This window comes from Pleurodeles waltl, chromosome 4_2 (genome assembly GCF_031143425.1).
Source record: "Pleurodeles waltl isolate 20211129_DDA chromosome 4_2, aPleWal1.hap1.20221129, whole genome shotgun sequence".
Taxonomy (NCBI): domain Eukaryota; kingdom Metazoa; phylum Chordata; class Amphibia; order Caudata; family Salamandridae; genus Pleurodeles; species Pleurodeles waltl.
The window spans coordinates 517,650,083-517,794,261 of record NC_090443.1 but is presented as its reverse complement, the minus strand read 5'-3'; positions in this window follow the sequence as shown (position 1 = coordinate 517,794,261).

Here is a 144,179-nt window from a genome sequence, read left to right as displayed (position 1 = left end):
GTGCTGTCCAGAGTGTTGTCTGCCCTGCTGAAACACATGCGGAGCTACATCGTTTTCCCTTGGGTGGAGGATTTGCCCTCAGTGAAAGGTGACTTCTATGCCCTCGGACATATCCCCAACATCATAGGTGCCATTGATGGGACCCATGTGGCTTTGGTACCCCCCCACAGGAGTGAACAGGTGTACAGAAACCGGAAGAGTTATCATTCAATGAATGTACAGATGGTATGTTTGGCAGACCAGTACATCTCCCATGTGATTGCCATGTTTCCTGCCTCAGTGCATGACGCCTACATCCTGCGGAATAGCAGCATCCCTTATGTGATGGGTCAACTCCAGAGGCACTGTGTGTGGCTATTAGGTGAGCACCTGGAAGCTAGTCAGTGGGAATGGTTGTCTGGGTCTGGGGATATCCCTCCAGGTTAGTGTGTGTCTAACAGTTGTCCCTTGCCATTTGCAGGTGACTCTGGTTACCCCAACCTGTCATGGCTACTGACCCCAGTGAGGAATCCCAGGACAAGGGCAGAGGAACGCTGCAATGAGGCCCATGGGCGAACTAGGAGGGTGATCGAGCGGACCTTCGGCCTCCTGAAGGCCAGGTTCAGGTGCCTCCATATGACAGGTGGATCCCTATTCTACTCACCAAAGAAGGTGTGCCAGATCATCGTGGCCTGCTGTATGCTTCACAACTTGGCTTTGCGACGACAGGTGCCCTTTCTGCAGGACGATGGTCCAGATGGTGGTGTTGTTGCAGCTGTGGAGCCTGTGGACAGTGAAGATAAGGAAGCAGAGGAAGAAGACATCGACAACAGGGACTCAGTGATCCAGCAATATTTCCAGTGACACACAGGTAAGAATACAAACCTGCCTACTACATGTATTTAAACACTACTACCTCTCTACTGTCTGTCGTTTTCACCCAGTGTATGGTCACTGAGTTGTAACTTTGTGCCCAGGGTGGAATTGATGGTTCTGAGTTCCTCCCTGAAGCCCATATACTATTCCTCCTGCAGGCGCTGGGTCTCCTGAAACTTGACCAGTACCGTTGCCATCGTCTCCTGGGAGTGGTGGTAGGCTCCCATGATGGATGAGAAGGCCTCGTGGAGAGTGGGTTCCCTGGGCCTTTCCGCCCCCTGTCGCACAGCAGCCCTCCCAGTTCCCCTGTGTTCCTGGGCCTCCGTCCCCTGGACCGTGTGCCCACTACCACTGCCCCCAGGTCCCTGTTGTTGTTGGGGGGGTGGGTTAGCCTGGGTTCCCTGTAGTGGTGGACACACTGCTGATTGACGTGTCCTGGGGACGGAGGTATGGGCCCGCTGGGTGGGTGCTGTGCTGGTGTTTCCAGAGGGGGGAAGCTCTGTAGTGGCCTGTGACTGGGTGTGGGGAACCGACTGTCCTGAGGTCCCCGATGGGCCGGGCTCGTCATTTAGATCCAGTTGGACAGAGGTGCTGTCATCACTGTGGGCCTCTTCTGTTGGTGGTGTGGACATGTGTGGACCCTCCTGTCCGGTGACGTTGGGTAGGGGTCCTGCAGGGGTATAAAAGCATGATTATTGCATCTGTGTGTGTCAAGGTGTGCAATGGGTGGGTGACCGTGTACCCCAGTGCTAGTATTCCTGTGTGAGACCTTGTGTGATGATGGTTTAGGGGGGTGTATGGGTATGTGCAGTGGGCATGCTTTAGTGATGGGTGTCCATGCTTTGGTGTTGCATGCAGGGCTTGGTGTTGGGATGGGTGGTTTGTGATAGTGGGACATTTGTGAGGAGTAGGAGTGATGGGGGTGAGTGTGAGGGTGGGGGTATATGCTGGCATGCAGGTAGGGTGGGGGATGTAATAGTAAAGCTTTGACTTACCAGAGTCCATTCCTCCACCTACTCCTGCGATGCCCTCAGGATGCAGAATCGCCAAGACCTGCTGCTCCCATGTTGTTAGTTGTGGGGGAGGAGGTGGGGGTCCGTCGCCAGTCCACTGAACCGCCAGGTGGTGTCTGGAGATCACGGAATGCACCTTCCTCCGTAGGTCGTTCCACCTCTTCCTGATGTCCTCCTGATTTCTTGGGTGTTGTCACACTGCGTTGACCCTGTCCACTATTCTTCGCCATAGCTCCATGAGGTGTGCTGCACCTGTGATCCGAATAGCTGTGGCTCTACCCGGACGATTTCCTCCACCATGACCCTGAGCTCCTCCTCCGAGAACCTGGGGTGTCTTTGCCGTGCCATGGGGTGGTGTAGGTGATGTGTGGGGTGATAAGTGTGCTGATATGTAGTGGGGTGTTGTGTGAGGTGCGTGGAAGTTATGTGGGTGATGGTGTTGTGTGCCTGTGGATGCTAGTGTTGTTGATGGGGGTGTCTCTCTCTGGCTTTCGTTCGTGATTTGTGGTCATAAGGGTTTGTGGGTGATGTGGGTGTGTGTTTTATATTGTATTGAGTGTGTGGGAGTGGTGTGTGTATGTGTATCAGGTGTGTGTATTTTGAATTGTCCAATGTGGCTGTGTTTTGGAGATGTGTGTGTATTTTGAGCGCGGCGGTGTGTACCGCCAATGGAATACCGCGGTTGAAAGACCGCCACATGGACTCGTGGGTCATGATAGTGTGGGCGTATTTCTGTTGGCGTGACGGTGGAGGCTTTGTTATCGCCAGTTTATCACTGACCTTTGGTGTGGCGGACTTGTGTGGGTGTCTGAATTTTGGCGGATTCCGAGCTGTGGGTCATAATAGCTGTGGCGGAATTCCGTGGCGGTGTGGTGGCGGTCTTCTGCACGGCGGTAATCGGCTTTTACCGCCAATGTCATAATGAGGTCCTTTGTGTTTTCTGAACTTTGATGCTGAATCCTGATGCCTTGCTGATCGACTGATGTCCTGATGACGAAGACTATCTTGTGTTGACGATCCAATTGAGAAGAGGTATAAATCGTATCTATGTGTCTGTTATGCATATTTGCTTTCTCTTTCTAGGTACCAACTGCACTGTTTTGATAGATCCATAGATAGATCTTTTCCAAATTCGTGTCATTAAATTATTTTGCATGAAGCCCAACATGCTGATACTAATCTGATGTTAGTTAAGGATCCTCACTAATGAAAATCTGCTAATAGGGAATAATGTTTGATGAATTTCTTTGCTGAAACTAAATGTATGTGATCAGGTTGACAAAGTTGTCCTTGCTATTAATTTGTACTGTAACCTTAAAAAGTGTCGTAGTTCAAGCATTAATTAGATTACATTTCTTGCGCCGCTTTGGACAGCCAGTATTGCTTCTGTATGTGTTTGTCAGGAAAAAGATCCCACCCGAAACTCCGCTGCGCGGCTCTGCAGCGCTTTCTGCGCACCACTTGTCATCCCCTCTTGCTCCAAAGGTGGCCATCAGCGTTGTCTGCCCTGTGGCAAAGCTCATAGAGCTGCAGGTTCAGGACGTTGGTGGACAAGATGCACTTATCAGTGCTATTCCATGAAGGGACTACAATTCCCATGTGTTTAGAGGCAGCAGCCATCTTGGGGTGTGGCAGGCCTATAAAGCCCAGCCACACCCAAACACGTTGCTCACTATTTTGAAGACTTCGATGCAGTCAGACCTCGTGGGGGATTCTCTGAAGAAGAGCAGAGTTCCTGCATGGCAGAGTGGCATCCGATCGAAGTATCCTTGTTTCCATGGTGAATTCAAAAACGAGTAGGTCGTACTCGTAGTGGTAAGGCCTTGATGACTTCAATTTTGGAGGAAGTCATTACTTCCAGAAGTAAAGCGCCCCTTAGCACAACAAGCAAAGCGTTTTCAGTTTCCAGGTTACAGCGTCCTAGGGGGCGATGATCAAAGGTGTTTCAGTCCACAGATGTAAAGCGCTCTTGGCACGACAATTCAAGCGCTTCAGTCCACAGGTGTAAAGCGTTCTTGGCACGACAATTCAGGCGCTTCAGTCCACAGATGTAAAGCGCTCTTGGCACGGCAGTTCAGGCGCTTCAGTCCACAGATGTAAATCGCTCTTGGCACAGCAGTTCAGGCGCTTCAGTCCACAGGTGTAAAGCGCTCTTGGCACGACAATTAAGGCACTTCAGTCCACAGATGTAAAGCGCTCTTGGCACGGCAGTTCAGGCGCTTCAGTCCACAGGTGTAAAGCGCTCTTGGCACGACAATTCAGGCGCTTCAGTCCACAGATGTAAAGCGCTCTTGGCACAGCAGTTCAGATGCTTCAGTCCACAGGTGTGAAGCGCTCTTGACCCGGCAATTCAAGCGCTTCAGTCCACAGATGTAAAGCGCTCCTGGCACGAAAATTCAGGCGCTAAAGTCCACAGATGTAAAGTGCTCTTGGCACGGCAGTTCAGGTGCTTCAGTCAACAGGTGTAAAGCGCTCTTGGCACAGCAATTCAAGCGCTTCAGTTCACAGATGAAAAGCGCTCTTGGCACGGCAATCAAAGCACTTCAATCCACAGGAGTAAAAGGTTCTTGGTACAACAATCAAAGTGATTCAGGCCCCATAAGTAAAGTACTTCAAGTTCAATGAGTAAACACTTTTCGGCCTTTATAGTTGTGAATGTGAAAGTATTTCTGGAGATAAGCAAATCATAGGTTTCATTGTTTTTTGGAAAGCATAATATGTGAAAAGCATATTTAATTCTTTGAGATTTTCTAGGTCATGATCAAAGATTTATGTTATGAATGCATGGATGTTACAGGATTGATATTCTGAGTATAATCATAGTCCAAAGCTCTTGCCATCTCTTGGTTCTGAGGTTGTAGTTTATTCTTGTTCCATGATTCAAAGAAGGTGCCTTGCCCTTATTTCAAAAGGGGTCTCCATCTGATATTGGAGACGCATTTGATTCAAGAGTCTATTGATGATTTTGTATTTCTATGAATAAGTAAATGCATATTTGTTCTAACCTTTTCTTTTCAGATCTCTCTCCCTGCTGTTCCCTACCCTAATTCCCTTCCCCCGACTGGCTTCATCATAACTCTATGCTATAATAGCTTTCTGAGTTGGTGATGCCGGAACGTGGGCCTTTTGTTCAGCAACGTGCAGATCCCGAGGAAAGGACACTGGGACAGTGTTTCATTCGAATTTGTGGTTACTTTACATGACTTTAGCATTGTTAATATGGAGAAATACATATTCTAACTTTTACTAAAAGGTGTGGTTATTCATGACTGAAAGGTCATGGTGCATGACAGTTACTTACTCTATTGAATATTAATGGTATTGATTATTGTTGATTATTGAGATTGTGTATTGGTCATTGATTATTGATCTGCATGTACCGGAATTATGATGGGATCATCTTAATTGCGAGTCAAAAGGTTCATCGACTTATTTGCGTCCCCTTGTAAGTTTACTTATTAAGGTCAGACGCAGGCCTCAACATAAAAATGTACATACACACTTTTGCTACCATGGTAACTTGTGCACGTTTTCATTGGCATAAGTAAAGATGCCAATGAATAATATACTGATGCATCAATACTGCAACTTTCAATAAATGTGTATGTTACAATGGAAGACTTGTGAAAACAATGTAGTATACACATATACTCAGAGTCACTGGTTACGTCAAGTTCCTTCCAACGTATCTTTGATAAACTGTGTTTTAGTGGCACTATATTTCAGTCCCAGTAAAATAATGACCACAGTCTTATGCTATGGACTGTGTTAAAAAAAGCAAAATGCAAACCAATAGATTAAGATATTAGGTGTATTCGGTTAAAGGTATATATATGTTTATTCATTTAAAAAAACAAGAGGGGGAAATAGAATTTAAAAAAAACTAGAAATTTACTTACAAAACTTAAGGCTACATGGAATGTTAGAAATGGGGTCTCTAGTTGGCAGTAGTTTGCACCCTGTCCAAGAAGGGACCCTCAGTACAGGGGGTCCCTAAAAGGCAGTGGGCTGCTATATTGTGGCTATCTTTCAATGGAAAGGGTAGGGATAGGCTCCTTACTGTTAGAGAAAGTGATGCTAACAATTTAGCAGTTTTGAATGATGCACTCTTGGATGGACTTGGCGTAACCACTGAACAATACAGGATTAAGTTCAGAGACACCAGAAAAGAGTCCTCACAAGACTGGATAGACTTTGTTGACTGTTCAGTGAAGGCCTTGGAAGGATGGTTACATGGAAGTAATGTTTCTGACTATGAAAGCCTGTATGATCCTATTCTGAGGGAGCATATTCTGAATAACTGTGTGTCTGACTTGTTACATCAATTTCTAGTGGACTCAGATCTGACCTATCCCCAGGAATTGGGAAAGAAGGCAGACAAATGGGTCAGAACAAGAGTGAACAGAAAAGTGCATACAAGGGGTGACAAGGATGGCAAGAAGAAGGATGGTAAGTCGTCTGACAAGGGTGGGGACACAAGTAAAACTGAGTCTTCATCAGACCCACAAAAATCCTCTGGTGGGGGTGGTGGGTCCAAATCCTCTTCAACTCAAGTTAAAAAGCCTTGGTGTTATTTGTGTAAAGTCAAAGGCCATTGGACAACTGATGCCAGTTGTCCAAAGAAAAACACTAAATCTCCCACTACCACAACCCCTACTGCAAATTCTAGAGCCCATAGTAATAGCAGTGGTGGTGGGAGAAAACCTACTAATAGCCAATCGAAGGGAGTAGCTGGGCTCACTATTGGTAATGTAGTTGGGGTTGGTCTTGTTAGGGAGACCACAGAGGCTGTGTTAGTCTCTGAAGGGGCCATTGATTTGGCCACCTTGGTTGCTTGTCCCCTTAATGTGGATAAGTACAAGCAACTTCCCCTAATAAATGGTGTTGAGGTTCAGGCCTACAGGGACACAGGTGCCAGTGTTACCATGGTGATAGAGAAACTGGTGCACCCTGAACAACACCTACTTGGTCAGCAGTACCGAGTGACAGACGCTTATAACAACACTCTTAGCCACCCCATGGCTGTTGTGAATCTCAACTGGGGGGGGTTACTGGTCCAAAGAAAGTTGTGGTTGCTTCAGATTTACCTGTTGGGCATTCCTGGGCATATTTTTGCTTTGACAAGGGCTCAGGCCAAAAAGCAAAAAGGACAGGGTAACTTGGATCCTGGAACAATGGACCAAGTGTTCCCTAAAGCTAGGGGTAGCAAGGGTAAATCCCTACCCACTATCCCTCCCTCTACAGATGATTCTACTTCTGAGGAAGAAGAATTTTCTCCCTATGCAAAACCTTCACCAGATGGGCTGGCAGCAGACACTGCTGAGCTTTTGGGTGGAAGGTGGCCTGCCAGGGAAGATCTGAGTGTGCCACAGCAATCCTCTCCCACATTAGAGGGTCTCAGACAGCAAGCTGTCAAGCAGCAAAATGGGGATATCAGTGACTCACATAGAGTTTACTGGGAGGACAACCTTTTGTACACAGAGTCAAGGGACCCAAAACCTGGAGCAGCCAGGAGATTGGTCATTCCCCTGCAGTACAAAGAGTTCCTCCTAACTCTGGCACATGACATTCCTTTGGCTGGGCATTTGGGCCAGATCAAAACATGGGAAAGGCTTGTCCCCCTGTTTCACTGGCCTAGGATGTCAGAGGACACAAAAGATTTTTGTAAGTCTTGTGTGATCTGCCAAGCCAGTGGCAAGAATGGTGGCACACCAAAGGCTCCCCTTATTCCACTACCTGGGGTTGCGGTCCCCTTTGAAAGGGTAGGGGTTGACATAGTTGGCCCCCTTGACCCTCCTACTGCTTCAGGCAATAGGTTTATCTTGGTGGTTGTGGACCATGCCACAAGATATCCTGAAGCAATTCCTCTAAGGACCACTACAGCACCTGCAATGGCAAAAGCCCTCCTGGGAATCTTTTCCAGGGTGGGTTTCCCAAAAGAGGTTGTATCAGACAGGGGTAGCAACTTTATGTCTGCATACTTGAAGGCTAGGTGAAAGGAATGTGGTGTGACATACAAATTCACCACTCCTTATCATCCACAGACTAATGGACTGGTAGAGAGGTTTAATAAAACTCTCAAAGGAATGATAATGGGACTCCCTGAAAAACTCAGGAGGAGATAGAATGTCCTGTTACCTTGCCTCCTTTTTGCTTACAGGGAGGTACCCCAGAAAGGAGTAGGCTTCAGCCCCTTTGAACTCCTATTTGGACACCCTGTAAGAGGTCCACTAACACTTGTGAAGGAGGGTTGGGAACAACCTTTAAAAGCTCCCAAACAGGACATAGTGGACTATGTCCTTGGCCTAAGATCCAGAATGGCCGAGTACATGAAAAAGGCCAGTAAAAACCTTCAGGCCAGCCAAGAGCTCCAGAAGCAATGGCATGACCAGATGGCTGTTCTGATTCAGTACCAACCAGGACAGAAGGTGTGGGTATTGGAGCCTGTGGCCCCAAGAGCACTCCAGGATCAATGGAGTGGACCCCATCTAATTGTTGAGAAAAAGGGTGGAGTTACCTATCTGGTAGACCTGGGCACTGCCAGGAGTCCCCTTAGGGTGATTCATGTCAACCGCCTAAAACCCTACTATGACAGGGCTGATCTCACCCTGCTCATGGCAACAGATGAAGGACAGGAAGAAGAGAGTGACCCTCTCCCTGATCTCTTCTCCTCCACTCAAGAGGATGCTTTAGTGGAGGGAGTAGTTTTGGCAGACTGTCTTACTGCAGAACAGAAAGACAACTGCATAAATCTCCTTGGACAATTCTCTGAACTCTTTTCAACTGTGCCAGGCACCACATCTTGGTGTGAACAAACAATTGATACTGGAGACAGCTTGCCTGTCAAAAGTAAAATCTATAGGCAGCCTGACCATGTCAGGGACTGCATAAAACAAGAGGTTCAGAAAATGCTTGATCTAGGAGTGGCTGAACCTTCTGAAAGCCCATGGGGGAGCCCTGTGGTGCTTGTACCAAAGCCTCACTCAAAAGATGGAAAAAGGGAGATGAGGTTTTGTGTAGACTACAGAGGTCTCAATCAGGTAACAAAAACTGATGCTCACCCTGTACCCAGGACAGATGAGCTCATAGATACACTGGCATCTGCCAAGTATCTAAGCACCTTTGATTTGACTGCAGGGTATTGGCAGATCAAATTGGCAGAGGATGCTAAACCTAAAACTGCATTTTCAACTATAGGAGGGCACTACCAATTTACAGTGATGCCCTTTGGGTTGAAAAATGCACCTGCCACTTTTCAGAGGTTGGTGAACACAGTCCTGCAAGGGTTGGAGGCTTTTAGTGCAGCATATCTAGATGATATAGCTGTCTTTAGCTCCACCTGGGATGAGCGCCTGGTCCACCTTTGGAAAGTTTTAGAGGCCCTGCAAAAGGCAGGCCACACTATCAAGGGCTCAAAGTGCCAGATAGGGCAGGGAAAGGTGGTTTATCTGGGACACCTGGTAGGTGGAGAACAGATTGCACCACTGCAGGGGAAAATCCAGACAATCATGGATTGGGTTCCCCCTACAACACAGACCCAGGTGAGGGCCTTCCTAGGCCTCACTGGGTATTACAGGAGATTCATTAAAAACTATGGCTCCATAGCAGCCCCACTTAATGATTTCACCAGTAAAAAGATGCCTAAAAAGGTATTGTGGACAGCTAGCTGTCAGAAAGCTTTTGAGGAGCTCAAACAGGCCATGTGCACTGCACCTGTCCTAAAAAGCCCATGTTACTCCAAGAAATTCATTGTTCAAACTGATGCATCTGAATTAGGGGTAATGGCAGTCTTATCACAACTGACTTCTGAGGGCCAGGATCAAGCAGTTGCTTTTATCAGCAGAAGGTTGACCCCTAGAGAAAAGCGTTGGTCTGCCATAGAGAGGGAGGCCTTTGCTGTGGTCTGGGCACTGAAGAAGTTGAGGCCATACCTGTTTGGCACTCACTTTATTGTTCAGACAGACCACAAACCTCTACTTTGGCTAAAACAAATGAAAAGTTAAAATCCTAAATTGTTGAGGTGATCCATATCTCTACAGGGAATGAACTATATAGTGAAACAAAGACCTGGGAGTACCCACTCCAATGCAGATGGACTTTCCAGATATTTCCACTTAGACAATGAAGACTCATCAGGTCATGGCTAGTCTTATTGTCCTTCGTTTGGGGGGGGGGGGTTGTGTAGGAAAGTACCATCTTGCCTGGCATGTTACCCTCAATTTTCACTGTCTATATGGTGTTTAGTCTATATGGGCCCCAGTGCTCATAAGTATGTGCCCTGTATGTGTTCCCTGTGTGATGCCTAACTGTCTCACTGAGGCTCTGCTAACCAGAACCTAAGTGGTTATGCTCTCTCTGCTTTCCAAATTTGTCACTAACAGGCTAGTGACTAAATTTACCAATTCACATTGACGTACTGGTACACCCATATAATTCCCTAGTATATGGTACTGAGGTACCCAGGGTATTGGGGTTCCAGGACATCCCTATGCGCTGCAGCATTTCTTTTACCAACCATAGGGAGCTCTGACAATTCTTACACAGGCCTGCCAGTGCAGCCTGAGTGAAATAACATCCACGTTATTTCACAGCCATTTACCACTGCACTTAAGTAACTTATAAGTCACCTATATGTCTAACCTTCACCTGGTGAAGGTTGGGTGCAAAGTTACTTAGTGTGTGGGCACCCTGGCACTAGCCAAGGTGCCCCCACATTGTTCAGGGCAAATTCCCCGGACTTTGTGAGTGCGGGAACACCATTACACGCATGCACTGTACATAGGTCACTACCTATGTACAGCGTCACAATGGTAACTCCGAACATGGCCATGTAACATGTCTAAGATCATGGAATTGTCAGCCCAATGCCATTCTGGCATTTGGGGGGACAATTCCATGATCCCCCGGGTCTCTAGCACAGAACCCGGGTACTGCCAAACTGCCTTTCCTGGGTCTCCACTGCAGCTGCTGCTGCTGCTGCCAACCACTCAGACAGGTTTCTGCCCTCCTGGGGTCCAGGCAGCCCTGGCCCAGGAAGGCAGAACAAAGGATTTCCTCTGAGAGAGGGTGTAACACCCTCTCCCTTTGGAAATAGGTGTGAAGGCTGGGGAGGAGTAGCCTCCCCCAGCCTCTGGAAATTCTTTGATGGGCACAGATGGTGCCCATCTCTGCATAAGCCAGTCTACACCGGTTTAGGGATCCCCAGCCCTGCTCTGGCGCGAAACTTGACAAAGGAAAGAGCTCAGAGCTCCTCCAGTGTGTCCCAGACCTCTGCCATCTTGGAAACAGAGGTGTCTGTGGCACACTGGACTGCTCTGAGTGGCCAGTGCCAGCAGGTGACGTCAGAGGCTCCTTCTGATAGGCTCTTACCTCTCTTGGTAGCCAATCCTCCTTCCTAGGTAGCCAAACCTCCTTTTCTGGCTATTTCGGGTCTCTGCTTTGGGGAATTCTTCAGATAATGAATGCAAGAGCTCACCAGAGTTCCTCTGCATCTCCCTCTTCACCTTCTACCAAAGGATTGACCGCTGACTGCTCAGGACGCCTGCAAAACCGCAACAAAGTAGCAAGACGACTACTAGCAAACTTGTATCGCTTCATCCTGCCGGCTTCCTTGACTGTTTCCAGGTGGTGCATGCTCTGGGGGTAGCCTGCCTCCTCTCTGCACCAGGAGCTCTGAAGAAATCTCCCGTGGGTCGACGGAATCTTCCCCCTGCAACCACAGGCAACAAAAGACTGCATTTCACCGGTCCTCTGGGTCCCCTCTCAGCATGACGAACGTGGTCCCTGGAACTCAGTACTCTGTCCAAGTGACTCCCACAGTCCAGTGACTCTTCAGTCCAAGTTTGGTGGAGGTAAGTCCTTGCCTCCCCACACTAGACTGCATTGCTGGGTACTGCGTGATTTGCAGCTGCTCCGGCTCCTGTGCACTTTTCCAGGATCTCCTTCGTGCACAGCCAAGCCTGGGTCCCTGACATTCTAACCTGCAGTCCACAACCTTCTGAGTTGTCCTCCGGCGTCGTGGGACTCCCTTTTGGGACTTCGGGTGGACTCTGGTTCACTTTTCTTCTAAGTGCCTGTTCAGGTACTTCTGCGGGTGCTGCCTGCTTCTGTGAGGGCTCTCTATATTGCTGGGCACCCCCTCTGTCTCCTCATCCAAGTGGCGACATCCTGGTCCCTTCTGGGCCACAGCAGCATCCAAAAACCTCTACCATGACCCTTGCAGCTAGCAAGGCTTGTTTGTAGTCTTTCTGAGTGGGAATACCTCTGCAACCTTCATCGCGACGTGGGACATCCATCCTCCAAAAAGAAAGTTCCTAGTCCTCTTCTTTCTTGCAGAAATCCAAGCTTCTTCCAACCGGTGGCAGCTTCCTTGCACCCTCAGCTGGCATTTCCTGGGCTCCTGCCCACTCTCGACACTGTCGCGACTATTGGACTTGGTCCCCTTGTCTTACAGGTACTCAGGTCTGGAAATCCACTGTTGTTGCATTGCTGGTGTTTGTTCTTCCTGCCGAATCCCCCTATCACGACTTCTGTGATCTCTGGGGGTTGTAGGTGCACTTTACACCTACCTTTCAGGGTCTTGGGGTGGGCTATTTTTCTAACCCTCACTGTTTTCTTACAGTCCCAGCGACCCTCTACAAGCTCACATAGGTTTGGGGTCCATTCGTGGTTCGCATTCCACTTTTGGAGTATATGGTTTGTGTTGCCCCTATACTTATGTGCTCCTATTGCAATGTATTGTAACTTTACACTGCTTGCATTACTTTTCTTGCTATAACCTGCATAATTTTGGTTTGTGTACATATATCTTGTGTATATATCTTATCCTCATACTGAGGGTACTCACTGAGATACTTTTGACATATTGTCATAAAAATAAAGTACCTTTATTTTTAGTATATCTGTGTATTGTGTTTTCTTATGATATTGTGCATACTACACCAGTGGTATAGTAGGAGCTTTACATGTCTCCTAGTTCAGCCTAAGCTGCTTTGCCATAGTGCTTACTGCTTTGTGTAAGGACAGGCAGAGCCCTATTAAGGTGCAAGTGTCAGCTCGTCCCACCATTCTAGCCCAAGAAGATCCATCAGGATATGCAGGGCACACCTCATCTCGGTTTGTGTGACTGTCCAGAGTGAATTCACAAACAGCCCAACTGTCATCCTAAACCAGAGTTGTATGCCCCAGCCAGGCAGAGGCACAGAATGGTTAAGCAAGAAACTGGCCACTTTCTAAAAGTTACACTTTCAAACTTACAATTTAAAAATCGACTTCACCAAAAGATGTATTTTCAAATTGTGAGTTCAACGACCCCAGGCTCTATGTCTTTATCTGCTCCCAATGGGAAATTATACTTGAAAGACATTTCAAGGCAATCCCCATGTTAACCTATGGTAGGGATAGGCCTTGCAAAAGTTAAAGCCGAATTAAGCAGTGTTTCACTATCAGGACATGTAAAACACACCAGTACATGCCATACCTGTTACATACACTGCCCCCTACGTACGGGGTTGCCTCGGGCCTACCTTAGGAGTGATCTACATGTAGTAAAAGGGAAGGTTTGTGTCTGGCAAGTGGGTGCACTGGCCAGGTCGAATTGGCAGTTAAAACTGCACACTCACACACTACAGTGGCAGGCCTGAGGCATGTTTGCAGGGCTACTCATGTGGGTGGCACAACAGTACTGCAGGCCCACTAGTAGCATTTGAATTACAGGCCCTGGTCACACGTAGTGCACGTTACTAGGTACTTACTAGTAAATCAAAAATACCAATCATGGAAAAACCAATCACCAATACCATTTAGACAAGTAGCACTTCCACTTTAGCACTGGTGGGCAGTGGTAAAGTGCCCAGAGTCCAATAGCGAGCAAAAACTAAATTCAGCACAGGATCAAAAATCAGGCGGGCAGAAGCCAAAAAGACAGGGGAAGCCCCACTGAAAGGGTAATTTTCAACAGGAACGTTATAGATAGGTTCACATTTTAATCGCACAAAACCATAGATATTAACTATAATTCGCGCTCCAGCCATGCCAATTTTCTCCTCAAAACTTTACTGCAAATATTACATTGATAATATCAATGATGTTATCAAAGATGTCATTGGTGAAGTAATATGTGGAGTAATTAGCATTGCATGGCGAGGACGCAAGTTATAGTTACCTTAGGGCACAAGTTATAGTTACTTGAGATAACCATAAGTACAACTGCTGAATTTCTATGTTTTTGTGCAAGCAAAATGTGAACCTAACTATAACGTCCATGTAACCTTTGTTTTCTTAAGTGAGTTTGTATGTTTTTTTAAATTACTTTACTTTAATCCAACAACCACCACACACAGCCTTTGGCAGTGCACAGGGGGGGTTGGCTGCAGATCCTCACCTGTGACCAACGACCTAAAGACACCAAACCCCACGCATGCAGCGTGCAGGGAAACAGATGAAAACTCTGTGTTCTGTGAGCAGGAGCAGTTTGACAGTTCCCACTTGCTAGAAGCAGAGTTAGTGTTTGATCTCCCTTGGTGGGAGGATGGGCACCTTGGGAGAGAGCTGGCCCTGGGGATTTGGCATTCCCCAGGGCCATTAGTGGCTCCCCTCATTTCTTGTGCACAGGCTGGCCCCGGGGAGGTGGTGTTCCCCGGGGTGGTATATGGCCCAGAAAGGAGGGTGTGCGGCCCCCTCCCACTTTAAATAATGTAACTGGCTCGGGGAGGTCGTAGTCCCTGGGGCCTCGGGGGTCCACACAGCCACCTGCATGAATGTTTAATTAGCCTTGGGAAGGTGGTGGTCCCAGAGACATATTTAAGCCCCAGGAGGAGGGGTCCATGCAGCCCCCTGCTTTTATTAATTAAAGCCCAGGGGAGATGGTGGTCTCTGGAGCCAAAACAGCCACAGGAAGGGGGGGTCCGCGTAGCCCCCCTAATTAATTAAAATCAAGGCCGGGGAGGTGGTGGTCCCAGGGCTTATAAGAGGGTCAGGAGGGAGACCCTGTGCATTCCTCCCTTATTTTTTCATACACACACATGCCCCGGGACCTGGCCCACCCAGGCGCTTTGTTGAAAACAAGCACGGAAGCCATAGCTAGTTTTTTTTAATGTTTGCCATGGATTTGCAAATCTGTGTCATTTTGTGGCAAAAATTAAAAACCTTCTTTTTTGCCCTGGTGGGGTCCCAAAGGGACAGAGTATTCCTACCCTTCCCCCTTTTCCTTTTTTTATCTTTTTGTTTAGGACTCAGTTGAGTCCGAGTCTCAAAATGGCTGCCGCCTCTTCCTGGTTGAAGTGTCAGCAGGCAATCAGATCTCTGTACAAGATCGGGCGGATTACGAAGTGTTCTCAACTCTAGATATACAAATGTGTTTCTCTTTAATATCTAAAAAACTACGGATTTACACCAAATAACAAAAAGGGTGCTTTCTGGACCAAGAGCTACCATTCTGCCAGATTTAGTATACTTTCGACCAGCGGTTCGGGTTGTAATTGTGTCTAAAATCCCTATGGAACATTGCATAGGGAAAAAGCGTTGTGGGACCCTTATGTTTTCTTGGGTCCCACTTCACAAATTACCCCAAAATGTTCAACACAGCAGCTGAAGTGAGTGGCAAACTAGTTTTGAAAATTTCATGAAGATTTGTCAAATGCCACCAAAGTTATTGGCAAAACAAAAAATGTTTTTCCTATGGAAACTAGGGCCTAGTTATAACTACCTATTGGCGACTGCCAGTAGGTAATATATAACATGTACACATATATATGTATGTACACACATATGTATTACATATATATGTATGTTTGTATGTGTACAGAAGATTTTTTGCGAGCCGCAGGAGGAGACTCAATGCCCCCATTGTCCCTGCGCGGCTCCCTGCCTCCAGCAGGATTCAGGATTGCTCCAGTAAGCAGCCAAAAATGCTGCTCACTGCATGTGGGATTTGTTTTGTTTTTTGCTATGAAGGGGGCAGGGAAACAGATGAAAGGTCCGCTCCTAGCCTTTTCCTGTTCCTGCCGCTGGGAGCGGACTTACTGTTTGCTCTCACTTAGCGGGAGCTTTAAATTGCTCCCATCAAGTGAGAGCAAACAGAGATTTAGTGAGGGTAGGGAAATCGCTATGTCCTGGGGCATGGGGTCCCAAAGACAATTTATAGCTCCAATAGGGGGCCTCACAGCACCCCTTTCTTTTCATGGCACAGCCAGGCCCCGGGGAATGCGGACCCCGGGGATGAAAAGGTGGAAGGTGGAACCTGGGGAAGGTGGGGCCAAACAGTCCCCTCCTCTAATTGTGTATGGCCATGCCCTAGGGGGTGACTGTTTCTGGGGCTCCAAAGGGCCAGGGAGGGGGGCCACATGTTCCCCTTCCTTATTTGTATATGGCCAGGCCCCAGAGGGTGGCAGTCCCTAGGGCCGAAATTGACCCAGGTAGGGGGGCTACATGCCCCCACCATTTGTGTTTTTGCCAGGCTCCGGGGGATGGGCACCCTGAGACATAGCAGGAGTCCGGCCCTGCGGTATGGGGTCCCTAGGGTCATTAATGGCCCCCGGAGGTAGGCCGCGCCACCCTTCTCCCCCTTTTAATGGCTGATTCATGGGGGTTGTCCCCAGGCCAAAATCCTTCCTTCTTCTATTCAGCCGGGCCCTGGGAGATGGTGTTCCCAGGGCCAAAGTTGGCCTGGGGAGTGAGGCCATGTCTTCCTCCCTCCTCTCATTATACTTAGTATGACATTCCCAGGACCTGGCCCAACTGAGGGACAACTGCGGGACAAACACCAAAGCACCGCGGAAGGCCACAGTAGTTTTTCTTATTTTTATGTTACAGTGGATTTGCAGAACCTCCACAAATTTGCAGTCATTTTTTTTTTACAAAAAGCTTTTTGGCCCCCAGCGGGGACTCTGTGGGTCTCCCACTACCAGGTCTCGGATGTCAGGGTACTTTTACCCTGCCCCCGTGTAATTTTTTTTTAAACGTTTTTTCTTAGGACTCGGCTGAGTCCAAAGATGGCTGCCATCACTTCCTGGTTGAAGTGTTGATAGCCAATCAGAACTCATTTTGAGATTTCTGGGATACACAGAGCCTTTACATCCCTAGATATCTATATTTCTTTTCCCTTGAATAAATCCAATACTATTGAACGGATTACACCAAATGACACAAAGAGCTCTTTCTGGACCAAGATATAGGGGGTGATTCTGACCCCGGCGGTTCACTACCGCCGGGGCCAGGGTCGGCGGGAGCACCGCCAACAGGCTGGCGGTGCCCCGCAGGGCATTCTGACCGCGGCGGTTTGGCCGCGGTCAGAAAGGGAAAACCGGCGGTCTCCCGCCGGTTTTCCGCTGCCCTGGGAATCCCCCATGGTGGCGCAGCTTCTCCCGCCAGGAACAGGATGGCGGTATGGGTTGTCGTGGGGCCCCCGTAAGAGGGCCCCACATTGTATTTCAGTGTCTGCTTTGCAGACACTGAAATACGCGACGGGTGCCACTGCACCCGTCGCACCTTCCCACTCCGCCGGCTCAATTCTGAGCCGGCGTCCTTGTGGGAAGGCTCTTTTGCACTGGGCTGGCGGGCGGCCTTTTGGCGGCCGCCCGCCAGCCCAGTGCAAAAGCCAGAATCACTGCAGCGGTCTTATGACCGCGGAGCGGTGTTCTGGAGGGGGGAACTCTGGCGGGCGGCCTCCGCCGCCCGTCAGGGTCAGAATGACCCCCATAGTTTTCTGCCAATTTGGTGTAAATCCGTTGTGGTTCGGGCTGTTGTCGTGTCTAATATCCCTATGGGAAATTGCATGGGGAAAACATATTTTGGGGACCCCTTTTTTCTCAGCCCCTACTTGAAGGATCACCTCAAAACTTTACACACAGCAGCTGAAGTGAGTCAAGTACTAGTTTTGAATGTTTTGTGTCAAACAGTGCCAAAGTTATTGGCAAAATAAAAAAAATGCTTTGTCTGTGGAAACTAGGCCCTAACACTATGCCTACGGCAACCGCCAGTAGGTAGTGTGTTTGTGTATGTGTATATATATATATATATAAAGAGGTCTGGGAATGAATTCCATCACAAATGCTTTGTTCCAAACTTCTTTCTTTTAATCTTCAATATCTATTGTCACTTGAAAGCAGCAGAAACAGTGTTGAGAAGTTTGGAACAATGTATTTGTGATGGAATTCATTCACAGACTACTTTTTATTTAAATGCTAAATTGCTTACCTACGCTAGTTGCGTACCAGTGTGTGTGTGTGTGTGTGTGTATATATATCGTCAACACTCTCTCTCCTCATGAAAGGAAGACGCTATGACCACAACTGGAATCCTCGGTGATAGTATATATATATATATATATATATATATATATATATATATATATATACATATACACACAGATATACAGATACCCATACACAGACACACATACATACACAAAGACCCATATATACATACACATACACACAGATACCCACACACATAGGCACCCACAAACACACAGAAATTCACACACCTGCACACATACCTTCACCCACACACACATGCACACACACACACACACACACAGACATCCATATACACACACAGACACCCATATACACACACAAACACACACCCACACACATATATTACATGAAGACAACTTTTAGACCATGCAATTATTGAATAGACATATCAAGAATTTTCAGAAGTTCTTCTCATTCCTTCAAAAGACATAACTGACAGTTCTACATAGAGACTCTGATTATCTTTATACTTACTTTATCAAATGTTCAAAAATAGTCCAAAGTTCTTTCCCTCTAACACAACTTGGTTGCAAAAATAATTCTCAGAATTTCAAGTGTGCTCTACTAGCCAATCATAAACACAGAGGGTCATATTTATGAGAGGTTTGTGCCCCCGTTGCATTACTTTTAGTGACACAATGGTGACACAAACCTTTCAACCATATCTATGAGGCCACGCAAAGACACTTTGCGTGACTTTGAATGGCCTCATAGATATGGAGTAAGGCAAAGCAGCACAAGTCGCTGCATTGCCTTACTGCGTGTTAGGGGGGTGTTCCATGGGTGTTCCAACACAACACCTGTGTATTTTGATGCATACTCAGATTTACAAGGCCATGTAAACCTGGGGATGTGCCAAAAATGTTTGCCTCCCCATGGGAGGCGCAACAATGAGAAATGCCTTTATTTCTCCTTGCTTTTTCTTCTTTCTATGTGTGCTGCATTCAGAAGCACACATAGAAAGAGAAAAAAGCCACCCAAGATTGCTTTTGTGCAAGAAGGCAGCAATTTCTGCACAAAAAACATCCTTCCTAAACGTACACACCCTTGCACTATGGTGCAATGGGGCCTGCGTTGGCACTGGGCAGCTCATTGTGCGCCAGCTCAGGGGGGAAAGGACAGGAATGTGCTGTATGCTATAGATAACAGCAAATTCCTGCCGCTTCACTTTGATGTATAGCAGTGCAGCAAGGTGATTTTCTGCGCTGCCCTTCACCAAATTCCCGTAAATATGCCCCAGAGTCCTTTAAGGGAAAACATGAATCCAGATTAAAGATTTGGCTGCAGGAACATTATAGCATGATTGCCTAGTAAGGACTCCAGGAAACGTGCAACGTTTTACTGTATGTTTGAAGTTGTTGCCATCATATCCAAATAACATTCAAGTTAAAGATTCCCGAGAAATGCAGTTCCCTTGTCAAGCTTGTTGCATAGTGTGCTATCTCTATACAGCAACGCTTTTATTACCACTGATGTTGGATGTAAGGCCATCTGATCCATTTGATGGTGTCTCCCAGAAGTGAATAGTTGTTCAAGCATTGTCATAGCCAATAGGTCTCGCTTTTGGGACCTTATAAGTGTTTAGCCAGAGCTACTAGCTTTCTCAATGTGTTTAAGTTATGTTTGTACAGCAGTGTGGCTGTTGTGTAGCATGTTGAAAAGTTATAATAAAAAAGTGTTATAAGCATTTTTGTTACCTTATGTATAACCAAGAAGACATTATGTACAACTGAACAACCCTATAAAGAACTAACATAAAAAATGTCTTCTAGTTTTTTTGTCTTTGCAATAAAGCACATTTAAGTCCTCTGACAGGGCAATAAGGCAGGGCAAAGTCAGCCAAAAACAATTAAAAAAATATATAAATTAAAGGAAGCACATTTATGCCAATGTAAAAACAATGCTTTTAACAAACACAGTGAACACAGCAGGGTTGGTAGGGCTCGGGACAAAGCATGCACTGGTGCCTGTGACAAAGTGTGTCCAGAGATAACCCCAACAGTAATCACAATCCCTAAAGAAAGCCATGAAACACATCAAGAGAGGGAAACAAAGAAGGGGGAGGAAGGCTGACTTGAGTCAATATGGAAGCTGGATAGGCAGGAAGGGGGCATAGAAATATTCCCTGAAGGGAATTAATTGTTGAATACCCTGGGCTGAGAGAAGCCACATGAAATGCAAATTCTCCAGATGACGAACAACAGGACAAATGAATGCAGCAGATGCTGCGGTTTTGGTTCTTTGAACTATAACAAACCAGGCAATGTCAGTAAACTGCCACAAAAAAACACATATTTGTGCAACAAAATTTGCATTCATGTGCCACAAATTCTAAAGATTTGGTGTCTCATTATCCTGGGGGGGACTGACTATAGCACATTCCTGGGTTCTGGAATAATCACAATGCAAGAAAAGTATTTACACTCCTCACCAATGATCATACGTAAGTGCTTGCACTCATGGCAGAGGTTTCCTAGAGCATTATTACTGTTCTCAGGAAACTCCAAATTCTTGTATTTCTTACAGTTAGATTATAACAAGATGGACCGAACATGATGATTGGTCCGAAGCAATGATTTAGCAGCACATCTGTGAAACCTAATGTTTGTTGTTTCAATCACAGCACAATCAGCTTATCTTTTCATCCTTCCTTAATGTGAATGAAATGAAATCCAGTTGTAATAAGACACAAGGAGATTGAGCAAAGTGAGGCATCATTTGTTCAGGGTATGTGCCATTGAGCTGTGCTTTGATCGCAGCCATTGCTATGCTAGGAAATACAGGTCACACTAGGATATGGTGGCACACTTTCGTCTCCATCTGCCCCAGTCAAAGAGGGTCAGCAGCCACAACCAATGAACCAATTAAAAAGATGGGTGGTGCTTGAAGCCCATATTGTAGATACAGCATGTCTCGAAAAGACAGCATGCATGCCCTACCTAAGTGAGATCTAAAAAGCAATCTGTAATACTGCCAAATAATTAGTAACAAACAGTAGAAAAACAGGAGTTGTCTTGTAAGCCAAACAGTTGCATCAAATAAAGTTGAGGAGGCAGCCTAACAAAGGCACATTTTGGAGGGGGCTCATGATAAAACAGTCTTCACATCCATTTTAGAGAGGAGTTTTAACTAAAGAGGTAGGGAGAATTTAAGGAGGAGGTCACATTCCTGCCAATTATATGGGGCCTTCCACACTGAAACTTAAGTGTTTTCTCCACTTTTCTTTCCATCCTTATAGCCACCTCTTCTCTTTCACTGCTTTTCCGGTTTATGCCCACTTGCACTTTTATTTCTATTCCACTCTTTTCTGTGATGCACTTTTTAAACATTTTTACATTTGAGCCTTTTATTTAATATTTATTGTGAATATCAACATACTACACATTTTTTCCAAAGATGTTGGATTCAATTTTTAAAGACATAACAATCTACAATAATTAAAGCAACATCATATCGTAGAAACTTCCCCAAATGTATACATAGTATGCATGAGAATTAAAACAGCATATAAAGTGTGTACACCTGAAAACATTACTTTGTTCTCCTTTGGCTGCTGTTATAACAAGGAGGTGATACCATTGCCTTCCCTATTAGGAAACAAAAAATGAGTATAGATCCTCACATATCTTACAAGGCAGTGAAATATGACTACAGAAAAATATGACACCAACAATCAAAACATAAAATAAACAAGGGAGAGAAACAGTAGATAGGATCAACCACACAAGTACGTTGTATTTCAAGTATTCCAACATTGAGCTTATAATGATTTTTACTCTTTCACCCGCTCTTTTCATATAATTACATTGAGGTTGTATAAATTGCAATTGCCTAATAAATTGAAATGCATTGCATTGATTTGGGAAGTGAAGTCTCTGCAGCTGGTTATTGGCTTATGAAATAGCCATTGGCAGTGCACCAGTGTCTGATCAGATGGGCAAGTTTGAAAAGTTTCAGATCAGAACTAGTTGAAGTTGCAATCCTACATGGGTGGGCATTCACCAGATCAACAATGAAGTCAGTGCCAGTGACCCCAAAAGGAGTTTGAACCTTACCAAAGGTCTTTTGAGGAGCACTATTCATTTACCAACGTGTAAGCTCTCAAGGATTTTGCTGTTCTGACTATCACAATCAGAACAACATCAAATAATACTGAGCACAGCTGGAAAATGTAAAAGATTGATGTACAAACATCCTGTTCCTCCTCTGCTTTTGATCGTCGCACTTAGAATTGTGGCTTCTCCTCTTTGAGGAGCTACATCCTCAGGTTCAATGATCCTGAGAATTCCACCTATACCTTCTCCTATGAGGCATACAAATAATTACACCCACATAGAGTCCTTCTTGTCCCAGTTGTAACGTAATGAACCTCACCTTGAAGAACAGCTTATCACCACGCTATTTCCTTATTTTTAACCACCTAGCTGCTGGACCTTCCCCCCTACCCTGTGCTGCGCCCTTTTTTGGCTATTTTTGGTAGTTTGCGCTTAGGCCTTCATAACTTTTTGTCCACATAAGCTATCCATGCCAAATTTGTGTCCTTTTTTTCCAACATCCTAGGGATTCTAAAGGTATCCAGAGTTTGTGGGTTCCCCTGGAGGAGACCAATAAATTAGCCAAATTTCATTTTTTTCCAAAAAATTGGGATAAATGGGCTGCAGAACAAAGCATGTGGTGTTTTCCCTGAAAACAGCATCAACAAAGGTTATGTGGTGTTAAAATCCCCAACTTCCCAGCTGTCAGGAACAGGCAGACTTGAATCAGAAAACCACATTTTTCAATGCAGTTTTGGCATTTTACTGGGACATACCCCATTTTTACTATTTTTGTGCTTTTAGCCTCCTTCCAGTTAGTGACAGATTTGGGTGTGACACCAATGCTGGATCCAGGATAGCTAAACATTTCTGAAAAGTAGACAAAATTCTAAATTCAGCAAGTGGTCATTTGTGTAGATCCTGCAAGGTGTTCCTACAGAAAATAACCGCTGAATTAAAAACATATTGATATTAGGGTGAAAAAAACAGCCATTTCTCTACACGTTTTACTCTGTAACTTTTTTCTGTGTTGTCAGATTTTCAAAAGCTATACCCCGTTATGTGTGCTGGAATCTTCTGGTTGCGGGGATACATAGGGCTTATAGGTTCATCAAGAACCCTAGGTTCCAAGAGCCAATAAATGAGCTGCACCTTGCAATGGGTTTTTATTGCATACCGGGTATACAGCAATTCATTTGGTGAAATATAAAGAGTGAAAAATATGTTTCAATGAAACTTCTGAATTTCCAAAATAGGCACAAAATAAGGTGCTCAAAAGCAGTGGGTATTTGCACATTTCTGAATTCGGGAGTCCCCATACTAGTATATGAATTACAGAGCATTTCTCAAATAAACTTCTTTATTACACACTGTCTTACAATTGGAAGGAGAAAATGTACAGAACAATAATGGGCAGTAATACTTGTTCTTCTATTCTGTGTTCCCACATGTCTCCCGATAAAAATGGTACCTTAACTGTGTGAGAAGGATTAGTGCCCGCAACAGGAAATGCCCCAAAAATCAACATGGACACATTAAATTTTTACATTGAAAATTGACCTGTTTTTTTCAAAGTGCCTAGCTGTGGATTTTGGCCTCTAGTTCGACCGGCACCTAGGGAAACCTACCAAACCTGTGCATTTTTTAAAACTAAACACCTAGGGGAATCCAGGATTGGGTGACCGCGAACAAGAAATGCCCCAAAATACAACATGGACATATCACATCCTCCCAAAGAAAACTGACCTGTTTTTTGCAAAGTGACTCACTGTGGATTTTGGCCTCTAGCTCAGCCGGCACCTGGGGAAACCTAGCAAACCTATACATGTTTTTAAACTAGACACCTAGGGGAATTCAAAATGGGATGACTCGCTGGGTTCTGTTACCCACAATCCTTTTAAAAATTCAAACTTTCGCAAAAAAAAAACTTTTTCCACACTTTTCGGTGATGGGAACCTGAGGGAGGCCACAAACTTCCTTCTACCCAGCGTTGCACCAGGTCTCCCAATACAAAATGGAACCTCACTTGTGTGGGTAGGCCTAGTGTCCGCGACAGGAAATACCCCAAAACACAACATGGACACATAACATTTTCCTGAATTAAAATGACCTGTTTTTTGTAAATTGCCTAGCTGTGGATTTTGGCCTCCAGCTCAGCCGGCACCTAGCGGAACCTATCAAACCTATACATTTTTTTAAACTAGACACCTAGGGGAATTCAGATTAGGGTGACTTGTGGGACTCTCACCAGGATCTGTTACCCAGAATCTTTTGCAAACCTCAATTTGCACAAAAAACACTTTTTCCTCAAATTTCTGTGCTGAAAAGTTCTGGAATCTGAGGGAAGCCACAATCTTCCTTCCACCCAGAATGCCCCCAAGTCTCCCGATAAAAATGGTACCTCACTTGTGTGGGTAGGCTGGTGTTCGCAACAGGAATGGATCACACAAGGGTCAATGGTAGTCCTTGCATGAGGGCTACTGTTAACCCTGGAGTGATCCATTCCTGACCAGGCACTAGGCACAGGCACTAGGCACAGGCACACAAGTGGGGTTGTGTTTTTATCAGGACTAGTGGAGAAACACTGGGTGGTAGGAATTTTGTAGATCCCTGCACATTCCTTTAGTTTATGTGATGAAAAAGCAAGGAAAAATAGTGTTTTTAATCAACGTTTCACTTTCACTTTTGCAAGGTATTCTGGGTAAGAAAACTTTGTGAAATCCAAACACGGCACACTTCTGGGTTTTTGTAGGTTTCCCTATATGGCCGCAGAGCCCAGGACCAAATACTCAGGTGACTGTCTCACAAAACAAGGCTTTTTTTGTGGTAGGTAATTTTGATGTCTCCACAATCCGTTTTGGGTACTTCCCTGTTGTGGTCACTTGCCCACTCACTAAAGTGAGGCAGTTTTTCTCTGGAGACCTAGTGGAACGCTGGGTGGTAGAAGATTTGTGGCTGCCTGCAGATTCCAGGACTTCCACTCACTGAAATGCAAGGCAACATTTTTTTTCAAGCCCATTTTATGAATTCAAGGGATTCTGGGTAAAGGAAAACTAGTGAGAGCCACACAAGTCCTGCACCCTTGGACTCCCCTGGTACTAGTATGTTAAAGTTAATCCACCATTCACACTGGTTGGTTTTAGCACCTCCAGAAATTATGGTTTCAAAGCATGAATACTTATCAAAGTATCTGAATATTGAAACCAAGCCTTCTGAAGGTGGGCCATAAAGCCACGTCCAGGCACCTACCTCTTTATGGTCCATTCACACTCCATTCACACACAACAAACAACCCTTTCATACTGCCAGCCATGGGCCCAATCCAACCAATCACTGCACTCACAATAACTTACCGTTGCCAGACAAGGGCTCATCACATTCATATGCCAAAGGACGGAATAAGTTTGACTGCATTTTACCACCTGTCAAGTAACTGCCTCCTTCTTCCTGAACATTACCGAAGGCATGCGTAACAAACCTTTATTAATGACTCCCATGACAGCCGCCCGAGGCTCAGGAAGACATGATTTTCATGCGCCTTTACCTCACACTCTGTGCTAAATCGAACTCCTTCCAGTTTGTGGATGCAAATTAGGGGTGTCCGAGTATGCCGTACAAAGCGTTTCCTCGAACTGAGTGAGTATATCTACCTTTGAAACTGAGGCAGACATGCTGATGAAGAAATCCTAAGGTCTCTAAAGTTAAAAGTCAAACAAATATCCTGTGGGGCTTATTCACCAACACTTCTACTTTTGCTTTGAAAGAGAAGCTACAAATTGAGTTTGCACACTTTCAAACATGTAGAAATGTTGGTGGATATGTCTGACAGGACATTTGTTTGACTTATTACACTTACTCTGGTTCTCATTGGCAATCATGGTGGTCCTTGTGTAGCATACATAAATTCCCTAACAAGCACTTCAAAATTCAGTCATGCTTTTAACATTCTGCCACACAGGGTACTCTGTGACAATGTGGCATATGTTCTGTCCACTAGTGTGTGCAGCATGGGGACTATAATGCACGTTAATTGAACAGAACACCTACTACGTTCTGATGGTGGATACAGGTCTCAAGCAGGCCATAAGGAAGTCAATGATTTGATGAAGTAAAATTCTGTGGTTGCTTGCCTAATGAAGCAGTGGCTCATGGACGTTCGGTATCCATGCACTAAAAGAATTACCCAACATCAGCTCCACCTCAGTCAATTTCCCAGAACTTTGCTTTAGTATGTTACAACGTAAAGGAAGTAGGGACACAGAGGCCTGGTTGAGATGGGCACTGGGGACAGTGATACCAACTCTCCTGCCGCTTTCCATGCTTCGAGCACACTTTACAAAGACGACATGGACGATCCTTTTTTGGGTGTTTTAGGAATGCTATCAGCTCCTGCAGCCTTGCCACATCCTCCAGAACATATAAGGTGGAGGCTACAGTTTCTTGTACCAAGTGCGAGTTTTATGACACACATTGGATGGTTGAAGAACTTGGTCGTTCTTGTCCACTCCGCCCATGTACTTATTGTAATCAATTATACAGATGGGCTTGTGGACTTCAGCCATCTGACCCCAAACCGCAATAGGGTAAGTGCTCTCTTCATGAATTGTAGTGAGCACGTATACATCACGCCTATCCAAGAACTTGACTGAGAGCAGTTCGTTGGAACGCAATGCAGTACTCTGGGATTTCTGGAGATTCTTGCAAACAAACTCCTGCTGGAATCCTTTGTAGTTACAACGAACTGTACTGCAGGCCACAGTGCCAGCTTTGTAGAGCTCACTGAACAGCTCTACTCCTGCATTGAAATTGTCCACATTAAGGTTAGGACCTTTGTGAAGGAGTGGCTGGATAAGTTCCCATACAATCCTACCTGTGACCCCTAATGCGGGAGGGAAACCTACAGAGTTTAGGGTAGAGTCCTTCCCTGTATACACTCTCAAGCTGTACAGATAGCCAGAAGAGCTCTCACACAGCATGGACAGCTTTATGCCTTAGCGAGCTCATTTGCTCTCAATGTACTGTCTGAACAGCAGCCGTCCTTTGTACAGGATCAAGGACTCATCAACTACTATATTCTTTCCAGGAGTATAGATCTCTGGAAGCCTGGCAGACAAATGTTCCACGACAGGCCAAATTTTGAACAACCTGTCATGGTCTGGATGGTCTTGGAGCAATGCAGCAGAATTGTCATTGAAATGCAGCATGCGCTGCAGTAGAAAAAAAAGATCTCTGCTCATGTATGGTGCAAACATGGGGGTTACCCAAACTGTGCGAGTCGTCCAATAGGACTGCAAGGTGGGTTTCTGCACTAATCCCATTTTGAGCATAAGGCCCAAAAATATCTTCAACTCCGCCAGCGAAGTGGGAGTCCACTGGCATGCCCTAGAACGTGGCCCTAGAGTGCCTCCTCACTCCCTCAGAAATTGGTCTGCATGCAAATTGGTTTGCTGCACAATTTCCTGAAGAAAGTTAACATCCAAAAATAGATGGATGTAGTCGACTGGCAAAAAGTTGGCTGCATTGACTTTACATCCAGCGTCACCAGTAAAAGGTGGAATTTGGGGCCGAACTAAACAGGGGTGCTGCCACAAGAGCACTCTCTCTGTGCTTGTGGCTGCATGCACCAGCTCTCTGGGTTCGGCTAACCTGATGTTGTCCCGCTGCACAGACTGTACTTGTGAAGGGACATCACAGCTGTTGTCATTGTCTCCTTCAGAATGACTGGAAGAGGTGTCGTCGGATGGGGCTCCGCCGACTGAAAAATAACTCCCAGATTCTGCCCCATTGTCCTCTCCCTCAGATGCTGTCTCAGTCTCTGATCCTGCCTCACTGCTATCATCTATAACCTGAGTTAGGGCTTGAGCAGCAGTCATCCAACGAGATGCCATCTCTGCTACTGGCTAAACCTTCCCTCTAAACTACTAGCCTACATCAAAGGCAGATAGAGACACAAAATTGCTTGTGGGTGTGTGATGTGTCCAATAGTAAATGACATTACCTTACCTTCGCTTCTTCTCCGATTCGGCAGATTCTCAGAAGACACTGAAAAAAACAAAAAAAAAACACAGTATTACTTCACCTTACCACATACCCATCATCACAGCCTTTAGCGCTGGTGGCACCCAGTGCAACAGTCGTTTTTGGTGCTCTGCCTCCCATGACCTCCTCTTCTAATTCCCTTGGTAGCACCCAGCAAAAGTGCCCCTCATATCTCCATAGTACCCTTTGCATACACATTTAACTTCTTTTAAAGCGCAGGTCACTTTTATATATGTGTGGTTTCCCTGGGGGGCCGGTTGTGGCTCCCGGAAAACAACACATGTAAAAAGAAAATATATATCTATATATATATATATATATATATATATATATATATATATATCTCAAACCAAGGCCCTTTCAGGGTTAGAGTGACGCATAAATTATGCAAAAAACAAAGGAGAACTCTGGGAAGTTCCCAATTTAGGTGGAGAGCTGCTCTAGTAAGGAGCACTCTGCAACACCAGCGACACTCTAGATTTGCTCACCTCAAATGTCTGTTTATCTAGCAAATTTTTTAAGCATAGGATCAGCACAGTGCTATCCTCGCCGAGCTAGAGTTCTCCTTTGTTTTTTGCATAATTTATGCGTCACTCTAACCCTGAAGGAGCCTTGGTTTGACTTATACTGGGTGCTCCCTTGTGTCTGGACAAAGCTATACCCCTCTGACGAGCTCTAATGAGAGCGAAACACGTGTCAGGGGTTGCTTTACTCATTCCAGGTAGGCTTGGACGGTATTTGACCAGTCCAAAGCTGTAATACTGTGCCTGGAGTGGTAAAGGGCTTTTGTCATTTTACAGCTCGGCGAGGATGACACTATGTCAATCCTATGCTTAAAGATTTTGCTGTACAAATGGCAAAAGACTTTGTCACTATCTAGCTCGGCGAGGATAGCACTGTGCTGATCCTATGCTTAAAAACTTTGCTAGATAAACAGACATTTGAGGTGAGCAAATCTAGAGTGTTGCTGGTGTTGCAGAGTGCTCCTTACTAGAGCAGCTCTCCACCTAAATTGGGAACTTCCCAGAGTTCTCCTTTGTTTTTTGCATAATTTATGCGTCACTCTAACCCTGAAAGGGCCTTGGTTTGACTTATACTGGGTGCTCCCTTGTGTCTGGACAAAGCTATACCCCTCTGAAGAGCTCTAATGAGAGCGAAACACGTGTCAGGGGTTGCTTTACTCATTCCAGGTTGGCTTGGACGGTATTTGACCAGTCCAAAGCTGTAATACTGTGCCTGGAGTGGTAAATGGATTTTGTCATTTTACAGCTCGGCGAGGATGACACTATGTCAATCCTATGCTTAAAGATTTTGCTGTACAAATGGCAAAAGACTTTGTCACTATCTAGCTCAGCGAGGATAGCACTGTGCTGATCCTATGCTTAAAAACTTTGCTAGATAAACAGACATTTGAGGTGAGCAAATCTAGAGTGTCGCTGGTGTTGCAGAGTGCTCCTTACTAGAGCAGCTCTCCACCTAAATTGGGAACTTCCCAGAGTTCTCCTTTGTTTTTTGTATATATATATATATATATATATACATACACATACATATCTATAAAGATTTGGCTCTCGTTTTATATATATATATATATATATATATATATATATATATATATATATATATATATATTTGATACATATATATATATTTGATATATATATAAATAGAGACTAAGGGCCATATTTATACTTTTCGACGCACAACTGCGCCAACGCAGTTGTGCGTCAAAAAATCTAACGCCGGCTAACGCCATTCTGAAGCGTCATGCGGGCGCCGTATTTATTCAATGACGTTAGCCGGCGTTAGCCGGCGGAGCTGCCTGGTGTGCGTAAAAAAAAATGACGTACACCAGGCAGCGCCTGCGTAGGGGAATATGGAGCTTGGGCGCCAAAAAATGGGGCAAGTCAGGCTGAGGCAAAATTTTCGCCTCAACCCGATTTGCGCCATTTTTTTTACTCCCAACCCCCATTGAAATGACTCCTGTCTTAGCAAAGACAGGAGTCATGCCCCCTTGCCCAATGGCCATGCCCAGGGGACTTCTGTCCCCTGAGCATGGTCATTGGGCATAGTGGCATGTAGGGGGGCACAAATCAGGCCCCCCTATGCCACCCAAAAAAAATAAAAAATTACTTACCTGAACTTACCTTATGTTCCCTGGGATGGGTCCCTCCATCCTTAGGCGTCCTCCTAGGGTGGGCAAGGGTGACAGGGGGGGTCCCTGTGGGCATTGGAGGGCACCTCTGGGCTCCTTCTGAGCCCACAGGTCCCTTAACGCCTGCCCTGACTAGGCGCTAAAAAATGACGCAAAAGCGGCTGGACGTCATTTTTTTTGACCCGCCCACTCCCGGGCGTCATTTTTGCCCGGGAGTGTAAATACGGCGCACATGCCTCGGAGTCAATTTTTTAGACGCGAACGCCTACCTTGCATATCATTAACGCAAAGTAGGTGTCCACGCAAAAAAATGACGCAAACTCCATGTACTTTGGCGCTAGACGCATCTAACGCCAGAGTATAAATATGGAGTTTGTTTTGCGTCGAATTTGCGTTAAAAAAAAAGACGCAAATCCGGCGCAAAAGGAGTATAAATATGGCCCTAATTCTCCACATCACTTTTTTTTCTGTTATACATGTGCGCTTTCCCTAGGGCCGATCGTGGCCAAGCACACGTATAAAATAAAATGCCCAGTCCCCAACATTTTCTTTTTAAAAAAAATATTCCCTGGGTGTCGCAATCCCCCCAGGGAAAAATATTTTAATAAAATTCCCCCCAGGGGTTGGCCTGCCATTTTTTAAAATACATTTATTTCGTAATTGATCGCCCCCCAGAAGAACCCCAACATATTATTTTTTTTATTTATGCCCCCACGGGCGGCCCACTTACACTGGGGCCGACCCCCCAAACAAGATTCCTGGTGTCTAGGGGCGTTTCCTGCCCATGGATCGCATTCATGCTGCAATCCGTGGCCAGGAAACGGTGCCAGGAAGGCATCGATGGAAAGGGGAGACTCTCCCTTTTCCATCGATGCCTCCCTGGCATCTGGAGTGGCCGTTTTGGCCTTTTTTCCCCACCAGAGTAGGGAGAGGATGCTTACCTGCTCCACTGCTGCTCCGGTGGGGAAAAATGTGACGTCACGGAGGGGGGCGTGGGTGGAGATGCGGAAGTTTTTCCGTGTCCCCAGGGTGTCCCCAGGGTAATAAAAAAATGGTTTAAAAACCCTCCCTGGTGTCCGCCACTGGTTGTGACCCGCACCAGGGAGCTAGTGGGCGCACCAATGAGGTTAAAAAACAAAATCTAAACAAAAACAGTAAGGTTTGTGCATATGTTTTCTATATTTGGTACACACTTCCCTCCCCCAACCCTCCTTTGGTTGCCTTTCTTTTTCTCTGACACATTCAAGTGCTTTGAGGTCAGACAGGTCGCACTTTTTACATACAATGTTATTTATTTATAACAATGGAGGCAAAATGGTAGTTTTAAAAGTAGCAAAGTCGCTAATCAATACCCCGTTAAGCAATTAAAAAAAAATATTATACTAGTTGTGAGGCCTGTCCCTGCCCGTGTGTTGAGATGGGTCAGGGAGAATAACATGTTACTCACAACCGGAGCTGTACAGGAGCTACAAGAATGGTGGTTCTGGGCCTTCAGTGGTGTGCTCAAGCGCATCAGGTGAGGGGATGCTACAGAGATTGTTCAGCAGATGAGTCTTGCAAGATAAGATTTTGTTGCCTAGTGACTACATAAAATGGAAATCAATTTAGAGATTGCTCAAGAATTTTCAATTCTCTTAAGGACATGGAGGAGAAGATCATGCTTCTCTTTCTTTAATACTTAAAACACAGCAACCAATTAAAATGTTTAAATAAAAACATAATTACCACATTTCCCATGAGTCCCTTGTTTGGCCTCAATACTGCTCTGCCAATCAGGCCCCACTAGCCCTAATAAAACCCCAGGAGTCCTCAGTCCTTCCTCTTTCATTGCAAAAACAAGAAAGGTTCCAACCATGCTTGAACAGTCTGTCTCCAATGTGGAAATCAGGAGCAACTACAACTGTTGATCAACTCGAGCACAAGCTCAACATCCAGAAATCTGAACTCGATTCCATTTCTTGACCTTTGCAGCTCAGCAAATGCTCCCCAGAAATCACCTAAGTTGTTTTGGTATCCATGCCTGTCAACAAGAAAACCAGTCATAAATTGAGTCACCAATGAAGAACAAGGGAAACAATGGGTGTGTAGAAATCAGTAGAAGAAAACTGATAATAAATTATAGACAGTATCATCACATTCTGAGTGGGATAAGTCCATGTCCTTAATATAACTGAAAATTATTGACACAATAGCTAGAAAATGTTTTATTCTATGACAGGACTAGAGGCTTTGTATTATGCTTGTTAAAAGCTTTTACACCACTACAGAAGCCACATCAACTATTAGTTTAGGATAAAACATTTTAAAAGTTGGATCAGAAGACCAATCTGCAGCTGCCATAATATCTTCCAATTTAGACCCTGTGGAATCAACTTTAGATGCCATTAAGCCCGAAAGAGGCCATATAGATCCAGCGGCCGTCAGAAGTCATATGACCGACCTGGCCAAAGTCGCTGATGAAACTGCTCGAAAGGCCTCCGGAGTGAAATAACTAGCTGACCAGACTGGTCTCTCTGAAACTCACGTACTCAGTCTTCATAAGCTTTAAGACATTTAACTGCACACAATTTCTGATTGACTGGAAATGCACGGTAATGTACACAACATGAATTAGTCTCAGTACAGCGGTTAGATATCCGAAAGGAGCCCCTGGTGTGGTAAATACTCTACCTGTTATGTCCATGGTCTTCACACCTGACACCTGTCTACATAAAATGAGACACAAAAGCAAGGTCAATTTTGCTGATAATTGCTTCTTCAAAAGATCCTCATTTGGAGGTTTAGCCCGTAAAAACCAAAGAACAACATCAACATCCCATATAACCGAATACCTATGTTTGGGAGGATGAACCAAACTGATTCCTCTAAGGAGTTTGCAATGCAACAGATGTTCCCTCACAGGCTTATTCCCTAAGTAAGGGTGCCCAGCCGAAATGACTGAACAGAAATTGTTGATCATTCTGTAAGCTATGCCATGAGCAGCGAGTTTGAATAAAAAATAACAACTAACGGGATCCACACTCTGCTCACTACACCAAGAAACCCATCGTCTCCATGCAGCAGTGAATCTCTTATGGGTACTTAGGGCTCAGTATTGGGATAAGAAGAATACAGCCTGTTCACAAACGTCAGGCACTTGCCACTGTCTCACAAAACTCTCCACGCCATAGGGAACAACCGCCCTTCGACACTCAATGGATGAGGAAGGCCCACTGGATCCAAAAGAAGTTCCCGGAAGGACTGGATTTGCACCCGTGGAGTGCACAGTAGCACCATCTCCACTGGGGACCATAGTTGCGCTTTTCAACAAGAGGTCCCCAGAAGTAACTCCACTCTCTGATGGCACAAATGGGTGAGAACTCTCTGAATCATCTGTAAAAAATCGGGAGATGCGCATTCAGAAGAAACACAAAGAGGCCCACCACACAAGGGCTCCACAACTGATTCAGAGCTCTGAATATGCAAGGGTGAAGTCTCCAGCTGATGGAATTGTAGAGCAACCAGTTGTTTCAGTATGCCACAATGTTCACTCCATCTGGAATATACTCTGCAGTCACAGCTGTTTACTGGTCCACTAGAAGACAACAACGTGTATTTTCCAAATGACTGATGTACATCACAGCCGAAATATTGTCCATGCGAAGAAGGATGCAACATTTCACCCTGTGAGGAGACAGTGTCCTTACAGCAAAGACGCCAACCAAAAGTTTGATGCAGTTGATATGGAGGTGAAGTTCTTCTGGAGCCCATCTGCCTTCCCTGGCCCTGTGTCCACACCTTGCATCCCAGCCCCATCTGCTGGCATCTGACTCTGTGATCACCTCAGGAACAGAGGCAAAGATGGCCTTGCTATCCAATGTGTTTATATGATCTAGCCACTAGGAGTTCTCTGTGCTGGATTCCCCAGACAAGGTTATTTGTTCTGAATAAAACAATCCCTTCCGAAGGGGAAGGGTTTTTAACCGCTGTAGAACCTGATAATGGAGGGGAACAGGGAAATGCGTGTGGATGGAGGATGCTAGAATACCCACCAACCTGGCTAAAATCCACAATGATATTACCTAAGAAGCAAGGGCTCGCCTCAACTCCCTCTTAATAGAGATCATCTTTGTTAGAGGGAGTTTGTGTTGTGCTAAAACCGAATACACTTGAAACCTCAAGAATTCCATACTTTGAAACGGAATAAAAAGAGACCTCTCGACATTGATGATGAAGCCTAGATCCTGAAAAAGAAGAAATGCCCAAGAGAGGTGGAGAAGCACCAAGCCTCGATCTTGGGCCATGAAGAGGAGATCATCCAGGTAAACAATCAATTGAACCCCTGTCTCCCTAGACAATGGACTACTGGTCTTAACACTTTGGGAAAGCATCAATGGGCAGTGGAGAGACCAAATGGGAGGGAGGTAAAGGAACCTCCTGCGAGGAGAACAAATCTGAATGGTCAAATAAATGGCATTCAGATCAAGTTGCACAATCCAATCCTCCTCCTGTAACAAGTGTTGATGGTGGATGCTTTCCTTCTTGAAGCAGCAATGTACCACCCAAGAATTTAGCTGCTTGAGGTTGAGAACTAGATGGAATCCTTCGCCTTTCTTCTGTATGAACAATACTGTGCTGATGTAACCCCTGCGATGTGGAAGAGAGGGGACTATAGCCTTCTTCTGAAGTAATACTTTAATCTCAGTATCTATAAAATGACTTTCTGTTTGGGGACATAGGGAGGGGGGCTCCTGAAAGGGAATCACATAAGATTTCAGTGAGAATCGCTGTACTGTCTCCAGCACAGAGGCGTCCCAAGTAATCATCTCCCAATTGTAAAGGAACAATCTGATTCAGCTGCCAAGTGCAATCTCTAAACATGGAATATTATTTACCTGTGAAGGAGTAGTCAGAGGTAGTGTTTCCTCCACAATAGTTGATTCTCTGGCAGCATTCACAAACCCCTTGATCTCTGGAAGCGTAGAAGGTGTTGGAGCCCGAGTATGATGTTGCTCCTCTTCCTCTGTGATAGTAACCTCTGGGGGAGGTCTGTGAAAAACCACGGCCTGGTGCTCTAACTCTGAAGAGCCCAGCCTTGGCAAAAACCCGCTTTTGAAAACCTTTTTAATCAAGGATAGGGCTTTATCTAGAGCCGAGGAAGTGGCAACATATTTTACAAAATCCTTTACAAACGTCCCCCTTACAAAAGGCCGATGGTCAATGCACCCACTTCGAAAGTTGCCAATTCGGCCATTTTTGGATCAATCTACATTAACAACGATATGCCCCTTTCTGACAAAACGGACCAATTAGCATTGCTGAGAAGGCACATTGCACATTTAGACCAACCCGACAGTACATTGGGTCAACAGAGGCTTTAGTTTTCTTGGCCAGAATGGCCATCTCCAAAATTTTTGTGAGGGGCCTCAAGAGGTCTAGCAACTTGTCTTGGCACCCGTGCCAGGGGCAGTCTATCTCTTTCTTGGGATCTTTGGCATATTTCTTTAAGAATGCCACCATGCTGGGGTCCAAATCCACAGTATCAACCACCTTACCCAGAAGAGAAGATCTAGGATACTCCAAGCGCAATGTAGCTTACACCTTTCTTTAAGATTCCTTGCATATTCATACCTCAACATAATCTGCCACTTCAGGACAAGGAACCCAGTCAGTCGAAAGCAGATAAATGATGTCATCTGGATCGAAGTCCAGAGTTTTATTCTGAGGCCTTGCTGGAATGTCAGACACATTATGGGTCTTGCGTTTGTGTTTCGAAAAAGAGGTTTATAATTTCTCCTGCGATTGTTCTGCCAAGGAGGTTTGAGAGGAAGAGTCCTCTGCAGCATGGTCTAGGCTGTGAGAAGGGCCCAAAGGGCCTGGCGCTGGTGATGTGTCATATTTGTGGTCCAGTAGAAACAAATTGGACATCTGTTCCAGTGCTTCAGCATGCGGCCATCCCGCTGCCCCTTTCTAAGGTCTATCAGCTTTATCACAAATGAGGGAGGGCCCCTGCTAAACTAGCAGCCAGCTCTCTCCTGCCGTAGCATACCAGGGGATGTGTAGGGCTCGCATTAGCAACCTGTTAACAGATTCCTGCACTGAATTATCCAGTGTTTTCACCAATCGTTCCTCCACGTGGTATTCATTATATTCTCCATATGAGTTGTCCTCAGGGAGGAACTGCACCATATTGATGTGAAGCACCCAATATGTATTTTATCACATAGGGGGTCATTCTGACCCTGGCGGTAAATACCGCCAGGGCGGAGGTTGGCGGTAGCACCGCCAACAGGCTGGCGGTGCACCACCGGGCATTCTGACCGCGGCGGTACAGCCGCGGCCAGAAGCGGAAAGCCGGCGGTGTACCGCCGACTTTCCGCTGCCCATGGGAATCCGCCATGGCGGCGCAGCTTGCTGCGCCGCCATGGGGATTCTGACACCGCATACCGCCATCCTGTTCCTGGCGTTTCGCCTGCCAGGAACAGGATGGCGGTATGGGGTGCCGTGGGGCCCCTGAGGGCCCCTGCTGTGCCCATGCCAATGGCATGGGCACTGCAGGGGACCCCATAATAGGGCCCCACAAAGAATTTCAGTGTCTGCTGTGCAGACACTGAAATTCGCGACGGGTGCAACTGCACCCGTCGCACCTTCCCACTCCGCCGGCTTCATTCTGAGCCGGCGTCCTCGTGTGAAGGGTGTTTCCCGCTGGGCTGGCGGGCGGACTTTCGGCGGTCGCCCGCCAGCCCAGTGGGAAACCCAGAATGACCGCCGCGGTCTTTTGACCGCAGTACGGTCTTCTGGCGGTTCCCGCTTAGAATCACCCCCATAGTGTATAGGCAATGAAAAAAGGGGGGAGCTTCTGTGAGAAAGTACCCTCTTTCTAGCATGGTTACCCCCATTTTTGGCCTATTGTGAGTGTTTGTCAGTGTGTTTTTACTGTCTCACCGGGATCCTGCTAGCCAAGACCCCAGTGCTCATAGTTAAATCCCTGTTTGTCAATGTGTTTTGCCTGTCTCACTGGGATCCTGCTAGCCAGGACCCCAGTGCTCATAGTTTGTGGCCTATGTGTATGTTGTCAGTATGCTTAACTGTGTCACTGAAGTTCTGCTAACCAGAACTCCAGTGCTTATGCTCTCTCTACTTACCAAATGTGTCACTGTAGTTTACTGACTCCATATTCCAATTCCAATTGGCACAATGGACTCCCCTTATAAGTACCTAGTATATGGTACCTCGGTACCCAAGACATTGGGGTTCCAGGAGATCCTTATGGGCTGCAGATTTCTTTTGATGTCCATAAGGAGCTCAGACAAACCTTTATTCAGGACTGCCACTGCAGCCTGAGTGAAATAGTGCACACACTATTTCACAACCATTTTCACTGCACTTGAGTGACTTATAAGTCACCTATATGTCAAACCTTCATTTACCGAAGGCTAGGTGCAAAGTTGCTATGTGTGAGGGCCCTCTTGCACTAGCAAAGGTGCCCCCACATTGTCCAGGGCCAATTCCCCTGATTTCATGATTGCGGGGATATCATTACACGTGTGTACTACATATAGGTCAATGCACATATGTAGCTTCACAATGGTAACTCCGAACATGGCCATGTGAGGTGCCAAAGATCATGGAATTGTCCCCCTTTCCAAATTTGGTATGGGGGTGGGCAATCACATGCACCCTGTGGGCTCCACCATGGACCCCCAGTACTGCCAAAGCAGATCTCTGAGGTTTCCACTGAAGTCCCAGCTGCTGCCAGCTCACAGACAGGTTTTTGCCCTCCTGCGGACTGAGCAGCTCAATCCCAGGAAGGCAGAACAATGCATTTCCTTTGGGAGGAGGGTCTTACACCCTCTCCCTTTGGAAATAGGTGTTACAGACTTGGGAGGGGTAGCCTCCCAGAGCCTCTGGAAATGCTTTGAAGGGCATAGATGGTGCCCTCCTTGCATAAGCCAGTCTACAACGGTTCAGGGACCCCCAGCCCCTGCTGTGGCACGAAACTGGACAAAGGAAAGGGAAGTGACCACTCCCCTGTCCATCACCACCCCAGGGGTGGTGCCCAGAGCTCCTCCAGTGTGTCCCTGGCATTAGCCACCTTGGATTCCAAGGTGTGGGGACACTCTGGAGACCTCTGAGTGGCCAGTGCCAGCAGGTGACGTCAGAGACCCCTGTTGATAGGTGCCTACTTGGGTAGGTAGCCAATCCCCCTCTCAGGGCTATTTAGGGTCTCTCCTCTGGGTGTTTCCTCAGATTCAGCTTGCAAGACTCCTCCAGGAATTCTCTGCATCCTTTGCTTCAGCTTCTGACCATCGGATCAACCACAGACTGCTCCAGGAACCGCTGTAACTGCAACAAAGTATCCAGGACGACTCCTGTGACCTGCAACTTCAGCTCCAGCCAGCATTTGCAACAGTTTCCAATGTGTGCACGCTCTGGGGACTGCCTGTCTTCATCCTGCACCAGAAGAGCCAAAGGAATCCCCCATGGAGTGATGTAGTCACTTCCCTGCTTCTGCAGGCATCATTCTGCGACGATGACCAGTACTCTGGGACTCCACTCCTGATGACGAGCATACTCTCTGGAACACAGCTGGTGGAACGACGTGACCCAGACTGTCCTAAGGTCCAGCTGTCCAAATTTGGTAGAGGTAAGAGCTTGCCTCCCCATGCTGTGACCGTACCCCTGTGCACCGCATCTTCTCCAGCTCCTTGGGCTTCTGTGCACTTTTTCCAAGAATCCTTCATGCACAGTGTAGCCCAGGTCCTCAGCACTTCATCCTGTGATGCACAACTCGCTGAGTTGTCCTACGGCGGCATGGGACCTTCCTTTATAGTGATGCGATGACAGCACTTTGCATCTTCTTTGTCCCTGTGTCCTGGGACTCCCATGGGTGCTGCCTGGTCCTCCGTGAAGTCCCTGAAGTGCTGAGACCCCTCTCTGTCTCCTCAGTCTGAGTTGAGACCCACAGGTCCCTCCTGGGTCCAGGCAGCTCCATTTTTACGCAAACTGCGTACTTGCGTGAACCAAGGCTTGTTGACGGAATCCAGCAATGCAAACAACCTGCATCCAACAACTCGACGTGGGACATCACCTGCACTAAGCAGAAACCCACAGCCATCTTGGCTCTTCTGTACTCTTCTTCTTAAGGAGAATCCACTTTTGCACCAACTTCTAGGTTGGCAGGGGCTGATGTCCTCCCTGGACTCTTATTTAACTTCTGGACTTGGTCTCCTCTCTCCACTGGTCTTCAGGTCCAGGAATCCATCATTTGTTGCTTGCAGTCTTGCTTGGTTCTTGCAAAATCTCTTATCACCACTTGTAGTGTGTCCTGAAGAAACTTGCTGTACTTTACTCCTGCTTTCCTGGGCTCTGGGGTGGGGTACTTTACTTACCTTTGGTGTTTTCCTACACTCCCAGCGCCCCTCTACACACTACACTTGCCTAGGGGGAATTTGTGATTCGCATTCCACTATTTTAGCATACAGTTTGTGTTGTCCCTAGGCCCATTACATTCTATTGTATTTTCTACTATTTGCACTATTCTATGATTGTTTACTTACCTGATTTTGGTTACTAGTGTATATATTGTGCATAATACTTACCATCAGAAGGAGTTTTGCCTCTAAGATATTTTTGGCCTTGTGTCACTAAAATAAAGTACCTATATTTTTGTAACACTGAGTGATGTGTTTTATTGTTTATAAGTACTATGTAACTATAGTGGTATTGCAGGAGCTTTGAATGTCTCCTAGTTTAGCCTAAGCTGCTCTGCTACAGCTACCTCTAGACGGCCTAAGCTGCTAGAACACTGACTACGTTTCACTAATAAGGGATAACTAGACCTGGTATAATGTTTAAGTACCTTAGGTACCCACTACAAACCAGGCCAGCCTCCTACACTGGTGGTGCAGCGGTGGGATAAGTACTTGCAATTGCTTCACCACTTTGGTACTAGTGTTTTTCACAAGAAACGTGTACTCCAAAACTTAGAGCTATATACAATTGTACCTAGCAGTCATTTTTCACTTTCTAAAAAGTTATTTTAAACTTTCTAAAAGTTTTCAAAAGTTCTGAAAAGTGTTTTTCTTTTCTCTAAAAAGTTAGGCCAAATAGTTTTCTAACTTTTTACTGTTCTCCCTAACCTCTTTCTTTCACTATGTCTGTTGTAGAGGCTACCCCCAGGGTTGTAAAGACCACTTATGAAAGTTTACATTTCAGAGGTCTGAGGGGTCTCTGCTTAGAAAGAAGTTTAGGGATTGGGAAGAACCCTAACAAGAAATGTCTCTTGAATCTCCTCCTGCAAGATGACCAGGAACATCCTACTGGTCAGTTATAGTCAGAAGGGGAGGTGGAGGGAGATTCCACCCAGGTAGATTCAGAAGAGCATTCTGAAGATCCAGGGGAGGGTCCTTCCACAGATCTTTCCTTAAACAAACCTCCTAGTGTAGCTGGTAGTGAGAAGGGGTCACACACGGATAGGGCACCCTTTACACCTAGAGGTCAGGTCACTAGGGTAACTCAAGTTAGGGAAAGGTCTTCCGCTGCTCATTCCCATGTCACTTCTGTATCAATCTGTTATATTGGTCCCAAGCTCTGCATTTTACGAGCAGTGGACTCCAGTCACCACCTCCCCCCCCCCCACCAATAGTTCCAGACCTGTCATGGTGATTGGTGGAAAACACTTCGCTAAAAGGGACTCCCTTTTACTATTCAATGCCAATTCTGATTACAACTGATGCCAGTCTTTGGGGCTGGTGGGCAGTCTTAGAGGATCAGGAGAGGAAAGTTCCGTGGTCTCTCTTAGAAAGCATTAAATCCTCAAACTGGAAAGAGTTATCGTCAGTGATGAAATCCCTCTTAGACTTCCAACCCTATTTGGATGAGAGAAATGTGGTAGTGAGAACAGACAATCAAGTGGCAAGGTTCTAGTTGAATGGACAGAAAGAGATAAGGAGTGATTCACTGAAACAAGTGGCATCTCAGATATTTACATAGGCAAAGGAACCTCTCTTTCTAAGGGTGGTCTATATCAAGGGCACATTGAATTTTCAGGAGGACAGTCTCAGTCACAACTTACCATCTTCAGTGATGTATCGCCTGTCTGCCCAACATTTCAAACATATATGTGTCTAGTTTGTGACTCCCTGTTTGGAACTGTTCTCCACCCTGTACAATGTGATGCGTCCAAACCTCTGCACAGAAATGTGGTGCCCACAAGCATGGGCAATGGTTGCCATGGTGGTTGCTCAGCCCCAAGGGATGCTTCAAGCCTTCCCTCCAATCCCCCTTCTTATGAGAGTTCTTTAGAAAATTCAGAGGAAGGATGTGGGGGGTAATACTGATACAATCATATTACCCAAGGTGTCCTTGATTCGCTCCTCTTCTAGCTCTGCCCAGGGAGCAATTCTTTCACCATCCCTACATCCCACCTCCATTTCACCTTCCGAATCTGAGGTTTTCTCATTATTAGCACCTTATGTTAATGGTCTTTGAGAGATTAGGTTTAGAAGGTTTTGGTTGCTCAAAGCAGGTTGCTTTGGAGATTTAGTCCTCAAGAAAGAGGTCTACCCTAATTTCTTATGAGAATCATTGGTCTAACTTCTCTAAATAAAGGTTATCAAAATCAGAAGTTCCTTCTTTAATTAACCTCTTTCTTAGATTTTGTGACAGAGGGATTTGTTAAAGGATTTGCTCCATCCACATTGTCTACCCAATGGGGTGTGATTAAAAAGCATTTTGTCAATTTTCAGATGGTCTTTCTAAGATACCCCCCTTAATAACAAGACTTATTAAGAGTTTTAAATTGAAGGAGCCCAAAGTCCATATGCTGTTACCATCTTGGAATTTGTCAATAGTGCTCAGGGATTTACGAAGATCACCTTTTGAACCTCTAGAAGAGGCAAGCTTAGCATGGCTATCAGCAAAAATGCTTTTTCTGATAGCCATAATGTCAACCCATAAGGTTGGAGGAGTTGGCAACACTGGCTATCACCCGTATATAAAATTATTTCCAAATCGAATTGTTTTGAGATTAGATCCTAGGTTTGTCCCGAAGATGTCATCCTCCTTTCATTTCTCTCAAGAAGTTATTTTATCAGTACAGCAGGATGACACTACCATTTCCATTCCTTGTGCTATGGGTGTAAAAAGAGCTCTACTCTTCAACTTAGAATGCACTAACCCTTTCAGAACTTTAAATTTACTCTTTATTTTTTTAATGGCATGTGGCATGAGATACATCATATTCTACACCCACTTTGAATAGGATGGTTTGCAAAACAATTTCTCAGGCATACGTCGTGGAAGGAAAATCTCTTCCTTGTAGCATCCGAGGTTGATCAACAAGGGTGGTATTGACCTCCTGGACGGAAGCAAGGGGATTAACTGTATTAGAGATATACAGGGCGGCCATCTGGTCATCTCATCGCACTTTCATCAAACACTATCGCTTTCAGGTTTGAAATTCTGTACATGAAAATGTTGGCACTAGTATATTTTATTTAGCAATGAAGTAATTGTTAAATGGAAAATAAACTTACTCTGCATCTAGAATTGTTGTTGCAAGTTTATTGACTTCGGACATCCTCATTACATAAGGACTGGATTGGTAAATACAACAGCAGGAAGGATGGGGGAAGGGACCATTTTTAGGTCATGCGCACAAGCGTTCTGGTCTATTGTAATCTATCGGTGGGCTTTTAGCCACGCCCACTGCACATCCATCACTTGCACTCGTTTGTGCGCTTGCCTTTGAAAACTCCTTTGTTATCATTGGTAAATGCTTTATGTTTGTCCCTCCTTGAGGCAGTTTTGTCACAGTCTTGGCCATCGACCCTGCTACATGGATAATTGCACGTTTGCCGATATGTCTGACTGCGAGCGAACTTCTTTTTCCTTTTGCGTCTCTCCTTCGCACTCATGCTCATGGCTTCCTTGGCGCTTTTAATCAGCAACCTTATGTCAACTGTTCTACTTTTCATTTTCAATTTATATGGCAAGAAAAGTTAGGAGTTTACAACACTAATCCTCTAACTCAAGCAAACGTGAGACCCACTGCATTGCAAATGCTTGCTACTGCGTGTGGTGAATGCAGAAAACATACACACAAACCATACTGTTTTTTTCTTTAACATAATGAAATAGCGTGGTGAAAAGCTGTCAAGGAGGCAAGGCTGGGAGGCGAGGCTCCTCATTATGTCAGTACCGATGTGAGGAGGACTCCTAGTAGGCGTAATGAAGATTACCGGTAAGTAATTGGTTCATTACATGGGTCTGTCACAGGGCTTCTAGCTAGGCATGCAAAATCAAGCAGCAAGACAAGCGATTTCTCCAGTGAAAGGCAGTTTTCCAGTGGGCCAGTCAGGGAGCAGTCACCCTCAACCCAATATATAGTACTCTGCACAACAGATAACAGCTCTTCTTCTAGGTAGGGAGACCAGTTAGCACCAATGTATAGCATAGTGACACATTGCATGACACTATACAGATGCACCGGCCTGAAGGCTTAGAGTAAATTACAAGCCTACTTTTTGACCCATTGCCCCTCCACTTTTATCAGTAGAGCTGGCAACTGAAGATCTCACTCGATTTGTTTGATGGTCACTCAGGTCTCGTGTGTGACTTCTTCCTTAGTCAAGATGGCTACTGAGAGGTTGTGTGAAATCGACCATTCTCCCATTGCCTAACCACCTTTTGGCTTGACTCATGAGACCCAGTCCAATAATGCCAGGACATAACCAGGGATACTTACTCTTCCATTCTTAAGTAGTACCATTGAGCTGGGTATCAATAAGCATCTATTATTCACTACCAAGATCTCCCACGAGGTGAAAGTGTGTGCTACATAATATTTTCCTTCCTCATTTAATTATTACACAGTTCAGCAAACAAACGGGTGACTGGGTTTTAGCTTTTACCAGAGAACAGACTATCCCTTTGGCAAATTTTCTAACCAAATACCAATAAATATCTCAGAACAGGGTAGAGAGCAACGTTTCTGTAATATGACAGAACTTGCTGTTTAAAAAGTGTTTTATTATACATGGAGTATCCACTGCTTTCTGTGTGAATCCATATAACAATTTAGTAAAGTCACAACAAGACCCTCATTGGAACTGAATTTCCATGCATTAAACACAATTGTAATATTTAGGAAACAATGCCTCAGCAAAATGTGCTAATATCACTTCAATGCACTGGAAATTCATACCTGTAAACACCAGCAAAACGTGTGTGTCATCCCTACAACATAAAATGCAGATACACCTAAGGGAACAACTTAATTCCCCATTTAATGCTAAATGCTACCATGTATACCAGTAACTCAATTTCCAAACCCTGGTATTATCACGAAGGAGCTGTAGTTCTGTAAATACGAGCCTCAGGCTGCCTCACATACAGTGAGCGCTGGAAGCTCTAAGTTAAGGCACTGTTACAGTCAGTGCTTTAAATTGGCCGGTACTGTCCGATACTGAGTACCGGCACTTTTTTATTTTGAGAGGGGGAGTACCTGCACTTCTGAAAAACGGAATACTTTCAATTAGAGAGTACCACACTTCTCAGAAACAAGCGGGTACTCTGGTACAGAGTACCTGCACTTCTATTTTTCCATTTCAAGCACTGTTTACATTACCACCTCCCGAGTCCTGTTTTCATATTACGATGGTAAGAGTTGGTTTGAGCAAGCTCTACCTTAATTTACCACCAAGGTAACAAAGTAGCTCAAGTGAAAAATATTTTGTAACCTGTGGCTAAGTGTCAACAAAGTTGCTCTAGCAATCTGTGTGCTGAGGTTTTGAGCATGAAGAACCTTGACACGTTGCCGGTTTAAAACCAAATACACAAGAAGGAATTCTGTTATCAGGAAGAATGACAAAGTAGCGTTGCCTTGCTGGTTACAGAATCTGTTCACGTTTAAAAAATAGTCTACTCAACTTAAAGGCGTGTTTCAGTTTTCATTACACAATGCTTTGGGTATTTGGATGATTTACAAAATGCATTGATCATTAAAAATATGATCTCCGACAAATAAAACATGCCGTGTTTGTATAATGTGAGGAAGAAAAAATAAGAGGAAGAGAAGATATTTATGTCGCTGCCTAGAAAATGCTGATAACTGCCACCACGTGGTTTCTCAACCTGTCAGGGACAGATTAAAAGAGCGCCGGTAAAACTGTTTTGTTGGCCATTTTAAAACCAAAACAAGATTACAATTATACAACAGAAAATGTGACTGGAGATATGACTAGAAAACAAGAGAATTTAGGTTAAACACATGCGGAAAACAGTGTGGTAAGACTGTTTTACGCATGTTTAGGGTGACCAGATGGCAATATCTCAACAGGACCCCACTTTTCCAATAGTGTCGTCTTTATTCAGTTTAACTGAGCCCACTTGACCCACACACCTAATAACAATGACGTGTACCAATGTAAAAGCAAAGTCCATGAATGGAAAAGTGGTGCTCTCATTGGCTAGGAGTCATCTGGCGCCCTACAGATGATATTCTTCATTTCAGATGTGAAAACTCATGATGGCCATTTGAAAGCACAGTAATATTGGTAATACCATGTACGGTGTTGTGCCTTATCTCAGGGTGTCTTGTATGTATCCAGTAGAGAGCCTATTTTTCAAGGGTTGAGTTAGTACCAGTATGGAGAGGCAGGGAGAGCTTGGGGATACGACTGAAGTGCATAGGTTTGGTTACAGGTACATAGATACAGCACATAGATCCGCACAAACATGGTGAAACAAAAACACAGGCCTCAGTTTTACTTTACAGGATGCCAATGATTTGTATTCTCAAGGCACCCTTTATGTTAGAAGGCCGCAGTCCCATTAGATATTAAACACCACAGAACATAGAGTTTGTGCAATTTACTGAAGCTCACATTTTCAGTAGGGGGTGAACCTGAAATGCTTTCTGTGCTTTTTTCGCATATATGAGTTTGGATGCACATAAAAAGGTGCGTTCTTGATAACCCGTCCACAGTACATGCAGCTATACTTTGTAACTAGCTACCTGCAAGGGTAACCCCCCCCAATCCCGAAAACCAAGGGGCCCATTACGAGTCGAGCAGCATGGTAAACCGGTGGGTTACGGCCCCGCACGATTGCAAGATGTTCTAGGTGCAGGAACGTGTCTGGTAAAACAAACGGGTTTCTGCGCACATTTTCTTTCTACTGAAGCTACAGGAAAATGTGCACGGATGTGGGATTCACATGTGGTGCCTCACCCAGTAAATCAAGATCATGCGTGTTTCTTAATGTCCAGAATTTCGACATTTGAATTCAGGGAGAGGGAAAAGACAACTAAAATAAGTATCCTGTGAGGATTCATAGTATTATACAGTCTCAAAAACTATCTGGGTTCCACTCAGACTCGTTTCTATCACAGTTAGCTCAATCCTGGGTAGCTGTGGCTTCAAGCAGCAAGGCTTAATAAAGTAACTTGGGGGGCATAATAGTCGTGGCCCCTTGATATATCTCAGCAAAATAATTGTTGTCAAGAGATTTCCATTTTGGATTTGTGTTTTTGTATCATTAGAGTTGGGTAGACATTACTAATCCAGGCCGATTTTTTCTGGACAACATTTTTAAAAATGGCACATGTGTTGCAGTGATGATGTAATATTTCAGGAACCATAAGACCCATATACTTTATTTGGGTGTCAAAACATCATTTTTGGGGGTCAAGTAGTATAATAGAGACAGAAAATTACTCCTCAGAGCAACCCTTCTGCCATTTTCCAAAACGGCGGCTCTATAATGATGTGTTTTAGCCACTTTATTGGTAATTTAATTTACTTTTGTTTTTGTTTCTGTTTTTTCAGTGATTCAAATCCAGAAACATAAACAAAGCAGGTGGAGGCAGAAGATCTTCACCTCCTGACAGAGTGTTGCTAACTACATAATCTGAGGAATCCTTCAACAAAGAAAAATGTGTCATATGCCAAACTAATCCAAAAGAGAAGCTAACATCAACTGCAGGTGGATCAAAGTGTTTTGAAAATGCTGTAGAAATATGGCAAGACGAAGATTACAAAAGATTGAAACTGATGGGTGAAGAGGATAAAATATTTTATCATTGTAACAAGTGCTACAAGTCGTATATACTAGAAAAAAACGGGAAAAAATGTAAAAAAAAATAGCAGAAACTAGTGAATCACAACAAGAATCCAAGTCTTCTGAGAAAGCAACATCAACCAAACCAAGTGAATGCCCATCCACTTAGAAGATTTATGGCTACCCCTCATCCACCTCTAACAACTGATCAGAAAGCAGATAATCGACAATGTGTTATCTGTGGTTTAGCCAGAACAAGGGTTAAAGGGAATGATGAAAGAACAAAGTACAGAGTATGTGAATATGAAAGAACAAACATGTTTTCATCTGCAGCTTGTTTCTTCCAAGGTGAAGTTTTCAGCTGAGTAGCTGATCTGAACAGTGAGGTGAATGTATCTGCAGCAGATTTGTATGCCCACCCGAACTGCATGCATGCATACAATCGAAAATATGAATGTACAAATGAGCTCCCAGCAGCAACGTAACCTCCAATCTTCAATTAAGTTTGCACTCTTTGAAAAAGCAAATTAAGTTTTAAAGTCACTCTTAAGTGCTGGCTACAGGTTCACACTCACTGAGATCAGAGAAATGATGTTCAACATTAAGAAACTGTATTGATCTATAATAATGAAATAAGGATTTTCCTGGTGAGAATGTACAATGACAGAATTAGTTTTTGTCAGTCTAACAAGAAAAATGAGCAACTTATGGTGTACTCAGCTGATGTGACTCCAGATATTCTCGCTGCCAAAATAAGATCACAGGATGCAGTAAAATCAGCAAACACCATTTTAAGAAACATCCTGAAAGATTTAGATTTTGGACTTAATGACATATGTTGTGATGCCCTAGAGCCCTGCAAGTCATAGGCATCAACAAGAATGTCTGATGTTGTCTTAACATCTTTTACATCATTGTTTAATATCAGCAAAGCAAAATTGTTACAAACTAAAGTTCGGAAGTTCGGAACAGAAGCTGACAACATTGATGATGGCTTTGAAGATATAAGCGAAGAAGTGGAAGACAATCCCATGAACCGATAGGCTTATGCTGTGCAAATGCACTGTCTTTTCCAAATCATGTTTTATGAATTACATCAAGCCAAAAAGACAATTCTGCTGCACATGATGATTGCCCTCGCAATCTAAAACAAGTGCAAAAATAGAAAGCTAATCATTTCAATGACTAGGATTGGCGTATCAACAAGTTATAATGATAGTACCAAGCAGGAACCTGTTAGGAGCTCATGCTGTACAATCTTGTGAGTCCGACAGCACACCACGTCCAAGTCACTTTACCAAGAAAGGATTTACAATTGCTGCTCTTGATAACTATGATTTTGAAGACAGCTTTTCTTTGGAACATCCAGGACACATGATACTGCCATGGTGCTTTTTCAAGTCTGTATCAATGAAGTAACTGCTGGAAAACATGTTGTTTTAGCTCTAGGCATAAACAAGCAAAGCTGCAAATTTAAAACCCAACTGCCTTGCAAGCCATTAACACGCCCCAGTCTACCAGAAAGTTTAAAAGTGGCTGAGGACATGGATCTTCTTCTACCTGCTGCTGCTGTCTGCAAAGATGATTTAACTGAATTTATCACATTGCTTATTTGATGTGGACTTAAGGATGAAGAAAATCCAGTTCCTCTGTGGGCTGGAATTCATGGTCTGATCTCCCAGAGTACTGTCCCACTGAAGAAGGTTAGGTTTTTACCAGTACTACTATCACCAGTCACAAACTACGCAACAGTACACACAACTCTAAACAATATCCAAAATGTGTGTGCTCAGCTTAAACACCAGTCTATCCTGCCAAATTTCTGCAATGAAGGTTTTTTCTGTACTGTAGCTGACATTTTTATGAGAAATCCATTAGAATTTGATGATCTTTATCTAATGATGGCCGTTTTCCACATAACAAACGTTTAGTTGCGGTGTGCAGGAAGGTATCTCAGTGGATGTGGCCTAGACAATGCACTTATTAAGGCTGAAATATTTGGAAGCACAACTGTCTAGCCAGTATTGAGCAGAACTCATTATGTTCATTTGTTACAAGGTATGCTCATCATATCTGAGGCTACAGAAACATTACATTGGAATGCTTTCTGAAAGAAGAATGACAAATTAGGTTTTGCATATCTTATCTCAGAAGTGAACAAGGCACATGGTGCACTTCATTCAAAAGACATAATGCAAAGCCAGGCAGTGTTCAATACACTCAGAAATCCTGAAAACCAAGTTTGTAGAGTTTGTCAAAGAATCTGAAGAAAATGCAGAACTTTGCAAGTACTGGGGAAATGTTTTAAACATGATAGATCTAGAGAAAAACTTTGTAAATGCTGATTGGGAAGGTGATTGGAAGCTGCACGTACAGACTGTGGAGTCACTGATTACTGTGATTCGCAAATTCAACTGCATAAACTACCTGAGATATGGGTCCTGATATTTGGAAAGAGTGAAGAAGCTAGAGGTGAAAAAAACATACCTCTAAAGAAAATTAATCCAATGACATTTTGTGGTGAAAGACAAAGATGGAAGGTTCAATGCTGTGGCTCCAGAGATCACAGAAAAGCTTCAAGGGAATTGTTGGTCAGACATGTAAAAGTGAATATGTTGTTCAATGGCAGCTAGTTTACCATGAAGTCCTTTCTATTTGCAATGCTTTCAGAGAGATGACAAATTCAAAATAAATGGACCATCGTGAGACTGTTCCCCACCACAAAAATGTGGGAAAGAGAGGGCAACATTTTAATCAACATCTTGACAGCCTTTTTCATTTCATGCAGCAACAAGGAAACCCCTTTAAAATGACTGAGTCTGTGCGACTGCATCTGTGCGACTGCACAACGTCATGGCCAGACAATATGTGGATAACGATATAAAGACACTTCTACTAGATGTGCTGGAACATGGATTGAAACTATATGCAGCACTGAAACAGGAGTGATTTATGTTAAAAGGGAAATACTGTTTGACATAATGACTAAAGCTAAACTTCCACGCTTTAATTGCCATGGTAAGAGTTTCACCCAACCAGCCACTACAAAACAGGTTACAAAAAAACAACTTTCACAAACACTCAGAGTGATAGACGTAGCAAAAGCAGGGGGTGAATTTATCAAGGGCATTCTGTTGCATGATCTTCTTCCAACAAACGCATTAATTGATGGAGATGCTATCACCAAATCAGTGAAGCACAAACTCGTACAAGAGCACGAAAAAAAACTCTCACCTGAAAATTTTCAATTAAAAAGCTGTTCTTATTGAAAACTGCTGGTGTTGTGAATTATCTGTGTTAGAAATGGGGACTTTGGTAGGCAGTCAGGTTACCCACTTTCCACGCAAGGACCCTCACTCTAGTCAGGGTAAGTCACACACAATCCAAATTATCCTGTGCCCACCATCTGGTAGCTTGGCACTGAGCAGTCAGACTTAACTTAGAAGGCAATGTGTAAAGTATTGGTGCAATAACACAGTATAACACCACAAAAATACACCACACAGTGTTTAGAAAAATATATAATATTTATCTGGTTAAATGCAGGTCAAACGAAAGGTACACGTTAAATATCACTTTAGAGAATGAAAAAAAGGAGTCTTTAGTCTTTTAAAAAAACAACAAATGTCTCTAGCAAGCACAAAGTACCTGGTTTGCATCGAAATTATCCGCAAGGGGCGGCAGAGGGGGAGATGCATGGAAAAGGAGGGGGGTGCGTCGGTTTCTCCAGGCGTACACAGACGATGTGTCAATAATTTTTCACAGAGGGAAGGCTTCCTGTCGATTTCCGGCACGCTGACATGGATCCTCTTCGGGTTGTGTTTTTTTTTTCGGAAGCCCCGGGGACAATGCAGAGAAATCCTGGGCATGCAGGATGAAGTCACAGGAGCTGCGTTGATCTGGTGGGCGATGCAGGGAAATTTCAGTTGCATGGCAGGCGCTGCGTCGATTCTTCTCGCAGGAAGTCGGGCTGCGTTTTGGCTCAGCTATGCGTTGATCCAGTGGGCCATTCGTCGAAGTTCTGGTCACAATGCTGGCGCTGCTTTAATCTCCTCTCGGGGAGTCAGGCTGCATCGTTCCAGTTCGGCGTGCAGTGATTTTCTCACCGCAATGCAGGCTGTGCGGCTTGTCTGGCAGGCTGTGCATCGAATTTTCGCCACACAAGGAGTTTCTTGCAGGAGGAAGTCTTTTTGGTCCTGAGACTTCAAGGAACAGGAGGCAAGCTATATCCAAGCCCTGGGAGAGCACTTCTCAGCAGAGCCAGAGGGCAGCAAGGCAGCAGGGCAACAGCAGGGCAGCAGTCCTTTGCAGAAAAGCAGTCAGGTGAGTCCTTTGGGCAGCCTCTTGGCAGGTTGCAGGGTCTGGTTCAGAGTTTCTTCACCAGTGGTATCTTGTCCAGAAGTGTCTGAGTTGGTAGGGTCAGAGGCCCTGTTTAAATACCCAAATATGCCTTTGAAGTTGGGGAGACTTCAAAGAGTGGCTTAGAAGTGCACCAGGTCCCCTCTCAGTTCTATCCTGTCTGCCAGGGTCCCAGTAGGGGGTTAGCAGTCCAATGTGTGAGGGCGGGCCACTATCCTTTCAAATGTAAGTGTCAGGCCCTCCATCCTCCTAGCCCAGGAAGACCCATTCAGTATGAAGATATGTGCAGGTGTGACTGAGCATCCTGTGTTTGGGGTTGTCTGAGGGAAATGCACAAGGGAGCTGTCAAGTGACCCAGCCAGACGTTGATTGGAGACAGGCTGTAAGGCACAGAAGGATATGAGTGTAGAGAAATGCTCAGTTTCTAAAAGTGGCATATCTAGAATAGCAATATTAAATCCAACTTCACCAGTCAGCAGGATTTTGTATTACCATTCTGGCCATACTAAATATGACCTGGTTATTCCTTTCAGATCAGAATCAACCACTCAAACAGTATATGAGGGTAGCCCTAATGTTATCCTATGAAAGGAGCAGGCCTCACAGCAGTGTAAAAACTAATTTAAGAGTTTTACACTACCAGGACATATAGAACACACATGTCCATGTCCTGCCTTTTACCTACATAGCACCCTGTCCTAGGGGTGACTTATATGTAGAAAAAGGGGAGTTTAAGGCTAGGCAATTACCTTTAAATTCCAAGTCAAAGTGGCAGTGAAACTGCACACACAAACCCTGCAGTGGCAGGCCTGAGACATGGTTAGGGGGCTACATATGTGGGTGGCTACCCAGTGCTGCAGCCCACTAGCAGCATTTAATTTATAGGCCCTGGGCACAAGTAGTGCACTTGATTAGAGACTTACAAGTTAATTAAATAAGCCAATTTGGTATGAGCCAATGTCACCATGTTTTAAGAAGAGACCATATGCACTTTAGCACTGATTAGCAGTGGTAAAGTGTGCAGAGTCCTAAAGCCAGCAAAAATGAGGTCCGAAAAAGAGAAGGAGGAAGGCAAAAAGTTTGGGGGTGACCCTGCAGAAAGACTATTTCCAACAATATGTCACAATTGCAAATGGTCAAGATTTCATCCATGCAATACTTCGGAGAGGTGGTTCAGACTGTTGTACAGTGTGAGAAAGCGGCCTCTTTCTAGCATGGTTACCCCCACTTTTAGCATGTTTGTGAGTGTGTGTCAGTGAGTTCTTACTGTGTCACTGGGGTCCTGCTAGCCTGGACCCCAGTGCTCATAGATAATAACCTATATGTCAGTGTGTTTTGCCCGTCTCACTGGGATCCTGCTAGCCAGGACCGTAGTGCTCATAGTTTGTGGCCTAATGGGTATGTTGTCAGTAGTGCTTAACTGTGTCACTGAGGCTCTGCTAACCAGAACCTCAGTGCTTATGCTGTCTCTGCTTTTACATTTGTCACTGTAGGCTATTGACTTCATTTACCAATTTCAATTGGCACATTATATGCCCTTATAAGTCCCTAGTATATGGTACCTAGGTACCCAGGGTATTGGGATTCCAGGAGATCCTTATGGGTTGCAGCGGTTCTTTTGCCACCCATAAGGAGCTCGGACAAACCTTTTCACAGGCTGCGTGAAATAACACACACATTATTTCACAGCCATTTTCACTGCACTTAAGTAACTTATAAGTCACCTATATGTCTAACCTTCACTTGTTGAAAGTTAGGTGCAAAGTTACTAAGTGTGAGGGTACCCTTGCACTAGCAAAGGTGCCCTCGCATAGTTCAGGGCCATTTCCTGGGACTTTGTGAGTGCGGGGACGCCATTACACGTGTGCACTACATATAGGTCAATACCTATATGTAGCTTCACAATGGGTACTCCGAATATGGCCATGTAAGGTGTCTAAGATCATGGAATTGTCCCCCATTCCAAATCTTGTATTGGGGAGCCAATTCCATGCATCCTGGGGGCTCCACCAAGGACCCCCAGTACTGCCAAACTAGCTCTCTGAGGCTTGCACTACAGCTACAGCTGCTGCCACCTCACAGACAGGGTTCTGCTCTCCTGGGGTCTGAGCAGCTCAGTCCCAGGAAGGCAGAACAAAGCATTTCCTTTGGGAGCAGGGTGTCACACCCTCTCCCTTTGGAAATAGGTGTTACAGGCTGGGGAGGAGTAGCCTCCCACAGCCTCTGGAAATGTTTTGAAGGGCACAGATGGTGCCCTCCTTGCATAAGTCAGTCTACACAGGTTCAGGGACATCTTGTCCCCTGCTCTGGCGCAAAACTGGACAAAGGAAAGAGGAGTGACAACTTCCCTGTCCATCACCACCCCAGGGGTGGTGCCCAGAGCTCCTCCAGTGTGTCCCAGACTTCAACCGTCTTGCTTTGCAAGGTGTGGGGGCACTCTAGAGGGCTCTGAGTGGCCAGTGCCAGCCGGTGACATCAGAGATCCCTCCTGATAGGTCCTTACCTGATAAGGTAGCCAATCTCCCTCTCAGGGCTATTTAGGGTCTCTCCTCTGGGTTCTCTTCAGATTCTGCTTGCAAGTTTCCTTCAGGAATCCTCTGCAACTACTACTTCATCCTCTGACCTCAGATCAACCGCAGCCTGCTCCAGGAACAGCTGTAACAGCAACAAAGTATCCACAAGGAATACTTTTCTTATGCAACTTCAGGTCCGGCCAGCAACTGCAACAATTTCCACCGTGTGCAAGCTCTGGGGACTCCTTGTCTTCATCGTGCACCAGAAGGACCGAAGAAATCTTCTATGGGGTGACGGAGTCACTCCCCTGCTCACGTAGGCACCTTCCAAGTCGACGACCGGTACTCCTGGACTCCTCTCACAGCAATAAGTGTGCTCCTAGAAACACAGAGGGTGGACTCCATCGACATAGACTGTCCTGAGGTCCTGCTGACGCAATTTGGTGGAGGTAAGACCTTGCCTTCCCTGAGAGCGACAGTACCCCTGTGCACCAAGTCTTCTTCACCTCCTGAGGCCTCTGGGCACTATTTGTAAAATTCTTTCATGCACAGCCTGACCCAGGTCCCCAGCACCCCATCCTGTGACACTCAACTTGCTGAGTTGTTCTCCAGCGGCGTGGGACCTCCCTTTGTTGTGCTGCACCAAACGTGTTTTGCACCTCCTTTGTCCCCGTGTCCTGGGACTCCCGTGGGTGCTGTCTGGCTTCCTGAGGGCTCTCTAAAGTGCTGAGAGCCCCCTCTTCCTCCTCACACAGAGTTGAGGCTCCCAGGTACCTCCTGGGTCCAACCAGCGCCATTTTGATGCAAAACGCATATTTGTCGTTACCAAGGCTTGTTTGCGACTTCCAACACGAAATCACATCTTCATCCATCTTCACGTTGTGGGACATCTTTTGCATCATGCAGGAACCCACTGGCATCTTCCTAGGGTGCATTCCTGCAGTCTTCGTCCAACCAGGGACACTTCTTTTGCACCCTCTTCTGGGTTGGCAGGGGCTCCTGCCCTTCCTGGAACTGGCTCAGGGGCAGCCGAGTGCAAACCCTTCCTGGAACTTCTTTCGCAGGTCTTCAGGTCCAGGAATTCAGCAGTTGTTGTTTGCAGACTTAGGCCCTCATTCCAACCCTGGCGGTCTATGACCGCCAGGGTGGAGGGCAACGGAAGCACCGCCAACAGGCTGGCGGTGCTTCCAGGGCCATTTGCCGCGGTCAGAAAAGGGGAACCGGTGGTTTCCCGCCGGTTTTCCCCTGGTCCAGGGAATCCATGGGGATTCCGACCCCCTTCCCGCCAGCCTGTTTCTGGCGGTTTACACCGCCAGAAACAGGATGGCGGGAACGGGTGTCGTGGGGCCCCTGGGGGCCCCTGCACTGCCCATGCCACTGGCATGGGCAGTGCAGGGGCCCCCTAACAGGGCCCCATGAAGATTTTCACTGTCTGCTTTGCAGACAGTGGAAATCGCGAAGGGTGCTACTGCACCCGTCGCACCCCTGCAACACCGCCGGCTCCATTCGGAGCCGGCTTCTATGTTGCAGGGGCTTTCCCGCTGTGCCGGCGGGCGGCCTTTTGGCGATCGCCCGCCGGCCCAGCGGGAAAGCCAGAATGGCATCTGCGGTCTCCTGACCGCGGAGCGGCCATTTGGCGGTGACCGCATGACGGGCGGCGACCGCCGCCCGCCACGGTCAGAATGACCGCCTTAGTTGGTTACTGCAATAATCCATATCACGAAGTGTGGTGTGTCCTAAGGAAACGTGCAGTACCTTACTCCTGCTTTTCTGGGCTCTAGGGTGGGGTAATTTACTTACCTTTACTGTATTCTCACTTTCCCAGCGATTCTGCACACACTACACTTGTCTAGGAGGGAATTCGTGATTTGCATTCCACTTTCTTAGTATATGGTTTGTGTTGCCCCTAGACCTATTTTTTCCCATTGCATTCTATAGCATTTCCTATTGTTTGCACTATCCTATGTCCAATTACTTACCTTATTTTGGTGTCTAGTGTATATATTGTGTATAATACTTACCACCAGAGTATTGCCCTTAAGATATTTTTGGTACTGTGTCACCCAAATAAACTACCTTTATTTTTGGTAACACTGAGTATTGGCTTTACTTGTGTAGAAGTACTGTGTAACTATAAGTGGCATTGCATGAGCTTTGCATGTTTCCTAGTTCAGCCTAAGCTGCTCTGCTATAGCTACCTCTATCAGCCTAAGCTGCTAGAACACTACTACTTCACTAATAAGGGATAACTGGACCTGGTATAAGGTGTAAGTACCCAAGGTACCCACTACAAGCCAGGCCAGCCTCCTACATACCAATATCAAGGTAAGTGTGCACCTTGCAAGAACTGCCCATTGTTTTTGACAATATCTTGAACTGTCTGTCAAAGAATGTGAGAGAATCAGACAAATGTCTACAAGTGGAACAACTGATCTTGCCTGCATCAAAAATTCACCACCTTTGCCTGTACAACTTGATAAATTCTGGTAATCAACATCGAACAAGATGAACTTGAAGATGTTAACTTGCCAAAACATCGCTGATGCTTCAGTGAACACTGAATTTCCAATTACTGCAAGTAGAATGATTATCAGTGTGGAGTTGGTGCCCGCAGAGATATATTCAAAGGTACAGGCCATATTGTTCAAGAACTTAAAAGCAAATTGGAGGAAACTGACCTTCGTGTTGTGCGACATGTTGAGTGGGCTGTTCGAAATGGTTCCAATCAAGTCATTGTGCTGTCAAATGACACAGATCTTATTATTGTGCTACTTAGATTTGTTGCAATGTTCATGAGTCAAGATTTGTCAGAGTTATGAATACGTTATTAAACAGAAGAGAATAGACACTTAGGACCTGAGTACGATTTTGGCAGTTCATGGACCACCATGATGACCGCTGTCCGACCGCCATCGGACCACTGTATTATGAAGCATATGGTTCCTTAGATGAAAGACTGCCTCGGTCCCTCCAGCACTGCCAGGCAGAACAGACTGCCACAACCACAAGATAGGCCAATGAGGTAGTTGGAGCCAGTGTTTCCGCTGGAGCCATTATGATGTTGACTTCCACTGACATGACTGTGGTGGTCCAACCACCACTTCCCAGCTGGCGGAAACTGAGAATTTAAAGGAAGGAACCCACCAGCAGACAGAGTCACATGTCCTGTGCTGCCATGGAGCCGATCATACACGTCCTGCTGCTGCTGCTGCTCATAGATGGAGTACAAAATCCACACCGCCGTAGACGTAACTGACGGTAAGAAAAAACACCTCCCGTTTTCCGAAACTCAACAACAGATAGATGCATCGCTATCCACCAAGTATGTGGGTTATGCTCCGTGGTCCAATCACACATTTTTGTGTCTCGGGTCATAGCCGTTTACAACAAATGACCCATACACAGCCACATGACTCCCCCTTTGGGCAGGTCACTGACACTGCGCTGCCGCACTGCACAAAAACATACATGCCTGCTCATCTTAGTTTCAGGGACAGTGAAGTGTACAGAACATTGTGTCACATAACAGTAACACCACTTCAACATCATACATAATTAAACAGGTACCCTCACAATGCTAACATGCCATGGCCTGTCGTGATTTTGAAGACATATATGTATGGATGTCATTTGACCCAAACATACCTTTTATGAAACATCCTTGTGATGGACCCACACATATCACCCACATTGCAACACAATGGGAGGTTAATGGAATGCACAATATTTTGTGAGACAAATATCCAAAGCTTAAAATGTAAACAATATCTGCACAATAATGATGGCGGCATCGGAGGCACTCCAGGAAGGATGCTGCCCTGGGACACATTTCACTTTGCATCTGCCCCTAAAACACTATTTGCACAGAAACTGGCCCTTCATGTATCTCAGGGACAAACAATAGCAGGACCAAGTGGCATGCCAAATTCGCCAACTGTGTAAGTGCAAGTCAAGAAAGGAAATACAACAGCAACAGCATGGGTCACACATGTAGATGAAGTAGCTGGAAAATAACATCATGAAAATGGACCCATGGTCAATCAAATATATAGGAAGGTAGCACAATTGAACTCTCTCCATGTGTGGACAAACAAAACTCTAGCTTGCACATGAGATAAATGACCAATCTACATCAGGGGGACTAATTTAACACAATACATGTTGACATTGGCCAAGCCAGAGATGAAATACCATATCAAACGAAACACAATGTAATGACACCCCAATTGCATTACCACCCACATATCCATCCAGTGAACATCTACCCTGTCCAGGGTGACACCAGCACTGTCCCAAAAGTCAGATCTAGCCAACCACAGCAAATGGATCAACAACCAGGGTGAATCATACACAACTATAGGCATACAACATAAATCACTCAGGAACAACAAAAAGGTAGAAAAGTAATGGGAGGACAGATGTGTACCCCCCCCCCAAAAAAACCTTCAGTTTAATAATGAAATAATGATGATGATGATCAAAGACCATTGGCCAGTCCATAGCACAATCCATGCAGAGTTCTTTGCACCAGCTTGACTGATCACTGCCAAAGAACCTCCACAGGAAGGGGCATCAAGTGGGCATGCAGGCATCTGAGGGATCATTCTTGGGTGGGGTGTGGTCAGATTTAGGATGGGCAAATTTAGGTTTTGTAGGGGTGGTCTTCATCTTTGGAGGGGTGGACTTCTTTTTAGGAGGGGTGGTCTCTTTTGGAGGGGTGGCCTCTTTCTTCGGGGTGGAAAGGGTATGGCTGCTTTAGGGGGGGCAGATGTGAGAGGGGAGTACTTTGATGTGGAAGGGATGGGTTGGGATTTGGTTGTGGCTCTTTTGGTTTTGGGAGGAGGGTGGGGATTGTGGAAGCTGGCTCTGTATATACTATACCAAAATGAAGTATAGTGTGCACAGAGCCCAGGGGTTGCCCAGAGGCTAAAGTAGATAATACTAATGCTCTCTGTTTTGCTGTAGTGTGGTCGAACAGTTAGGCTTATCAGAGGGTAGTGCAAAACATTTGTTGTACACACACATTCAAGAAATGAGGCACACACTCAATGACTAACTCCAGGCCAATTGTTTTATTTAGCATAAATATATGTTGCTACTTTATTTCTAGAACCAAAAGGTCTTTGTTGCAGGTAAGTACAGTTGTCAATAGGTATCAAGGATATTTATCAAATGTACTTTGTTTGGTTTTTGCTGATAAAGCAGTTTACAAGTAAGTAACACTTTTCTATTTCAAAAGTTGACACTGCAATTTTTCATGGGAGTCAATAGAGTCCTGGGGAGGAAAAGAGTTAGCATGGTTAACAGGTAAGTACATGACTTACATTCCAGTCTAAGGGCGTTAGGATGTTCACAGGTCAAAGTTTAGGCTGACCCCAAAAGTGCACCAACAGCAACACTACGAGGACTGGGGGTGTTCAGTAGAAAACAGATTGCAGGTAAGTTCCTGTGGTTCCAGGAGACAGGCCTGGGGGGGTTTAGGTCAGTACCGAGGGGCCACAGATTCACACCAAACACACTCCCTCAGCGGCTCAGGGGCAGCCGAGTGCAAACACAGAGCTGGCACCCAATGATTTTCAATAGGGGGACCACAGGGGTCACAAAAGATGCTGCAGGCTGGGTCCAGGGGGTCAGTTCCCCTGCAACCAAAGGTTGCATAGGTAGGGGAGGTGCCCACTAGATTTTGCTGGATCATCAGGCAGATTCCTCAAGGCCAGGGGGCTGCGGGTGCAGGTGTCTCCTTGGACAATGGGTATCTTTGTCAGATCTGGTCGCAGTCAGGGGGCCCTCCGGATTCAGGCTGCAGGTGTCCTTGTGTTGGTCAGAAGGGGTCATCCCAGGGTGGACTCTAGGTTGGAATCGCCTGGGGACCTTCTCTGGATCAGTGGGCAACCTGGACTCAGGCTGTGGGCGTCGGGTGGAGAGTAGGCAGTGCTCGCGGATCTGGGGTGGTTCTGGAGTCCTTTCCGGACATTTCTTATGAACATGGCTGGTGGGCAGGCAGTCGTCTGGGGGATTGTAAAGGTCACTGGTTCTGCAGGATGCATTGCCTTCTTGGAGCAGGGGAAATGGGGCCAAATCATTTGACATCTGGAGTCTTCAATGTTGGGGTCGGCTTGGCCGTCCTTCTTCTTTCTTCTTGAGGTCACCAAGAATCTGGTGAGTAAGGTTCAGGGGAGCCCCTAAATACTAGATTGAGGGGCATTACTGGGATCAGAGGGCAGTAGCCAATGGTTGCTGTCCCTGAGGGTGGCTACACTCTTCCTGTGTCCACTCCAATTGGGGAGGGGGGGGACACTCCTAACCCTATTGTTCCTTGTCTTCTAAACAAGATGGAGGATTCTGCTAGGAGTGGGTCACTTCAGCTCTGGACACCTTAGGGGTCGTTCCATTTGAAGTGGTCATTCCTCCTTGTTATTCCTAATTTTCCAACGAGACCTGCTGCCAAAAGTGGGGCTTGGTCCAAGGGGCGGGCAGCTCCACTAGCTGGCGTATCCTGGGGCACGGTAACGGGAGGCCTGAGCCTATGAGGCTCACTGCCAAGTGTTACAGTTCCTGCAGGGGAGGGGTGTGAAGCAACTACACCCAGAGCAGGCTTTGTTTCAGACCATAGCGAGCATAAAGGCTTTCACACCATGGAGTAAGAATCTTGCCTGTTAAAGGAAGGCTGGACCAGACTGGTCAGCCTTCCACCAAAGGCTTTGGTAAAATACAGGGGGCATATCTAAGATGCCCTCTGGGTACATTGGGCAATAACTCCAACAGTGGCATCAGTGTGGGTGTATTGTGCTAAGAAGTTTGATACCAAACTTCCCAGTCTTCAGTGAAGCCATCATGGAGCTGCGGAGTTCGTAATGACAAACTCCCAGCCCATGTAACTAATATGGCCATACTGCACTTACAATATCCAGGATTTAACTTAGACACTATAGGGGCATATTCCTCATGCAGCTATGCCCTCACCTGTGGTATAGTGCACCCTGCCTTAGGACTGTAAGGCCTGCTAGAGGGGTGACTTACCTATGCCACAGGCAGTGGTTTGTGGGCATGGTACCCTGGAAGGGGTGCCATGTCGACTTTGCCTTTTTCTCCCCCACCATTACACACAACCTGCAAAGGCAGTGTGCATGTGTTTGGTGAGGGGCCCCTTAGGGTAGCACAATACATGCTGCAGGCTTAGGGACCCTCCCTGGACACAGAGTCCTTGGCACCACTGGTACCTTTTACAAGGGACTTAGCTGTGTGCCAGGGATGTTCCAATAGTTGACCCAATGGTGCAGTTTAGGGAAAGAACACTGTTGCTGGGGCCTGGATAGCAGGATCCCAGCACACACTCAGTCAAATCAACATCAGATATCAGGCAAAAAGTGGGGGGTACTGCGAACGAGGAGCCAGTTTCCTACAGGGATCACATGGGTCAGGACAAGGTCAAAAAGGAAACTTTCTAAGGGAAAACGGATAAGGTCTTCAGAAGGGATTGGGGATTGGGGATTGGGAGGTTGAGGAAGTGCTTGTCTTGCCAGTGGGTGTTGTTGCTGCTGGTGTGTGCGTGTCTGAGGTATACCTGGGTTTGGGTGGTGTCTGTTGTATGTTTGAGTGTGGGTGTTAGCATTTCTTAGGGGTCTGTGAGGTGGAGGTGCTGGGTAATGGGGCAGTGGTGGCTGCGTTTGTGTGTTTTGGGGTTGTGTCCAGGGTATGTTGGATGTGGTAGCTATGTCTATGGGTGTTGGGTGGTGTCTGGGGTATGGTGTGAGTGGTGGCTGAGTTTGTGGGTGTTAAGGTGGTGACTGGGGTTATGATGTGAATGGTGGTTGTGCCTTTGGGTATTGGGGTGGTGTCTTGGGGTATGGTGTGAGTGTTGTCTGTGTCTGCTGGTACTGGGGTGGTGTCTGGGGACATGGTGTGTGGGTCTGTGGGTATTGTGGTGGTGTCTGGGTGTATGGTGGGTGTGGTGGCTGTGTCACTGGGTTTGGCTTGTGTCTGTGGGTATGTTGGGTGTGGTGTGTGGGTTGGTGGGGGTGCTGTCTGTGGGAATGGTGGATGTTGTGGTGTGTGTGAGTGCCTATTGAGTGCTTGCATGCCGGTGTGTCTTGTGGTGTTTGTTTATGTGTGTTGCTTATGTGTGCTGAGGTGGGTGCATGCGGATGTGTCTGTGTGCTTGGGACAGGTAGGTGAATAGGGAAATTGGATGGGATGGGGAAGAGATAGGTGATGTGGGAGAATTCTGGTGGTGGATGGCTGCTGCCTGTGAGGAGGCTAGAGCCTGAAAAGATTTCTGTAGGCCAGACATGGCACTACAAATTACGTCCAGGTATGCAGTGATCTGCTGGAGCTGGCAGCCCTGCACCTGGATGGCATTCAGAATGGCAGTCTGACCCACAGAGATACTCCTCAGTAAGTCAAGAGTCTCCTCACTCAGGGCAGCAGGGGTAACGGGGCAGGGGATGAGGGCCCTGGGGCAAAGGAAATGCCCACTCTCTGGGGTGAGCAGTCACGGCCAACTGGGTGGGGAGCAACGGGAGTAGCGATTGAACTGGGAGTGACAGAAAAAGCTGGAATAGGTGCAATTCCTAATGGGTCCACCACCACTATGGAGTGGCCACTAGAAGAAGAAGCACAAGATGGTGATGTGGATCCTTTGTCCTCCGTGGTACTCCAGTCACCCTCCAGGCCACTGGGTCCTTCCGTATCAGTTGTCTCATGACTGAAGGTACTGTGGCCAGCTGCTTCCCAACTTCGTTCATCCCTGTCTCCTCTGCTTGCCTGGGAAGATGCTGAAATTACACAGAGAAATTGGGTCACTACATGTTCCTGATCACATTTGACAACAGCTGTGATTAGCAAACATTACCATGACATACAGTAGCCCTGAGCCACAAGCTCTAGCAAAGTAGCTCCAACATTTGCAACACTATGTGCATGCATGTTACATGAACTGTCAATAGTTGCTCTCAGGACATTCAGAATCACAGACAACCCAAATTGCATGGGTGAAATTGTGCAATCTTAGTACCCATCGAGCAAGTAGAAGACCTTATCACCTTGAATGGTTTGCCTCATCTAGCGTCTCTCAGTAACCTGTTGTCATCAGGGGTGGCTCCTGCATGAGGGCAGAGGAACGTCGCCCCTCCGCCAGCAGCGACAGCTGCAAAACCTTCACAAGTAAACAATAACAAACAGTGTTTGTTACCATTTCCTTGTAAAGGGATGGCGCAACAGGGTTACGTGCTCTGAGGGGGAGTGCATGTGTGTTTGGCCGGCTGTCTTGGGCACACACATGCGCACAGGGCCTGCTCAAGCTCCCAGTCTGCCTGGGAGCACCCTAGCTGGGTGCTCTCAGCCAATCCTGACTGCAGGGCAGGGTGGGAGCCTGTGCCTGCCTCCAGCCAGCAGAGGTGCAACTCACGTCGCGGGAGCCAAGGTAAGTTTATTTCAAAAATGTGTTTTTTACATTTTATTACTATCCCGCCACCCTCTGCCCCCCCAACCCGCGCACGCCCCGCCACCCCCTTCAACACCCATGAGCCGCGACTGGCTGTCACAAAATAGTACGGCAATGCCAAGTTCAATTCCACAGATCCTATACAAGGTCATGCAGCCAGCGTCATATACCCAATGCCACATCAAGAAGAAATGATGGCCAAATAATCCAGCCATGTTGCAGAAAGAAGTACAGTAGCCAAAAGAAGGTGATATGGAAACACCCATGTCACATTGGAATGGTGATTTCACTATATGCACATTGGCTAAATAGATTCATGGAGGTTGTACTAATGTTGCTCAGATAGATAACACATTTTGCACAGAAACGTACACTGGAGACAAATTGAGCATAATGTCTGGGAGATTGTTCTCCACGCCACAATAATTCAGGTCCCTAGTATATGGCACTTAGGTGCCCAGGGCATTGGGGTTCCAGGGGATCCCTATGGGCTGCAGCATATATTTTGCCACCCATAGGGAGCCCATGCAAAGGATTCAACAGGACTGCTAATGCAGCCTGTGTGAAAAGGTCCATGCACCCTTTCACTGCCATTTACACTACACCAGGTCACTTATAAGTCACCCCTATAGCAGGACCTCCAGCCCTGAGGGCAGGGTGCAGATTACCTGTGTGTGAGGGCATCCCTGCACTAGCAGAGGTTCCCCACGACCTAAAGGACCATTTTCCCGGACTTCGTTAGTGGGGGCACGCCATTTACGCCTGTACTGAACATAGGTCACTACCTATGTCCAGCTACATCATGGTAACTCCGAACATAGGCATGTTTGGTATCAAACATGTTGAACCATATCCAAAGGCCTTTGCAAGCATTGGTTGAATGATTCCATGCACTCTGGGTGCTCCTTATAGGATCCCCAGTATTGCCACTCTAGCCTTCTGAGGTTTTCCAGGCAGCCCCAGCTGCTGCCACCTCTCAGACAGGTTTCTGCCCTCCTGTTGCTTGAGCAACTCAAGCCCAGGAAGGCAGAACAAAGGATTTCCTTTGGGAGAGAGGTGTTACACCCTCTCCCTTTGGAAATAGGTGTTACAGGCTTGGGAGAGGTAGCCTCCCCAAGCCACTGGAAATGCTTTGAAGGGCACATTTGATGCCCTCCTTGCATAATCCAGTCTACACTGGTTCAGGGATGCACAGTCCCTGCTCTGGTGCGAAACTGGACAAAGGAAAGGAGAGTGACCACTTCCCTGTCCATCACCACCTCAGGGGTGGTGCTCAGAGCTCCTCCAGAGGGTCTCTGGGTTTTGCCATTTTGGATTCCAAGTTGGCAGGGAACTCTGGGAGCATCTGAGTGGCCAGTGCCAGCAGGTGATGTCAGAGCCCTCCCCTGATAGATGCTTACCTGGTTAGGTGACCAATCCCCCGTTCAGGGCTATTTAGGGTCTCTCTCTTAGGTGGTTCTTCAGATTCAGATTGCAAGACTCCAGCATGAATCCTCTACATCCTTTAATTCACCTTCTCATCGAAGAAACTGTATCTGGACTCTCCAAAAACTCTACAAACGGCAACAAAGAAGCAAAGACAACTTCTGCAGCATTGTATCTTCAGCTCCTGCCAGCAACTGCAACTGTTTCCAGGTCATGCATCCTTAGAGGACAGCCTATCTTCAGCCTGCACCAAAGGAATCTCCCTTGGAGCGAAGGAGTCACTCCCCTGCTTCAGCAGGCACCTCTCTGCATCGACGACTGGTGATGTGGATCCCCTCTCATGACAAGTTGCGTGGGTCCAGCATCACCAGTGGTGGACTGAAGTGGTTCCGATGGTCCTGACATCCTACTGTCCAACTTTGGTGGAGGTAAGAGCTTGCCTCACCAAGCAAGACAGTACCCCTGTGCACTGCATGTTTTGCAGCTGTCAAGGCTTGTTGGCATCCTTCCATGAAGTTCTTTGTGCACCGTGCAGCTCCGGCCCCCAGCACTCTATCCTGCAATGCACAGCTTCCTGAGTGGTTCTCCGGTGAAGTGGGATCCCTTGTTGTAGTGCTGCGTGGGCTTTCTTTTGCACCTCCTTTGTCCTCGTGCTGTGGGACTCCCGTGCACGCTGCCTGGACTTCTGAGGGCTCTCTGAGTTGCTGAGAGCCCCCTCTGACTCCTCCTCCTCCTTGGTAGAGTCCCTCCTGGTCCCGGGCAGCACCATTTTCTGCTAACCGCGAGCTTTGCGTGTGCCAAGGCTTGTTTGCAGAATCCGGCGACGCAAATCAGACTGCAATCATCCATCCGGCGTGGGGCATCATCTGCACCAACCAGGAATTCGTATCCATCTTCTTCGGTAGAGTACTAACTGTTGTTCTTCACCGGTGGTTCCTCTTTTGCAACTTCACCCGGGTTAGCAGGGGCTTGTGTTCTCCTGGACTCTTCTGTGCTCTTGGAGTTGGTCCCCTTCTTCCACAGGTCTTCAGGCCCAGGAATCCACTGTTGGTGTCTTGCAGACTCTTCTAGTTCTTGCATAATCTTCTTTCTCATGTCCTTGGGTGTTCTAGGACAGTTACTGTGTTTTACTCCTGCTTTCCTGGGCTTTGGGGTGGGTTCTATTACTTACCTTTGGTGTTTTCTAATACTCCCAGCGCCCTTCTACACACTACACTTGCCTAGGTCGGAAACTGACATTCGCATTCCACATTCTTAGACCATGGTTTGTGTTCCCCCAGGCCCATGTCTAACTATTGTGATTTTCACTATTTGCACAATTTTATGTTTTTACAGCTATTTCTGCATACTAGTGTATATAATTTGTGTATTACTTACCTCCTAAGGGAGTATAGTCTCTATGGTATTTTTGGCATTTGTGTCACCAAAATAAAGTACCTTTATTTTTGTAACACTGAGTATTTTTTCATGTGTGTGAGTACTGTGTGACGACAATGGTATAGTATAAGCTTTGCATGTCTCCTAGATAAGCCTTGGCTCCTCAGCTACTGCTACCCCTAGACAGCCTGGCTTCTAGGCACTGCCTACATTTCAGTAGTAAGGGATAACTGGATCTGGTATAAGTGTCTTAAGTACCCACTACCAAACAGGCCAGCCTCCTACACCTATCCTTTGCCACAGTTCCATTTTCCTAATGAGAGGACTTGGGCTTCAAACAATTGTAGGTCTACTCTCATGATTACATCCACCGTGACTCTCAACTCATTCTCTGAAAAACGTGGAATTTCGGTGTGTAACATGAAGTGGATGACAGTGACAAAATAAACAAGGCAAGTGATATTTAGGACAAAAAATGAAAAAAAAAAAAAAGTGTGTGTAAGGTGGTAAATGGGATGGGCAAAAAGGGCTGCCTTATGTGACAAGAAATTACAAACAGTTGTGCGGTCTCTGTCTTGCTGTGCTGCAGTGGGAAGGCAAAGGATCATGGTCTGTGAAAGGGTGTGTTTATACTGCGATTTGCAGTTGTGTCCACTGTGCCCATAATTGTCAGCTGTGCTGTTTCTGAATTCATCCAATATGCACTTGTCTATTACTTTGCTGAACGCAAACTGCTGTGGTCATCCACCATTGGCTAACCGCCGCAAAGAGACCGCCACGTTGACTGTGTGTTTGTAATAAGCTCGGTGGTTGGCCGTGGCACTGATGTTACCAGAGTACGAACTGCCACGATAGCAGACCGCCATGCTGCTGGTGGTCTCCACTTTGGCTTGGCGGGCAGAGGTTCTGCCTGTGTGCATCGTAATAGTCTTGTCTAGAGACTGCAGGCGCAGCGGTCTTTTTGTGACCAGCATCTTGGCAGTCCGACTGCCAAACTCGTTTTCAGGCCCTTAATCTTGCTTCGTATTCTGTACAACTATGAAAATGTGTCTAAAACAGGAGTGATAAAGGTAAACTGTTTCATATTCAGATCATAAACATTGTTTGGTTTATACATAAAAGGATTAAAAAACATTTTATTTGTTTCATTTCTACTTAATGTCCCTTCTTCCTCTGTCATAGCTGGCATTTTAGGAAATGGTGGAAGGGTTGATCTGAGGAGTTATTTTCTGTCTTTATAAGACTACTTGACCCCCAAAACCTATGTTTTGACACCAAAATGAAGTACATAGGTCTCATGGTTCATGAAAAATTACACCATCACTGCAACAGACCTGCCATTTTTTAAAATGTTGTCCAGAAAAATTCTGCCCGGATCAGCAGTGTCTATCCAAGCTAAATTACTTTTCTAATGATCCACAAACACAAATCAAAAATGAAAATTTCTGGACAACAATGTTTTATGGATGTATATCAGGGGGCCGGGATTTTATTTATGAGAGATTTGTGCCGCCAGTGTGTCACATTTTTTGATGCTCCGGCGGCGCAGGACTCTCATCCATATCTATGAGGCCACGCAAAGCCTCTGCACCAGAGAGGCCTTCCATGGGCATTGCGGTGAGTTTTTCCATGCAACACCCATGGATTTTGAAGCTGAGCCAGATTTACTTAATCAGGTAAACCTGGGACAGCGCCAAAACCTTACTCCTCCCCAAAGCAGGTGTAACGAAGTAAAATATTTTTACTTCTCGTTTTTTCCTCTTTCCATGTGTCCTGCATTCTGTAGCAAACATAGAAAGAGGAACCACCTCTTGTGATTGTTTTTGTGCAGGAAGGCGTCCCTTCCTGCACAAAAACAATCCTGCATGCAACGCAGGCACCCTTGCACCATGGTGCAAGGATGTCTGTGTTGAAGCTAGGCAGCCAATTGTGCAACACTGCAGGAGGAAAAGATAGGAATGTACCTTATTTCATAAATAGGTGCGTTCCTGTTCTTTCACATTGGCGTATGGAGCGCAGCAAGAAGACCAGCGGTGCTGCCCTACGCCAATTCTCCATAAATATGGGCCCTAGTGTGAAGCATTTTACAGTACCAAGCAACAAAATACAAAAGTGACACAACACAAAGAACCTGGAAACCAATTAATAAAAATAGAGTATATTTTTATGAATTTTAGAGAGCTTGATGAGCAAAATCCACTGGAGGGTTCGGAGACAGATTTTGGAAGCCATTATCACATTCACATGCAACCGCAAACAAGCAAGTTTGAAAGAGTTTGTTTGGTTACTCTGGCTCGGCTTGGGCAACCAAATCTGACAGGATAGAGGTCTAATGGGCCAGGAAGGATACTTTGGACATTTATCTTTCCACCTGAGCTTTTCTAAGTCGAGTTCCCAACTTTACAGGACAACTGCATTAGACTGCAATGGAGTGGTCCTGATGCTGAGGATACAGGGGGATGCTCTCATTGTGGCGCGGTCAACAAGGGGTGTCTTTCTGGTGAGTTCTCGGTCCACGAGTGATGTGGGGCGACTTTGGCCCCAGAGGTCGTGGTTCCACAAAGTCCTTTTCAGTGCAGTAGTTGGCCAGCAGGTACAGGACTACTGGTCTTCTTGCACCGTGGTTGGGGCAGAATCATTTGGTAGGGGTTGGTGTCTATCTTACGTGATGAATCCGCAGTCTGATGGCACTCCCGGATCCAGCAGTCTTGGGTGCAACTTTTGGCCATCAAGGATTGGTCACTTTGGGTTCCAGTCAACAGGTTGAGGCATAATGTCTGCAGTGGCTACCAACTCGCCGGTTTAGGCTTCTTCAGTTCATTTGTCCGGGGAGCTGGTTCTAGGGGATCAGCCAACTGATCCTTAGAGTCACTTCTTTGATCTGGGGCCTGAAATTAACTTTTCTCCAAGCCAGGCAGCACAGGCACAATCCAAACTTTACAAGCCCAAAGTGTAGCAGGTACAGTCCTTCCAAATGTGCAGCCTCACTTTGTGAAGTTTCAAGGGAAATGCAATGTGTGGCATCTGGATAACACAGAGTGCACTATTCTAGCTGCTCTCAAGCTGTCAGGACCCTTCTTCGGGCATCAGATCATGTGTAATGTCATGATTAATGTAATACCTTACAGTCAATGTTCCCTCAAATTTTTTTCCACTGTGTGCGGCAGTGTGCGGTCTCTGTGCGCTGCAGTCAAGGATACGTGCGCCAAGAAATTGACCATTCACGCGTGCGCAGCGCATAACTAGCCAAGATCTTTGGCATTAGCCTCTCCATACCACTAAAGCAAAAAAGGGATATCATTGCTCCATGCAATAGGGCATCAAGGCAGTTTTGTGACCTGGTTGCACACCCCAAGGACATGACCTGTTAAGTGCCACCTACACCCCAGTTAGAGAAAACAGAAATCAGGAGGTTGAACCATTATGAAACTTTAATGAATACTCTCAGAGTGCTGCAGAGGACCCCGCACATCAAATACAGCCAGTTGTACAATAGGTTAACATTTACAGTTTGATGAACACACTGCTGATGAATGCCATGATGCCCCTGCCAAGATACAGGTTGAGAAATGTTCCTACCCCACCCACACACGGACTGTAGGAGAAGCCGCATCAGAGTTTAGACAAGTCAGGTGCCAACGTTAGATGTGTGACATGTTTGTTTTTCTCGCCGGTCCTTGCCATTTTTCCAGTGCTGATAAACTCGGTCTAAATCAACTTTCCCATTTGAGAGGTAAGCCTTTGTCCTCATCAGCATATCTAGGTGACTCTCCTCTAGTCTGTTTCTTAATTTGGACTTGATTGAGTTCATGAGGCTGAATCCTCGTTCGCAGTCTGCACTTGAAGCCTGGAAAGTTGCACAGATATCAACAAGCTGAGATACAACACTATACTGTGCAGCATTCCGCAGGGTGAAATTCATCATGTCTTGAAAGGTCCTAAACAATCCGTTTTTTAAATGCGCTGCCACCACATATTTATAATCTCTGTACTGCCGAACAACATCACCAGGGGTGTCACAATCACCCAGGACCAAGACCTTCTTATACTTCTCAACAAGTCTTTGTACATTCTCAGTCCCAAAATCAAACTGTGATTGTGTTGTTACTGTATGGAAATCAAAGCTTGTCCATTCCTTCAATTCATCTTCTGGGAACCTTCTTTCCATGTGCTCACAAAGAAGTTTAATGAAAGATAACATCGGCTCACTATCATACTCTTGGTCCTCTCTGCACAAAGCCATCATATCTCTTACTGTGTCGCTCCAAAAGACAATGTCGCCCAAGTACTGTTCCTTTATTTGGGTAATTTTTGCTCTTGCATACTGTACAGCTTCAACGGTGGTCAAAGAGCTTTTCTGAAACAACTTGCACAAAGATGCAAGTTCACCCAGAATGTAATTTAGTGCTGCAAAGGAAATATGGTAGTTTGAATCCGATAGTTTTTTGTAGCAATATTTAGCAATTAGGTCATTCTACTCAACTCTTTCATGATCAAAGTATTTGAGAGCAACCTCATAATTACGCAAGAGTGCACCAACAGCAAAATGCCTTGAAAGCCACCGCACCTCATTGAGTGGCCGAAAGGAGACCGCTTCATATTCAGTGACCAAAGCAATTTCGTCCAGCTTGGACTTTCTTAAAGGTGAGCGGGAGAAAACAGTGTAGACAGTCCTCAGTAATGTTTCCATTTCCCTGATCATCAGCACTTTTTTCCAGGCATCATCAACTCCCAAATCTTCTCTGTGCGCAACACAGTGCTGCTCAACTAGATGAGGAATGATTGTTTGAGGCGGGTAGCAACAACATTGTTCTTTCCCAGCATCACTGATGCACCATCTGATGTAAACATGACAATTTTCATAAGGTCCAGCTTATTGGCAGTGTAGAACTCTTTTACAGCTGTAGTGATAGCCTCTGCATTGCATGCACTCAGAGTTACAATTCCCCCAAACACTGGTTGTGCTCTGTTGATGTTACAGATCGGAACTTGAAGTAGAGGCCTCAAGTTAACTGCTCAGCCACTCGCTATGACTAATCGGATTTATAAGGGTGAGCCATTTTTAGGCCTACTGGCTCGTTCTTGCAAGCGGACAAAAAAAAGTGTTCTGTCCATTCAGACGGTAAATGAGCAATGAAGGTGCCTTTACGTCTTGTTGTTGTCTTGTCACATTTGCTGTGCATTATGCAGGGAGCGACGCTGCAAGAACGTTGCAACGTGCGCGCTTGCCAAAGGGGCCTGCGCGACGGGGGAAGGAAAGGTGCGCGTGCGCCTGACAGGGAACATTGCCCGCGGCCTTTAAACGCTGTTTTCATTGACTTCAATCCAGATTCAAATATGAGCATTTTCTGCAATAGGAGAGCACGACTACCCTCTAAAAGGCTTATTTGAGCTGAGAAAGTGATAATGCATATAAACAACTATGAAGTGCGACAATGATGGAAAAGTTGATAACAGCACATTTTCTACTGTTCTGAAGCATTTCCTAGCTCATTAACCATTCATTTTCAACATAAATATCACTTGCTCGCTTGTATGCTAAAGTACGTCAAATGATGTTTAAAACACTCCCTGCGGCCTTTAAACGCTGTTATTATTGACTTCAATCCAGATTCAAATATGAGCATTTTCTGCAATAGGAGAGCACGACTATCACTCTAAAAGGCTTATTTGAGCTGAGAAAGTGATAATGCATATAAACAACTATGAAGTACGACAATGATGGAAAAGTTGATAACAGCACATTTTCTACTATTCTGAAGCATTTCCTAGCTCATTAACCATTCATTTTCAACATAAATATCACTTGCTCGCTTGTATGCTAAAGTACGCCAAATGATGTTTAAAACACTCCCCGCGGCCTTTAAACGCTGTTTTCATTGACTTCAATCCAGATTCATATATGAGCATTATCTGCCTTAGGGGAGCACGTATATCGCTCTAAAAGGCTTATTTAGGCTTAGAAAGTGATAACGCATATAAACTACCACAAAGTACAGGAATGGTGGAACAACGTGCGCGCTTGCCAAAGTTGCTGTTAAGACGTGAAAAAATATAGCTCCCTGCCATAGGGCTCTAGAAGCCTCCTTAAGGAAGACTTACATATAAGGTTAAGGGAATGGCAAATTCAAACTAGCAGTGTGAACACTGCTCTTCCAGCCTGCACTGGCAGGCTGGGAACCATTTTGTCCTTTGTCACACTCAGGGTGCCTCCTATAGTGCTGCAGCCTGGGGTGGGCTTAGATGCCCTGGGTACCCTCTACTAGGCACCTATAAGTAAGTCAGCACTTGCCAATTGGGTTTAGCCAATTCAACATATATTTTGTAAACGGTTAGAAAAGTGTCACTGAGGGAGTCGAAAAACCAGCAGCATCACTCCAAAAATGTGAAGGTGAACATGCAAAAAGAGGCATTTCCTTACACATCCTTCTTCACAACTGGCCTACCTACCTAATCATTAGCCCCATGAATGCCCTCCTCATCATAGCCATAACCCATGAGACTGTTTCGCCTTTTGGCAGGGAAACGCTACCTAAGCTTTCCTTTATTTCTTTAAAAAATTAACCCACCAATAGGTAAAAGGTGCCTCTCCCTAACCACTTCCTGTCCCTTCTTCTTTCCGGACGGAAAACACTATGATATTCGATATGCTGGTAAGCTGTCTTTTTCCTTATTTTATACTGTATGCCACATATTCAAGGTTTTTAACACGACACGCGATCCTCGCTCAGGTACTTCAGCTGCGGCAGGGAACTTTCAAATAGAGTGACCTGTCACAGATGGAGGGTGAGTGCAGATATATAATCCACCCTGACTCGCTGTCTCAGTCCTCCCAATATGAGCACACGTAGATAATATGCTCACTAGCACCAGTGCAATTATTTGGGAATTCAGTCTTGTGAGCTGTGATTTGGTTGCTTGGCAACCCACTTAAACAGAAAGACACTGTTGTTCCGAGTACCTCTGAGGCAGGGTAGTGTATGGATGAGGAAGTATTGTCCGTCTCACACACAGAGTTACAGACATTAATTGATGAAACAGTTGATGTACTCGAGCGGCTGGGCTCCAGGCATTAGGTACACCCTCCGGTAATCCCTATGGAGTGAGTGTGACTACAAGGGATACCCTGCCTCCGGCATGTCCCAGACCAGAGGCAAATCGCCTTATCCCTCGGGACCTACCTAAATATGAACAATCAGTTCAGGAAGGCATACTGTTCTTCCTTTTACCACCCACTGAGCATGCTACAAAGCATCCACCCCTAGGGGATCCATGACCCTGATGAATGCCCCTGACCTTCCAGCACATAGAGAGGGCAAAAACATGTAGGTCCCTGATTTTTAGACTCTGTGAGTCATTAAAACTCAATAAATCAAAAAAGATTACACACGGTTCCAAACAATAAAGAAGGTTTCTTTCAAAGGGGTGGTTCAATCAGTAAATGGAAAACAATTTTTTTTCGAAGCAAGAGCCCTCACTCACCTTCCGGTGACATGCTTCATCATAGGGCCCAGCTCCTTGTCAGGCCGGCGCTGCAATGCCTGACGTGCCCCACAAGGGGGCTCTTTGCCGGAGATCTTTTAAGAGTCGTGTATAGCCGGTCAAGAAAAATATAGTGAAGGATTGGTATATGGGAAAATATTAAAAATGACTAGAGGTAACTAATAATGATTTTTATTCTAATGCTGATACCTCTGACATGATTAAAACCAGTATGCGGGGAATTAGTGGAATGATGTCTACATCCCCCATAAAAAACAGGTAGGTATAATTGCTATGTCTCATAATAGAGAATAGTAAGGAAGAGACAGTGAACACAGGATCCCCTGTATCACTCTATATAGTTGGTCAACATGTTTCTAGCTTTTTTCTCGTCAAAAAATGATCTTATGCGATTCATCAGGACCTAAGTACATACCTAATCCTTTAAACAATGGGTAATCCCAAAAATAAAGAAATCAAAACCTAAAGGAATTTGGAAAGAAAGAAACCAAGGTTAGAACATAGCATGATTTGCAAGGACTATGTGTTCACAGTATCCTATGTTGTGAAACCCCATACGTAGGTGAGGGATCCCAAAAGTGCCATGTGACGAAGGAAAGTTATATAATGATAACATTATTAAAAATGTGCGAAAGCCAATTTGGCAATGAAAAAAGATCCACATTGCTTACCCTCCAAAAACTAATGGTAGGGCCTCATCGGGGTGGTACCAGGCTCTAAAAATCCACTATGATCTATGTATACACACAGAAAACACAAACATCACTATTATATATGGTAGTCAACAAATTCGTTTGCGCAACACATTGATTATGACTACAAAAGATAGAGTGAGTTATTCAATATAAAACTCCTTTAGGAACACGCGCCATTTTCAGCACGTTCGTAGTCACGAAGAAGGTTGTACTGAAAAGGAGTGAGCGCGTGAGTGTTCCCACGTGTCTCACTAATTTGCCAGGGAGAGACGGGAGAGCGCGCGAAATCAAAAGCGCGTCTCTCCTGATAATCCGGCGCCCAGGCGCCCAGAGGCATTCTACTCGGTGTCCGCATTATCACTACGAACGCGCTGAAAATGGCGCGTGTTCCTAAATTTATACCGACTGCGGATATTGTAATTTGTGTAGATTGAAGTCCTTTTGACATTCAGACTAGCATTCCACCTACATCGATTTTTCGAGATATCTATAATTATGACGCACTGTCGAGCTCTTTCTTCATTATACCAATGACAGTTTTGTCTTGTGCCACTTCTGTAGTTTTTCCTTTCTTTCTTTGATGTGTGTCTCAATAGGGAACTTTCTTTTTTCATAAAATGCCTGGGCAATACCACATGGATTTTTGTTTAAACGAATACTTATGTCACCAATAAGATGGTTATTACCTCTACAATGTGATCTTTCCTTATATGATTTATTCAATTTGATGTATTTTACCTGACATAATAAGAGGTCTGGTACTATTATTTAAAAAAAAAAGGAGTTTTATATTGAATAACTCACTCTATCTTTTGTAGTCATAATCAATGTGTTGCGCAAACAAATTTGTTGACTACCATACATAATAGTGATGTTTGTGTTTTCTGTGTGTATACATAGATCATAGTGGATTTTTAGAGCCTGGTACCACCCCGATGAGGCCCTACCATTAGTTTTTGGAGGGTAAGCAATGTGGATCTTTTTTCATTGCCAAATTGGCTTTCGCACATTTTTAATAATGTTATCATTATATAACTTTCCTTCGTCACATGGCACTTTTGGGATCCTTCACCTACGTATGGGGTTTCACAACATAGGATACTGTGAACACATTGTCCTTGCAAATCATGCTATGTTCTAACCTTGGTTTCTTTCTTTCCAAATTCCTTTAGGTTTTGATTTCTTTATTTATGGGATTACCCATTGTTTAAAGGATTAGGTATGTACTTAGGTCCTGATGAATCGCATAAGATCATTTTTTGATGAGAAAAAAGAGAGAAACATGTTGACCAACTATATAGAGTGATACAGGGGATCCTGTGTTCACTGTCTCTTCCTTACTATTCTCTATTATGAGACGTGGCAATTATATCTACCTGTTTTTTATGGGGGATGATTCCACTAATTCCCCGCATACTGGTTTTAATCATGTCAGCGGTATCAGCATTAGAATAAAAATCATTATTAGTTACCTCTAGTCATTTTTAATATTTTCCCATATACCAATCCTTCACTATATTTTTCTTGACCGGCTATATGCGACTCTTAAAAGATCTCCGGCAAAGAGCCCCCTTGTGGGGCCCGTCAGGCATTGCAGCGCCGGCCTGACGAGGAGCTGGGCCCTATGATGAAGCATGTCACCGGAAGGTGAGTGAGGGCTCTTGCTTCGAAAAAATTTGGGTTTCCATTTACTGATTGAACCACCCCTTTGAAAGAAACCTTCTTTATTGTTTGGAACCGTGTGTAATCTTTTTTGATTTATTGATTATTGGGAACTTTACGCACGGGACCAGGAGTTTGCACTCCAAATATCCCATTTTTTGCCCCTCTTTTTGTTGTTTCCTTCAGTCATTAAAACTCAACTGAGTCCCGATCATAATTTTAACCTTACCTACATGCACCTCTATTAAAATACCCAACTAATCGTGATAGGTGACGTGTATGGTAATTTTATTCCCACCTCATCTGGATCCCTGAGAAATATCCAGTTAGATTTATTTCAGCACTCCCTCTGTCGTTCCTTTAACAACAAGGTTGAGTTCGCCCAGGTAGTACTATCTTACCTGGGTGGGGCTAGGTGGTCAAATGATGAAGCATGACACTATTATGTGTGTGAGACCACCTAGTCCGTAAAAGGAACTCCCTCTTGTAGACACAGCCACTACCATAGACACTCTTTACACACAGCCCCTTATATGTATTACGTGCTGAGTCAGCACCACTAATCGAGGGTCCACTAATCCAGTTTCACCCTCATTTGATCACCCCACTCTTCCAATGGTATATGAATGTGTTTATTTCTCTCGGGAGTACGTGTGGGGTTGCATTACTACCGCCACTCTCTTTTGTGTTTTAATATGTACAGAACCTTCCATTCAAAATGGTGACACTGTAGCAAATCAACCCAGCTATCTTGCAGGGAGATTAGATGGCCACTATAGATTTACAGGACGCATAGGTTTACATCCCAGTATATCCAAACTCTCAGAAATTCTTTTGTTTTATGGTAGCAGACAATTATTTCCAGTTCAGAGTGTTCCCTTTTGGCCTGTTCTCCTCACCAAGAGTTTTTACAAAAGTATTTATTCCAATAGTAGCTCACTTACATTTTCTTGGGGTACAATTTAACCATATTTGGGTGACTTGTTAACTGTGGTGTCTTCTTTTTCCAAGGCTCAGGAAGATGTACAACAGAACATTCAATTGCTGTCATTTCTGGGACTGATTCTGAACCACGGGAAATCACATTTACTCCCAGTTAATCAAAGACAACTCATTAGGACATTATTTGACTCAGAGAAAGCAATAGTTTTCCTGCTGGCAGACCGGATGGAGATTCTTCAGTCCAAACTTCATCACTTACTACAGCAGACAATAGCCACAGTCAGACAGAGGTTACAACTTCAGGGTCCGCATTCACATCAGTTGTTCCTTGGTCATGTCTTCAACTCAAACCACTGGTGCAACATGTTCTAGTTCACTGGTCTCTGGCTTCCCTAGATTACAATGTACAAATCCTTATTACGACAACCACTGTCAAGAACTCACGGGATGGCTATCACCACAGAATCTTCTGCAAAGGACTCACATGTCAGATTCCCTTCCCCTAATCATTACAATAGATGGGATGGGTCTGGGGGCAACTCTTGGTTCTCAGGGGGTACAAGGGAAATGGTTGGAGTCAGAAAGCCTCAACTCCTCGAATTGGAAGGAGTTGGCAGAAATAGGGACAGCGTTGTTCGCCTTTGTGGCTGTCCTGACGAGGCAACCTGTCTTAGGCAGGAGAGGCAACCGGTTGTCAAAAGCATATTTAAACAGACAAGGAGGAACAAGGTGTCTGACTCTTGCATCTCTGGCCAGGGAAATTCTAACCTGGGCAGAGAAGAATCTGTACTCAATCAGAGCAGTATGCATTCCAGGGTTGTACAATGCCTACGTAGACAGTCTCATCCGGAATATTCCATCCTTCATAGATTTATACTCATCTCATCAAGCATTCTAGCTGGTGACAAAATGGTTCGGTCTTCCCCAGCAAAAGTTATTTTCAGGTTATTCTGCGCACAGACTCTGTTTGGGGCACAGATCCTCTGACTCTCCTGTGGCCACAGGAACTCCAGTACGCCTTTCCTCCGTTTTCCTTCCTCCAGAAACTGTATCAGAGGATTCAAAGGGAGACTGTGACAGTTCTCCTTGTGGCTTTATTTTGGCCTCGACACCCATGGTTTTCGATTCTGAGTTAGCTGGCTCTAGAACCCTGTCTTCACCTTCCTTTCTCTCTGAAACCTATTCAATGCAAAATGAAATACTGCTCACAAAAAGTCAGTGCTTAGTTTCCGAACAATTTGTACCTCTATTTGGATGTGAATGATTTAACGGTTTGGAACTTATATAGGTTACATAAATTAAATCACCTAAGTTATACGATAGATATACATAACTGACTCGAGAAAGTAAAGAAACAATAATTACTTACATGTAAAACGCATCAGTCTTTATTGTTCTTTTTGTGTTGCAAATAGGGAGGTCATACTGATGCTAGCTCTCTCATATCCTCTCTTTCTCGCTTATAGTAAGGCCTCCATTACTGAGCCATCTCCAGTCTACCCACCCGCCTGCTGTTTCAGGTCACAGGAGACATTGCTCCATCACTAATTCACTCTAAGTAATGTGTCTTCTATTTGCCATTGTTACACGACGCTGGTCAAATGTGCAGTCAAAATCAACGTGAATTTATGGTTGACTAGGCATAAACCATGGATAACCATAACATAGCAGAGACATTTCCCCACATGGTCTCTTGGTGCTATGAACATATAATGAATGTTGTCCTGTCCAACAGTACTTGTTTTATCGGCCTCGGAAGAATGTCAGACTGAGCTGACCTGCCAGGATTATGAGGTCAAAATCGGTCACTGTATGAGTGCATTGAGCATCAAGACCTTGTTTTAACTATGGCTATGGCTTTGGCTTTCCTCCTTTCCGTCTCTTTGACCCTTTGCCTATTTACGCTGATCTTGCTGATTCTGTTTTGGCTCTGTCATTTGAGTGTGGATTTACCTGTACAAGTCACTGACTCTTTTTCAGAGTTATGCTGACCTTGGTCTTTTGACCCTGTTTTGGTTGTGTTGTCTGGCTGTGCTTCTGGCACTTCCTTTACCTACTAAGCTGTATTCTGAATACTTGCCTGAGTTTGGGGCTTACCAACTTTGCCTCCTCCTGGCTTAGGTTCACTGCATCCTGCCTTTTCGAAGCTGGTGAGTAAATATGTTAATTGTATGTTTGTGTGGAACATCATATATTTGTATAAGTACAACACCAGGTGTACCTTTTGACTAGTGAGTTGCACTGTCTCCTGAGAGTCTTTTTGGATACCTGCACTGTGACCAGAAATGTAATATCAGAAAAAGAAGTTCCAAAGAACAGTTGGGCGTGCCTCTCGTACGTTACGTGTGGATTCGATAAAATATCATCCAGTCCTTTGACTCATAGTTTATTTCTGTGTTAGATTATGGACTTTTATTGTATTTATTTACATTATGGCCCTCATTCTGACCCTGACGGTACTAAACCGCCAGGGCCGCGGGCAACGGAAGCACCGCCAACAGGCTGGCGGTGCTTCATTGCCCATTCTGACCGCGGCGGTAAAGCCGCGGTCAGAAAAGGGGATCCAGCGGTTTCCCACCGGAATACCCCTGGAAGGGCTGAACCTCCATGGCGGCGCTGCTGGATTCCGACCCCCTTCCCGCCAGCCTGTTTCTGGCGGCTTTGACCGCCAGGAACAGGATGGCGGGAACGGGTGTCATGGGGCCCCTGGGGGCCCCTGCACTGCCCATGCCACTGGCATGGGCAGTGCAGGGGCCCCCTAACAGGGCCCCAGCATGATTTTCACTGTCTGCATAGCAGACAGTGAAAATCGCGACGGGTGCAACTGCACCCGTCGCACCCCTGCAACACCGCCGGCTCCAATCGGAGCCGGCCTCTGTGTTGCAGGGCCTTTCCCGCTGGGCCGGCGGGGGCTCCTTTGGCGGGCGCCCGCCGACCCAGCGGGAAAGCCAGAATGGCCTCCACGGTCTTTTGACCGCGGAGCGGCCAAATGGCGGTGACCGCATGGCGGGCGGCTACCGCCGCCCGCTGCGGTCAGAATGACCGCCTATGTCTTTTATGTTGATTGGTTGTCTACTGTAGGGGTTTAGTATTGTATGTTATTTATCATTGTCACCAATTTTTGAAATAAATATTTTCATGATATAAAATTAAGAGAACCTACATTGCTTGAGGTTAATAATATATGAATGTTTATGGATTGTGGACAGTCTATCACAATTTACTAATTATATAGTCATATTTGACTTTTTGACTTTTTGATTATCAATACTTTAGAAAAAAGAAAGAAAGAAAGATAAAAATTGTTGTGCTCCGCTAGTACATTTTGTTTTGTGCCTCTCGTATGCAACTTTTTTACGGATAAAGCATTGAGTAATTTATTTCGGCTCTCCCCTTCATGCTCCATAGCTTTCACACAAACCTGTGCAATTGATAACTGCTTTACATAAAAAAACACAGAAATCCTCAAAGCGGCTCTCCCAACACAGGAGGAGAGCTGATACTATAATATTCACTGCACTTGGGGAAATTCGCTGCATAATGCTTTGCAGGCCATTACTTTTAGAAAACATGTTTGCTCATAGCTCAGCCTGTGGTAGTCCTAGGACAATGGGACCCCCACCAACAAAATGTTCACAACAACATATTCTTCTTGTCCACATCATCTATGGGTCCCTACACTAGGTTAGTGGGGATCTCAAAAATAATAACCCCTTCTGCCATTTAGTGTCTGTTTAAGCTCTCTCATGGCTGGAAATGTTGTTTTACAGCTGCGAGCAGTTTGTGTTTTAAGGGCCTTGTTTGTTATATCATTGCAGTAGCCCTGCTAGCCCTGAAAGTGTGCAATGCACTATGCTCTCTGAGGCTAAATATATGGTTACGCTGCATTACTTTCTGCCATTTTCTTTTCTTGTGTTTATGCCCTCTAGGGGCTAACTATATGGTTACATGACCATGTTTCATACAAATGCTATTTACATTGTGGTGTCCTCTAGGGGCTGGTTTAAGCATTACAGTCAACATATCAACATAGTACAATATAACTCACCCCATAATGCGTTGCAGGGCACTACTTTCACAAAACATTTTTGCTCATAACTCAGTCTGTGGTGGTCCTAGGACAATGGGACGGCCTCCAAAACATTCACCACAATGTGCTCTTTCTGTCTACATCCTCTCTGGGTCCCCCCACTAGGTTATTGGGGACCCCAAATTAATAACCCCCTTCTACCATTCAGTGTCTTTTTAAGTTCTTTCGTAGCTGGTACTTTTGTTTTGCAGCTGGCAGTAATTTTGTTTTAAGGGCCTTGTTTGTTATATCATTGCAGTAGGCCTGCTAGCCTTCAAAATGTGTAATGCACTATGCCCTCTAGGGGCAAAATATATGGTTACACTGCATTACTTTCTGCCATTCTCTATTCATGTGATTATGCCCTCTATGGGCTAACTATATGGTTGCATGACCATGTTTCTCACAAGTGCTATTTTTATTGTGGTGTCCTCAAGGAGTTGTTATAGGTAGTACAGTCAACATACTACAATATTTGCAGGCATGAAAACTCGCCCCACAATGCTATTCAGGGCAGAACTTTTACAAAACATTTTTGCTCATTACATAGCCGGTAGTGGTCTAAGGACAATGGGACTACCTTTAAATCGTTTACCACAATGTGATCTTTCTGTCTACCTCACTGTGTCCCCACACTGGGTTAGTGGGGACCCCAAAATAATAACCCCTCCCACCTTCCAGTGTCTTTTTAGGAGCTTTCATGGATGTAACTTTTATTTTACACCTGGGAGCAGTCTGTGTTTTAAAGGCCTAGTTTAAAATGTCATTACAGTAGGCCTGCTAGTCCTCAAGATGTATAATGCGCTATGCCCTCTAGTAGCTAAATATATGGTTGCAGTGCATTACTTTATGACATTTGTTTCATGTGGTTATGCTCTATAGGGGCTAACTACATGGTTACATGATCATGTTTCTTACAAATATTGTTTTCGTTGTGGTGTCCTCTAGGGGCTATTCTAAGCTTTACAGTCTAATGCCAAAAGTTTATTTCTGATAAAGGTTTTATTGGGTTTACAAAATAATTGTGTATGTTTTATTAATCTCTCATTATTGCAATTATGACCATAATTCAGGCCAATTTACCATCCTTATTACACTGTCACTGTTTGAAAACTCTTGATATGTTTGGATTACCCTTCTAGTTTATTTCCCTTGTTACTCCTCCATGGCTCTTTAGTGTATTTTTTGGGAAATTGTGCTAGCCAGCCAGCAACTCCGATGGTGGGGTGGTGAAAGTGGTATTCTATTGGAATTAGCATCGCAGATTTAAATTAGGATGCTAAATGGCAACATTTTAATTTTTGGCTGCAGCTAGAGGAATAAGGTCAATGGAAGTGATGTAGTTATATGCAGGGGCCCTGGAATTATGTGGCAGGAAAACACAAAATTATGAGGCAGGTGTTCTGTGCGAGCCACTTACCTGAGTTCCAGGTGTTCAGATGGAGCGATGACAACTTCCCAATCCCGGTGAGGACTAACGTAACAGCGATGAAGAGTGCATTGCCCTCTTGCAAGTCCTCAAGGGAAAGGGGGTTTTGGGAAGAGAAAAAGAGAAAATACCAGCTTCTGCTTTGTGGACTGCAGATTCAGACTGCTGGACCCTGGACTTCATATCGTGTTGGGCGTCAGGACTTCTGATTTCTCAAAATACTGTGTTCTTGGTTGTTAGGATTCTAGGCTGCAAAATAATTACTTCATTAATACAATTAACTTGCCTAAAGTTGTGTACATAGCATAATTGTCAGTTATTGTTGACACATTGTGCATATGTTTCTCTTCCTCTTTTTACAATACTTTTAGAGTCTCTGAAGCAATGTTTGAACAAAAAAAAAATCAACTTGACTAAAGGACTTCTTTGTGTTCTGACGTAATCTCTTGTCAATAATAGTTTTGATAAACTTGCTCTATTTCCAATCTCCTAATTCTCAGGGGAGCGCTTGTTACAGGAAATACGTCTTATTTTCTCTCTTTTAAAGGAAATACAGGATCTTCGGCAGAAGATGGAAGAGGAGACCCGGTACTCCGCAGGAAGCCGACCAGAGGACGAGGATTGCCGGAACTCGACTGGAGGTTGTCCGGAGGATGAGAAATGCTGGAACTTGAGTAGAATAGAAGCTGGTCGGAGAACGGGGAACATTGGAACTCGACTGGATGCAGGCTGCAGAACAAGCAACTTGACTTGCACTGGAACTGGGCTGGCGGCAGGCAGGAGGACAAGGAACCTGACTTGACTGGAAATAGGTGAGCAGAGAGATAGGTACGAAGTCAAGCAAGGCTTCAGACTCACAAGCATCCTTAAATAACCAAATGTGCACATGTGCCTTTTGGCAGTTGATTGCTTTTTAAGAAAATTAGCAATTATCCTCCTGCTTGTGACACATGTTTAATACAGACCAAATTGTGATGAGCACGTTTTGGCAGTTACAGTTGGAGCAGGTGGAAAGGCAGTTGGTTGCTTGTTAAGGAAATGAGCAATTATCCTCCTGTTTGTGGCACATGTTCAGTACAGATCACATTGTGAAGAGCACATGTTTTGGAAGTTACAGTTGGCACAAGTTTAACAGGTGGGATACAATGTGCATAATCAACATGCATTGGTTATATTAAATGAGACACTTAACAAGCATTGATTATTGCCACACAACAAACTTTAGTTATATTCTTACTAAAACCATGCCACCACCAGCCCCCACCCCCTCACCCCCCTCCACCGACAGTGGGCCTTTCCTTTTATAGACCACTATCACTCCTAAACACAGAATACAAAATGTTATGTAAAGTATTGGCAACACAGTTACTCCCACTGCTTCCCCTACTGATTCATGCCAACCAATGTAGTTTCATCCTGCGGCGGAACACCTAATTGAATATAAGGCGCCTATAACAGGTCATGGATGCAGCGTACAAGCATTACCCTGCGGCGGACTGCCTCTCACTGGACTTAAATCAAGCTTTTGACATGTTGGGATGGCACTACATGGTCGCAGCCCTGGCAAAATTCAATCTCCCTCCTAACTACATACACTGGTTCAAGCTCTTGTATGGGAATCCCACAGCTAGAGCAAAGACAGGAGCACAAATCTCAACACAGAACGCAGTATTCTGCGGCACCAGACAGAGATGCCCAGTATCACCTCTGTTATTCCTCCTGGCTATGGAGCCCCTGGCTCATTGCCTCAGACAGGTAGCATTAGTTTGGGAAATCCCACAAGGACCTATGGTCCATGCCGTCTCCACATAGGCGGACATGATTTTATATACCTGCGATTTAGTCACAGATTTGACACCCATATCTGATATCCTCCAGTTGTTCGGAACCCATCCGGCCTTTGGGTCAACCACACCAACTCCCAGGCATTCTTATTCGGGAATTGGCATAGACTGCGAGACGCTGCCCTTAAGTACACATAATATACTGGTGGCACACCACACATCCCGTTAACGGGGCATCCAGATCTACAGAAGCACTGAGGAATTAATTTGACAGGAATCTCACCAGAGTCATCACATCACTGAAATCCCAAATTAAATTCTGGATCACACTGCATCTGTCAGTAGCAGTCTGGGTTAACACTGGCTAAAATGGTGATGCTGCGTCTATTGTTATACTACTTTGTTAACTTGGCCATTTTTTACATACAGTGATTTTCAAAACACTTTGGTCACCTGCCAAACTCATAACGCCACTAGACTGCCATTGTGGGCTAAACCCCCGGCCCTATTTTGAGTTTCCTGCTGGGCCGGCAGGCGGAAACAGTGTCTCCGCCGACCGGCTGTGAGAAGCTGGCCTGGTTTGTAGTGGGTACCAGAAGTACTTACACCTTATACCAGGTTTAGTGATCCACCTTATTGAAATGTAGGCATTGTCTAGCAGCTTAGGCTGTCTAAGGGTAGCTGCAGCAGAGCAGCCAAGGCTGAACTAGGAGACATGCAAAGCTCTTGCAATACCACTATAGTCACATAGTACTTATACACGATAAAAGACAATACTCAGTGTTACCAAAAATTAAGGTACTTTATTTTAATGACACAAGGCCAAAAATATCTTAGAGGCAAAACTCCTACTGGAGGTAAGTATTAAACACAAGATATAAATTAGTAACCAAAATCAGGTAAGTAAACCATTCATAGAATAGTGCAAACAGTGAAAAACACAATAGATTGCAATGGGCCTAGGTGCAACACAAACCATATACTAAAATAGTGGAAAGCAAATGTTGGTTTCCCTTCAGGCAAGTGTAGTGTGTAGAGGGGCGCTGGGAGTGTAAGAAAACACCAAAGGTAACTAAAATACCCCACCCCAGAGCCCAGGAAAACAGGAGTAAAGTACAGCAAGTTTCCTCAGAACCCACTAGAAGTTGTGGTAAAGGATTATGCAAGAACCAAGCAAGACTGCAAGAAACCAACAATGGATTCCTGGACCTAAAGACCTGTGGAGAGAGGAGACCAAGTCCAAAAGTCGATGAAGAGTCCAGGAAGAACAGGAGCCCCTGCAATCCTGGATGAAGGTGCAAAACTGGATTCTCTGGTTAGAAGAAAAGTACAGAAATACACCAAAGAAGACAGCTGCGGGTTCCTGCTTGCTGCAAGAGAAGTCCCACATCGAGTCGTTGGATGCAGGCTGTTTTCATCGGTGGATTCTGCCAACAAGCCTTGGTTCACGGAAGAACGCATTTTGCATCAAAGAGGCGCTGCCCAGGCCCAGGAGGGACCTGGGGGTCTCGACTCAGACTGAGGAGACAGAGGGGGTTCTCAGCATTACAGAAGACCAGGCAGCACCCACAGGAGTCCCAGGACATGGGGACAAAGGAGTTGCAAAGTGCGGTCATCGCAGCAGTACACAAAGGGATCCCACGCCGCCGGAGAACAACTCAGGGAGCTGTGCGTCGTAGGATAGAGTGCTGGGGACCTGAGGTAAACCGTGCATAAAAAACCTTTGGAAGCAGTGCACAGAAGCCCAAGGAGCTGCAGAAGACGCAGTGCACAGGGGTACTGTGTGGCCGGGCAGGCAAGCTCTTACCTGCACCAAATTTGGACAGCTGGACCTTTGGACAGTCAGGATCGCTTCGGTCCACACCTGTGTTCGAGGGATCACACTCGTTGACAGGAGAGGAGTCCCAGAGTACCAGTTGTCTTCGCAGAGAGGTGCCTGCTAAAGCAGGGAAGTGACTCTGAAACTCCACAGGAGATTCCTTGGGTCCTTCTGGTGCAGAATTAAGACAGGCAGTCCTCAGAGCGTGCACAACCTGGAAACTGTTGCAGTTGCTGGCTGGAGCCGAAGTTGCAGGGTCACAGTAGGCTTTCTGGATACTTTGTTGCAGTTACAGTGGTTCCTGGAGCAGTCTATGGTTGATTCAACGGCCAGAAGCTGAAGCAGAGGATGCAGAGGAGTCCTGGTGGAGTCTTGCAAACCGAATCTGAGGAAACACCTAAAGGAGCGACCTTAAATAGCGCTGGGAGGGGGATTGGCTACCTACCCAGGTATGCACCTATCAGGAGGGGTCTCTGACGTCACCTGCTGGCACTGACCACTCAGATGCTCCCAGAGAGTCCCCACACCATGGAATCCAGGATGGCTAATGCCAAGGACACTCTGGAGGAGCTCTGGGCACCACCCCTGGGGTGGTGATGGACAGGGGAGTGGTCACTCCCCTTTCCTTTGTCCAGTTTCATGCCAGAGCAGGGACTGGGGGTCCCTGAACCGGTATAGACTGGATTATGCAAGGAGGGCATCATTTGTGCCCTTCAAAGCATTTCCAGAGGCTCTGGGAGGATACCCTTCCCATGCCTGTAACACCTATTTCCAATGGGATAGGGTGTAATACCCCTTTCCTAAAGGAAATGTATTGTTCTGCCTTTATGGGATTGAGCTGCTCAATCCCCAAGAGGGCAGAAACCTGCTGTGAGGTGGCAGGAGCTGGGGCTGCAGTGGAAACCTCAGAGAGCTGGTTTGGCAGTACTGGGGATCCATGGTGGAGCCCCCAGGGTGCATGGAATTGCCCCCCCCCCCAATTCTGGATTTGGACTGGGGGGTACCATTTCATAATCTTAGACACCTTTAATGGCCATATTCAGAGTTACCATTGTGAAGCTACATATATGGATTGACATATATGAAGTGCACATTTATAATGGTATCCCCACTCTCACGAAGTCCGGGAAATTGGTCCTGGACGATGTAGAGGCACCTTTGCTAGTGCAAGGGTGCTCTCACATACAGTAACTTTGCACATAGCCGTCAGGACTGAAAGTTAGACATATAGGTGACTGATAAGTTACCTTGTGCAGTGAAAATGGCTGTGAAATAGTGTGTGCACTATTTCACCCAGGCTGCAGTGGCAGTCCTGAATGAGTGTTTGTATGAGCACCTTATGGGTGGCAAAAGAAATGCTGCAGCCCATAAGGATATCCTGGAACCCCGATGCCCTGGGTACCTAGGTACCATATACTAGGGACTTATAAGGGGGATCCAGAGTGCCAATCTGAATTGGAATGTGGAGTCACTAAACTATAGTAACAAATTTGGTAAACAGAGAGAGCATAAGCACTGGAGTTCTGGTTAACAGAACTCCAGTAACACAGTCAAGCATACTGACAATACAATAAAACAAACTGACATGTAGGCCACAAACTATGAGCACTGGGGCTCCAGACTAGCAGGATCCCAGTGCGACAGTAAAAATACACTGACAAACAAGCCAAAAAAAGGGGTAACCATGCTAGATGAAAGCCACCTTTCCACACCGGCCCAGCGGGTAACAGGGCCGTAACAACGCAGCTGGCTCGTAAGCAAGCTGGCTGCAATGTGGCGGTGCAGCGGGTGCAGCAGCACCCGTCGTATATTTCACAGGCCGTAATTTGGGCAGTGGAATGCACGACGGGGCTGTGCATGGGTGCCCCTGCACTGCCCATGCCAAGTGCATGGGAAGTTCAGGGGCCACCAGGGGGGCCCCCGAAACCCTCATTCCGCCAGCCTTTCCATGATGGTGTAAACCGCAATGTAAAGAATGGTGCATGGGGACTCGTAATCCCCAGCGCTGCCCTGGCGGATTACATTTGCCGGGACCGCCAGGCTGCAGGCTGGCGGCAGTCTGGCAGTGTCGGTAGTCGGAACCTGGCGGCTCCGCCACAGTCATAATGTGGCGTTCTAACCGCCATGACAGCGGCAGTCCAACCGCCAGACTCATAATGATGCCCTAAATTCCCTATTAACCAAACTGATATGCGGCGCCAGATGCCATAGGGTTAGCCTGCTCAAAATTCAATGATCACCAGAGGAAGGAGGCATGGGCGCCCCTGATTTCAAGGTCTATTTCTTACTGGGGAAGCTTCAATGGCTGTCCTACTGGTTAGCGGGCTACCATTTAACCGAAATTGGATACACACACCACATGATGAAGCAACAAATAACCATGTGCTGGAAATCCCCAAGCCCATCAACTCGAGCTAGCGTGAGGAGGTCATAAGATGGGGCACAGCTGAAAGCTATGCTTTGCACAGAGAAGACTACTGAGGCCTGTGTAGAGGACCTATTGCCATGAACTGGGACGATTTACTATAAACCTTAAAATCCTAACCGCACCCCAAAACCTTCCCTCTTCTTGTGTAATGACTATCCTGCCTTGCTCAGACAGTGGGTTAGAGATACACTATGCAATATTCGAGCACATGTCTCTTGGCCAACAACGATATGTAATCACCAGGGACTACCACTCTCCAAGGTCACAAATATGTACCCTGGTGTTGCCTTCTTCAGACACCCTGAGGCCAGAGACATTCCTACTAAAAAATAATATCATTTGTAAAGACAAGGATCAGAAATTACAGTTTGGGGTTCTGAGTGGTGGATTATGGTAGAGTTCTTTGTTCTGTTTTTTTCTGTTGCCGATTTCTATAGACTTTCGGCACAGGCATACTGTACTGTTGGAAATCTGTTTTGCATGGTACACGATACAGAAAAACACCTACATGCTGTACTATTGTTATATTCGACATGTATGTGATTTTTAATGACAAATAACATACAATAAATTTTTTTTAAACACATTACACATACACACGCACATACACACAAATGATATAGCTGGCACAACAATATAGCAAATAGTACACAAGTTTTTGTGAGAATAAAATTACAAAAATCTGCTAACGAGGAGTCTTGCAGATGGCCAGGGTGCACACCACATACACTAAAGAAGATGATTTTAACTGGGATGAGAACCACAGATGAGTCAGGTGACCCCTGCTGGTAATCTTTAGTGGGGTGCCACAAATGTAATCTCGTCAGACTTGGTCACCCTTACAACACTTATAATTAAGTAGCTCAGAATAATTTTCATTAAACATAAGTATCTGTTATTACATAAAATATATTGGAGAAACAGAGAACCCCCTCCAAGACACTTGATTAATTGCAGGTTGTGAATGCTCCCCTTAACTCAACCTCTCTCATCTAGCTCTGGGGGAGAGTCCGGGGAAAAATTAATATCAGCGTCATCAGTAAGTCATCACTAGAACAAGCAGAATTGATTAGGGAGAACAGCGATGCATGTTTCTTATCTTCTGGCACACTTCAGCTGTTTGACCATCCCTCATTATATTTGATCAGGGTGAGGTGCACATCTATCTGGTTATAAGGCATTAGTTTCACAGAAAGAAAGATTATTTCATTACATTTGCACACACCACTGCATCATAGAATACCTCACATATGCAAACGTCATCATAGGATTCAACATCTTTGATGCTGGAAGACACACAGAGTACAATCTTACAATCTTTTCACACCTCCTGAATATTCATTCCCTCACAACTGCACACAGTCGCAGACAGTTCCATCAAATGATAGACCTGGCTCTGTCATATTACGAAGAAAGCCTTCTCTAGCCAATAGATCCACGATTATATTTTTGTCTAGCACTTACAGGATCTCACTGAAACAGATCTAATATCTTCAAAAATTATGCAGTTTTTTTCCGAGGCTTACAACTATTTGTTATATAGATATGAGTTTCTGATTGTATGAGCTGATGGTGTTAATTCACGGTCTTTGTGAACTGCAGTACTATCACAGCAGTTTACTTTAAATGTTTTACACCAGTAGTTCCTGAACTTTCAGAACCACAACCCAATTTTTAGAAGAACAAACTTTCGTGACCCACCTAACTTGAATGGACATGAGGAAGGAGTGATTTTTTAATGTAATAACAATAATTGTTTGTACATGTTCAAACCTTGACCAATCCCTTCAATATTGGATTGTTGCCAAAATATTGATCTCCCCATAAAAGTGGCAACTGGCAAACTGCACTGCAGTTTAGAGCAGGAACGGATGCTGGTCTGTGGCATCCGTTCACTAAAATCATAAGGCTTCTGAAAAATCTTGGTTTTGATCCTAGTGATTTTAACAAATTTGAGAAACTCCCTTCCATGCAGAGAATTAGGCCTGGGCGGAGTTCACGGAGTTGCAGTACACAGAGCTCTGCAAAGTGCCCAAAAAACTCTGCTGCGCCACGTGGAGTTCCGCAAGCGGCGCAGTGTATTAGGTTGTGCCATTCGCACTGATTGTTAGCACCAGGTGTTTGTCCTGTGCAGAAAAATCAACGTGAAGGGCTACCTCTGCATTGCAAGAGGGCGCTGCTTTTTTTCAGCCGCTCAAGTTGATTTTCTACTCGAGCGGCAGCTACCTCAACGCAACGGAAGGTTTCTCAACAAGAGCGGTCGCAACCATACTGCGACTGCTCGTGTTGAGAAATCTCGCCAGGAGGTGGTCTTGAGTAAGACTTTCCATGATTGCGCTCTCCAACTCACCGCTGACAAGCGCGAGCGAAGGGGTGTTTTTTGTTTTTGGGATGGGGTGGGGGTCTGGGGGTGATTAGGGTTTGGGGGTCAGGGTTTAGGTTTAAGGGGTGGTTTTGGGGTTGGGGTGGTTTAGGTTATAGGGGAGAGGGGTTGGGGTGTGGTAATTTCGGGTGTGGGGTAGTTGTGGGGATAGGGGGGTCAAGGTAATTTTTGGGGGTGGGGGGTAAGCATTCTGGAACCGTGCACGCTGATCACTAATGCCTTTACCAGGAATGTGTTTACAACGAAAAATCGTTGTAAGCGCATTTGTGGTAAGAAAGAGGTCGTTCGTTGTTGAGCCATGGGTGCTTGAAGCACTCGTGGTTCCGACATATAACCCTGCAAAACACCATTCTGATGCTCCTTCTGTCATTCAGGTGTCAGGTTTTTTCTATTTTGTTTTCTCTCTATTTATCTTTGTTTTCTTTTTTTTTTTTTTTCAGCAACTTCTGGGGCACTAGATAATTTGATTAGCTACTCACGTTGGCAGGGAGGAAGAATCCACGCTTTACAGAGGGCGAATTATCAGTCACAGTGGATAAAATCATTAGAGTAGAACCACAATTGTTTGGAGCCCAATTGCAAAACACAACCATACCTCAGAAAAGGCAAATGAGAATCAGAATAGTTGACTGAGTAAATGCATTAGCACACAATCTGTGCACACAGGAGGAAATTAGGAAGAGGTGGAATGGCCTCCAAGCATCACGGGGAGGCCCAGAGGGCTGGCGGTGGTTCTCCCAGACCCCCATTACAACCCTTTTCCTGGAAGGAGAAGCTCTTGCAGATCCTAAATCTTGAAGGCTTGATAGGAGTCCGTGGTGGAGTGGAGACTGGTAAGATGAACTTATCAATGTCACACTAATCACAAATTGAGTTTTTGCACTTAAGTTAGCTGTTCAGAATGTTCATCCTTATCAAAACATATAAATCAAAAACATAATTTGCCAAATAACTTGTTTTCTCTAAAATATTAGGATCATGGTTGTTGTATCTCTCTTTTTAACAATGAGCAATATGTGTTGCCAGAATGTGTGGTGTTCTCAGTGAATCATCCCTTGCATTTGCCTATTTTCTTGGTTTGTTTCAATGTATGTTGTAGTACTAAAAAAAACAGGTTCCAAACTCTATCTATTTGCACTTGAAAGAATAGTGCTTGTAAGTGTTCTTTACACCTATTTACATTAGTCACATATGTGTGTACAAATTGTAAATATTGTAAATGTGTGATCATTTATACTGTAGATATGTAAATAGGTATGTTTAACTCACATTTTAACAAGTATTGTCACTGTTAACTGCCATGATGCTGTGTTTTTGCCTTTGGAAAATAATAGTGCAATGTGATGTTGCTCAAACTCTTGGTCCTTCCATATATGCACTTATGTCAAAATGTTATGCATTTTTCAATTACCATTTCATGTTATGTATGAAAATGTCATTTGTTGTGTAGATCTAGTATGTCACCTTCTTTTTACTCCATTGAATTGATGTAATTGCTTTCATTATTCACAGGCTGTTGAATTTAAGATTTCCAATCATGTTCTGTGGCATGCCTAATATAAGTAGTATTGTTACACAATTTATTTTGCAGTGTTCATATGACAATCACAATGCCATTCATTCTTATATGTTGAACTACTGTGTGTTCTTTAGCCTGCTAGGCCTTGGAATGGGTTAGTTCTCAATTCTTCACATCTCTCTGTTGGATTGAATGTCTGGTGCATGTAATGTACACTTTCTAAATAACATTTTTGATTTCAGGACATCTCTTTAACATTTTTACTGAAGTCTACATCTGTGTAAATTAACCTGCATGAGGAATTTAAAACAAATCACACAAACGCCTAATCATTCCATTAATCATAATATTTACTTTTATGGTGCTTGATTTGTAGCTGAAGACAGATTTGAGGTACAATTCAGACTTTTAACTTCAAATTGTTTGTAATTCATATTAGGTCCAACATCCAGGGCCAGTGGACCACCATCTGTCACTGAAGACACCTCCATTTAGACCATGACCAAGACTTCAATGAGGACACCACTCCTATAAGTCTGGATGATGTGGAGCTGCCTGGTCCTTCTGATCAGTCTGGGCAGACAGCTCAAGTGAGTCTCACTCGGCCCACACCCACACCCATACCTACACATCCCACCCCAGTTGCAATAACAGCTCAGCCAATGGATAACTCCACTGCCTGTGTCCAGAGGAATACAACAACAATATTGTGTTCCCAAGTCCAGGCTGCTGTTGAACAAACACCGCTACCTCCAGTTCTGCCAAGACCCAGTGGGAGGAGGCACACTGCCTTAAGGGCACGGGATAGTGGGGGTAGGGATCGTGCGAGGGAATCTCTGGGTCAGCAAGTGAGGCCTTTGGGTACATTGTCACTCAGACCATCATCAACCGAAATTTGAGAGCAACACTGTCCCAAGACGTAATGGGACAGGTCCTAACACAGCTCTGGGACATGAAGCAGGTGCAGAGGAAGCACAATGTAGAGATGCAGAATCACAACTCACATTTGTGCTCCCTGACTGGGGAGATGGTTGACATTTACCATCACATGTGCAGGGCTTTTCCTGTACCATCTACCCATCTGTGGTCCTTCAATATCAGGACCAAATACACCTACCTCAGCCACAGACAGGGTGGCCGTGCCAAAACAGGAAACTGACCCATCCACCCCAGTTCCTTCAACTGTGGACCCCCATCGCCCCCACCCTCCCACCCACCAAGGGGGGCATGTTCATCCGGACCACCAGGAGAGGATGGCAAGACCACCGCAACCACCTCCAAGAGATGCCAAACCTAATTTCCTCCAGTGTGTTCTTACCATTCACTCTGTGGACTATTTCATGGCACACTTACCTTTTTTGAAGACAGCTGCATATTGTACATTGGACTTCAAACAGGTTTAGCTCTACGTAAAAGTTTCATCCACTATCATAGATATTATTTATTGTTTCTTTCTCCTTTGGTTTTATGTTTCAAACACTTTTAAGTTATTTTGTGTTATTAAAATAAATTCACATAACACAAAGTCAAAGACTGGTGTGTTTCCTGTGGTATTTCCTTTTTTATGTTTCCCTTCCACCATCATTTTAAAAACCCATTTATCAATAAGATTCAATCAAAAATAAGATAAAGTAATTAGGTTATGTGTTTCCCATTTCAAAAAAGGTAAAACAACAATAAGCCAGAAATCTCAATGTATTGGTGTCATACATTTGGAAGTGACAATTCATTGTCAAAAGTTTAGGTAATTTTTACAACCCATGCATAACCCAAATAGTCTGTGTCATTTAGAATTTGACGCTCCACGACCCTGACACCATTAGAAGAATGGGAACTAATCCAAATAAGCATATTAAATAGGCAAACTATTATTGATTCATGTCATCAGCTAGAGTCAAACATCCTGCCTCACACTAGGAATTCCACATCAATTACACCAATAGTCAATATCATGACAGTACAACATTTTGTGGCCACAGGATCATTTCTTTACACTGTGGCAGTATCTGGTGGAATGTCACAACCACCTTTCTGTGGTGTACTACAAAACGTTCCTTCTACTATGATGAGACACATCAACAGCTTCATACATTTAACACAAAATGAAGATTCACCCTATGTGAAGGGAGTTCAGTAAGCTGTGGCTTGACGCACACATGTGTTTAGAGCAAGTTAAGCAGCACACAATGCCTTGGTGGCAACATTCAATAGAAAGTCTAATACAATCTCAAGAACATCCATTCAATCAATATGCAAGTTGCCTCTGTACAGGATCTGTACATCCAAAGTGTGTGTTTGACCCAGGGTCAACCCATGTTCCCTTTGTACTTTTCAACAGCAACATATCACTGCACTTCGAAATGTCCAAATAAAGATGACATGGTGAAGGATCCTAAAACACAATAACACGTGAAAATCAATTATTTCACGAGAGAAAATTGACTCAAATGATAAGTTAGGAGGCTACATATACTTAGCACAAGCAAAGATAATCACTGTCAATAAACACAGTTGTCAATGTATGAAAACTTTGATCAACTAACATCTGTGCCCTGGACTTTCCAGAACTAACCATTGCTACTAAATTACCATCACAGAGTGATATGTTTGCTATGTTACAAATTGTTCTGACACTTGATGTTATAATATCTGAAGGTACATTTACACTCAGGTGAAGAAGTTGTCAATAACATCTTGATGTATGTCAATTAATTCCTCTTCACCACTGTCATCCTCATTTGCCATTTCAACATCGCCACCCAGTGGCTCTATATGGTCTCCAGCTTCTGCGATGTATGGGATGCTCTGCCCCAGGGCTATGTTGTGCAACATGAAGCAGGCAATCATGCCTTTGCACACTTTATCAGATGAGTAGAGGAGGGTTCCCCCGGTCTTGTCCAGACAATGAAATTTGGCCTTCAGGAGCCAAAAAGCCTGCTCCACTAGCTTCCGTGTACTTCCATGGGCCTCTTTGAAGCAGATTTCCCCTGGCGTTGTTGGGTTTCTCAGAAGTGCTAACAACAACAGTTGGTTAGGATAAGCTGAGTCTCCTATATGAAAGTAAAACATATATTAAGAAATAAATCCCACTGAACATTCCAAAACTATAATACATTATCCCATTGTCATATTGCACTTACCAACAAGTCAGGACCTCTCAGGTCCAAGTTGTGACATTTGCAGGGATATGCTGCTATTCCGTAGTACAAAGGAATCATGTGTTGACCCTAGGAAATGGGCACACATGCTTGAGATATACAAATTTGGTAAGCAGACATTTTGCACATTGATTGAATGGTAAATGTTAGAAATGAGATCTCTAGTTGGCAGAGGTATACACCCTTGTCCAACTAGGGATCACAATCCTAGTCGGGGTAAGTCACACGCAATTCAAATTATCCTGTGTCCACCCTCTGGTAGCTTGGAACTGAGCAGTCAGGCTTAACTTACAAGGCAGTGTGTAAAGTATTTGTGCCATAAATCATGCAATAACGCAGAGAGAATACTACAAAAAGACACCACACAGGTTTAGAAAAATAGGATATTTATCTGATTAAAAAGATTTGATCATCACAAGTTGAAATATCATTTTTGTAATGATAAGAAGAGTATTTTGTTCTTAAAAGCAACAATTGTCTCTTGCAAGCACAAAGTACCTGGTACACGCACGAAGCCTGTAAAGGAGGAGATGCCTGGAAAAAGGTAGGGATGCGTCGGATGTCCGGGCACACATAGACGATGCATCAATTCTTTTCCACGCTGCAAAGGATTTGCATCGAATTCCGGCATGCAGGCTTAAATCCTCTTTGCAATGCAGGGTCTTTTGATGCCCTGGGACAAGGCGTGGAAATCCTGGGTGTCCGGGATAAAGTCACAGCTGTTGCGTCGGTCCGGTGGGTGATGCGGCAGAGTTTCTGCCGCACTGCTGGCGCTGCGTCGATTCTTCTCACAGGAAATCAGGCTGCATCATTCCGGCTCAGCGATGCGTCAATCCGGTGGGCTGTGTGTCGAAGTTCTGGTCGCAACGTTGGCACTGCGCCGATCTCCACTCGGGGAGCCGGCCTGCGTCATTCTGGTTCAGCGATGCAGTAATTTTCACCGCTGGACAGGCTGTGCATCGATTCTGGCAGGCTGTGCGTCAATTTTCTCCGTACAAGGAATTTCTTTGCAAAGGTGAAGCCTTTTTGGCCCTGAGACTTCAGGAAACAGGAGGCAAGCTCAATCCAAGCCCTTGGAGAGCACTTCTTAGCAGAGGCCTGCAAGGCAGCTGGGCAACAGCAAGGTAGCAGTCCTTTACAGAAAAGCAGTCTCGGTGAGTCCTTTGGGCAGCCAGGCAGCTTCTCTTGGCAGGTTGCAGGTTCTGGTGCAGAATGTCTTTCCTACGAAGTGTCTGAGTTGGTAGGATCAGGGACCCAGTTTATATACCCAAAAATGCCTTTGAAGTAGGGAGACTTAAAACAGTGGTTTTGGAGTGCACAAGGTACATTTTCAGAACATTCCTGTCTGCCAGGGTCCCAGTAGTGGGTTTGGCAGTCTTTGTGTGAGGGCAGACCACTGTCTTTTGAAATATAAGTGTCAGGCCATCCACCCTTCCAGCCCAGGAAGCCCATTCAGTATGCAGATGTGTGCAAGTGTGACTGAGCATTCTGTGTTTTTGGTTGTCTTGGTGAAATGCATATGGGAGCTGTCAACCAGCCCAGCCCAGCCCAGACATAGATTGGAGTTTAAGTGCAGAGAAATGCTCACTTTCTAAAAGTGGCATTTCTAAAATAGTAATATAAAATCCAATCTCACCAGTCAGCAGGATTTTGTATTACCATTCTGGCCATACTAAGTATGACCTGTCTACTCCTTTCTGATCAGGCTCTACCACTCTACCAGTATATGGGGGTAGCCCTAATGTTAGCCTATGAAAGGAGTAGACCTCACAGCAGTGGAAAATGGATTTAGTAGTTTTTCACTACTAGGACACATAAAACAAATAGGTATATGCCATACCTTTTGTCTACATAGCACCCTGCCCTATGGGTTACCTAGGGCCTACCTTAAGGGTGAGGTATATGTAGAAAAAGGGGAGTTTAAGACTTGACAAGTATTTTTAAATGCCAAGTCGAAGTGGCAATGAAAATGCACACACAGACCTTGTAATGGCAGGCCTGAGACATGGTTAAGGGGCTACTTATGTGGGTGGCAGAATCAGTGCTCCATGCCCGCTAGTAGCATTTAATTTACAGGCCCTGGGTACATGCAGTACACTTTACTAGGGACTTATATGCCAATTGGTTATGAGCCAATGTCACCATGTTTTAAGGGAGACCGCATATGCACTTTAGCACTGGTTAGCAGTGGAAAAGTGCGCAGAGTCCTAATACCAGCAAAAACAGTGTCAAAAAAGTGGGGTGAGGCAGGCAAAAAGTTGGGGGTGACCACCCTAAGGCTGTCAGGTCTAACAGTAAACCTGTTTCTGATTGTGGTAAACCTGTTCCATGGAAAGTAGTGGCACCAAGGCAATATGCGTGCCATCGATTGCTCCAACCACATGTGGTATGAAAACCGAAGCATAAAAATCTCCCTTCACATTTGCAAAATCCTCATGTCGTGGAAATTGGATGAAGATATTGATGTGTCTCATTATTGAAGAAAGGGTTTCTTGTAGCACACCACTGAAAGTTGGTTGTGGCATGCCTCCAGATACTGCCACAGTGTATAGGTAGGATTCTGTGGCCACAAAATGAAGTACTGCAGTGAGTTCTACAAATGGTGTAATTGATGTTGAATTTCTATTGTGAGGCAGAAGATCTGGTTCCAGCTGATGATATAAATCTGTTATGATTTGCCTATTCAATCTGATTTTTTTTTTATAATATCCCATTCTTCCATGATGGCAAGGTCTGGAAATGGTCGGAACACGTGAGGGTGTCATCACCTCACTCTCCCTGGGTTCCTATGTCTGCATAAAACAATTCACAACATTTTAAAACACGTACAAATTTGCTTTAGATAAATGACTCAAATGTCATGTTTTTGCAAAGATATGTATGATTTCTTAACATATCTTAACACAATATGTAAAGCTGTTTTTTAGTTTTTACAATTATCAATTTATACATGTCTATTGCTTTAAAAATAATAATGTGTAAATAATCATTTTCAAATGTATTATTTACACATCCTTTTGTTTAATTGGTTCAAAAAAATACCATTTAGAGAAGTGTAAACAACATTGCTCAGCTATCACATTAAACCACGGTAATGCACTACAAATAAATGTATTTTTTAAAATTATTTGTTAACTTTAGCACTTTGTATGTATGTGTTTGTATTCATGTGTAGCCCCGATTTTGAATGATGACCCAATAAACATTCACAGACACACTACTTCACCTTCTAAAAGGGCATCCGCCTGACCTCGTCGTCCGGACATTTAGAATCAGAAGCCCGTGGCAGAAGATGACCTGACAGTGGGTGGGAAACTCCACCACAGATACTGATATTGGCTAACATGTGTGAAAACAATGTAGGAAAGCCAATGGTTGTGTCCATCGCCATGACAATTGCGTCCGTCGTGTACATGTATACAGCATTTCGAAAAAAGCTCACTTGACTCCTAAAACTACAGCCAACAAGACCTCCTCAACTTCTGCTGCTGCTTCCTACTTCTGGTAGCTAGGATGCCCAGGAAAACAGATGGCAGGGCCCGAGTCTTCTCGCCAGAGGAGTTGGAGTTACTGCCAACAGAGGTCCTGTCACTCTACAGGCAGCTCTACAGCTCACCAGAGGAACAGGTACATGTTTAAAATGTATGGGTAAATCTGTCTAGCTGTTTTTTTTCAAACACATCCTACAGTGTCTCTTTGAGTTCCTGAGTGAAGTGTAGTGATTGCAGTGAAGTGTCATTTATTTTTCACATTACATTAAGCAATGATTCTGTGAATTGTTATGCACTTTATGATTAGAGAAAACAACATTAGTATGTGTGTGCGTGTTAAGCCCTACATTTTATTTAGTGTGTGTATTGAGATAAATGTGTATATGTATGTATTTCAGGCGAAATGCAGAAATGTCACATCATATAAAAATAGAAAACACATTTTATCTCATTTTCAACTGACCATATATATAATTATTTTCATACCAAATTAAACTGTTGTTTTCTATGTGAATTATCCCACATATCGCCCAGCCTAGATCAGGTGTCTCCAACCAGTCACTTGGGAGCTACCAGTAGCTCCCAGACACCTTCAGAGTAGCTCACAGCCTTGAGTTATTTTTCAAATGAGCACATGGTCATATTTTAATTTAAAAGTTAAGGGAAGGCTGTGTTCATGTGACATCATTATCATCAGGCTGCAGATAGCAGGGCCTAACAATGAGCAGTGCGCAATCAGTTTTGTGGGCCACGCTGTGTTTGAGTCACAGAGGTGAACAACGGAAGCACTTAGGTATTGGACTCAGAAATAAATCCTTGTCAACACTAAATTGGAGTTGTGAACTATATGATGTTCTGAATGCTTTTAAATGAAATAAAAGTAAATCAATCAGTTGGTATGTGTGTGCTGTCACCCCTAGGGGTCTCTGGGCGCTTAGGTGCCATGTTTCACTCAAAAAGCCAGGTCTTGAGCTTTTTCCTGAATTCTGTCAGGGAAGGTGCTGTTCGGAGGAGATGGGTGGGGAGTTCCAGGTCTTGGTGGCAATGTAGGAGAACAAGCAGCCTGCGGGGCAGCTGTGATGGATGCAAAGGGTGTGTGCAAGGGCAAGTGAGATGGAGCGCAGGTGTCTTCCGGGCAGGTGGAAGTTTAGTCGATGGTTGATGTAAGATGGTCCTTGGTTGTGTACTGCTTTATAGGCGTTTATGAGGATCTTGAACAGACATCTCTTCTGGGTGGAGAGCCAGTGGAGGTCTCTGTGGTGAGGGGTGATGTGAATCCGTTTGGGGAGGTCCTGGATGAGTCTGGCTACAGTGTTTTTTATGGTCTGGAATCTTTTGAGGAATTGGGTGGACAGTCCAGTGTAGAGAGCGTTGTAGTAGTCTAGGTGGCTGGAGTCGAGGGCCTGCCTGACAGTCTTTCTGGTCTTGATGGGGATCCATCTGAAGATTCTGCAGAGCATGCAAATGGTTTGGAAGCATGAGGGGGTGACTGCATTGATTTGTTGTTATTGTCAGTTGGCTGTCAAGGATGATGCTGAGGTTGCACGCGTGGTCTGTTGGTGTGGGCGTCAATACGAGTTCTGCTGGCCACAAGCTGTGGTCCCATATGTAGGAGTTCTTACCGACGATCAGTACTTCTGTATTGTCGGGGTTAAGATTGGGGCGGCTGTCTCTCATCCAGTTGGTTATGTCTGTCATGGCACTGCGGAAGTTGGGTTGGTGTTGGTTGGGTCCCCAGTGAGTGAGAGGATGACTTGAGTGTCGTCGGCATAGGAGATTATGTTGAGTCCATGGGAGCTGATGATGTTTGCGAGAGGGGTCATGTAAATACTGAATAGGGTGGGACTGAGATGGTCCTTGGGGTACCCCGCAGGTGATGTCCTTGGGTGTCGAGGAGAACAGAGGTGGTCGGATGCTCTGTGTGCACCCTGTGAGAAAAGAGCTGATCCATTTGAAGGTGTTTTGCTGTATGCCGATAGTGTGGAGTCTGTTGATGAGGGTGTGGTGGGAGACAGGGTCAAACGCAGCAGAGAGGTCAAGGAGGATCATAGCCACAGTGTTTCCACAGTCGAGGATAGCTCTGATGGAGGCAATTAGTGCGTACTCGGTGCTGTGGTTGGCACGGAATCCAGATTGTGATGTGTTGAGAAGTTGGTTGAGTTCCAGGTGTTCAGTTAGCTGTTTGTTTATGGCTTTTTTGGGTACTTTGGTCAGGAAAGGGAGGAGGAAGATTGGTCAGTAGCTTTTGAGGTCACAGGGATCGTCCCAGGGCTTTTTCAGGGAGGTTCTGACCTCCGCATGTTTCCATTCATCTGGGAAGGCTGCTATGGAAATGGAGATGTTGAGGATGTTGTTGAGTCCTGTGCTGATAGGGTTGGTGCCAAGCTTGAAGAGGTGGTGGGGGCAGGTGTCGATGGGTGCCCAGGAGTGGATTTGTCTGTGTTTTCTGGTTGCTTGTGGTTGTTGGGACTGGGGGTGGACAGTGGGGGGTCAAAGGCGTTGTAGATAGTGGTTATCTTGTTGTGGAAGTAGCCTGAGAGGGAGTCACAGAGTTCTTGGGAGGGGTGGATGGAGTGCTCCGAGGGCTGGCAAAATTCTTGACAATCTGGAATAGTTCCTTTGTGTGGTTGGCCGTGGTGTTGATGCGCTCGGTGATGGCGCCTCTTTTGGTTTCCTTGATGTGCCGGTGGTAGTCACTGAGGGCTACTTTATAGGCAGCTCTGTCAGAGGGGTCCTTGGAACTCGCCATCACTCTCAAGTTGGTATCAGCTGCGCTTGGTGGTTCTGAGCTCTAAGGTGTACCAGCTGGCGTTGAGTGTGTGTGCGGCTTTGTGTGTAGGTGTCATGACTAGTTTGGTGAGACCGATGTTGTTGAGGTTCTCCTTGAGGGAGGCAGTGTTGGTGTTGTTTGGGTCATTGTGATGTGGAAGTTGAGATCGTCAAGCAGGACATAGTACTGGGAGTCCATGGCCAGGGGTGGTGATGATGTTGTGGATGGCATTGCAGAAGGCTGGTCATGCTCCCAGTGGTCTGCAGGCAAGGGTGTGATCTTGGCATCTGTATGAAGTTGGAAATTGAGGTGCTCCATGAGGGATGTTGGGTCGTCACTGGTGATGGTGTATCGGATGGTGATGCCTCTACTGTGTCTGTTTGCACGGTCTCTGTGGATCATTTTGTTCCCAGTGGGTGTGGTGGTGGCAATGTTTTGGTGAAAAAGGCTATGTCAGGGGTGAGGGAGGTGATGGTGTCCCAAATTTCAAAGGAGTGTTTGCAGAGGTAACAGCTGTTGAGCAGGATGCACTAGAGAGGGACCAGGATGTGTGTAGGCTTGTTGGAGCAGGATCTGGTGCAGGCCAGTGGTCTTATGCGGCATGTGAAGTGGCAATGGTGACAGGTGAAGGGTCCTTTGGATGATTGTGGGGAGGCCATGAAGCAGTTGTTGTTACAGCTTCCAGGGTCTAGGGCCAGGAGATCCATGGTGTAGCGGTGGATGGCTGGAGGACCAGGGGTCCTGGCGCTGGGCGCGGTACAGAGGCGGACGGCATGCCCACTGTGCACGCTTGCTTCATGGCCACGCTGCAGCCGCCATAATTAGTCCTGGGGTTGGGTGGGGCTGTATGGGAGGTGGGAGTCGGGAGGGGGGCAAAAAGGCAGGAAGAGTGGGAAACAGCAACTGATGTGGACTAAACTACAAAATTAGCTTGAGAGCTGCCAACAGGCCAATTATAAAACCTAAAACAAAAAATGCCAAAAATGAGTGCCACCAAGGCAGGATGGACCTTAAATACCACTACAGTAGGTGGGCAGCGGACGAGCAGCAGGATCGAGCTGGGGGCTCAAGGACTGGGGCAGAGTCCCATTATCGAGGAGCCAGGCAGGGGGAGCGGTGCAGAGACCAGAGGTCAATGGGCTACTGTTGAAGAGGCGCAGCAGCCTCCATAAGTAGTCCATGGGTGGGCGGGCTGTGCGGGAGGTGGGGGGGTGAATAAAGTTGGGAAGAGCGGGAAACTGCAACTAGTGTTGACTAAACTACAAAATTAGCTTGAGAGCTACCAACAAGCCAATAATAAAACCTAAAAACAAATACAAACAAAAGCAAAATGGCAAAAATAAATACCACCAGGGCAGGAGAGGCCTTCCTACAGTAGGTGGGCAGCGAGCGAGCAGCACTATTGAGCTAGAGATCAAGGACTGCAAGAAGAGTCCCAGCATTGAGAAGCCAAGCAGGGGGAGCGGCGCAGAGACCAGAGGTCAATGGGCTACAAAAAAAAGTGAAATGGAGAGTTATTAATTACAAAAACAATTAAAATTTCACAGGCTTTCATTTACCAATATAAATGTATCCCCTTCAAAGGCATATATGTCCATACATTTCCAAAGAACACGCACGCTCTCACTGACTCACTTGGCAGCTCTTTCATTGTGCCCTCAGTCATAGAGTTTTGTTCCAATCATAGTATCTGGCTCTATGGACATGAGGCTTCAAGTTAATGTAGCTGGGCTTAGACGTGTCTGGTTACAATGTACAAGTTGTTTAGCTTTCAGTATTTCACAATGATATTCACTGATGCAAAGTAGCTCTCATTACAGAAAATGTTGGAGCTCCCTGGCCTAGATGAGGTCTCTGGTCTGGATTATTGTATTTAGGGAATGACAAGGGATAAGGGTAGTCAACAGGTTACGACAAACGCTGTCATATTTTGGCAAAATGAAAGACAAAAATATAATATGTAGTAATTCTTGACTAACACTTGGGATTGATGTAGTAAAAATGAGTTACATCAATAAAAACAAAAAACAAATCACAAAACAATAATTTTTTCTTTCATTTCTAGTATCCATGCAGGTCAAAGCCCATCAGAAAAAGGAGATATGGAAGGCCATCGCCAAGAAGGTGCAGACCCTGGAGGTCTACAAACGGCGCATCATCCATTGCAGGAAGAGGTGGGACGACCTACGATGCTGGACCAAGAAATCATCAGAAGTCCAGCTTGGCAAGTCCCCCCAACGTGGGAAGTATGTGTGCCATATCCCGACCCCACCTGATGGCCTGCATACTTGCGGTGGCCTATCTGGACCTTGATGGGCAGTTGGGAGCCCAACAGCAGCATAAAGGGGGTACGTTCTAGTATGAGTTCAACATGTTAAATAACTTAATTTTGTTAAAGCAACTGATTTTGCCATCAACATTAAGGTTGACATATGTCCAATGCAGAAGAAGAAATCTTAAAGGTGTAAGTTTTGCACAAGGTGTATGATGGCCACTAGTTTAGATTTTGGGAAAAGATACCACCTGATTTGTGTTCAATATCAAAGAACTGGTTTGAGCAGACACATGCCTGCCTAAACAGCAAATATACATCAGGTAGTTTGATGTTATATGGGACAGTTGTACCAAACAGACCACTGGTCTTTATTTTGTCAGGTGTGATGCTCCTTTAATATTGTAAATAATGTTATGTTAGCCCTATTATAGTTGACATAGCACAAAATGTTATTATGATACAATGGATGTTCCAAAAGTCACATTGGTAAGTTGGTTTTATACACAAACAAGAGTAAGAACATGAGTCAAAATGACTAGTAACAACGGATTCAATTGCTAAAATTTTGATTCAAAACATATCTCAAGTGTGTTTTAAATTGTTGGATTTATTTCCTTTTACACGGTCATCTCCAATCGTTTCGCCTCCTGCCTCCTATTTTTTTGTGACCTGTTTTTGTTGGCTTTTGAACTGTGAACACTTTACCACTGCTAACCAGTGCTAAAGCGCATAGGCTCTCTGTGTAAATTGTATTGTTGATTGGTTTATCCATGATTGGCATATTTGATTTACTGTTAAGTCCCTAGTACAGTGCATTAGAGGTGCACAGGGCCTGTAAATCAAATGCTACTATTGGGCCTGCAGTACTGGTTGTGCCACCCACATGAGTAGCCCCTGTAATCATGCTTCAGACCTGCCACTGCATTGTCTGTGTGTGCAGTTTTAAACTGCCAATTCGACTTGGCAAGTGTACCCACTTGCCAGGCCTAAACCTTCCCTTTTATTACATGTAAGACACCACTAAGGTAGGGCCTAGGTAGCCCCATGGGCAGGGTGCAGTGCATGTGTAAGTTAGGACATATACTAATTTGTTTTATATGTGCTGACAGTGAAATACTGCCAAATTCGCTTTTCACTGCTGCAAGGCCTATCTTTCTCATAGGTTAACATGGGGGCTAACTTTAAATATGATTAAAGCGTAGATTCCCTTTGGGAGAAGATAGACACTTGGAGTTTGAGGTCTCTGAACTCACAATTTAAAAATACATATTTTAGTGAAGTTGGTTTTGAGATTGTGTGTTTGAAAATGCCACTTTTAGAAAGTAGGCATTTTCTTGCTTAAACCATTCTGTGACTCTGCCTGTTTGTGGATTCCCTGTCGGGGTTAGTTTGACAGTTGGGCCGTCTGCACCTCTCTCTAGACAGTGACACAAAAGGAGCTGGGGAGCAGCCTGCATATCCTGATGAGCCATCTGTGTTAGGAGGGAGGGGAGGAGTGGTCACTTACACCTGAAAGGGCTATGCTTGCCCTCACACAAAGCAGTCTCAACTCCCTGGTGTGTGTCTGGGGACTGGCCTGGGCAAGGCAGGATCTCACAAACAAGAGAGACTTTTCTTTGAAGTAGGCCTACTTCAAAGGCCGAAATGGGTATAAGAACAACACTTGGACTCTCTGCTGAGACTCCTGCCCTGCCAAGTGGTGCCCTATCCAGTTCCTGGGGCCTTGGAAGGTGAAGCTGGCAGACCAAGACTGAAAATCCACACACAGACCGCCGTGCAGGGAAAATTTTGACGCACCTTCTGAGACGCGCCACCGGCTTCACGGCTGAAATCGACGCTCCACCTGCATCGCGGCTGGAAGATCGACGCATGCAGCTGGAGAAACTACTCGCAACACTGGGTGACGGAGGCTGATAACATCTCCTGAAGAGAGAAGAAACCATGCACGCCGACGCGACTGGAGGAGGAGAAATGACGCATGGTCTCGCTTGCGGGTGAGAGATCGACGCATCGCTAGCCTGTTCTGACGCACACTCGCCCATGTTTATTTTGACGCTACCCAGGTACTTTTCAACACTAACAATGTTTTTACTGTTTTCTCAAGGATTTAAGATTAAGACTCTTTCTTGCTTTTTAATTCATAACTTGACTTGCCTATGGTGGATTTATGTCGTTTTGGGCTTGTTCTGTTCAGATAAATACTTTCTATTTTTTTAAACCTGTGTTGTGTCATTTTGTAGTGTTTTCACTGAGTAACTGTGTGTGTTGTTACAAATACTTTACACCTAGACTCTGCAGTTAAGCCTGGCTGCTTGTGCCAACTACCAAGGGGGTGAGCGGGGGTTAACTAAGGGTGATTCTCCTTTACCCTGACTAGAGTGAGGGTCCTTGCTTGGACAGGGGGTAACCTGACTGGCAGACCCCATTTCTGACATAAATCAAAAATACTATTTAATTCATGTTACTAGTAACGGATTTGCATAATGTCTGACTCCTTCACAAATGTGCATGCAAGCCCGTCTGTTTTGTGCAAAATAATTGTGATAGGCATACAGTTTTTGGTACAACACAGATGGGAATTTGTACACATTAGTGACAGAGTACCACATACCATAAACCATTATACAATGTCCTTTGTTATGTCCAGGTGATAAATCAATGATGGAGAAAAATGGGATACTTAAAGGGACATTTGCATATGGAAGGTTTCATCACATGTTATGTCAGAGTATCCCAACTGGAAAACTCAACGTCAGGCCCAAATCATAACTCATTTTGAAAATGTAAAAATGCACCAAGGTGTAATTTGTAGCATATTGTATATCGTATCTGAATCTTTGATTGAAAAATTACAAATGAATCAGTGTATGTAATATTTACTATTATGTACCAATTTTTGTCTAAAGTGAAAGTCAGCATATTTTATAAAACAAATACACAATGGTTAACAGATTTCAAATAACTAGAGATATTTAGGAGCCAAATGTGAACATGTTTTTTGCTCTGTACTGAAGTGGATTAGAAATGTATCAAGGCCTATGTATTTACTCCTGCTGTAGAAGTCATTTGTCAATCAACCATAAAATATTTTTCTTAATTTCTTCAACAGCATAGGTATCTACATAGTGTGTGATACATTGTTAAGCCACTTCAGTATAGAATCCATATAACATTTTTACATTAGAAATCAAGAGCAGGCAGAAGAGGCATTGGCCACATAGGTGAGGAAGCAGCTGGCCATTATGATTCGGGTGCTGAGACCACCAACACCGAGGGACCCATGGAGGGGGGACTGGACTGGAGGCCACCAGCTCAACACCATCATCTTGGAAGGCCTCTACAAGCGACAAGTCCCTAGTGGTGGTGGACCTTACAACAACAGTTCCACCTGCATCCTTGTCCGCCACCCAGAAAATCATCCCAACACTCCCTGTTGCTCCCCTCATTTGTCAAAACCTGACCCCCTAAAAGGGGTGGCGTCTCCTTCACTACAAGGAACTCTCCCCCAGGCCCTGTCCCTCCGGCTGTGCTGAGTGAGGAGACTACTGACCTCCTACGGAACATCTCTGCAGGCCAGACTGTACTCCAGAATGCCATCTAGGGGCTTAGTTGTCATATGCAACAAGTGGTAGCATACCTTAAAGGCATTCACAGTGCTACATCTGGCCTACAGAGGTAATTTCAAGGACCAGCCCCCTCACTGACTCCAGCCTCCCAACCATCCCAAACTTGTGGGCCAACTCCCTCACCTTCCCCATCCCAATTCCCTTCTCCCAACCCTGTCCCAAGCATACCCAAACCCACTACTACCGGCACACCCACAGACACCCCCCACTATCACAGGCACCACCACCATCACACCCACAGACACCCCCAACACAACAACCACATGCACAACCACCACCAACACACCCACAGACACCACCACACCCACATGCACAATCACCGCCACCACCAGCACAGACACCACACCCACGTGCACCACCACATCCACAAGCACCACAACCTCAGCAACACACACATCCACATACACAGACACATTAGAAACAACACCCTCAAAACATTAACCCCCACACTCACCAGAATAACACGCACCACAGAAGACCCCCCCCTCAATGTATACTACATACACCAAACCCACAGGCAACTTCAACATCAACAGACACGCATTGCCACTTCCTCTACCCTCCACACTCAACACCCTGCTGACCACCCTACCCGTTTTAACCATGAAGATGTGTTTTTGCCCATGCCTTGACCCCTTCCGAGTCCCAAAACACCCATCCCAAACACAAAGCCATCCCTTCCAAACCCCAAGCCACCCCTCCCATACCTAAAACCTCACCTCCCTAGCCAAAACTAATCCTCCCAAACCAGAAACCAGCCACCCCAAAACAAGACAAACCCCCCTAACCCAACTCCCCCTCCAAAGAAAGATCATTGAGGTGCCTGCTCTGTTCCCACTAGATGCCCTTCCTGAGGAAGTTCCTCTTGGCAGTTGTTTAGGAGACAGGCTTAGTGCTACAGCACAACAGTGCACTGGATATTATTAACCATTGGAGTGCCATTTATTGTTATTTTTTAAATTGAGAGACATATCTCATTGGTTTATTAAACCACTATTTTGATTTCACAAAGTTTGCACTGACAACACCTTTCCTTGGCAATTCTTTGATTCCTAGCAATGTTTCAGACTAAAATGTGAAGTACATATTTTTGATGTTTACTTTGTTAAGTGTACACTGGTTAAAATAGTATCTATCTGATGGCCGTTTGTACTTGGGTGAAAACATTGATCATGATAATGGACACTTGCAGCAGCAAATAGATGTTTGAAATGTGTTTTTGAAGTGTTACTACAGGTGTGTTTATTACTGATTAGAATAAACACATGTATTACACCTTAAAAATAACGAGACTAATGATTTTGGGTATAATACAGGACTTGCACTATACCAGGGGAAACGTTACATGGATGAATAAGTTGAGTGATTCAATTTTGGGCCTAACATTTGTTTAACAGGTAATTAATAAGGTAAAGGTTACACTTTGTCTAGTGCAATCTCTACATTGTGTCACTTTGCACTTATCCCAATGATGTGTAATGCATATGGTTTGAATTTAATATTTTTTAAAATATATTTAAACACACCTTTATGATGACTTTTTGAATTTTTGATTGATACCATTTTTATAAGGGACATGGCACAAAATTTAGAAATACAATGTAAACATACAGGTGTGTTTGTTAACATTTCTTAAACGTCAACATTACACACACATATGCATTGCGCATGGTATGCTATTGCTTGTAAGAGAAATTTAAAAATGCATGAGTCCCGTGCAAATGTTAAAAGACAACTAAAAAAGTTAACATGTAAAAGCGGTGCTTACTGTTAATTCTGCCCACAACAGTGTTGATTTTGTTTGTCATCAAGCAGGAGCAGCAGAGGCAGTACTTGCAAGATTGGGTCCTTGGCAGAAAAGAAAAGAAAGTGGGAAAGTGAGAAATGGTGAGTGTCTGTCTTATATCTTTGAAACCATCAACTTGGGTGTGGAGGTTTCCCCATCACAGTCATGTTGGCGGGAAGGCACGTTGTGATTGGCGGGCAGACGTCACTGTGGACCAACACACCTGGCAAATTCGGTGGCACACCGACGGTCTTTAGTTGGTCGAACCACCAGCATCTAAATACAGCAGGCAGACTGCCTAGTATGCGGATATGTAAGGCGTTGAAAAAATTGACATTGGGACCATTACTGACAAAATCTAAATTAGGCCCTTAGTCGCAAAAATGGAAGTTGTAAAACTCCAGCAGGACAAAGGAGAGGGCTGTAGCTGAAGACAGTTCCACGAGGTCGGATCCCCGTTTGACGAAGGACCGCTGAAATGGATTTGCAGCTGAGGAGAAGAACATAGCGGGAGAAGCCGCAAAGTCAATCCGATCGGTAATGCACTTCGGGCGGATAGGTGAGCAGGTTGGTCCCAGTCTCCTCCTGGTTCTCAGAGCTCTTTCTCAGTTTTGGATATTGGCCATCTCGGTACCCTTAGCACCACAATGAAGGGTCCAGGGCTTGGGGGACACCTCTTGGGGGTTTGGGGCTCATGCAGGCTAGGTCCAGGTGCAGCTTCTAGATGGTGGAGGCCTATTATGTTCCTGTGACTCTGAACAGGATGCCAGCAAACTAGCCCTTGGAGTCACTTCTGGTAGTTCTGGGTGAAGATGAAGATGCAGGCTCAACAGCAGGGCTGGCCTCGGAGGGTTCAAGGCAGGATCCAGGCAGTAAAGCAGTCCTTCCATGTGTAGAGACAGTCTGAGAGAGTGCACAGCAGGTCAAAGTAGCAGACAGTCCTCTGAGAGTCCTTTCACAGGACCAATAGTGCACTGAAGAGTGGGTCTGAAGGTCCTATTTTTATCCCTTGGTGCCCTTCTTCTCGAAGGTGGGAGAAGTTTCTGGGAAAGTTATTTGAATTGCTTGGAATTTCCCCCTCTCCTGGCTCCCAGCTGGCTGTATTGACAATACAGGGTTATTAGACCCTTTGTGTGAATGCAAAGAACAGGCTATTCAAGAGTAAGTGGGGCTGTGCTCAGCTCTGCCCCTTCCCATCCTGAGACATGATGGCCCATTCAGGCACACCTAATCTCTCTATTGTGTGACTGTTTTGGAGGAAATCACACAGTCTGTCAGCTACACCCAGTCACGTGGCACAAGACAAACTGCAGGCACAAAGGGCTAAGAGTAGGAAAATGCCAGTTTGTAAAAGTGGCATTTTCAAAATTGTAATGAAAAATCAGGCTTTACAATTAAAGAGGATTTGTCATTACAATTTCATAAGTACCAAACATAATATATCTACCTCCTCTCAGTTAGGAATTACAGCTCCCTCTTGGTCAGCGTTTGTTGCCCTCCCCAGTGCAGCTCCTCCTGCTGCTGCTGCCTCTGCTTGGGACGAACTGTTCGAGGCCCACCTCCTCCGGTAGGCTCCTGCCTGTGCCTCATCAATGGTGGCCTATTGGCCATCTGCAAGTAAGTACCATCTGTATCTCTTCACTCCTGCCTTTTACTTCTCTTTTTCACTTCTGTTTCTTTTTCTATCTCTTTTTCATTTTTCTCCCTCCTGCATTTTTACCCCGCGCCACTGTTGCCTCTGCAGTCCCACCCCTGTGAAGTGCTTTTCCCGCCCTCTCGCTTACCTGCTGACTGCACCCCCGCCTCTATCCCATTCTTAATGGTGGCCGCAGCACTGTGAGAGGGCGTCTCCCCCGACCTCCTCATCAGCTTCTGTTGCCCTCCTAATGCAGCTCCTCCTGCTGCCTCTGCTTGGGACGAACTGAGAGTCAGCCTGACTCTCAGTTCGAGGCCCACCTCCACCCGCAGGCTCCTGCCTGCACCTCATCCCTGGTGGCCTAGTGGCCATCTGCAAGTAAGTACCTTCTGTCTCTCTTTACTCCTGCCTTTTACTTCTGCATTTACTTCTATTTTTCACTTCTGTTTCTTTTTTTGTGTCTTTTTAATTTTTCTCCCTCTAGCGTTTTTCCCCACACCGCTGCTGCCCCTGCGGCCCCACACCTGCAAGGCGATTTTCCCGCCCTCCCGCCTCCCAGCTGACTGGACCCCTTCTTAATGGCGGCTGCAACTCTGTGAGAGGGCGACTCCTCTGACCTCCTGGTCAGAATCTGTTGCCCTCCCCAGTGCAGCTTCTCCAGCTGCTGTTTCTGCATGAGATGAAATGATAGCCTGCCTGACTCTCAGTCCGAGGCCGACATCCACCTGCAGTCTCTTGCCTGTGCCTCATCCCTGGTGGCCTAGTGGCCATCTGCAAGTAGGTATCTTCTGTCTCTCTTTACTCCTACCTTTTACTTCTGCTTTTACTTCTATTTTTCACTTCTGTTTCTTTTCCTGTCTCTTCTTCATTTTTCTCCCTCTTGCGTTTTTCCCCGCAATGCTGCTGACCCTGCGGCCCTGCCCCCCTCTCTCCTGCGATGCGCTTTTCCCACCCTCCCGTCTCCCAGCTGACCAGACCCCCCACCTCCCTCCCCTTCTTAATGCGACCACAGCGCTGTGAGAGGGCGACTTCTCTGACCTCCTGGTCAGCGTCTGTTGCCCTCCCTAGTGCACCTCCTCCTGCTGCTGCTGCTGCCTCTGCTTGGGACGAACTGAGAGCCTGCCTGACTCTCAAGTTCAAGGCCCACCTCCACCCACAGGCTCCTGCCTGCACCTCATCCCTGGTGGCCTAGTGGCCATCTGCAAGTAAGTATCTTCTGTCTCTCCTTACTCCTGCCTTTTACTTCTCCCTTTACTTCTATTTTTCACTTATGTTTCTTTTTCTGTCTGTTTTTAATTTTTTCCCCTCTTGCATTTTACCCCGCACCACTGCTGCCCCTGCTGCCCCTGCTGCCCTGCCCCCTCTCTCCCGCAAAATTATTTTCCCGCCATCCAATCTCCCAGCAGACCGGACCGCCCACCTCTCTCCCATTCTTAAGCTGGCCCACCTCCCTCCCATTCCTAAGCTGCCCGCACGCAGCGGCCACGCCTAAGGCAAGACTATCTGCGCCCATCTGTGCCTCAACCGCACCCAGCGCCATGGACTCTAGTTTTCACCACATCCGCTGGTTCGACGCTAACACTACATGCTCTTAACCAGGGAAGATCATCAACCTTCCACCACGCCAACCCCAGGAACACCCATGGGTCTTTTTCTTTTCGCACCTGCTCCAGGTCCCTCCAAGGACCACCCCATGATCTTGCAACAAGCTCGGACAGCCACCTCAAGTTAGGGTAACCAGATTTTCATAACTAAAAACCGGGACAGGCACAAACATAGAAATAGGACTAAATGGTGACAGGTCATTCAGCGTTTAATATATATATATATATATATCGCTGAATTACGAGTTGTGTAATGATATATGTTAAACGCCTCTCCCCCCTACAACTGCGGTCAGAAGCTCCAGGGTCTGACTGTTGATGAGCCTGCCCTATGGGAGACCATATTCACCCCTCATTAAATCTTGCTGCTTGAACCATACGAGGCAACTGCATTTACAGGTCCAGACCTACAGGCCACTCGGACCCCGACCCAAGTTCTGCGAAGACATCACTGACCTCGTTGCAAACCAAGCACTCACCTTCTCCGACAACATCCTACTAGGCGACCTCAACATCCAGTTTGATACCCACGATGACCCCAACACCTCAAACCTCCTAGACAGCCTCACAACTCTCTGCCTCAAACAACTCATCACGGTCCCGACCCACAGAGCCAGATACATTCTCAACCCCGTTTTCTCGGCAGGGGACAACATCACCATCTCTCACACCTCCGAACACCATTGGACCGACCATAACTGCATCCACTTCACCTACACAAAGAACACTGCATGCCACTACACCCCTCATCCCCCCAGCAGACGCTGGGGCAAACTCACAGAAGCACAGCTCACCAAAGCTCTCAACCACTTCCTCCCACCGGACGCAGCAGACGCAAATGAAGCCCCAAGCAATCCACACCACTGGCTCTCAAAATATGCCAACAACGTAGCCCCCCTAAGAAAAACTGCAGGAAATCGACAGAGCAAAACACCCAAGTGGTTTACGACAGAGCTACAGGAATCCAAGCGCTCCTGCAGATGACTGGAAGGCAAATGGAGGATCAGCAAACCAACTGAAGACCGCACAGCCTACAAAAATGCAGTCACCACACACCAAGAGAAAATCAGAGCTGCCAAAAAAGCCACCTTTCAAGCAAGCCTCAAAACCAGTGATCGCAACAGCAAAGAGCTCTTCGCCATTGTCAAAGAGTTCACGAACCCCGGGACAGACATATCATCCATCCCACCCTCCCAAGAACTCTGCAACGATCCTGCCACCTTCTTTCACCGTAAGATCCAGGACATCTACGAAGGCTTCAGAAACCAAATCCTGCCAGCATTCCTCACCAGCACGGACCTACCACCTCACCAGATACTGAACTCCAGGACACCCAAAGACTGATGAATTCCATCCACTCGGGAGCACCCTCGGATCCATGCCCTCATTCCATCCTCAACCTGGCCAGTGCCACCATAGCAGCGGCGCTCACCCGAACTGTCAACCGATCCTTTGAGACCGCTACATTCCCCTCAGACTGGAAACACGTCGAAATCAGCTTGCTACTTAAAAAACCCACAACCGACCCTAGGAAGCTGAAGAACTACAGACCCATCTCTCTGCTCCCTTTCCGAGCGAAGGTAAAAGAGAAAGCCGTCAACCAGCAACTAACATAATTCCTTGAAACACACCGTATCCTAGACCTATCCCAGTCTGGATTAAGAAGCAACCACAGCACTGACACCACACTCTTAACAGCCACCGAGGACATATGCATCATACTCGACCGCGGAGGCTCGGCCGCCCTCATTCTCCTCGACCTCTCCGCCGCATTTGACACCGTCTCCCACTCCACCCTCTGCGACAGACTGCACAATGCTGGCATCCGAGACAAAGCCCTGGACTGGATCAGGTCCTACCTCACCGGAAGAACACAGAGGGGCAGACTTCTGCCGTTCACGTCGGAACCTAAAGACACTTGCTGCGGAGTACCCCAAGGATTTCAACAATGCCAAGATCACAAAACAACACAAGCTAAACATAGTCTCCTACACCAACGACACCCAACTGATCCTCTCCCTGTCCGAGGACTCTACTCAAGTGAAAAGGAATTTCCACAACGGGCTGAGAACAATCGCCGCCTGGATGGAGGCCAGCTGCCTCAAGCTCAACTCGGACACAACAGAAATCCTCGCGATCAACAGCACCCCTTCTGCCTGGAATGAGGCCTGGTGGCCCACCGCTGTGAGTAATGTCCACGCCCCCACTGACCATGCATGCAACCTAGGCATCATCCTGGACTACTCTCTGATCGATGACCCGCTAAGGCAACATGAGGAAGACAGTCACCCAAGCACTCATCACCAGCAAACAGGACTACGGCAGCACACTCTATGCTGGCATCACCAAGAAACTACAATCAAGACTACTAAAAGACCAGAATGCAGCAGCCAGACTCATCCTGGACACCACCCCAATACACAGCCACATCTTCTCCCACCTCAGAGATCTCAGTAAATAAGAGCATCACACACAAATTCCTGATCCAGACCAACCCAAACACGCCCTTGCAGAAGTCCCCAAGATCTGGAAAAGCACAGCAGGAGGAAGATCCTTCTCCTACCTAGTAGCCCGGACATAGAACACGCTACCTATCAAGCTCAGGCAGGCAGCATCACTGTAGCAGTTCAGGAAGGACCTCAAGACGGGGCTCATCGACTGAGCAGCACACCCACACATCGCTTTGAGACCCTGTGGGCGATTAGGAATCGTCAAGAATAGGGGGATTAGGAGGATTCAAGGTCCAGTGTATGTCCTCCTGTACAAGTTACTAATAATGTGATACACTGTTCCTGAGAAAAAACCAGGGGACTGTAAGGCAAGTGCTATGGGATCCTATTAGTTAGGAGCACGAGTCCTCAAACACCCAGTTGGGTGTCATGCTTCATCATCGGACAGGCTCCTCGTCAGACTGGCGCTGCAATGTCTGACGGGCACCACCCAACGGGGGGCTCTTTGCCGGAGATCTTTTCTCGATGATGCCACACTCACCCTCAAAAAAATCAAGGGGAAGACACCGAGGAGGGTTGAAAATGGAAATTAAAATTGGTTCAGAACCCTAACTGTATGATTAACTTTATTCTATTTGTATAGGGTAGAGGCCAAGATTAAAATATTCGTCACAAGAGTGGGACAGAGATAATGATCAACCACTCTCTGACTATCTGTCTTGTAATGGGGGGTCAGGAAATTACAAAACCCACCTCAAGAATTGGGTCGACATGTTTCGCGTCTCAGCGGTCCACATGGATCCAATGACGCTTCCTCAGGACCTAGTATAAAGAAACTCCTCCTACTAAAAGCTGAGTAAGCTATTAACATATCAAATCTGACAGTCAAGAAAAGGTAGGTAACGTCAGTCACTTACATCAGTCCATTATGACCATAGATTTAATGCCTATTCGTCGCCCTGGAAAAAATCAGTACATCAATTATTAATTGAAATTAAAGCAAAACGTGAGATGAACTGTGTGGCAAACGGTGAGAGTGTTGGTGATTACACACCCATGCCATATTAATACGATAAAGTTATATCTGCTTACCCTCCTAATTTAAGTAAGGGCTTCCTGGGATCACGCAAGCTTACAGCCAGGATCACATAGCACACTAATTGTTGGTTACTTAAAGAGAAAACAAAGTTAGAAAATAATAACAATGTTAACAATAGTGTCACAAAGAAACTCCGTTCCCTCAGCTTTTAAAAGAGCAAAGTGACAAACCCAATGGAGAGTCTACAATAAATTTTACAGACGTTGTGAAACATAACAACTCTAGTACACTGAAAAACGTTAAAACAAGCATCATGAACAGTAATGACAGAGGGGTAGTAGCACCTCTTGTCCAACATCAGTGATCCTACTCTAGTCAAATAGCAGAAAAGTTCATTAGGGGCGATCGTAAGCCTGGAGTTAATTAGGGTGTGCTGGTTATAACAATTAAAAACCGCGGTCCCCAAATGTAAAAAAAAACAATTAGTGCCTGTCAATTTTGTTGCATATTACAATTCTCACGAGATGCCGAGTAGCATAAAACTAGTAGACGGGGCCCGGAGGGCGTGCTAACTCCATACTTGTTTAGGTCATAAAAAAAGATATGCCGAAATAATTCGGAAGCCGTCTAACGTGCACTTACTTCTAGGTATCCGGCTGGGGGTGGTTGCACCTACCCTTGGTCGCGCTCCCGAAGGTAAATGGGAGACGCGTACCAAGCGGAATAAACCCAATACGGCCGGAAACGGTGATCGAGGACCGGTGTGCGCGTTGCTAGGTGACGCGAGAGCGTCCCACGCACGGCCTTCGTAGTAGCTAAACATAGAAGATGGGCTCAAAGTATTGCAGGCTCACGCTGGAGGTAGACAGTGGTGGCCATCTTTGAATGCATCATCTAAAATGTTAGTCAATCCACAAACTGCTGATGACGGTTGGCACCGCTGGCTTCACTATCAGCAGGAGGCGAAGAGCGTTAACTTGTAGTGTTTTTTAAGGTGTTAGTTGATCCTATCACTAATCATAGAGCTAACGGGGGTCGTTTTTTTATAGTAGATTAGAGTGGTCACACGGCCATTCATACACTATAGTGAGTCCCCAGTGACAGACTAAGTATTGATAACCACATCAATGGGGGAAGCTTGTCCATGGGATGTCATCATTTAGTCCCTTGCGATGAGTCCCTAGTTTGAATACCCAGCGCTGCTCTAGTTCAAAAAGGGATTCAGTACTATTTTGGGTGCATGTTTGTAGTACGACCCACCACATATCATCTGGGCTGTGTTGTACTTCAATGAAATGAATACTCAGTTTCGTCGAGGTACGGCCACAACGGATATTGCTGCGGTGCTCATTGATTCTTATTCTGACCGCTCTGGTGGTCATCCCTACATATTGTAAGCCACAAGGGCAAGTAATCAAATACACACAATTCTTAGTGTTGCAGTTGGTATGTTTAAGTAGTCGCCAATTTCCAATAGGTGCTAAATCTAAAGCGTCTATCCGTCTAGTGAGTGCACATACGTTGCAGTTGCCACAAGGGTAATGTCCACTAACTGGTGGTAAGTCCCAGAGGGTCCTCTGTCTAGTTGGCAATGACTGTGGTCTGGGTCGTGTATGGATCAAGATATCTTTCAAGTTGGTAGTCCTTTTGAAAGCAAATAAAGGCTTGGAGAAGTCCTCCCCGCCACTGCAGAGAATATCCCATCTATTATTGATGATTTTCTTAATAGTATTAGACAATGGTGTGAAGGTGGTGACACAGGTTAATTTACTTGTCGGACCTCTAGGGGCCGTATGAAGTAGTGACTCTCTGTCACTATACTTGGCTCGTTTATAAGCGGTGTTGACCACTCTGGTAGGATAATGGCGGTCACATAATTTGCGTTTTAATTCTGTGGCTTGTATGTCGAAAGCCTGGATGTTACTGCAATTGCGGCGTAGCCGCAAGAACTGGCCATAGGGTAAATTATCTCTGAGTGCTTTGGGATGGTAGCTGTCATATAATAATAAACTGTTACGGTCTGTGGTTTTTTGATATGTACAAGTCTTCAGTATACCCCCTTCAATGCTGATCACCAGATCCAAGAAGGGGATCGTGGTGGTTGAGACCGAGGAGGTAAAATGCAAAAAGGGATCCAAATTATTGACCCAAGTGGTGAAGGCTGTTACCTCGTCAATGGGGCCCTGCCAGACGACCAAGATGTCGTCAATATAACGGCGCCATAATTTAATGTTGTCAAAGTAGGGGTTAGAGTCAGGTAGTATGAATCGTTTTTCAAAATCATACATGTAGAGACATGCTAGACTGGGAGCGAAGGTGCTACCCATCGATGTGCCTCGAATTTGGTGAAAGAGCTGGTCTTCAAATTGAAAGAAGTTCTCTGTCATGGCTAGAGAAGCGCAATGCATAATAAAATGTACAGGGGTGGCAGAATCAAGTGAAGCAGAGAGAAGGGCTGTCTCTACTACTGTCAAAGTAGCTTGTTGTGGAATATTAGTGTAAAGTGCTTCGACATCTAAAGTGATCAATGCTTGAACAATGCAGGTGGCATTAATAGATTCTATGAGGTTCAGGACATCTTTAGTGTCTCTCAGATATGTGGAGGATTGTTGTACAAGAGGTTGCAGAAAATGATCACAAAATGTGGATAAGGGTTCGAGAATCGAACCTATTCCTGAGACTATAGGGCGGCCAGGGGGAGGGACCTTCCCTTTGTGGATCTTGGGGAGGCAATAGAAGTATGGAATTTTAGGACTCTGTGTATCTAGAAACTCAACTTCTTTTTGTGAGATCCACGCATTACCGAAAGCCTCATTTATCATTCCTCTAATCTCAGCTTGAATTCTGGTTGTTGGATCATTAGGAATCTGTGCATAGTACGTGGAATCACTAAGGAGACGAAGGCATTCCTGTCTATAGTCAACTGAATTCAGTATGACTATAGCTCCGCCTTTGTCTGCTGGTTTGATGGTAATGCTGCTGTCGGCTGCCAACCTCTTGAGGGCATCATTCTCATATCTGGGTAAGTAACGAAATTGTGCTTAGGTCGTAATTTGTTGAGGTCAGTGTTGACCGCCTTTTCAAATGCCAGGATCTCACAAGGTGTGGACGTTACAGGTGGCGTAAACTTAGATTGTTTTTTAAGGCCTGAATCTAAAGGTGCAGTATCATTGGGCTTGTCTTTAAAAAAAGCCTGTAATCTGATTTTCCTGAAGAATTGTGCCAGTTCACATTGGAGGCGGAAAAAGTCTTCTCTAGGGGTTGGTACAAACCCCAAACCCCTGTTGAGAACCATGGTTTCATCAGGGGAGAGGGGTCTCTCAGACAAGTTGACAACTAAGTCCTTGGTTGTTGCGCTTTGCCCTGACTCCGTGTGACCATCTGGGGTTCCTCCTGTGCCCAGTGTACTCTCCTGCCTCTTCCTCGCCTTCTGCCTCTTCCCCTGCCCCTGCCTTGGCCTAAAAAAGGCATGTAAGGTAACATGTGGCGGGGTTGATAAAAGGGGAAGGGTTGTTGCCATCCCAGTGGTTGTCCAGGGTGGTAATTAGGATAGTTGAAATATGGTTGTGGTCTCTCGTCATCAGTGCTCCACCCGTCAGATGAGGAGCTATGACTGAATTTGCGAGGTCTTCTAAGAGAAGTAGTAGATTCATCTGACGAGACGGATTGAGTATCAGCAGAGTAGTCTTCCTTGGTATAGGGATAGATTTTCTCTCTGTTGAACTTGCTGATATCTTTCTGTAGCTTGGTGATTTTTTGTTGAGTCAAAAATTATTTTGACTCATTCAAATCCGCATTGATTTCTGCTAATCGGCTCTTGAATGCTGTGATGGAAACTGACGTTTTCAGTGTATTCTCCATGAAGGTAATCTGTACAGCCATGGACTCTGCTAATCGCCTGGAGGTGTTGATAATAAGCACCAACCAGTCGCGGGTGCACTTCCAGGCTATTTGTGCCCAGTCCTTCCTGAAGACCAAGTCCTGCAGGAAGATCCATGGCATATTGGACACAAGTAGTCCATTAGGGGCTATATTGGCTCTCAGGTACTCTGTCATAATAGTCCCATGGAGTACTGTCTTAATCAAGTCTCGCTTCAGCGAGGACAGTTTATCCCATTCTGCTTTTGTGGGACCCGAGGGTCCGGCCCCCTCATTTCCCAGGATGGAAGGGGTCTGTAAAATTGCTGATACAATGTCATCGTCAAAGCTTAGCCCTTGGAAATTATCCATCATTCGGGAAGTCTAAAAAAGACTTAAATATAATCCCACAGCAAAGCTGCTGTGCTGAACACGTCAAGAATAGGGGGATTAGGAGGATTCAAGGTCCAGTGTATGTCCTCCTGTACAAGTTACTAATAATGTGATACACTGTTCCTGAGAAAAAACCAGGGGACTGTAAGGCAAGTGCTATGGGATCCTATTAGTTAGGAGCACGAGTCCTCACACACCCAGTTGGGTGTCATGCTTCATCATCGGACAGGCTCCTCGTCAGACTGGCGCTGCAATGTCTGACGGGCACCACCCAACGGGGGGCTCTTTGCCGGAGATCTTTTCTCGATGATGCCACACTCACCCTCAAAAAAATCAAGAGGAAGACACTGAGGAGGGTTGAAAACGGAAATTAAAATTGGTTCAGAACCCTAACTGTATGATTAACTTTATTCTATTTGTATAGGGTAGAGGCCAAGATTAAAATATTCGTCACGAGAGTGGGACAGAGATAATGATCAACCACTCTCTGACTATCTGTCTTGTAATGGGGGGTCAGGAAATTACAAAACCCACCTCAAGAATTGGGTCGACATGTTTCGCGTCTCAGCGGTCCACATGGATCCAATGACGCTTCCTCAGGACCTAGTATAAAGAAACTCCTCCTACTAAAAGCTAAGTAAGCTATTAACATATCAAATCTGACAGTCAAGAAAAGGTAGGTAACGTCAGTCACTTACATCAGTCCATTATGACCATAGATTTAATGCCTATTCGTCGCCCTGGAAAAAATCAGTACATCAATTATTAATTGAAATTAAAGCAAAACGTGAGATGAACTGTGTGGCAAACGGTGAGAGTGTTGGTGATTACACACCCATGCCATATTAATACGATAAAGTTATATCTGCTTACCCTCCTAATTTAAGTAAGGGCTTCCTGGGATCACGCAAGCTTACAGCCAGGATCACATAGCACACTAATTGTTGGTTACTTAAAGAGAAAACAAAGTTAGAAAATAATAACAATGTTAACAATAGTGTCACAAAGAAACTCCGTTCCCTCAGCTTTTAAAAGAGCAAAGTGACAAACCCAATGGAGAGTCTACAATAAATTTTACAGACGTTGTGAAACATAACAACTCTAGTACACTGAAAAACGTTAAAACAAGCATCATGAACAGTAATGACAGAGGGGTAGTAGCACCTCTTGTCCAACATCAGTGATCCTACTCTAGTCAAATAGCAGAAAAGTTCATTAGGGGCGATCGTAAGCCTGGAGTTAATTAGGGTGTGCTGGTTATAACAATTAAAAACCGCGGTCCCCAAATGTCAAAAAAAACAATTAGTGCCTGTCAATTTTGTTGCATATTACAATTCTCACGAGATGCCGAGTAGCATAAAACTAGTAGACGGGGCCCGGAGGGCGTGCTAACTCCATACTTGTTTAGGTCATAAAAAAGATATGCCGAAATAATTCGGAAGCCGTCTAACGTGCACTTACTTCTAGGTATCCGGCTGGGGGTGGTTGCACCTACCCTTGGTCGCGCTCCCGAAGGTAAAGGGGAGACGCGTACCAAGCGGAATAAACCCAATACGGCCGGAAACGGTGATCGAGGACCGGTGTGCGCGTTGCTAGGTGACGCGAGAGCGTCCCACGCACGGCCTTCGTAGTAGCTAAACATAGAAGATGGGCTCAAAGTATTGCAGGCTCACGCTGGAGGTAGACAGTGGTGGCCATCTTTGAATGCATCATCTAAAATGTTAGTCAATCCACAAACTGCTCATGACGGTTGGCACCGCTGGCTCCACTATCAGCAGGAGGCGAAGAGCGTTAACTTGTAGTGTTTTTTAAGGTGTTAGTTGATCCTATCACTAATCATAGAGCTAACGGGGGTCGTTTTTTTATAGTAGATTAGAGTGGTCACACGGCCATTCATACACTATAGTGAGTCCCCAGTGACAGACTAAGTATTGATAACCACATCATTGGGGGAAGCTTGTCCATGGGATGTCATCATTTAGTCCCTTGCGATGAGTCCCTAGTTTGAATACCCAGCGCTGCTCTAGTTCAAAAAGGGATTCAGTACTATTTTGGGTGCATGTTTGTAGTACGACCCACCACATATCATCTGGGCTGTGTTGTACTTCAATGAAATGAATACTCAGTTTCGTCGAGGTACGGCCACAACGGATATTGCTGCGGTGCTCATTGATTCTTATTCTGACCGCTCTGGTGGTCATCCCTACATATTGTAAGCCACAAGGGCAAGTAATCAAATACACACAATTCTTAGTGTTGCAGTTGGTATGTTTAAGTAGTCGCCAATTTCCAATAGGTGCTAAATCTAAAGCGTCTATCCGTCTAGTGAGTGCACATACGTTGCAGTTGCCACAAGGGTAATGTCCACTAACTGGTGGTAAGTCCCAGAGGGTCCTCTGTCTAGTTGGCAATGACTGTGGTCTGGGTCGTGTATGGATCAAGATATCTTTCAAGTTGGTAGTCCTTTTGAAAGCAAATAAAGGCTTGGAGAAGTCCTCCCCGCCACTGCAGAGAATATCCCATCTATTATTGATGATTTTCTTAATAGTATTAGACAATGGTGTGAAGGTGGTGACACAGGTTAATTTACTTGTCGGACCTCTAGGGGCCGTATGAAGTAGTGACTCTCTGTCACTATACTTGGCTCGTTTATAAGCGGTGTTGACCACTCTGGTAGGATAATGGCGGTCACATAATTTGCGTTTTAATTCTGTGGCTTGTATGTCGAAAGCCTGGATGTTACTGCAATTGCGGCGTAGCCGCAAGAACTGGCCATAGGGTAAATTATCTCTGAGTGCTTTGGGATGGTAGCTGTCATATAATAATAAACTGTTACGGTCTGTGGTTTTTTGATATGTACAAGTCTTCAGTATACCCCCTTCAATGCTGATCACCAGATCCAAGAAGGGGATCGTGGTGGTTGAGACCGAGGAGGTAAAATGCAAAAAGGGATCCAAATTATTGACCCAAGTGGTGAAGGCTGTTACCTCGTCAATGGGGCCCTGCCAGACGACCAAGATGTCGTCAATATAACGGCGCCATAATTTAATGTTGTCAAAGTAGGGGTTAGAGTCAGGTAGTATGAATCGTTTTTCAAAATCATACATGTAGAGACATGCTAGACTGGGAGCGAAGGTGCTACCCATCGACGTGCCTCGAATTTGGTGAAAGAGCTGGTCTTCAAATTGAAAGAAGTTCTCTGTCATGGCTAGAGAAGCGCAATGCATAATAAAATGTACAGGGGTGGCAGAATCAAGTGAAGCAGAGAGAAGGGCTGTCTCTACTACTGTCAAAGTAGCTTGTTGTGGAATATTAGTGTAAAGTGCTTCGACATCTAAAGTGATCAATGCTTGAACAATGCAGGTGGCATTAATAGATTCTATGAGGTTCAGGACATCTTTAGTGTCTCTCAGATATGTGGAGGATTGTTGTACAAGAGGTTGCAGAAAATGATCACAAAATGTGGATAAGGGTTCGAGAATCGAACCTATTCCTGAGACTATAGGGCGGCCAGGGGGAGGGACCTTCCCTTTGTGGATCTTGTGGAGGCAATAGAAGTATGGAATTTTAGGACTCTGTGTATCTAGAAACTCAGCTTCTTTTTGTGAGATCCACGCGTTACCGAAAGCCTCATTTATCATTCCTCTAATCTCAGCTTGAATTCTGGTTGTTGGATCATTAGGAATCTGTGCATAGTACGTGGAATCACTAAGGAGACGAAGGCATTCCTGTCTATAGTCAACTGAATTCAGTATGACTATAGCTCCGCCTTTGTCTGCTGGTTTGATGGTAATGCTGCTGTCGGCTGCCAACCTCTTGAGGGCATCATTCTCATTTCTGGGTAAGTTAACGAAATTGTGCTTAGGTCGTAATTTGTTGAGGTCAGTGTTGACCGCCTTTTCAAATGCCAGGATCTCACAAGGTGTGGACGTTACAGGTGGCGTAAACTTAGATTGTTTTTTAAGGCCTGAATCTAAAGGTGCAGTATCATTGGGCTTGTCTTTAAAAAAAGCCTGTAATCTGATTTTCCTGAAGAATTGTGCCAGTTCACATTGGAGGCGGAAAAAGTCTTCTCTAGGGGTTGGTACAAACCCCAAACCCCTGTTGAGAACCATGGTTTCATCAGGGGAGAGGGGTCTCTCAGAAAAGTTGACAACTAAGTCCTTGGTTGTTGCGCTTTGCCCTGACTCCGTGTGACCATCTGGGGTTCCTCCTGTGCCCAGTGTACTCTCCTGCCTCTTCCTCGCCTTCTGCCTCTTCCCCTGCCCCTGCCTTGGCCTAAAAAAGGCATGTAAGGTAACATGTGGCGGGGTTGATAAAAGGGGAAGGGTTGTTGCCATCCCAGTGGTTGTCCAGGGTGGTAATTAGGATAGTTGAAATATGGTTGTGGTCTCTCGTCATCAGTGCTCCACCCGTCAGATGAGGAGCTATGACTGAATTTGCGAGGTCTTCTAAGAGAAGTAGTAGATTCATCTGACGAGACGGATTGAGTATCAGCAGAGTAGTCTTCCTTGGTATAGGGATAGACTTTTTCTCTGTTGAACTTGCTGATATCTTTCTGTAGCTTGGTGATTTTTTTTTGAGTCAAAAATTATTTTGACTCATTCAAATCCGCATTGATTTCTGCTAATCGGCTCTTGAATGCTGTGATGGAAACTGACGTTTTCAGTGTATTCTCCATGAAGGTAATCTGTACAGCCATGGACTCTGCTAATCGCCTGGAGGTGTTCATAATAAGCACCAACCAGTCGCGGGTGCACTTCCAGGCTATTTGTGCCCAGTCCTTCCTGAAGACCAAGTCCTGCAGGAAGATCCGTGGCATATTGGACACAAGTAGTACATTAGGGGCTATATTGGCTCTCAGGTACTCTGTCATAATAGTCCCATGGAGTACTGTCTTAATCAAGTCTCGCTTCAGCGAGGACAGTTTATCCCATTCTGCTTTTGTGGGACCCGAGGGTCCGGCCCCCTCATTTCCCAGGATGGAAGGGGTCTGTAAAATTGCTGATACAATGTCATCGTCAAAGCTTAGCCCTTGGAAATTATCCATCATTCGGGAAGTCTAAAAAAGACTTAAATATAATCCCACAGCAAAGCTGCTGTGCTGAACACGTCAAGAATAGGGGGATTAGGAGGATTCAAGGTCCAGTGTATGTCCTCCTGTACAAGTTACTAATAATGTGATACACTGTTCCTGAGAAAAAACCAGGGGACTGTAAGGCAAGTGCTATGGGATCCTATTAGTTAGGAGCACGAGTCCTCACACATCCAGTTGGGTGTCATGCTTCATCATCGGACAGGCTCCTCGTCAGACTGGCGCTGCAATGTCTGACGGGCACCACCCAACGGGGGGCTCTTTGCCGGAGATCTTTTCTCGATGATGCCACACTCACCCTCAAAAAAAATCAAGGGGAAGACACCGAGGAGGGTTGAAAACGGAAATTAAAATTGGTTCAGAACCCTAACTGTATGATTAACTTTATTCTATTTGTATAGGGTAGAGGCCAAGATTAAAATATTCGTCACGAGAGTGGGACAGAGATAATGATCAACCACTCTCTGACTATCTGTCTTGTAATGGGGGGTCAGGAAATTACAAAACCCACCTCAAGAATTGGGTCGACATGTTTCGCGTCTCAGCGGTCCACATGGATCCAATGACGCTTCCTCAGGACCTAGTATAAAGAAACTCCTCCTACTAAAAGCTGAGTAAGCTATTAACATATCAAATCTGACAGTCAAGAAAAGGTAGGTAACGTCAGTCACTTACATCAGTCCATTATGACCATAGATTTAATGCCTATTCGTCGCCCTGGAAAAAATCAGTACATCAATTATTAATTGAAATTAAAGCAAAACGTGAAATGAACTGTGTGGCAAACGGTGAGAGTGTTGGTGATTACACACCCATGCCATATTAATACGATAAAGTTATATCTGCTTACCCTCCTAATTTAAGTAAGGGCTTCCTGGGATCACGCAAGCTTACAGCCAGGATCACATAGCACACTAATTGTTGGTTACTTAAAGAGAAAACGAAGTTAGAAAATAATAACAATGTTAACAATAGTGTCACAATGAAACTCCGTTCCCTCAGCTTTTAAAAGAGCAAAGTGACAAACCCAATGGAGAGTCTACAATAAATTTTACAGACGTTGTGAAACATAACAACTCTAGTACACTGAAAAACGTTAAAACAAGCATCATGAACAGTAATGACAGAGGGGTAGTAGCACCTCTTGTCCAACATCAGTGATCCTACTCTAGTCAAATAGCAGAAAAGTTCATTAGGGGCGATCGTAAGCCTGGAGTTAATTAGGGTGTGCTGGTTATAACAATTAAAAACCGCGGTCCCCAAATGTAAAAAAAAACAATTAGTGCCTGTCAATTTTGTTGCATATTACAATTCTCACGAGATGCCGAGTAGCATAAAACTAGTAGACGGGGCCCGGAGGGCGTGCTAACTCCATACTTGTTTAGGTCATAAAAAAGATATGCCGAAATAATTCGGAAGCCGTCTAACGTGCACTTACTTCTAGGTATCCGGCTGGGGGTGGTTGCACCTACCCTTGGTCGCGCTCCCGAAGGTAAAGGGGAGACGCGTACCAAGCGGAATAAACCCAATACGGCCGGAAACGGTGATCGAGGACCGGTGTGCGCGTTGCTAGGTGACGCGAGAGCGTCCCACGCACGGCCTTCGTAGTAGCTAAACATAGAAGATGGGCTCAAAGTATTGCAGGCTCACGCTGGAGGTAGACAGTGGTGGCCATCTTTGAATGCATCATCTAAAATGTTAGTCAATCCACAAACTGCTCATGACGGTTGGCACCGCTGGCTCCACTATCAGCAGGAGGCGAAGAGCGTTAACTTGTAGTGTTTTTTAAGGTGTTAGTTGATCCTATCACTAATCATAGAGCTAACGGGGGTCGTTTTTTTATAGTAGATTAGAGTGGTCACACGGCCATTCATACACTATAGTGAGTCCCCAGTGACAGACTAAGTATTGATAACCACATCATTGGGGGAAGCTTGTCCATGGGATGTCATCATTTAGTCCCTTGCGATGAGTCCCTAGTTTGAATACCCAGCGCTGCTCTAGTTCAAAAAGGGATTCAGTACTATTTTGGGTGCATGTTTGTAGTACGACCCACCACATATCATCTGGGCTGTGTTGTACTTCAATGAAATGAATACTCAGTTTCGTCGAGGTACGGCCACAACGGATATTGCTGCGGTGCTCATTGATTCTTATTCTGACCGCTCTGGTGGTCATCCCTACATATTGTAAGCCACAAGGGCAAGTAATCAAATACACACAATTCTTAGTGTTGCAGTTGGTATGTTTAAGTAGTCGCCAATTTCCAATAGGTGCTAAATCTAAAGCGTCTATCCGTCTAGTGAGTGCACATACGTTGCAGTTGCCACAAGGGTAATGTCCACTAACTGGTGGTAAGTCCCAGAGGGTCCTCTGTCTAGTTGGCAATGACTGTGGTCTGGGTCGTGTATGGATCAAGATATCTTTCAAGTTGGTAGTCCTTTTGAAAGCAAATAAAGGCTTGGAGAAGTCCTCCCCGCCACTGCAGAGAATATCCCATCTATTATTGATGATTTTCTTAATAGTATTAGACAATGGTGTGAAGGTGGTGACACAGGTTAATTTACTTGTCGGACCTCTAGGGGCCGTATGAAGTAGTGACTCTCTGTCACTATACTTGGCTCGTTTATAAGCGGTGTTGACCACTCTGGTAGGATAATGGCGGTCACATAATTTGCGTTTTAATTCTGTGGCTTGTATGTCGAAAGCCTGGATGTTACTGCAATTGCGGCGTAGCCGCAAGAACTGGCCATAGGGTAAATTATCTCTGAGTGCTTTGGGATGGTAGCTGTCATATAATAATAAACTGTTACGGTCTGTGGTTTTTTGATATGTACAAGTCTTCAGTATACCCCCTTCAATGCTGATCACCAGATCCAAGAAGGGGATCGTGGTGGTTGAGACCGAGGAGGTAAAATGCAAAAAGGGATCCAAATTATTGACCCAAGTGGTGAAGGCTGTTACCTCGTCAATGGGGCCCTGCCAGACGACCAAGATGTCGTCAATATAACGGCGCCATAATTTAATGTTGTCAAAGTAGGGGTTAGAGTCAGGTAGTATGAATCGTTTTTCAAAATCATACATGTAGAGACATGCTAGACTGGGAGCGAAGGTGCTACCCATCGACGTGCCTCGAATTTGGTGAAAGAGCTGGTCTTCAAATTGAAAGAAGTTCTCTGTCATGGCTAGAGAAGCGCAATGCATAATAAAATGTACAGGGGTGGCAGAATCAAGTGAAGCAGAGAGAAGGGCTGTCTCTACTACTGTCAAAGTAGCTTGTTGTGGAATATTAGTGTAAAGTGCTTCGACATCTAAAGTGATCAATGCTTGAACAATGCAGGTGGCATTAATAGATTCTATGAGGTTCAGGACATCTTTAGTGTCTCTCAGATATGTGGAGGATTGTTGTACAAGAGGTTGCAGAAAATGATCACAAAATGTGGATAAGGGTTCGAGAATCGAACCTATTCCTGAGACTATAGGGCGGCCAGGGGGAGGGACCTTCCCTTTGTGGATCTTGTGGAGGCAATAGAAGTATGGAATTTTAGGACTCTGTGTATCTAGAAACTCAGCTTCTTTTTGTGAGATCCACGCGTTACCGAAAGCCTCATTTATCATTCCTCTAATCTCAGCTTGAATTCTGGTTGTTGGATCATTAGGAATCTGTGCATAGTACGTGGAATCACTAAGGAGACGAAGGCATTCCTGTCTATAGTCAACTGAATTCAGTATGACTATAGCTCCGCCTTTGTCTGCTGGTTTGATGGTAATGCTGCTGTCGGCTGCCAACCTCTTGAGGGCATCATTCTCATTTCTGGGTAAGTTAACGAAATTGTGCTTAGGTCGTAATTTGTTGAGGTCAGTGTTGACCGCCTTTTCAAATGCCAGGATCTCACAAGGTGTGGACGTTACAGGTGGCGTAAACTTAGATTGTTTTTTAAGGCCTGAATCTAAAGGTGCAGTATCATTGGGCTTGTCTTTAAAAAAAGCCTGTAATCTGATTTTCCTGAAGAATTGTGCCAGTTCACATTGGAGGCGGAAAAAGTCTTCTCTAGGGGTTGGTACAAACCCCAAACCCCTGTTGAGAACCATGGTTTCATCAGGGGAGAGGGGTCTCTCAGAAAAGTTGACAACTAAGTCCTTGGTTGTTGCGCTTTGCCCTGACTCCGTGTGACCATCTGGGGTTCCTCCTGTGCCCAGTGTACTCTCCTGCCTCTTCCTCGCCTTCTGCCTCTTCCCCTGCCCCTGCCTTGGCCTAAAAAAGGCATGTAAGGTAACATGTGGCGGGGTTGATAAAAGGGGAAGGGTTGTTGCCATCCCAGTGGTTGTCCAGGGTGGTAATTAGGATAGTTGAAATATGGTTGTGGTCTCTCGTCATCAGTGCTCCACCCGTCAGATGAGGAGCTATGACTGAATTTGCGAGGTCTTCTAAGAGAAGTAGTAGATTCATCTGACGAGACGGATTGAGTATCAGCAGAGTAGTCTTCCTTGGTATAGGGATAGACTTTTTCTCTGTTGAACTTGCTGATATCTTTCTGTAGCTTGGTGATTTTTTTTTGAGTCAAAAATTATTTTGACTCATTCAAATCCGCATTGATTTCTGCTAATCGGCTCTTGAATGCTGTGATGGAAACTGACGTTTTCAGTGTATTCTCCATGAAGGTAATCTGTACAGCCATGGACTCTGCTAATCGCCTGGAGGTGTTCATAATAAGCACCAACCAGTCGCGGGTGCACTTCCAGGCTATTTGTGCCCAGTCCTTCCTGAAGACCAAGTCCTGCAGGAAGATCCGTGGCATATTGGACACAAGTAGTACATTAGGGGCTATATTGGCTCTCAGGTACTCTGTCATAATAGTCCCATGGAGTACTGTCTTAATCAAGTCTCGCTTCAGCGAGGACAGTTTATCCCATTCTGCTTTTGTGGGACCCGAGGGTCCGGCCCCCTCATTTCCCAGGATGGAAGGGGTCTGTAAAATTGCTGATACAATGTCATCGTCAAAGCTTAGCCCTTGGAAATTATCCATCATTCGGGAAGTCTAAAAAAGACTTAAATATAATCCCACAGCAAAGCTGCTGTGCTGAACACGTCAAGAATAGGGGGATTAGGAGGATTCAAGGTCCAGTGTATGTCCTCCTGTACAAGTTACTAATAATGTGATACACTGTTCCTGAGAAAAAACCAGGGGACTGTAAGGCAAGTGCTATGGGATCCTATTAGTTAGGAGCACGAGTCCTCACACATCCAGTTGGGTGTCATGCTTCATCATCGGACAGGCTCCTCGTCAGACTGGCGCTGCAATGTCTGACGGGCACCACCCAACGGGGGGCTCTTTGCCGGAGATCTTTTCTCGATGATGCCACACTCACCCTCAAAAAAAATCAAGGGGAAGACACCGAGGAGGGTTGAAAACGGAAATTAAAATTGGTTCAGAACCCTAACTGTATGATTAACTTTATTCTATTTGTATAGGGTAGAGGCCAAGATTAAAATATTCGTCACGAGAGTGGGACAGAGATAATGATCAACCACTCTCTGACTATCTGTCTTGTAATGGGGGGTCAGGAAATTACAAAACCCACCTCAAGAATTGGGTAGACATGTTTCGCGTCTCAGCGGTCCACATGGATCCAATGACGCTTCCTCAGGACCTAGTATAAAGAAACTCCTCCTACTAAAAGCTGAGTAAGCTATTAACATATCAAATCTGACAGTCAAGAAAAGGTAGGTAACGTCAGTCACTTACATCAGTCCATTATGACCATAGATTTAATGCCTATTCGTCGCCCTGGAAAAAATCAGTACATCAATTATTAATTGAAATTAAAGCAAAACGTGAAATGAACTGTGTGGCAAACGGTGAGAGTGTTGGTGATTACACACCCATGCCATATTAATACGATAAAGTTATATCTGCTTACCCTCCTAATTTAAGTAAGGGCTTCCTGGGATCACGCAAGCTTACAGCCAGGATCACATAGCACACTAATTGTTGGTTACTTAAAGAGAAAACGAAGTTAGAAAATAATAACAATGTTAACAATAGTGTCACAAAGAAACTCCGTTCCCTCAGCTTTTAAAAGAGCAAAGTGACAAACCCAATGGAGAGTCTACAATAAATTTTACAGACGTTGTGAAACATAACAACTCTAGTACACTGAAAAACGTTAAAACAAGCATCATGAACAGTAATGACAGAGGGGTAGTAGCACCTCTTGTCCAACATCAGTGATCCTACTCTAGTCAAATAGCAGAAAAGTTCATTAGGGGCGATCGTAAGCCTGGAGTTAATTAGGGTGTGCTGGTTATAACAATTAAAAACCGCGGTCCCCAAATGTAAAAAAAAACAATTAGTGCCTGTCAATTTTGTTGCATATTACAATTCTCACGAGATGCCGAGTAGCATAAAACTAGTAGACGGGGCCCGGAGGGCGTGCTAACTCCATACTTGTTTAGGTCATAAAAAAGATATGCCGAAATATTTCGGAAGCCGTCTAACGTGCACTTACTTCTAGGTATCCGGCTGGGGGTGGTTGCACCTACCCTTGGTCGCGCTCCCGAAGGTAATTACCCTTGTGGCTTACAATATGTAGGGATGACCACCAGAGCGGTCAGAATAAGAATCAATGAGCACCGCAGCAATATCCGTTGTGGCCGTACCTCGACGAAACTGAGTATTCATTTCATTGAAGTACAACACAGCCCAGATGATATGTGGTGGGTCGTACTACAAACATGCACCCAAAATAGTACTGAATCCCTTTTTGAACTAGAGCAGCGCTGGGTATTCAAACTAGGGACTCATCGCAAGGGACTAAATGATGACATCCCATGGACAAGCTTCCCCCAATGATGTGGTTATCAATACTTAGTCTGTCACTGGGGACTCACTATAGTGTATGAATGGCCGTGTGACCACTCTAATCTACTATAAAAAAACGACCCCCGTTAGCTCTATGATTAGTGATAGGATCAACTAACACCTTAAAAAACACTACAAGTTAACGCTCTTCGCCTCCTGCTGATAGTGGAGCCAGCGGTGCCAACCGTCATGAGCAGTTTGTGGATTGACTAACATTTTAGATGATGCATTCAAAGATGGCCACCACTGTCTACCTCCAGCGTGAGCCTGCAATACTTTGAGCCCATCTTCTATGTTTAGCTACTACGAAGGCCGTGCGTGGGACGCTCTCGCGTCACCTAGCAACGCGCACACCGGTCCTCGATCACCGTTTCCGGCCGTATTGGGTTTATTCCGCTTGGTACGCGTCTCCCATTTACCTTCGGGAGCGCGACCAAGGGTAGGTGCAACCACCCCCAGCCGGATACCTAGAAGTAAGTGCACGTTAGACGGCTTCCGAATTATTTCGGCATATCTTTTTTATGACCTAAACAAGTATGGAGTTAGCACGCCCTCCGGGCCCCGTCTACTAGTTTTATGCTACTCGGCATCTCGTGAGAATTGTAATATGCAACAAAATTGACAGGCACTAATTGTTTTTTTTTACATTTGGGGACCGCGGTTTTTAATTGTTATAACCAGCACACCCTAATTAACTCCAGGCTTACGATCGCCCCTAATGAACTTTTCTGCTATTTGACTAGAGTAGGATCACTGATGTTGGACAAGAGGTGCTACTACCACTCTGTCATTACTGTTCATGATGCTTGTTTTAACGTTTTTCAGTGTACTAGAGTTGTTATGTTTCACAACGTCTGTAAAATTTATTGTAGACTCTCCATTGGGTTTGTCACTGTGCTCTTTTAAAAGCTGAGGGAACGGAGTTTCTTTGTGACACTATTGTTAACATTGTTATTATTTTCTAACTTCATTTTCTCTTTAAGTAACCAACAATTAGTGTGCTATGTGATCCTGGCTGTAAGCTTGTGTGATCCCAGGAAGCCCTTACTTAAATTAGGAGGGTAAGCAGATATAACTTTATCGTATTAATATGGCATGGGTGTGTAATCACCAACACTCTCACCGTTTGCCACACAGTTCATCTCACGTTTTGCTTTAATTTCAATTAATAATTGATGTACTGATTTTTTCCAGGGCGACGAATAGGCATTAAATCTATGGTCATAATGGACTGATGTAAGTGACTGACGTTACCTACCTTTTCTTGACTGTCAGATTTGATATGTTAATAGCTTACTCAGCTTTTAGTAGGAGGAGTTTCTTTATACTAGGTCCTGAGGAAGCGTCATTGGATCCATGTGGACCGCTGAGACGCGAAACATGTCGACCCAATTCTTGAGGTGGGTTTTGTAATTTCCTGACCCCCCATTACAAGACAGATAGTCAGAGAGTGGTTGATCATTATCTCTGTCCCACTCTCGTGACGAATATTTTAATCTTGGCCTCTACCCTATACAAATAGAATAAAGTTAATCATACAGTTAGGGTTCTGAACCAATTTTAATTTCCGTTTTCAACCCTCCTCGGTGTCTTCCCCTTGATTTTTTTGAGGGTGAGTGTGGCATCATCGAGAAAAGATCTCCGGCAAAGAGCCCCCTGTTGGGTGGTGCCCGTCAGACATTGCAGCGCCAGTCTGACGAGGAGCCTGTCCGATGATGAAGCATGACACCCAACTGGGTGTGTGAGGACTCGTGCTCCTAACTAATAGGATCCCATAGCACTTGCCTTACAGTACCCTGGTTTTTTCTCAGGAACAGTGTATCACATTATTAGTAACTTGTACAGGAGGACATACACTGGACCTTGAACCCTCCTAATCCCCCTATTCTTGACGTGTTCAGCACAGCAGCTTTGCTGTTGGATTATATTTAAGTCTTTTTTAGACTTCCCGAATGATGGATAATTTCCAAGGGCTAAGCTTTGACGATGACATTGTATCAGCAATTTTACAGACCCCTTCCATCCTGGGAAATGAGGGGGCCGGACCCTCGGGTCCCACAAAAGCAGAATGGGATAAACTGTCCTCGCTGAAGCGAGACTTGATTAAGACAGTACTCCATGGGACTATTATGACAGAGTACCTGAGAGCCAATATAGCCCCTAATGGACTACTTGTGTCCAATATGCCACGGATCTTCCTGCAGGACTTGGTCTTCAGGAAGGACTGGGCACAAATAGCCTGGAAGTGCACCCGCGACTGGTTGGTGCTTATTATCAACACCTCCAGGCGATTAGCAGAGTCCATGGCTGTACAGATTACCTTCATGGAGAATACACTGAAAACGTCAGTTTCCATCACAGCATTCAAGAGCCGATTAGCAGAAACCAATGCGGATTTGAATGAGTCAAAAGAATTTTTGACTCAACAAAAAATCACCAAGCTACAGAAAGATATCAGCAAGTTCAACAGAGAAAAAGTCTATCCCTATACCAAGGAAGACTACTCTGCTGATACTCAATCCGTCTCGTCAGATGAATCTACTGCTTCTCTTAGAAGACCTCGCAAATTCAGTCATAGCTCCTCATCTGACGGGTGGAGCACTGATGACGAGAGACCACAACCATATTTCAACTATCCTAATTACCACCCTGGACAACCACTGGGATGGCAACAACCCTTCCCCTTTTATCAACCCCGCCACATGTTACCTTACATGCCTTTTTTAGGCCAAGGCAGGGGCAGGGGAAGAGGCAGAAGGCGAGGAAGAGGCAGGAGAGTACACTGGGCACAGGAGGAACCCCAGATGGTCACACGGAGTCAGGGCAAAGCGCAACAACCAAGGACTTAGTTGTCAACTTGTCTGAGAGACCCCTCTCCCCTGATGAAACCATGGTTCTCAACAGGGGTTTGGGGTTTGTACCAACCCCTAGAGAAGACTTTTTCCGCCTCCAATGTGAACTGGCACAATTCTTCAGGAAAATCAGATTACAGGCTTTTTTTAAAGACAAGCCCAATGATACTGCACCTTTAGATTCAGGCCTTAAAAAACAATCTAAGTTTACGCCACCTGTAACGTCCACACCTTGTGAGATCCTGGCATTTGAAAAGGCGGTCAACACTGACCTCAACAAATTACGACCTAAGCACAATTTCGTTAACTTACCCAGAAATGAGAATGATGCCCTCAAGAGGTTGGCAGCCGACAGCAGCATTACCATCAAACCAGCAGACAAAGGCGGAGCTATAGTCATACTGAATTCAGTTGACTATAGACAGGAATGCCTTCGTCTCCTTAGTGATTCCACGTACTATGCACAGATTCCTAATGATCCAACAACCAGAATTCAAGCTGAGATTAGAGGAATGATAAATGAGGCTTTCGGTAACGCGTGGATCTCACAAAAAGAAGCTGAGTTTCTAGATACACAGAGTCCTAAAATTCCATACTTCTATTGCCTCCCCAAGATCCACAAAGGGAAGGTCCCTCCCCCTGGCCGCCCTATATTCTCAGGAATAGGTTCGATTCTCGAACCCTTATCCACATTTTGTGATCATTTTCTGCAACCTCTTGTACAACAATCCTCCACATATCTGAGAGACACTAAAGATGTCCTGAACCTCATAGAATCTATTAATGCCACCTGCATTGTTCAAGCATTGATCACTTTAGATGTCGAAGCACTTTACACTAATATTCCACAACAAGCTACTTTGACAGTAGTAGAGACAGCCCTTCTCTCTGCTTCACTTGATTCTGCCACCCCTGTACATTTTATTATGCATTGCGCTTCTCTAGCCATGACAGAGAACTTCTTTCAATTTGAAGACCAGCTCTTTCACCAAATTCGAGGCACGTCGATGGGTAGCACCTTCGCTCCCAGTCTAGCATGTCTCTACATGTATGATTTTGAAAAACGATTCATACTACCTGACTCTAACCCCTACTTTGACAACATTAAATTATGGCGCCGTTATATTGACGACATCTTGGTCGTCTGGCAGGGCCCCATTGACGAGGTAACAGCCTTCACCACTTGGGTCAATAATTTGGATCCCTTTTTGCATTTTACCTCCTCGGTCTCAACCACCACGATCCCCTTCTTGGATCTGGTGATCAGCATTGAAGGGGGTATACTGAAGACTTGTACATATCAAAAAACCACAGACCGTAACAGTTTATTATTATATGACAGCTACCATCCCAAAGCACTCAGAGATAATTTACCCTATGGCCAGTTCTTGCGGCTACGCCGCAATTGCAGTAACATCCAGGCTTTCGACATACAAGCCACAGAATTAAAACGCAAATTATGTGACCGCCATTATCCTACCAGAGTGGTCAACACCGCTTATAAACGAGCCAAGTATAGTGACAGAGAGTCACTACTTCATACGGCCCCTAGAGGTCCGACAAGTAAATTAACCTGTGTCACCACCTTCACACCATTGTCTAATACTATTAAGAAAATCATCAATAATAGATGGGATATTCTCTGCAGTGGCGGGGAGGACTTCTCCAAGCCTTTATTTGCTTTCAAAAGGACTACCAACTTGAAAGATATCTTGATCCATACACGACCCAGACCACAGTCATTGCCAACTAGACAGAGGACCCTCTGGGACTTACCACCAGTTAGTGGACATTACCCTTGTGGCAACTGCAACGTATGTGCACTCACTAGACGGATAGACGCTTTAGACTTAGCACCTATTGGAAATTGGCGACTACTTAAACATACCAACTGCAACACTAAGAATTGTGTGTATTTGATTACTTGCCCTTGTGGCTTACAATATGTAGGGATGACCACCAGAGCGGTCAGAATAAGAATCAATGAGCACCGCAGCAATATCCGTTGTGGCCGTACCTCGACGAAACTGAGTATTCATTTCATTGAAGTACAACACAGCCCAGATGATATGTGGTGGGTCGTACTACAAACATGCACCCAAAATAGTACTGAATCCCTTTTTGAACTAGAGCAGCGCTGGGTATTCAAACTAGGGACTCATCGCAAGGAACTAAATGATGACATCCCATGGACAAGCTTCCCCCAATGATGTGGTTATCAATACTTAGTCTGTCACTGGGGACTCACTATAGTGTATGAATGGCCGTGTGACCACTCTAATCTACTATAAAAAAACGACCCCCGTTAGCTCTATGATTAGTGATAGGATCAACTAACACCTTAAAAAACACTACAAGTTAACGCTCTTTGCCTCCTGCTGATAGTGGAGCCAGCGGTGCCAACCGTCATGAGCAGTTTGTGGATTGACTAACATTTTAGATGATGCATTCAAAGATGGCCACCACTGTCTACCTCCAGCGTGAGCCTGCAATACTTTGAGCCCATCTTCTCTGTTTAGCTACTATGAAGGCCGTGCGTGGGACGCTCTCGCGTCACCTAGCAACGCGCACACCGGTCCTCGATCACCGTTTCCGGCCGTATTGGGTTTATTCCGCTTGGTACGCGTCTCCCATTTACCTTCGGGAGCGCGACCAAGGGTAGGTGCAACCACCCCCAGCCGGATACCTAGAAGTAAGTGCACGTTAGACGGCTTCCGAATTATTTCGGCATATCTTTTTTATGACCTAAACAAGTATGAAGTTAGCACGCCCTCCGGGCCCCGTCTACTAGTTTTATGCTACTCGGCATCTCGTGAGAATTGTAATATGCAACAAAATTGACAGGCACTAATTGTTTTTTTTTACATTTGGGGACCGCAGTTTTTAATTGTTATAACCAGCACACCCTAATTAACTCCAGGCTTACGATCGCCCCTAATGAACTTTTCTGCTATTTGACTAGAGTAGGATCACTGATGTTGGACAAGAGGTGCTACTACCCCTCTGTCATTACTGTTCATGATGCTTGTTTTAACGTTTTTCAGTGTACTAGAGTTGTTATGTTTCACAACGTCTGTAAAATTTATTGTAGACTCTCCATTGGGTTTGTCACTTTGCTCTTTTAAAAGCTGAGGGAACGGAGTTTCTTTGTGACACTATTGTTAACATTGTTATTATTTTCTAACTTCGTTTTCTCTTTAAGTAACCAACAATTAGTGTGCTATGTGATCCTGGCTGTAAGCTTGCGTGATCCCAGGAAGCCCTTACTTAAATTAGGAGGGTAAGCAGATATAACTTTATCGTATTAATATGGCATGGGTGTGTAATCACCAACACTCTCACCGTTTGCCACACAGTTCATCTCACGTTTTGCTTTAATTTCAATTAATAATTGATGTACTGATTTTTTCCAGGGCGATGAATAGGCATTAAATCTATGGTCATAATGGACTGATGTAAGTGACTGACGTTACCTACCTTTTCTTGACTGTCAGATTTGATATGTTAATAGCTTACTCAGCTTTTAGTAGGAGGAGTTTCTTTATACTAGGTCCAGAGGAAGCGTCATTGGATCCATGTGGACCGCTGAGACGCGAAACATGTCGACCCAATTCTTGAGGTGGGTTTTGTAATTTCCTGACCCCCCATTACAAGACAGATAGTCAGAGAGTGGTTGATCATTATCTCTGTCCCACTCTTGTGACGAATATTTTAATCTTGGCCTCTACCCTATACAAATAGAATAAAGTTAATCATACAGTTAGGGTTCTGAACCAATTTTAATTTCCGTTTTCAACCCTCCTCAGTGTCTTCCCCTTGATTTTTTTGAGGGTGAGTGTGGCATCATCAAGAAAAGATCTCCAGCAAAGAGCCCCCCGTTGGGTGGTGCCCGTCAGACATTGCAGCGCCAGTCTGACGAGGAGCCTGTCCGATGATGAAGCATGACACCCAACTGGGTGTGTGAGGACTCGTGCTCCTAACTAATAGGATCCCATAGCACTTGCCTTACAGTCCCCTGATTTTTCTCAGGAACAGTGTAAAGAAATGGCTCCCTGTTGCAGTTACCCCCCACTTTTTGCCTGATACTGATGCTGACTTGACTGAGAAGTGTGCTGGGACCCTGCTAACCAGGCCCCAGCACCAGTGTTCCTTCACCTAAAATGTACCATTGTATCCACAATTGGCACACCCTGGCATTCAGATAAGTCCCTTGTAACTGGTACTTCTAGTACCAAGGGCCCTGATGCCAAGGAAGGTCTCTAAGGGCTGCAGCATGTCTTATGCCACCCTAGAGACCCCTCACTCAGCACAGACACACTGCTTACAAGCCTGTGTGTGCTAGTGAGAACAAAATGAGTAAGTCGACATGGCACTCCCCTCAGGGTGCCATGCCAGCCTCTCACTGCCTATGCAGTATAGGTAAGACACCCCTCTAGCAGGCCTTACAGCCCTAAGGCAGGGTGCACTATACTATAGGTGAGGGTACCAGTGCATGAGCATGGTACCCCTACAGTGTCTAAACAAAACCTTAGACATTGTAAGTGCAGGGTAGCCATAAGAGTATATGGTCTGGGAGTCTGTTTTACACGAACTCCACAGCACCATAATGGCTACACTGAAAACTGGGAAGTTTGGTATCAAACTTCTCAGCACAATAAATGCACACTGATGCCAGTGTACATTTTAGTGTAAAATACACCACAGAGGGCACCTTAGAGGTGCCCCCTGAAACTTAACCAACTAGCTGTGTAGGCTGACTGGTTCCAGCAGCCTGCCACACTAGAGACATGTTGCTGGCCCCATGGGGAGAGTGCCTTTGTCACTCTGAGGCCAGTAACAAAGCCTGCACTGGGTGGAGATGCTAACACCTCCCCCAGGCAGGAGCTGTGACACCTGGCGGTGAGCCTCAAAGGCTCACCCCTTTGTCACAGCCCAGCAGGGCACTCCAGCTTAGTGGAGTTGCCCGCCCCCTCCGGCCACGGCCCCCACTTTTGGCGGCAAGGCTGGAGGGAACAAAGAAAGCAACAAGGAGGAGTCACTGGCCAGTCAGGACAGCCCCTAAGGTGTCCTGAGCTGAAGTGACTCTAACTTTTAGAAATCCTCCATCTTGCAGATGGAGGATTCCCCCAATAGGGTTAGGATTGTGACCCCCTCCCCTTGGGAGGAGGCACAAAGAGGGTGTACCCACCCTCAGGGCTAGTAGCCATTGGCTACTAACCCCCCAGACCTAAACACGCCCTTAAATTTAGTATTTAAGGGCTACCCTGAACCCTAGAAAATTAGATTCCTGCAACTACAAGAAGAAGGACTGCCCAGCTGAAAACCCCTGCAGCGGAAGACCAGAAGACGACAACTGCCTTGGCTCCAGAAACTCACCGGCCTGTCTCCTGCCTTCCAAAGATCCTGCTCCAGCGACGCCTTCCAAAGGGACCAGCGACCTCGACATCCTCTGAGGACTGCCCCTGCTTCGAAAAGACAAGAAACTCCCGAGGACAGCGGACCTGCTCCAAGAAAAGCTGCAACTTTGTTTCCAGCAGCTTTAAAGAACCCTGCAAGCTCCCCGCAAGAAGCGTGAGACTTGCAACACTGCACCCGGCGACCCCGACTCGGCTGGTGGAGATCCGACACCTCAGGAGGGACCCCAGGACTACTCTGATACTGTGAGTACTAAAACCTGTCCCCCCTGAGCCCCCACAGCGCCGCCTGCAGAGGGAATCCCGAGGCTTCCCCTGACCGCGACTCTTTGAACCTAAAGTCCCGACGCCTGGGAGAGACCCTGCACCCGCAGCCCCCAGGACCTAAAGGACCGGACTTTCACTGGAGAAGTGACCCCCAGGAGTCCCCCTCCCTTGTCCAAGTGGAGGTTTCCCCGAGGAATCCCCCCCTTGCCTGCCTGCAGCGCTGAAGAGATCCTGAGATCTCTCATAGACTAACATTGCGAACCCGACGCTTGTTTCTACACTGCACCCGGCCGCCCCCGCGCCGCTGAGGGTGAAATTTCTGTGTGGGCTTGTGTCCCCCCCGGTGCCCTACAAAACCCCCCTGGTCTGCCCTCCGAAGACGCGGGTACTTACCTGCAAGCAGACCGGAACCGGGGCACCCCCTTCTCTCCATTCTAGCCTATGCGTTTTGGGCACCACTTTGAACTCTGCACCTGACCGGCCCTGAGCTGCTGGTGTGGTGACTTTGGGGTTGCTCTGAACCCCCAACGGTGGGCTACCTTGGACCAAGAACTAAGCCCTGTAAGTGTCTTACTTACCTGGTTAACCTAACAAATACTTACCTCCCCTAGGAACTGTGAAAATTGCACTGTGTCCACTTTTAAAACAGCTATTTGTGAATAACTTGAAAAGTATACATGCAATTTTGATGATTTGAAGTTCCTAAAGTACTTACCTGCAATACCTTTCGAATGAGATATTACATGTAGAATTTGAACCTGTGGTTCTTAAAATAAACTAAGAAAAGATATTTTTCTATACAAAAACCTATTGGCTGGATTTGTCTCTGAGTGTGTGTACCTCATTTATTGTCTATGTGTATGTACAACAAATGCTTAACACTACTCCTTGGATAAGCCTACTGCTCGACCACACTACCACAAAATAGAGCATTGGTATTATCTATTTTTACCACTATTTTACCTCTAAGGGGAACCCTTGGACTCTGTGCATGCTATTCCTTACTTTGAAATAGCACATACAGAGCCAACTTCCTACATTGGTGGATCAGCGGTGGGGTACAAGACTTTGCATTTGCTGGACTACTCAGCCAATACCTGATCACACGACAAATTCCAAAATTGTCATTAGAAATTCATTTTTGCAATTTGAAATTTTTCTAAATTCTTAAAAGTCCTGCTAGGGCCTTGTGTGTTAAGTCCCTGTTTAGCATTGTCTTTTAGAGTTTAAAAGTTTGTTAAAAGTTTGAAATTAGATTCTAGAAACAGTTTTAGATTCTTTAAAAAGCCTTCCAACTTTTAGCAAAATAATGTCTGATACAGAGATGAATGTGGTGGAACTCGACACCACACCTTACCTCCATCTTAAGATGAGGGAGCTAAGGTCTCTCTGTAATATAAAGAAAATAACCATTGGCTCCAGACCTACCAAAATTCAGCTCCAGGAGCTGTTGGCAGAGTTTGAAAAAGCCAACCCCTCTGAGGATGACTTCACAGAGGAAGAAATTAGTGACTTGGAGGGCAATTCCCCCCTTCCAGTCCTAAATAGGGAGACCAGGGCCTCTCAAGCCCTGTCTCCAAAAATGATAGTCAGAAATGTTGCTTCCCTCACAGGAGGGTCCAGCATTTCTGAAATCACTGAGGATGCTCTCAGTGAAGATGACCCCCTGTTAGCCAGGATGGTCAAAAGATTGGCTTTGGAAAAGCAGCTCCTAGCCATAGAAAGGGAAAGAAAAGAGATGGGCCTAGGTCCCATCAATGGTGGCAGCAACTTAAATAGGGTCAGAGATTCTCCTGACATCCTAAAAATCCCCAAAGGGATTGTAACAAAATATGAAGATGGTGATGACATCACCAAATGGTTCACAGCTTTTGAGAGGGCTTGTGTAACCAGAAAAGTGAACAGATCTCACTGGGGTGCTCTCCTTTGGGAAATGTTCACTGGAAAGTGTAGGGATAGACTCCTCACACTCTCTGGAAAAGATGCAGAATCTTATGACCTCATGAAGGGTACCCTGATTGAGGGCTTTGGATTCTCCACTGAGGAGTATAGAATTAGGTTCAGGGGGGCTCAAAAATCCTCGAGCCAGACCTGGGTTGATTTTGTAGACTACTCAGTAAAAACACTAGATGGTTGGTTAACTGGAAATGAAGTGTGTGACTATGTTGGGCTTTATAATTTGTTTATGAAAGAACACATTTTAAGTAACTGCTTCAATGAAAAGTTGCATCAGTATCTGGTAGACCTAGGTCCAATTTCTCCCCAAGAATTGGGAAAGAAGGCAGACCACTGGGTCAAGACTAGGGTAACCAAAACTTCCACTGGGGGTGACCAAAAGAAAGGGGTTACAAAAACTCCCCTGGAGAAAGTGGGTAACACTAGAAACCAAGAAAAAGAGTCCTCTGTAGGCCCCCAAAAACCAGAACAGGTGGGTGGGCCCCAGGACACAACCCAAAACAAAGGTGGGTACCAGGGTAAGAACTGGGATGCCACTAAGGCATGGTGCCACAACTGTAAACAGTCTGGGCACCACACCAAGGACACTTCTTGTCCCAAAAACAAACCCCAGAACAAAATTCCTGGGGTAACCAGTGTAGCCATGGGAGATGACTCCTCAGATGAGGAGGTCTTCCTAGCCTTCAACTGGAAACAGGGCCCAACAGGTGAGTTGGAGATTCCAGAGGGAAGCAGACACTTCCACCACCTACTGGTGAATGGAATCCCAACCACTGCCCTGAGAGACACTTGTGCCAGTCACACTATTGTGCATGACAGGCTGGTGCTCTCAAACCAGTACATCCCAGGTGAGACTGCCAGGGTAAGAGTTAGCCTAGACAGGGTCACTAAGAGGCCTGTGG